A 144,179-nucleotide genomic window follows, 5' to 3' on the forward strand; every position below is an offset into this window, starting at 1 on the left:
GAGCTTCTCTTCTTATAGTCCAGTTCCAGAAACCAAATGTGATTTAAAGTCTGAGTCTTTGAAGTTTGTGTTGAGGGTCTGCTTACTTTTGAAGTGCCCTCTTCCCTACCCTTTCTCCAGAAAGCAGTATGTCACAGCAGGACTGACTCAAAAACTAAGAGCCCCTCAACACAGGCCATGGGTGTGACTTGAGGTTCACACCTGGATGTCAGCTACAGTGATATGTGTGTCAAAATGTTACCCCAGTGGCTCACACCTGCTCTTTATGGTTTTCTTTTCAGGCCCATCACCTTCCTTACATATGCCCAGGCCCCTTCCTAATGACCTCTCTCTTAATCAAAGAGCACTCTTTGCCTGGCTCTCCCTTCCTCTAGTGTGGCCCACCCAGCTCATAGTAATGCACCAAACTGCAAATCTGTTTGGGGATTCCTGTACCACCTCATGCTCATCATGTTAGCCCTGAGCCTACCAAAATGGAACCCCGAATCTTCCATGCATTGTACTATTCACAGGCACACATACACCCAGCACATGCATTTAACACACATGCACTGCACAGCACTATATCTCCCATGTATTGTACCATTCATAAGCACACATGCACCCAGAACATGTATATAACACACTCGGACAGCACCGCCTTGTCCCTGTATTGTACCACCCAGAATATGTACACCACACACCCACTGTGCAGCACTCCACACCAAACCAATGCAGCTCAAGGGTGGGTTAAGCACACAGCAGCAGAACTTGAAATACCTGAGCCTGCAGTGCAGGCCCACTTGAATGACACAGAGAAAAAGGCCTGTTCACTCCCACTGATCACTACACGGTATTCTGCCACCACCGCAATCGAGTTGTTTAGCTCCTGGGTAGGGTAGTGCTGTGGGCGCCCCTCCTCTCACAAAAGACCACAATCTATTAGACAGGTTTATGTCATGGCAAAAACGCATGATCTGTGTTCCCCATGACAACAAAAATCAGAATCATGGATCCAGATATTGCAGCTGTGGCACTCAGGGCATGGGTACATGTCATCATCATGTTAAGGACTTTGCCATCCCAACACACGCCTGCAACTTTCCCACTCCTCTCTTGATCGTATCCACTACGGCCATTTCCTCCATTCCTTGCCAAATCCACACACCTTTTACATCCACTGCAGTTCATTCCTCCACAGTCTGCTGTCCCTCCAAGCACATTTCTCTCCATAGTGTGTTGGTATTCAGGAGCATCGTCCTTTTTTCTAAGTTGTTCAAAAGCATGATGTACTTCTGCAATTTGCATTCGTTTAAGAATATATTTGACTTGTGTGAGGTGTTTTATTAATAGCAGTGTTTTAGTATGTTTTCTCTGTAAATGGTGCATGCAAATTGAATGTTTTGCATTCTTTCTCCTGTTTGTTTTACATTTTGCAAAAACATTTTCCTACTTCCTGAAAGCATTTCTCTAGCACCGTTTGTAAGCTGCTGCTGCTGCAGGGGGGTTTCTTTCATTAAAGCCAGGGTACATCCATAGAAACTGGAAGGCTTTAAACAGTGCTTTAAATGGGAAACAAGAAGTTTAGGCACTCACCAAACTGAGCCTGCGGCTAGGGATGGAGAGCGGCTAGGGTTGTGGCTATTGACCTGCTCATAGGGAGGTATATTGAACTAGTGCTGAGAGATAATGGACCCGCACTGTATGATGTTACTCCTATGCACTGAATGATATTACTTCAACACTGTGCAGCGTGGCCGCTGTTCTGTAATTAGTTGAGCCTGGGGTGGGCCAGCAGACCACACTGGGAGAACTGCTTCTGACATTATTTACTAGTAATGACAGTATAGTCCTATCAGGTATACCAGTGCTGCTGAAAATTGACAATCTAATTATGCACATAATTTAAGTATATTCTTTTATGGTGAACCCCTAATTTATTAGATTTAATATTTTTGTATACCTTTCCTTTAAGAGCATTACATGAGCATTAAATATTAGCACTAAAAATATACGTCCACTAGTGAATTCGAAGGAGACATAGTTTGATAACATGCAAAAGCTCTTCTTAATTAGAAAGACAGACTTATTGGCTTGCTCGGCGATTGTTATGACCCTCTACACAACTACCAGTTAGTGAGAAGGAATGGCTAGTCAATGAGTTTATATTGTGTCACTTTGTCTTACCTTAGTGAAGCTTTGATACAAAATGTATACCAAGTCATTATTCACTGAGGGTCAACCAAACATAACAAATTGTAGGTTTCCTACAGCAGTTTGCCGACTAAAACATGACACAATATACCAATGACCAGCTAAAACAAAAATGAAAAACGTCATCATTACCAGGGACACTGGATTTATACGATTAGGCGGCTTCAACTCCTTACGCATAATTATGAATTTGGCGTACTTGCCAAATAATGCTTCATCTGCTGTATTTTGTTCGTTTTTTTTATAAACAAAAATACTTTCTAACCCAAACAGATCAATCTTTATTAGAAACACTGTCACATGTGTAGCTATGCCGTGGTAGGACCACTGCAAAGGTACACTGCACACCTTTAATTTACAGATTGCGTTTTTGAGGATTTAACTGCCACTAGTGAGTTGAAACCTTTGCTCAGGCTGTATTTACATGGAGAAAAAAATGGTCGAAATAATTAAATAGTGATCTCACAACAGGTGCTGCATTATGCCAGATAATTTGCCTCTTCTTGCCACATAATCTAGTCATACCCACCACATATTGTGATCCTCTTCTGCTGCATAATTTGAGTGGCCTGCTGCAGCCCCCTAGTGTGGGGCGTTGTTGCTAGGCCTAGCTTCAGCTCAACATCTGTTTATCGGAGTTGTCATACCTGCGTTTAATTAGACGAAGGGAAATCTTGTCTTTTCATGTAAAGCTCTCAGCTTTATCTGTACATGTTTGTTGGTGTGTACGTATGCATGTTTGTAGAAGTATAAGTATGCATGTGTGTAAGTATGCTTCTTTGCAGAAGTGGAAGTATGCATGTTGGTAGATGTGTGGTTGAGTGTGTTACGATGTGGCCGCATGTTCAGGTATCACATATATCGTTGTGTTTGTGTGACTATGTGGATATGTAAATCGATATCTGTGTTCGTGAGACCTAAGTCTGTATGCCTGCTTGAGGAGACTACGAGTGCACTGTATGTCTGCTTGTAAATCGGTGTGTACCTGTACATTTGCTCAGAGGTCTGAGAAACCTCAACGTAAGTTGATGGAGTTTAGGAAAGCGCTGAAAGTGACTCTCTCCTCATTAGATTTTCCAGCCTACTTTAATCTGCAGTGCTTGGAAGTTCGTTTTGACTCTTCTGCACTACATATGCTTATGGCTAATTGTGACATATGTACCAAGACTGTACCAGTGCACGAGTCCAGGCCTGTTTTTAACACTGTACACTTGAATGTGAAAGCAGGCTCTAGGCAAGACTGCTGGTGTGAATGTTTCAGTGAGTAGTTGAATTCCACTACAGTTTAATGCATGTACACACGTACTTATACTGTTTGCTGAACACAAATTCTGAGTAGGGTACTTTCCAGATCTACCTTCTGTACATTTGTTAAATCAAAGAAAATAAGGATTGGGTTAGGAACTTCCCACAGTTGTGCCATTCATTGTCTTTGACTAATATGCGTGTATGATGTTAAGTGCTGGGACACCCTACATTGCAGTGAGTAGCGCTGTAAAACACATTAAATGAGAAAGGAAGCTAAGGCGAGATGAGGCGCCCCGATGGGAGTGTGGAAGAGATGGCATCCATGGAGAACGAAGTCATTTGTGTGGGAGGGCTACAAAGACTGTTGCATTGGACACCACCAATGCTAAAGCCAGTCCTGGGGCAAGCAGACGCCACCTCAGTCTATCAGTAACACTGCGAGTAGTCTAAAGGCCCTAATATAATCAATTATGAGCCCTCTATCCACAGTTTAAAAGTAAAATGCAGCCATAATCGGGGTCCAGGAGCTCCTCAGACATCCGATGCCACTATCCTAGCTGTATACTACAGATAGCAACATCTCAGTGGTTCATTCCTCTATGAGAGCAGGCCATTGTACCTCAGGCTACTGTATTTAGGTCGAGCCTGGGCAGCGCATGCGTAGCTCTGCGAGGCATGCTGTATTCAGGTACAAACTTGAAGTTCCGCTCACTCTCTATCTACATCTTTTATTGGCTTGTTTCACTGTCCACTGTAAACTGTGGCATGTCATTGGTCAATACGCTTAGTAGTCCCTTGTTAGCAGTGTCGTCACTAGGGGGTTGCGGACCGCACCCGGTGACACCCTCACATGGGGTGACACCATCTGGTTACGCTATGTAAATGTACACAGCTCTTCTCGAAGGTGAGGGCGAGTGTGTCTATTGTGTCTATTTAAACGTATCCTCTCAGTGTTGCATGCACGAATAATGCGTTCATACTCATGAACACATCTCTCTTATTAAAAATGCAACACCTTTTTGACATCTTAGAAATGCATAAATGAGCATATAAAATGGTGGAATGACGCACCATTTGTTATCTGCGTGCAAGGGAACGTGCGCAGAATATTTGTTTGGAAAAATTGAATATAGCGCAACAGAGCATGGATTTTATTCGGCAAAAAAATGCACTCTCTGCTAAATAAATGCTTTATAAGGGCCACAACCCACTGAAGCCTGACCTCATAAGCAAAGCGGAGCGCAGAACCAACGCTCACTGGTATAAAGTATTCATGTCGGTGTGTTGGCTAGTGTAGGACGCATTCTGTAAGTCTGCTTTATTATCTTATATACAAGAAAAAGTCCCCAAAATAACTGTCATGTTGACGAAAAAATGTTAATATATGAAAGTTGAGGGTGCAAATATATTTTGCGCGTCAGGCAAAGTGATGTTCGTTTTTAACATTCACTCCACTGCCAATGAGTCAATACTGGCAACTTGTAAGGGCAATCTTGTCTGTTCTGCCTGTGAGAACGTAGGCAGCAGTTTCATATTGTTTTACTGCCACTGCACGAATGCCAAGCACATTTCATTAATTTATTTCAGCCACTTTGTGAAGAGCCGAGGACTGTGAGGGGGAAACCATGGGGGGGGGGCAGGGTGGAGAAGGTGACGAGGAAAGGGTTAAAAGAGCTGCAGGCGGGGGAGGGGGTGCAGGCGGAGGGGGAGGGACGGTGCAGGCAGAGAGGGAGATGGTGTAGGCGGAGGGGAGATGGAGCAGGCAGAGGTTGAGATGGTGCAGGCAAAGGGTGAGATGGTGCAGGCAGAGGGAAGATGGTGCAGGCAGAGCGTGAGATGGTGCAGGCAGGGGGAGGGATGGTGCAGGCAGAGGGAGGGATGGTGCAGGCAGAGTGTGAGGTGGTGCAGGCAGGCAGAGTGAAGGATGGTGCAGGCAGAGGGTGAGATGGTGCAGGCAGAGAGGGAGATGGTGCAGGCAGAGGGGGAGATGGTGCAGGCAGAGGGAGAGATGGTGCAGGCAGAGGGGAGATGGTGCAGGCAGAGGGAGATGGAGCAGGCAGAGGGGGAGATGGCGCAGGCAGAGGGAGAGATGGTGCAGGTGGAGGGAGAGATGGTGCAGGCGGAGGGAGAGATGGTGCAGGCAGAGGGAGAGATGGTGCAGGCGGAGGGGAGATGGTGCAAGCGGAGGGGAAATGGTACAGGCAGAGGGAGAGATGGTGCAGGCAGAGGGAGAGATGGTGTGGACAAAGGGAGAGATGGTGCAGGCAGAGGGGAGATGGTGCAGGCAGAGGGGAGATGGTGCAGGCAGAGGGTGAGATGGTGCAGGCTAAGGGAGAGATGGTGCAGGCTAAGGGAGAGATGGTGCAGATGGAGGGGAGATGGTGCAGGCAGAGGGGACAAGGTGCAGGCAGAGGGTGAGATGGTCCATCCGGTAAGTTGTGAGGGGGTGTCACCATGAGTTACCCGCACCGGGTGACACTAACCCTAGTGACGCCACTGCTTGTTAGTACCGCTTTGCCTTATTTTGTAACCTTCCATGAGGACATCCCCTGTTACGTGTATTGTTACTCTGTAGGCTTTAATTACAGCCTCCAAGCCCTATTTTCTCAAACAGCTTTGTCCTGCTTGCTATTGCAGGCAGGACACACTCTCTCCTAACGCTTTTTTTTGTATTTTGATAGCACGGCTCTGAGTGCATTTGCAATGCAATAGGTCTTGCATTTGAGAGTGTAAGCCATTCTAAATTACAATGCCTTTTATTTATCTGTTTGAAAACCAACACATACATAAAAGGCATTGTCATTTACAATGCCACTAGCTCAAACGCTCGCAAATGTGAGACCTACTGAACAGGGGCAACGGAGATACTAAAATTCTGGGGGGGACAGAGACAACCTTGTGGACTTTCCAGTGACCTATACAAATCACTGCCCGTTAAACAAATACGATTGCATACTTTCGAAGTGAAATATTGAGAAAAGCAGGCATGTAGTTACAGTTTGCATTAAGCTTTATTGTTATTTACATTCATATAGTAATCAGACCAAATGTTAAAAAAAGTGTATGAATCTTGCATCTTCATGCACCAAGCAAACAAAGGTCGCTGACTTAGGGTGGGGGCGTCATGTTTCCAAGTGCATTATGGTTTGAAAAGTACCTGCTGCAGCATTCCTGGTCTCCAGCAATTTTCAGGCAACAATAAAAATGTGCAGATAACTTTGTTCATTAATGTTCTTTGATGATAGAGATCGGAGGTTTGTCTAGTGGAAGTATTGACTCATGGTAAGGTAGCCACAGTGGGGTAATATGCCTGCTGCAAATAACTTCTACCAAGCAGATCACAAAATGCATATCATGTAAATAGGTCAGTGAGTTACTGCTTTTGTCTGAGAGATTTTTTTGGTATTTGCAGTTTATAAGTTTAAGTTCTAACATTGAACAGTGAGCTATTAACCGTCATCAAAGAGCTGCATGAACACTTCAATGTATATATAGATTAGAACGTTATGATTTTTCCCCAGTCTTACTTTATCCTAATGTTGGAAAATAGGTTCATTAGGATAGAAATCAATTCTGATTATTAATGAGAACCCCCCAACCATTGTGTTGTGTTTTAAGTTTGTGCTTCTCTAGTGTTGCAAGGCCAACCTGTGCCCTGGGCACTCCCCAACCTTTTGCTGACTGGTACTGGTGGTACCTGACTGACTGACCCTGGCCTCTGCCTAAACAGACCCAGGGCCAGGCCAGTGCTATTCTGAAAGAGACCCTTATTCTGAAAGAGACACTTAAAAATAGTTAAAACACCTACATACACTAGGGTGCACTGCACACACCTACATACACTAGGGTGCACTGTGGGTTAGGGTACCCCCATGATTGGCATGACCCCTCCTATAAGGCCCTGGTACATAATAGGGCAGGGGGGTTATAACTACCTTTAAGTCCCTAGAATACAATAGGGCATGGCAGTTTAGAGGCCAAAAGCCCTTTCTGAGCTTGCATGTGTGCACTGCTGAAGCCTGAGGTCAGTTTAACATCAGCCCTGTGTTGCAGGACTGCTGGGGAACTTACAAATTGATCAACTTCAATGTTGGGGCAAAATTAAGTTAAGTGGAAAAATGTTTTCCACTTAACTATGGCTGTATCATATTTGCCACATAATACATCATCTGCTGCATAATCTAACAATTTCACCCAAAACAATTTTGTAGCTCAAACGGATCAAAAATTACTAAAAGAAATGCGACTTATGTTGCTGTGAAGTATAGGGTCCTTTGCAAAGGTTGACTGGCCACCTTTCCCACTGCTGCATTTGTATGTTACACAGGTACTATTGAGGCAAAAGCTTTGCAGAAGCTGTTAGTGTGTATAAATATGTAAAAATAATAAAGAATCATAAAATGCATAGCATTACGCTGCAGTCTTTTTATTGTTGCATAATTTAGTCAACACTGCGACATCATTTTGGCCACCATTGCTGCATAACTCCAGTGGCCCGAAAGCAGGCTGCACATGTTAAAAGTGTTTGTGCATGAAGCAGAGACCAAGAAGTTTGCAAACTTAGGGGTCGCTTACGATGGCAGACAGACTTCAGTCTATCCGCTATTGAATCGGGGAATGGGACTGCTAGCCTTCAAGGTGGCGGCCCCACGATATGCATTACAGTGTGACCGCCACTACAGCAGGTGCTGATGGCTGCATCATCCGCCACAATATAAAATAGGGACATGTTACATATATCACTGCACTACGTGGCAGGCACAATGTGGTTCCTGCCACATGGTGCAGTGATATGTAGGGGGGCATCATAGATGCCCCCCAGGTCTGGGGGCAAAGGAGCCTGCTACGGGCCCCCAAAGTCCCTTTCCGACAGCTTTTCCATGGCGGGCGAACCGCCATGGATAGGCTGGCAAGTAAGGGACATCGTAATCTCTAGCGCAGTGCCTGGAAGGCACCACCAGCATTGTAGGAACCATGAGCCCCTCCGCTGCACTGGCGGGCTCAAGGAGCCCGTCAGGTGCGTGGCGGTTGGACTTTCTGACCGCCAGTACCAGGAACGGGTCCCTTCCTGGTCCTGTAGCCATATTTTGAACTTTTCAGGCAAAATTAATTCCTGATGTCTGAATAATGAGTTTAAAACTGTTAAGGTAACCAAGTTGTTACTGATTACTGTTCACATGTCCATTGCTAATATTGTTACAAAATGTAAGCAGTTTGGTTTAAAAAAAGAACACATCAACTAACACAGGGCCACATTTTATAAGCTAAAATAATTAAAACAGTTGAAAACGAACATATTAAACGTTTCCACTCCACACATCAACCAGGTATTGTAGTCCCTTTAGGAATGGTGCACTTCCCCACCCTGGGAAAACAATGCTGTTCAAAGAAAGTAGTGCCTTAACTGGCAAACTCTGTAAAGTGGTGCTAAAGTGTGTGGGTGTAAATAACAATCTGGCCTGTCTGCTGACCACTCTGTATTGCTTTATTTAGGTATTTAATTATTTTTCTCGACGTCCTGAGGTTTTTATTTTGAATAGAAAACGGTCAAAAAATTAGGACCAATCCAGCCAAAGTGTTCCACCTTTTTTGGATCCATTTCACATGGAAACAAATAAAGAAAAAGCGAGACAAGGGCAGACATGCCAACCCTCCCGATTCAGGCGTGAGACTACCGATTTGAAGGCTAGTCTCCCGCCTCCCGATTCCTACAAGCAAAAACCCGATTCCTCGGGGGTTTCAGCAGACAGGCCTTGGTATTGTGTAAAGTACTAATTCTTCCAACAAAGAGTGGCGATGCAGGGGCTCTCGAAGGGGTGAAAAACCAACAAAGCGTCATTAACAAGGGAATCGTCTTTTAAAGACCTGCGAAGTACTGGGGGGGGCTGTTTCAGCCCGGGCTGCCACAGGGGGGTGGGGGGTGCATGCACTGCCAACAACCTGCCAGGCCAGTGCCTAACACTTGCATCACCCTCTCTGCCTGCCTTATGCTCCATGCTTCTGGTAAGAAAAAAACGTGCATTTACGTTTCAAATGTCCGATCCTACAGCAGCACACCTCCAAAGCCCATACATGCCAGTAACCCGATTCAAAGTCCCATTCTCCTGATTTTTTTTTAATCTCCCACTTTGCTCTCCTGAAATGTTGGCATGTATGCAAGAGAGAGTACAAGAGCTGTCTCTTGAAATCAGCAGGTAAGGAGGAGCGAGCGAGACAAACAGAAAGAGATGGAGGAATAAAGAGAGAGAGGGGGCAGCTGCCAGAGGCAGATCAGGAGAAGTGGACACTGTCCTTGCCTTCTCTGGGCATGAAGGAAAAGAGACAGATTTCTTTTCCTTCTCTGCCCTTCCAAGAACACTGAGCCTTCATGCAGCATAACAAAGGGCAAAGGGCCTGCGGACTCTTTGACTCCAGGCAGGACAAGTGCAGGGCCATTAGGTAGCGCTTTCGCGCGCTAATGGCCCTGCGAATAACAGAAGGGAGAGGGGAAATTATTTTGTCCCCTTGTCTCCCCACTCCAAAATCCCCAGCGTCCCCCACAAATCCTACGCCCATTGTACTGAATTGCAAATGCTTGTATCTGCAGCCAATGCAGTCCAGTCATCCTCAGTCATTGGCGCAGAGACAAGGGGCTTTCCGACTTCTATAAGTTCCCCTGCTGTACAGTCACTTCCCTCGCCTCTCAATGCCTCATAGGCACACTTTAAAGCCTGGGGAACGCTTCGACAAAACCGATTCCATGGAAAGAAAAAAAGCAAAAGCGAAAGACAAGGTCGAGGGTTCAAGCACTGCATACAACGGCCCATTGGCAGGCAGACGTTCACGACTGTCCCAGGAAATGTGCTCACTCTACGACAGTCGGTGCGTGTCACTCCGATGACAGCAGCTACGTGCTGTACTATCAGTGTTGCCAGAACCTCTTTCTCAAACATCTGCATGTGTGGCCCCGACAGTGCTAACAGTCGCATGCAGTTTGTGCGTGTGGGAAACTCCTCCAGGTAACCGAAGTGACAGTTGGAAAGGGGGGGGGGGGGGCGGGGGAAGTCACATGAATAGAAAATAAGTGAGTGGGTGGCATCTTTTTCCCGCCTGGTGGTACAATAGAGGGTGTGTGCGCCCAACACCCAATCCCTTCCCTCCGATGTGTCACTTATAGCGTCACACCTCCTCCCCGCACTAAATAAAATATTTTGGCGGGGTATTCAAAGCGCTTCCCTCTCTCAGCGCGGGCAGCCTTATTTCTCTAGAGCCAATTGTGTAGGTTTAAGGGGCGAAGAAAGAGGTCATTGGTGTCGGGTCGCTGTCCAAGGGCGCAGGTAAGGGTCAACATACATCGAATTATTTTGAGCTCTTAATTGTGATGTGCTCTAGTCGTGTTTCTGAAGTGATACAAGGATTGAGTTAAGGAGGTTCGGGGACTGGCAGTCATGCAATGCGTGCACTCGCATCGAACACTGAACATGTGATGGATTGCACATCTTAACGCACGCAGTTCTACAGCACTGGGCACCGAGATCACAAATGGAAAACATCATATCATGAGACATAGGGAGTAATTGTTAGGATGCGTTATTAACATATCGTACTTTAAAATTAGCCCCGTATCGGAACGTGTATATTGAAAGGAAAGCTTGCTCTGAGACCGAACTTGTTTTGAAGGAAGAGCGAAATTAGTACCCTGAAAGACAGGCAGCCGAAATAGGGGTAATAACACAGACTAGTTAAGACATGAATTTTAGCAAGCGTCAACTAGCGCTAAGAGCTGCCGGTTCAATATTCAGTGTAACGCGCCCCTATTACCCACCTCCAGGGCGCGCGCACACACCCCACCATAATCAAGCTAAAGTTATAACGTTTTTTAAAAAATAGTATTTCATTTTCAGATAAAACCCGACGTATGGAAAATGAAAACACAGTGATGTTGTACCAATGCGGTAGGTAACCTTAATGGAACAGCAGTTTAGGTGATGTTCCAGAATAGAATGAGTAAGATGTAAAACCAGATGTGGAATGTTCCAGGGCTGTCATCGCGTTTCCTTCGCTTTGTCCTGTCTTCCTGTGGACCCGTTTTCGTATGGAATAAAACAAGAATATTTCTAGTCCGTTGTGTTCTCATTTCCACTTCGGAGTATCTTTAAATGTTGGCGCTAGAGATGCTCCGCCCCTTTCCCTCGGATCGTCGGGCGCGATATTAAAGTGCAGCGCTCCTCTCCTAGAGTCCTATCCTGTGCTGACCGCTTGTTAACTGGACAAATGGATTAGAGATAGCATAGCACGAACAGCGAGCCTCTTAACAATTTAACCACCTCCTCCTTCTAGACTCAGTAAAAATAAAAGAAAGTGGACCAAAAAAGCGGGCAGCGCGAGCGGGCGAACTGTGTGCGCAAGCGCGGCCTTGCAGTCCCGCGCGCTGCGAGAAGCGTGGCGGCCATTTGTAAACGATGGGGACTACAATGCAGGATGAATGTTGTTTTTTTTTGTTGCATATATTATATAGCGCGAACTCGACATGGAGGTATTGGAGCGCTATATGTGAGCAACGTATTTACATTACACATTCAGGCACGGGGAGATTAAGTGATTTGTCCAGAATCACAGGAAGTGGACGCGACCTTATGGTTCGAACCCTGGTTTCCAGCACCAGCGTGGGGCGTTTATTTATTTATTTATTTATGCAATTTTATATAGCGCGGACCTTACCCGAAGGTGTCAGAGCGCTTCACAAAAGGACCAAAAATGACATACAGGAACAAAATACAAATGCAGACAATAGGTTACATGGAACAAAAGTGACACTAGTGAGCAACCAAAATACATGAGGTAGCAATCGGTGCATTACAGGAGAAAAAAATTGAAATTGGTGCAGGTTACAAAAATGTACAAAATACAAATAGAAGTATACAATTGCAATAAAAGGCAGACACTCCATCACAAGAACAAACGTTACGTAGGCAATGCCGACGGATGTTTAATAAAGAACTAGATTTCTTCGGAAAAATGAAAACGCAATTTTGTTTCTTCTCAATTCTCCCGTCCTGTAGTTACTCTGTTGCAATTTCTCTCTTTATATAAATATTGCTGAATTTGTTACCTTTAAGAAAAATCCATCCCCTTATGCCAGACACGTGCATGTATCGCTTTCTAACTGGTCAGCAATAACAGCTTACTGATAAGTGACTCCATGTAAGTATTATGAGTTACCAACAAGACAACTTCCATACTTCCCAGTCTTCTATTCCCTTCACCCATTGCTGCACTTTCTTTGTTTTGCATTGTTTTAATTGAGTATTTGAGAGTCATAAGTGAAAAGAAAACAAACAAAATGACAGAAAATCTTCATACCTGTCAACCTCTTGACTCAAATCTGCTGGAGAAGTTAGTCATTTAGAAGAGTTTAAGAGGGTTAAATGGAGAATGAACACTATTTTAAAGAGTTTTGAAAAGCGAGCGAAGCGAGGCCATTGAATATATGTAAAAAGAGGGTGACACTGGCGCAGTGCTTAATTTGAGCCGCTTTTCCCGAGCGATACGCTGGCACTTAATTGGTTGCCGGTGCTCGGCACCGGCAACCGGCACTTAATAGTCATCACCACACTTATGAAACCCAGACACATGGAGGCGCTGCTCAGCAACTGTAGAGATGAGAAAAACAAGAGTTGTTTAGGAATACACTATACATTAAAAAAAATGCTATTAACCACTGGTACAAATGCAGGTGAGTTGATAGTGATAGGTATGTATCTTATTCCAACTTTCTCACTTCTTTAATTGTTATGTCACCCTTCAGTGGCTGATTGAGACTTTAGTATGACATAATTCCTGTAGATATTAGAAGTACCCAGCAAGACATGACTTGTACTGTCACTTTTGGAATATAAGCGCACTGACAGGTGGGTAGTAATGTTCATGGTTAAGCAGTAGTTCCTGTCAATTACATATTTAGTAAGCTATGAAGCCAATATGTGTTCTATGGTATTGTGTTTGATATTCCTTTGTGTATTTTATCAATATTTCCACCCACTTTTTGATCTGCGATGAAAACGAAATTATAATAAGTATATTACCACGTTGATTTAAAAGCTTAAAGGACACTTAGTCTATGCCTGTAGGATTTAGTGTGCCAAGTAAGCCATATAGAAATTGTATATGGCTATTGAAAACATTAGTATAGAACTAACAGCACATGGGCACATCTGCAGTTATTTGAACTTTATTGGGAATTATGTTTCATTTCTTTTACTCCCAATACTGTCAATATTCACATGACTAACAGCATGGCGAGACAGCAAAATATCACATGGCACTATTATTCATTTGAAAAATAAATACACATAGTAAAACAGGTTGTTTTCTTTTTGTATTTATGAACACAAATCAGTAGAAACAGAAAAATAACAGCCTCATTTATATGTAATGAAAAATGCATAACTGCTAACATGTCTAATGGACTGTTAATGGTATCTTAGTGTTATGATGGCATTTACACATTACTTGGACATCTGGTTTACTGTGTGACCACCTAACCATGTATGGAGCCTATATCCAATCACCTCTGACCCCATAACTCTAACAGACAAATACATTAGATTCTGATTATGGAGAAAAGGGTAGGGAATGATTCGATATCTTAATGACCAGGCAAATAGGGCAGACATGCTTAGGAATTCATCAGAAGTAGGCAAGAGCTGGGTTTAGCTCCACCAGAGCCCCCACATAAAGACTCGTCAAATAACACTCCTCTCAAGAACAACAGTCCTAGTAAACAGTAAAGTCATCAATGTTCATGACAGGGAACCCTTGAAGGAAAATGTAGTCACTATGAAAGGCTTATAGAGCGGTCGCCTTGTCACCAACAATGCACTTGGAAATACAATGAATTCAAGATGTTACAAGCATGGGTGTCCACATAAATTTTTCCGGGGGGTGGGGTTAGGGGGGGGCAGGAAGCAGGTTGTTGTGTCACATCCATCTCTTTCTTTTGTGGCACACCAAAATCCATACCAACCCTGGTCCCTAAAATTACCCCCTAGCACACCAAAACCCTTACCCACCCTGAACTCTAAAATTACCCCTGTCCCCCCAAAACTCATACCCACCATGAACCCTAAAATTACGCCCTTAGCACCCCAGAACCCATACCCACCCTGAACCCTAAAATTAACCCTGCCCCCCCCAAAACTCATACCCACACTGAACCCTAAAATTCCCCCCCCCCCCCCCCTCCCGGCACCCATAACCCATACCCACCCTGAACCCTAAAATGGCACCCCAAAGCATATACCCGCCCTGCCCCCTAAAATTGTCCCAGTGGCACCCCACAACCCATACCTTCCCTAAACCCTAAAATTCCCCCGCCCCCTTGCACCCCAAAACCCATACCGCCCTGAACCCTAAAATTACCCCCCTGGCACCCCAAAACCCATACCCACGCTGAACCCTAAAATTATCCCCCTGGCACCCCAATCCCTAACTCACCCTGAACCTTAAAATTACTCCCTGGCACCCTAAAACCCACACCCACCCGGAACACTAGAGTTACCCCCTGGCACCCCGAAAGCTGAACACTACATTCTGATTGTTTATCGTGCCGTCTCCCTGCTCAGGAGGATCTGCTGATCCGGATCTGCCCGCCCTGGTCCGGTCTGCTCGCCCTTCTCTGGAGCTGTTCTGCCTGCCCTGTCCCTCTTCCGAACCCACCAAGCCTACCTCCGTGCACACTGCATGGACCTACTCTGTCTGGCCTGGTTATTTCTCCTTTGGACCCGCTGTCTGTATTACAACGTTCTTATGAGCAAGGAATGACTGCAAAGGCAGATCTTCAAGTTTTTCCAGGTGGAAGAGCTGGTTTGTGCATGCACACCCTCAGCTGTGCTTCCGAAGAAATGTAGTTGGAAGTTCCTGTGCAGCGTATGATATATATATATATGTAGATATATATCCTAGAAAAACATAAATTATGTAACATATTATAATCTCATATATAATATCATATCATAAGTCATATATTTTCCTAAAACACTCACCATTAGGGGAAGAAAATCAGATCGCTATGAACGCATTCAAAATGTGATAATATTATATGCATCCATTTTTGTTGAGTTACATGATCCCAATCACCTCCTCTGGGTGGTGGTTTGAATAGAAGGAGACAACCATATTGGGCATCACAGATATATCAGTGACATGGACAAATCAAACGTTATGGGGTGTTTGACTGTCTTCCTGTTGGGAAACGGCCTTAACAACGGAGCCGGAACCCCACATGTCTTTACCATGCAGGCTTTACCACACATGTGACACTAGCTGTCAACATTTTACCACACATATGCCTTTACCACGCATGCCATTACAACTAATTTTGTTGTAAAGGCATGAATGGTAAAGGCATATTTGTTGTTAAAGTTTTAAAGTTAAATACATGTAAGTGTTAAGTGTTTTAAGTATTGAGTTTTTTACATTTTAGTATATATATATATAAATATATATATATTTGGAAAAGGTTTTTTTTAGGGTTTAGAGTGGGTAAGAGTATATGTTTTTTTGGGGTTGTGGGAATTTTTAGGGTTTAGTGTGGCAAGGGATTTTTAGGTTGAGTTTGGGATTTCGTGTTTGAGTGGCATGGGTAGTTTTAGGGTTTATGGTGGGTATGGGGTTTTGGGCGGCAAGTGAATTTTGAGGGTTTACTGTGGTTATGGATTTTTGGGTGTTAAGGGAATTTTTAGGGTTTAGGGTGGGTCCGGGTTTTTGGGTGGCAAGGCTAATTTTAGGGTTTAGGGTGGGTTTGGGTTTTTGGGTGGCAAGGGAGTTTTTAGGGATTGGGATTTTGGGTGGTAGGGGTATTTTACGGTTTAGGGTGGGTATGGGTTTTTGGGTGGTAAGGGAATTTTTGAAGTTGAGAGTGAGTATGGATTTTTGGGTGCTAAGGAGTTTTTAGGGTTAAGCGGGGTATGGGTTTTTGGGTGGTATGGAGTGTTCCGTGCTGGGTGAGCGCTGGCACGCGCTCACCCTACCATTCCCCAGCGCTCGGCCACTCTCTTTTCAGCAGAGCAGGATGAGTAGCAGCAGTTCACTAGGTTGCCCGTGGAGAGGCACAGATCACAGTGGAAGGTTCCACTATGCAATTGCAAAGATTAGATTTCTTCTTCCATGGCGCTTTGAATGCTAGGCGGGTCATGGACATCAGAGCAGGCGGGGCCAGCCTATGCCATTTGTTCTGTTTTACGGGGTGGCATGCAATAGCATTCTGTAGGAGAGTGTGTTTTACTATCAATCACAGCCTCTCAGCAAATACTTGCTGTATCAAGCTGTTTTACAGGCTCAGGAACATTTTACTTAGGAACAGAGAGTTTTGTATATACCGCCCCATATTGCGTCCGAGCCTTGAAATTCAAATGTCCTATGTTTTTCTCGAGTTGTTTCACATTACTTTTCTGTCTTTGTTTACTTTATCTATTAGCCGGGGGTTATTAATGCAGCTCTAGAACATATTTAAATGTGCTTTCCCCTTATATTTCTTCTCACCTTGTTCTAGGGCTGCCTTCGTGATTCTTGACTAATAAAGTAAACACAGTCGGAAAGCTCAAGCTTCAAATGTTTAGAGACAGGCTGAGGACACTGCACTGAAGAGCAACGAGGGTATCTGATTGCAGGAGCCGCAAAGGGCAGTCCCTAGGGGTGAGTGTTTGATGCTGCAGCGAATGGTTGTCTCCATCGTTGGGTAGAGAGAACCGTCAGGCTGATTCTAGGCAACGCTTTTTAAGTTTTGCATAATTTCTGTTCAAATACAGTTCTGTTTTGTGCCACGTTTACTGTGCAGGGCTATTTTGACGCATGCCTTTCTGATCACATAACTTTATTTCTTAGTAGCTACAAGAAACTTGGGAGGTAGATAATCCAGGCTTATCCCAATGCACTTATAACAAATATCTAGTCAATCCCAAAATACACTTGTGCATTTAAGTGCTCTGAGAAATGCAATACTTTATTTTTCAATTATGCTCAGCTATTTTTACTTTTATGTTGCAGTTATGTTAGACATACTTTTCTTTCTTAAATTTTTTTTTACTGAGTGACCCAGTCTATGTCCCCCCCCCCCCCCCCCCCCCCCGAACGTAATTCATGCTGTGTCTTGTAATTATCACTTTACTTCTCCGGCCCCTCTTTTCTAACTTTCTCTCCCTGCACTCCATGCTCCAGACCAGCTTCCATTATTTAAGTTCTCTTGGCTAATTTAGGCCTCCATTACAGAGTCAGGGCATATTTGTAAGATGTGGCACCTCTCGCAATGTCCACCAATCTTACCTTCTTGAGAAAGGCTCTTGGGATGCATTTTCTACAGTAATATTTGTAATGGTTCAACCTTCTGATTCCTGTTTTCTTTAACTGGGATGTAGGTGCTACAAAACAGGTCATGTCTTAGGAGTGTGCCACTATGTTGCAAAACTGTTTTAACTCTTTATTACATGGAGAAAGGTTTGTAAAAAGATTTTTTTTTTGCTTTAGGTGTAAAACAGAAGTTTAGAGTGGCGGCAAATGACCACTGATTTTGGTAGCTTCACGCTTCATTCACCTAAACGGACATTTTCTTGCTGCATATACCCTTGGTGGCAGTGCACAGAGACCTTACACTGCTGCACACAGTGGAAACAAAATTAGAGGGTGCATTTGTGGTAAGGAACTTTACGGGTTTAGGGTGGGTATGGCATTTTGGGTGCTAAAGTTTTTTAGGTCTCGCCTGTCGATGCGCATGCGCATCGAGCTTGCGAGACTATGGGGGCTTAACCACTCTTTAACTAACTTGCAAGGAATCGTGGCGATTCCTTGCAGTGCCCGTGACTTTTAAGCTCAATGCGCATGCGCATTGAGCTTAAAAGCGCGTGCACAATAGCCCCCAGCCGCCTGCCTTGCCCACTCTCTCTCACAGCCTCCCCCAGCTCCGCCCCCTCACTTCTTGATTGCACGGCCGCTAGGCCGTGCCTCGCCTACTCTCCTCCCCCCTCCTCCTCCTACTCTCCTCCCCCTCCTCCTCCTACTCTCCTCCCCTGCCTGCCGTGTCGCACCTCTCCCCGCTCCGCCCCCTCCCCTGACCCAGGGAGAAAGACACTAGCGCGAGATGAGCGAACCCTAAGACACGCCCCTGCTACGGCCATCTTGTTATGATTGAAGCAACTGTATTTTAAGAGGTACTCGCTGGAGTTGTTGCACGCTCTTCCTAACCTCACCGTCTACAGAATGCACAGAATAGGGTCAACAAAACAAACTGCTAATTGCAAAAGGGGGGGTGGGTCTCGTGGATACATTGTTATAATTGTTCGACACGGTATTTTCAATCAACATCATAAAATTATCTAAAATAATAATAAGAGACAAATAAATCAAGATTAATTGGTTGTTTTGCCGCTTTATTTAAACACCTGCTCTCGGTTCTCCACAAAGAGCTTCTGCCGAGAACTTGCCTTTCTTCGTGGAATTGTAAACAACCGAAACGCGGTCGAGTTTGGCAAATCAGTGTAGGCAGTCCATTTTTTCAGCCTATCAAGTTTCAGCCCTGGGCGACACTTGGCTCACGTGCAATAAAGAGTGAAACGCTCGTGGGCGTGAGCCAGAAATCTCCAAAAGGGACACCAAAATAGGCTATGAGCATTGTTTTCTTTTAAATGCCGAAGGATTGTTATGGTGCTTGTACCATTGGTTTCAAATAAAGAGCGTAAAGTCCCAGCTCTTCACTGACACACTGTGTGCTCTTGGATTAATTCGTCAAATCTCTGACACACCTCAACCAAACAGAAATAACTATTTAGTATTAGGATATTTCCCTTTAAAAGAGATTTACTACTTTGGAAATCCAAGCTATTAAAGCGATAACAGAAAACACTAGAGCTTGTAAGATGAGTCACTTCTAGTCTAATTATTGCTCTTCATATCTGCCAGAGGACCCTTGCACGAGCAATTCCATGCACATGCCTGCCTCCTATGCGGTACTGCCGGGAGCTAACTGTCCTGCAAATCAAGGGGACACACTGTGCCATCGTGCAAGGTATTAAAAACACAGCAAATAAGCCTTTATTTCCAAAGAAATTCCATTCGGGATGACATTAAAGGTTGCGTAAACATCCTAGAAAAAAATGATAGTCCCACAGGTGCACTGCCTTTAAAGCAGAAATACTGCCATACACATAAACCAAACCTGAATTAACTTAATTCAAATTGTTATTTTTATTACACCATGTGATTCCAAGCCACTTGAGAGCGCCACTATAAACTGATTATTTAATTGTTGATAAGAACTGCCGAAATATAATTCATTCGTAATTCTAAATTCAATCCCCATTCCCCAATGCATTTCGGATGAAAATCCACCATCAGGGGGTTTGCTTTATTTTTTTAATCCAAATTGCAATAAACATGCTGAAAACTAAGAATAAGAAACGTATGCACGTAAAAATTAAATTGCGCGTTTGCCAACAGTTAACACGCTTTCAATGCCACCACAACCACCACCCCATCCACCACCACATCCACCATCACCTCCACATCCACCATGACATCCACCGCCACATCCACCACCACATTCACCACATCCACCACCATCACATCCACCACCGTCACATCCACCACCACCACCACATCCACCACTTCCACCACCACCGCATCCACCACCACCACTACATTCACCACCACAACCACCACCCCATCCACCACCACCACCGCATCCACCACCACCACCGCATCCACCACCACATCCACCATCACCACCACATCCACCACCACATCCACCACCACCATATCCCCCAGATCCACCACCACCACATCTATATGTGTGTGGCTCTGTGTGTGTTTAGGTGCAAATGCAATGTTCTTGGATTTTCGTCACAATAAAATACACTGAACATAATCTTCACAAAAGTTAATTACAAACATTTAAGCTATTGCCATTATAAATTACAATAACTTTTATTTAAGTATTAATTATTTACAAAATTAAAAGCCATTGTTATTTGTAATATCAATACATCTAAGTCACGTAAATACAACACACATTGCATTACAAATGCTAAAGGTGTCACATTTGCGAAAGTTAAAACTATTGACATTGTAACTGACAAAGCTATTAATTTAGCTACTTTCAAAACCAACACATAAATAAAAAAAGTGTCATTTACAATACCAATAGCTCAAACTTTCCTAATGCGAGACCTATTGCATTTCCAATGCTTGTTAAGGTTTAGGGTGGGCATGGGTTTTAGGATGGCAAGAGTAGTTTTAGGATTTAAGGTTTAGAGTGGGTATGGGTTTTGTGGGCGGTAAGGTTTTCTTGGGGTGATATGGATTTTTTGGGTGGCAAGGGTGTATCCTTGTGTAAGTGTGTGTGTGTGTGTGTGTATATATATGTATATTATATATATATATATATATATATATATATATATATATATATATATATATATATATATTCACTGAAAAAACAAACGTTATACAGGCGTTATCAGGGCACAAGTTTCATGTGACCAAGGCTCTGGGAGGCCGAAACGTTATGCTGTCCGTTGCGGAAATAAAGTAAATTGCTCACGGAAATCTGGGTCTCCTGTTTCTTGGCGGTGCTGCGGCTGGATTTAGTCCGTCACATTGTTGTGGAAACCGGTGTTGATATATATATATATATATATATATATATATATATATATATATATATATATATATATATATATATATATATATATATATATTCACTGAAAAAACAAATGTTATACAGGCGTTATCAGGGCACAAGTCGGGGGTACACGCAGGTACACAGCGTCCATCCACTTTTTTCACAGGGTGGATACCGTCCCCCTTGCCAAGAAGTTGTACCCCACAGAAATATGCTGAACGTGTTCCGGTGTAAAACACCAGGACATGTTCAGCAGCGCCTGTCCGTTGTCTGCTTTCAATTCCCAGTAGCAATGTACAGGCAGCGGAGGAGCTTTTATTTCACCTCCAGCTGGGCCGAAGTTAAGGGGCCATCATGCCTCCTTTTGTTTGAATATTCTGACTGGAGGAGGGCCTGCAACTCACACTTATATGTAAATCCCACGTAGGGGAAACAAAGGTATACAGCTTGTTATCTTTTCACAGGTACTTAAGAGAGGCATGGTTTTGCCTTTGTTCAGTCCCTGCATATGAGAGATGCAAGTATGCACCGTAAGAATGTCAGATGTGTTAGTCTGTCCCAGTATTTACACAAATAACTATTTCAATAGCACTGTTTTATTTCTTTTATAGCCCTACCCAACCCAATGCAGGGTGTCAGAGCTCTTTAAGTAAAATTCACATCTGGAAGAGGGCCTAGAGCTTCACACTTGTATGTAAATGCCACAGAGGGGAATCAAAGGCATACAGCTTGTTATCTCTTCACAGGTACTTAAGAGAGGCATGGTTTTGCCTTTGTTCAGACCCTGCATATAAGAGATGGAAGCACGCACCATAAGAATGTCAGATGTGTTGGTCTGTCCCAGTATTTACACAAATAGCAATTTAAATAGCACAATTTTATTTATTTTATAGAGCTACCCAACCCAATGCAGGGTGTCAGAGCTCTTTACGTAAAATGCACATTATACATTGACAATAAATCATGTACATGTGTAAATAAATGTACAAGATGAGTTATGTGAGACAGGGTTACAAGGTGTAGGAGTTGCACGTCCTACATAGCTCATTGTCACCGTGCTATATTACAAGGATTACAATATATGAACTGCAGAAAACAAAAGGATCTCTGTGCTAAAAACAGTAACCCACTTTACTATTTACATAAAATAAAAATCTGTCACATGCATGTTACGTGATGTGCTTTGCAGGAGACACATTAATCTTATACTACATTGATACAAATCTGCGACTTCACAAAACACAGATCTCTCCAAAAAATGCGTTAAACTTGTGAGTTATCTTACCATTATTACTATTCCCTGAGATTTACTGGCAGCTTTACAGCAGATACCTTAACCCAATCAAATATTTTAAAATGTAGACTTTGCAACCAATTAAGCATAACAGACCTACTGCCATGCTTCTCCTTGTTGCCAATTTCTTTGTGGCAGGCTTAAAACAAATAAATGTATTAGTTGAAGCCCAGATTTTGCGTCAGGATTGCACTACTTTTTTATCAAAACCTGACACCAAATCTAATAAGTTAAATCTCATAAGGCACGTGTCATGATTTCCCTTGCATCCTACCTAACCTGGTTAGTTCCCCCACTTCTCTTTTTCGGACTTGTGTCCTGGACGTTATAGTTAGGCTCAGATGCGTAAAAAATATAAAAAGGGCCGATGGGTCAAATACTATAGACTAAAAAGTTTTAAAAAAGTAAATCCTACAAATATAATACGAGTGTGGTAGTTATATTGAGTCGTATTTGTTTCTAAACCCAGTGAAAAGTGGACACAATTTATCCCACTTGCATGCAAATTATGTCGTTGGTCAAACTCAGCAAAAGCGTTCTTGCAAACCTATTAAAAAAAGAATTAACAGAAGAAATGTATTCTAGTTTTTTTATTCTTGTAGAAGGTTATAAATTATTTATGTAACATTTCCCATAGACTGATTTAGGCATGTATGATCTATTGTCTCTATATAATATGTGTGATTTAATGTGCTCTGACACCCAAAACTTTTATGAGTAGTGTTAAAAAATACATGAATGTGAGAGAGGGGCTAGGAAGAGATGAGGGGCACTGTTGGAGTGTAGTAGTGAGGGAATCAGTTGAGAATGATGTTAAGGCAAGGTGGATCAGGCAGCAAAAAGATTGCAACCCCGGGCGCCAACAGCAATAAAGATGGGCCTGCTCGTTCTTGTGCACAGCACTTTGCAAGCACAACTTCGGTCAGGATCCGTACCCATTTTCACGATAACCACAGATTATAGAAACGAGCATCATGTAAGTTCTGGATCAAGGTCGGACACAATTTCCTTTATTTATTGAATGTAGCCCTAGCCGCTGAGGAACGATGCGTGTTATATCGAGCATTTCAATGATATAGGACAATTAACATTCACTTTTCAAACTGCATATTTGTGCCACTTTTATAATTAGTACCTGGCTCCTCCTGGTAGGGAAACGACTGTAGAAACAGTAAAAACCTGAAAGGTTTTGCTTCTAGATTTTTTGAGTATGCCAGGAAGAGAGGGACAAGTTCTTTTGCATTCGGTAATCTTGTTCAGTAGTCTGGTGACTAAGCAAGAGAAGGCCTGTTGTGTTGTCTTGGTATGAACATATAAAAGAACCCACCCATTTATTTAATAAAGGCATGTTTAAAGGGTTAAGTGAGTAAACAGGGTTCCAGATGCATACTTCACGCCCACATGTTTGTGCTAAAAGAGTGTAATAATAGAAGAGTAAGAAGTGAGTAACTTCAGCCCTAATTTTAGCCACATAATGAGGCTGCCCGATTGACAAGAGAGAAAGACCCAGGACATTTTACCACCAAACTGCTCTTCATGTTTTTATAAAAAGAACATGCACCAGGTTCTATTAATACAACGGCTTGCAAGCCCCAGATAATCCTGAGCAGTGTGTACCCTGTGCGACTTGTGATTTACACCTGCAAGACACTTGCACGTAAAAATAAACCCACTGCTATGCTGAGGCATGTCCTTACACCAGGGCTGGGGAACCTCGCCACCACGGCTGGCTGCAACGTAAACTTCAACCTTGTGTGGATGCGTCAATGTTATAAGCAACTGTGGGAAGGTGACTGGGAGAACCGCTCTCCAGAGGCCGCCACAAGACCCTGATGACCGACAACCATTCAAACGACGACGGTTAGTGAGAACGAACAGTGGCAAGAAGCTTTCTAAAATGTTCTTGATTCTAGAGATCGGTTTAAGTCTGGGAAGAACGGAAAGGCTGCATGTTTCTACCCTCGTACACACGCCTGTTCTTTGCTACGCATTGATGATGATGATGATGTGTGTATTTTCTGTGTTCCTGTGCCCAGAGGGCTCTAACAAAGGCCGCCTCAGGCTTGAGCAATGCAGCTTGTTGCTGTCAAGAGACCGATACGCTGTAATTAAGGTGCACACAGTCACAATTCCTCGCCAGTAAAAGAGCAGATTGCAAGCGGAAGATAAAGCACGCTTGTGTGAAGACAAGACCTTGAGTGCAGCTGCGCGCACTTCCAGGAATGTAAGGAATGCAGCTGGCACCCGGCTGCGCTGCTGCTCTCTCTCGACACCCCTAGGCCATGGGAGTCAACGTGTATAGAGAAGGCAGCACATGAACCTGCCTTTGGCCAATTGCATGTTTTCAATTTTTGAAAGCCACACGCAAAGGCCAATAGCGTGTGTGGCAAAACTAAAGCCAGACGCCTGAGTTTTATGAAAGTCTGGAGAGATTCCAAGAGGCCCTTCTCCTAGAGTAGCGCATGCGCGCTGCGCTAGGCTCGACCTAAAAAGGGCTGGCCGAATACCCCTTTAAGTAAGAATGCATAGTATATATATTCTTGTTGATAAAAGGCCCTAGCTAACACCATTCCAAAAATGTTACATGACATTGCCAGCGGTAAGCCTAGAAACCTGTGGCTGCTGTAGTTTTCCAGATGTACCACTGGCAGTGTTTGTCAATTGCAAACAATAGTGAACCTATGCCTAATCATAGGTGCATTAATAAGTGCAGAGTTACTACTTTTTGTGAATCGGTCCACAAATTTCATGTGTAGTTCACACTTATGGCACGAATAACACACATGTACACATAAGAAATGTTTTGTGAACTGCCTTCCAGGTTGCCAACTCACACCATGCACTATGACAAGATGTCTTTACGGTTCATACTGTGACCTGCTTAAAGAGCCATTATCCTTAGGGTGAGCTTATTACCACTGCACAGAATATATTTGCAGCTCATTTATGTCTTCTTTTCTGCACAGCTGGGCTCCAAATAAAATCTACTTAAGGCAGGTGTGATTAGGAGGTACTGGAGCTCAAACGTGCCCCTCCCACCCATTTCCAAGGAATTTTTCTCCTCCGAAATCCCACTTCCCGCCCCTTCTGTCTGTATGATCAGTCACTGAAAACGATTTGAGAATTGGCACATGGGCTCCTTAAAGTAACAGTATCAGAAACTACTCACACCCTTGCCATGCACTGCTAATTACCGCTCATAGCACATCACGCATCTTTGATAACATGACTGCAACATTTGAAGTGGCATTAGTGATGAGAACACTGTGCATGGCAGGGGACAACTGTGCATGGCAGGGGACAACACTGTGCATGGCAGGGGTGCAAGTTATAGAGACTTTAGGACACGAGTTATAGTTACTTCAGATAACTATAGCTGGTATTTCAGTGGTTTTGTTTGTTTAAAAACTGTATCTTTTAAGTGAACTAGAACATCCTTTTTCAATGACTACATATATATATATATATATATATATATATATATATACATATATATATATATGTGTATATGTATATATAGCCCCTGATCAAGAAAATAAACAAGTTAAATCCACTGAAAACGAGAAAAAATAACAAAGACATTGCAGATTCTATAAATGCCCCCCGGACTAAACTCCGAAGCCAAGAGTGCATTTTTATTTTTATTGGGGGGGGGGGGGTCCATACTCCAAATACCCCAACCACGTCTGCCACCCCCCCCTTTGTGGCCCTGAAGCTGCGTCCCTGCTTGTAATCTGTGTGCATTATGGGGGTTTGTGGGGTCACTGGGTTTAGATGGAGCTATCTATATGTTATCTGATATTCAAGAACAATCACATCTCACTGGGGAATAAACAAGATCGAAAAACGATCTTTTCCTCAGCTAACCTATTTTTCCTGAATTTAATACGAATATATTATTGTTCACGCGTATTTCCTTAGATTCGGGCTAACTTGAGGCAATGCAAATGTTCCAAGTGGGTAAATAACGGCAAACGCCACATAATACGGGATCACATCGTCCTGCAGTAGCGGTGTTTGAGGTCAAGTGATCTTGTAGGCGAAGAAAAATGTGGCGAAAGCAAAATAATCAGGAAACAGGAACAAAATAGGAAGTGTAAAATAGAAAATGTGAGAAACGGGTCAAAACCACGTGCCGCACCCTAAAAAAAAGTCTTCACCACTCTATTCCATATTTACAACAAGTCCCCCCTTTAAGTTTTACACAGGTATCGCATGCGTATGCCAGCACCTGACATGCCAATTTTAGAGAAAAAAAATGACGAGTATGGAGGCGAGGAATTTGTGGGTGTGGGGTTCCTTCTAAGAACTTCATGAGAGGCACGTCTGCTCCCTCCACCCACAACCCCCGCCTTAAAAATAAAAGCCTTGCTGTAGCTGTTGCTGATGCCCCGGGGTGTTTTACACCCTTCACGAATATTGTTGGAGTGGGGAGGGGGCTAGTCACGGGAAAGTTAGAAAGCACGAGGTCAGTGACGTGGGTGGTGTTTCCCGACACAACCTGCTCCGTCTGCATACCACAGAGCCAGAAGGCGCCTAGCATGGGTTCCGAGACACTGTGTGAGAGGGCGGCAGCGCGCTAGGAGCCGATCGGATCCAGGGACGTGATATTTGGAGCAGGGCCAGGCAAGCTGCGAAAAAAGGTAGGTACTCGAGAAACACCGCTACGGTCAAAAGGTCGGACGCTGCCCGTGACCTTTAAAAGATTAAAGTAACCTGAGGGGTACTGTCTGTCTGTGTCATCCGCCTTACATGGAAAATAAATCTGCGCTGTCCATTCCCAGTACAACCCAGTAGCACTGCACATATTGTGGCATAGGTGGTCTGTTCTGGAGGCCCCGAGCCCCCACTATCTGTGTAAATACTTATGAATCAGCTGTATGCTAAATGTATCCGCGGGGATGACGCTGTCCTGTGAATCCTTAGCCTTAATGATGTGGATAACCGGAGGCATATCTCTGCTGTCAAAAGCCTGAGTTTTTAAGGTTTGTTTTCAGAGGGAATATTCAGCTGCCAGAGAATGAAAACTGTGTAAGGGGGTAGAAAAGATCAGCCGTACATTGTACTTTCTGTCTCTAACGCGAGGGATAGCCGTGCTGCCTGAGGGCTCGGTTCATGAACTTTGGGAAATCCAACGCGCGTTTAAGATGTGCGCCTCTAGATCATGGGGACTTTGAAATATGTTTTAGCCGGAATTTTTGTCGTCAAATGGTGTCATTCGTCTACAGAGCAACCCCTGCAGCCTCCTCCCTGTCGCACGTGTTTTCTTATTGCTAAAGACATCAGTCATTTCAAGGGCTTTGAGGCAGGCGGGGAACATTAATCTGGAGAACGAACCGTGCAAACAGGCATGACATCCGTTTTCTCTGACTCTGAGTCAGTGACTCATGTGAGTGAATACATTGGGACTGTGGGAAAAGGGCAGCTCTGCGGCGTCAGCTCGCATGACGTCATAGCTTCCATTGGGGCAGCAGGTGCAGTGGCACCGGGACCCCTTGAAGCCTGGGGTTTGCTGCATTGCACAGTCCAAACAGCGGCTGGAGGGCCCGTTTCCTTCCTTGCTCTAGGTCTCATGGCTCACTGGCTCGTAGTAACCTTGGCTTACTGGCTGCATCTCTTTGACTCACTGAATCACACTCGAGAACCACTCATTGGCAAGATGCCGCGTTCCTCTTTATCGCTTGCTGAGGCCTTCCAGATTGTTGCAGGCTGGCATCGGAACCACTGCGGAGTCTCATGCCCGGCTGAAGTACAGAGTAACAGCCTCCGGTTCACTGACAGCACATCTCCCACTGATGTCCTACAATAGAGTGTGCCAAGTTGAGCTGAAGCGGCTGTCTGGGCGCCTCAGAGGACGTGGCTTCTTCGGTGCGTATATTTGCTCTCCCAGACCCGGCGATGTTCTGTGCCAGCCCAGGAGCTGGGGCCATCCTTGTCAGCAGGGGCTTTCAGGGGGGGAGGGCATGCCCGCTCTGGCGTCGTCCATCACACTGGCCTCTTTGTTCTCAGGGGCACAGCGTTCAGAGCCTGTGGTGGGATAATCCGTCGTACGTGTAGCCACGGGGATGATAACAAAACATACTTCAACACAGGTCACCTTGTCCACAGGTTCTGCGGCCTAACTAGTTCACGCGCACGCGCAGCGTCATCCAGCAAACAGCTCATTTGTTTCCCATGAAAATCATTAGAAAATCCTTGACAGCAGCTCTGCCTTGCAGACCTTTCCTCCCCATCAACACTGTTTTCGTCTCGCCTAATGCACCTGGAAAGGTATGGAATTTCCTCGCTGGAGCTCCCGTAAAAAGCTCAGTAATCTTATTGTATTTCTGTAACGCGTTGTTACGAATTGTGGTGACCCTAAAGCGCTTTAACCACTAGTTGATTCACCGTTGGCGGGCCCTAATGCAGCAAGGAACTTCCCCACCATGATACTTTTGATAATAAAAACAACTGGGCAGGAAATGGCTCAACAGACCTCTCGGACCTGATGCCACTTGTCTGCGCCCCTAGTTACTTCACCAGTGGAGCTATGTAGGTGCATTCACGTGTGCAACAGACAGAGGTCGAAGTGGGTGGTATCAGAGAGATACGACGTGCTCATTCTTTTTTAGGTCGAGCCTGGGCAGCACATGCGCTGCAAAGCATGCTGCATTCAGGTTTGGATTTGAAGTTCCGCCCATTTCCCATCCATCTTTTCAATTTGCTCCTGTTACTGTCCTTTCTAAATTGTTGCTTTTGATTCATGAATAGGCTTAGTTGTCACTCTTTGGTAGCCTTGTCTGCATGTGTAACCTCCCATAAGGACTGGACTTTTTACTTGTGTTGTTACCATGGTCTGCTTTATCTAGTCTGTGAGCACTATTTTCTTTAATGATTTTTCCCTATTCCACCCCAACATGCTTTCCTACAAAGCTTCTTTATTTATTTAATTTGCCAGCGCGCTCAGCTTTAAGTATAGTGGCTGTGCTTCTTTATTTAAATAATTTGCCAGCGCAGTCCGCTTTAACTATAGCAGATGTGCTTCTTTATTTATTTTATTTGTCAGCGCGGTGAGGTTTAGCTTTAGCAGCCGCGCTACGGAACCTTTGTTATTTTTTTGTATTTTAGGATGAGAGCTCCCCATATCAAGCTTTCACTTTAATGGTGTCAAGACACGTTCTTTAGATGCTTCTTGCCGGATTCAGGTTAGAGTGAGCCGTGTCTAAAGAAAGGGAAAAGACCACCACTAAAGTGAAAGCACAGCATGTGGCTCTTTTACCAAAAAAAAAAAATTGTTTTTCTTTGGGAAAAGAGTCCCATGCCGTGCTTTCACTTTAATGGTGGCCGCACCCCTTTCTTTAGATGCGGCTCGCAGTAACCTGAATATGACCAGCAGCATCTAAAGAAAGGGGTGTGGCACCATTAAAGTAACCCACATTTGCTAGAGTTTAAGCTATTGGCATTATAAAGGACAATGCCTTTTGTGTTACTTTTCAAAGCACATAAATAAAAGGCATAATCATGCGAGACCTATTGCATTGCAAATGCTTGTTAATTTATGAAAAAACTTTCCCCTACTTTTAGTGAAAATAGTACAGTCCCGGGATGGTTAATTTAGATTGTTGAAATTGAATTGGGCAGACAGCTAAACAAGAGACAGCCATCTAGCCAGGGTGCATGCTTGCTTGAAAGAAATGTAAATGTGCTCAACTGGTTAATCTGCAAATGTAAAGGGTGCTTAGATCCTGTATTGGCTTTAAATGATGGAATTACTAGAAGCTTCCTGATAACACAGATTTATTTATTTTGAGTGGTAATGCAAGGAGTTACCAGCTGAGCTGTGAAATACGTGCTTCTTAGGGGTAGTCAGGGTACTACTAAAATCTATATTTTGGAAGCACTTTTTTATCTTAAACATTGATGTACATTTTGTAGCAGCCGATCTTATACTGTATGTAATCAACATTTTAAATAACAACTTACATATTCACAGCGCTTTCTGTCACAGGCTGGGAACTACAGATACACAAGTCACTATTCTTCACTGCGCTAACCAAGATTTAGGCCCATATTTATCCAAGGATTGTTCTGCCCGTGCGTCATTTAGGGTGGCGCAACGGCAATGTAACCCGTAAGTCAGATTTACCAAGACACGCAAAGCCACGTTGCGTGATCCTGCGTGTCTTGGTAAATGTGGAGTGATGCAAGGCATCGCTGCCTTACATTACTCAGCACCGGGAAGGCATTACATGGGAAGAGAGTGTGTGTTCCCACACATCTACCCATGCTTTTTGCCACATTCCCTGATTTACTAAGAGGAGTAAACCTGGGAATGTATCAAAATTGTACACTGTCCCAAAAGAGGCACAATGAGGAGAAATACCATTCAATTCCCTCATTGTTTCCTCTAAGTCTATGCATCGCAGCACACTCAGAAAGAGGAAACCACCTCTAAGGATTGTTTTTGTGCAGGAAAGTGTCCCTTCCTGCACACAAACAATCTTGCCTACAAAGCATATACCCTTGCTCAATGGCGCAAGGGTGCCTGTGTTGGTGCTAGGCAGTACATAGTGTGCTAGCACAAGGAGAGAGCAGGAATGTTGCTCTATGTTAGTAAATATAGCACATTCCTGCCATATTCATTTGATGCAGAGCAGCAAGTTGCGATGTGTCAAATAATTATAAATTTGTCCTTTAATGATGTGCATAAGGATGAGAGTTATTCCAATGTGAATTGGAGTTTTTAGCACTAAATGCGTTCCTTTTAGTCATGATTCGTCAGCGTTTTGAATTTAATGTGTGTTTTAAAATGTGATTGTATTTTAGAATAGTATTTATTGATGTATAGGTTAGGGTGTCAATGCTTTTATGACAATGCTGTCGAATAAAGCTTTTGAAATTGCAAAAAAAAAATTGTTATTCCAATGATGGTGTAGCAGTTACATGAAGTGTTGTATTTAGGTGACGCGTGAGGATCAGAAAGATGCTCCAATCATGGCGCTCCATCCATCTCAAGAACCATTACCGGCGCTTGCTAGAAGTAACATATGCAATTCGGCTACAAAGATTGGATATCTGTGGATTTGTGCCATCCTTTTGAGATAACTTTATCATCTCTCATAGGATGCTACCTTCTTTCTGTCCTGATGTTGACCAAAGCCACAATTTATCTCCTGGGAGTCGAAACGTTGAGATGTATCTTTGTAGCCTATGTAAACAGCCTGTACAATATATAAACCTGAACTCGTAGCTGAGTCTATGTTCTCCAAAATTTGTTTGTTTTACAGTCAGCATTGCTTTTCAGTTTCACTATTATACTGCAGACATTTTTCACAAATGTCACTAAGCTCTGCGCCGTCCTATAGAACGCCTACTTATTGGACCTTTTCTGTCTTTGTTATAATAGAGAACCAAAAATAATTTTTTGTTCAAACTCATTTGCTAACCCTCAACTATCTGTTAACAACAAGGTCTTGTCTAACTAATCCGAGATGACCATTATTTATTTTTTACTTGTATACCAAGGATCTCCTTATTTTCTTGTAGTACCAAACATGGCGCAGTGCAACTTGACGAGACAGTATATGATGCACTGCATACCTGTGAATTCAGTAGTATTCAAGTTTGTTCCGTCAGGGTTTTTTGAAGCAGGGAGCCAGGTTGTCAGAGGTATATTCACCTGCAAGTGTCAGACTGAGAAGGTGTTGGGCCAGTGATTTAATTACCTACCTCTTACATACCTTACAGTTTGACTCTGCCTATAGATCAAGGTTGAGAGATGTGGACCACATGTTGTTATTTTAGTGAGATCTGTGGGTCAAGTTAAGTGAGATCTGTCAATCACTGTAGCTCTCAGGGTATCTTACGGTCACTGTATCCATGAAAGAGAGAATTTTGGGTTCATGCACAGGACAGTATCAGAGCCATGACTGACTTGGATTTGCTGCATGGGAGCTGCATGCTTACATCTCCTGTACATTATGGGAATAGGCATGTTAGGTAGTCTAGGGTGGAGCGATTGACACTAGGACAGCAAAGACCCAAGTCGCAGAGACTAAACATTCCACTAGTAGGCATTCTGTTGCTACTAAACAGTGCTGTCATTGAGTGTAAACCAGTTAGATTCCAGTTTCACTGGCTATTCTTGAGCTGGAATCACATTCCAAGGTGATCCCATCAGAATGTTGGTATTTTGTCTTGTTTGCAGGGTTCCGACAGCAGGACACATACGGAATGGTTCGTGCATGTGGAGTGCACTTGTTTTATGCGGTGCAGGAGAGTTTGAGAGTTCATATTGTCCTTTGTATTCCCACAAACCTCACTTCATTGACAATCAGTAATTCCTCTTGTCCAAGTTTTGGCCTGACTGGTAGGAGTTTGATGTCAAACTGAGCCAAGTTGAACACTCACGCTTTGCAGTCAGGCTCAGCAGCACATTAAATGAAACAGTGATACACTCCAGTGCGCTAGTTTCCAAGAGATAATCTAAGATTTAAAGTGTTTTTGACCATCCCCAAATCAGTAATTTAGGTCCATGTGTCCTCTGTAGGAATGTGAAGTTTATTTCCCACACATATTAACAATGTGCGTTTCACACAATACAAACTGATTTTTTTAAGCATTTAATATTTCTTGAAGACTTACCATTTTACCAACCTTAAAATAATTAATATTATGTTAAAACATGCTGGGATTCAAGCATAAGCTGTGCCGGTTATATGTATCTTGTACCTGTATGAAGGGCTTTAAGTGGTTGAGTCTCAAACCTGAGGTATTTAATATCCAACGTTGGGTCATTGTTTATTGGGCTCTATATTAACATTTACATTTACTTTACTTCCAAAAACACTGATAGATTTCTCGACAAGCACTGTAAAAACGCTGAAGGTGGTCCATGTCAACAATGAATCTCGTTACATTTCTTATGTTTTACTTCATCTTGAATTCTGTGCTTTTTACACAATGTTAGTTTTCTGTAGTCATGTGTTATGGATATTTTGAACAGAATTTCCTTCAGGTGTTTGCATGAGATTGCGGTGTGGCAGGATGTTTATGATAGCGCACAATTGGCAGCTCTGAGGTTGAGGCAGGCGGAGGAGGTATTTTCTTACAGTGCCTGTCACTGGGTCATAGAGGTGTGCAGATTCATGCACATCTAATCCTTGTCCTCTCAGCAAAGTGCACGGAGCGATAGTTGCACATGTGTGAATTGTAATTGTGGGGAGGTGTGAGATATGCAGGTGGGGAATTTCAGACAGATGTGTCCAGAAAAAGGGCACAAGGGCCTGAAAGACTGAGAGGATGTAGAATAAAGAAATGTAAAGGGGAGAATGAAACCTTCCGAAGACCACTACCCCTCCGACAGACCTTAGTAATATTTATTTTAAAAGTTTGTCTTGTATTTTTAGAATTGAACCATTTTCAATTCTAATTATTCATAACAAAATAATTGTTATTCATTTATCTGATACAGCTAACAAGCATTGATAAAGCCCGTAGGTCCTGATTGTTTTTGCTTGTGTTTGTTGTAGCGTGATATGTCAGGATACAGTAGGTGAAGACTCCCAAAGAGGCACCGGAGTACAGATCAAGTGGCAAACTGTGTGAACCACTGGATATGATTTACATGTTTTAAGCCACACCCCCATTTACACAGGCGACCCTCCTAGAAAGGATTCCTAGCTAAGCTTAACTGACCATTTCTCTTTTAGCAAACCCACCCTCATCTTTTTCATCCCACATAATGGGCTGCCTGAAGATTACACAATGATCTCCACAACACTAGCTTTACTCCACTGAGCTATTTAAAAGAGAACACAAATCTAGGACTTCCATGTCGCAAGCAGTGCTCTGCAGCAGGCACATGAACCGTCCGAGCTATTTCCATGAATCACTTATGTGTCCAGAGAGTATGTGCAGATCTCTTTGGCAAGTGCATTTACCACCTGAGTTATCTCAACAGTATTACAGGACTTACAACACAAACACGATGCCGCTGTTTATCCCATTATATTGGCTTACGGTGGAAGACAAGTTGAGCTGCAAACACTTCATTTTCAATATTCCATGACATATACAACATTCCACACAGACAGGCTAGAGAGCAGAGGAAGAAAGAGGAAGGAGAAATCACCATACAACATCCATATATGCTTAGAGAGGTTTTCCTGCTTTTGTCTGGAGTATCTGTGCAGCCGATGTTCATTACAGGCTTTTAAATTGCCCCCGGACATTGGCAACAGTCTGAAAAGCTTTTTTGTTTTCTTTTTGGCAAGGGAGGGTAGATGTGCCTCACAGCCAGTCCTCGGCACAATGCACCGGAACCCACCAAGTTCATGCCTCCCTTCACACAGTGGACAAACATGTAGAAGTTGGGAGGGTCAGGAGACTGAAATGTGAGATCCTCGTAGCTCTTTGCAACTTGGGTTTAATTCCCACAGCTAACCCAAAATGCAGTATGACAAACTAAAGTGACTAATGGGTGAATGATGTCACAAAAGAGCTCAAAACTCCAGCTGAAAGCATCAAACAAACGATACATAACACAGGGAATTGTTATTATACACCTTCTACATTTGATGACCCCTTTAACTTGCCAGAACTGTTTTTCTATATATTACTTTGCTACCAATTAATTTGCTGGAAGGGTTTACAAAATGTATAAAACATAGGCCGTCACTGACTCCCCCCTTTCACAGTCCAACCACCCCTACCCCGCCTCCCTCCTGTTTCCACAGCCCAGCCTCCATTTACTGGGTTTCAAACGCAAATTATTTCCATGTCCAGCATCAGAGTAACATCTCTCCACAGTACCAGCACGTTTGCGGCAAAATACACACTTCCCATATTATCTAGCTGCTACGATTCCCCGCTCAGACCCACGTGGCCGGTCCACGCGTTTTGTAATTCCGGTTCAGCAAGGATGATGATTCAGCTGCCTCGGGCGGGCGCGGGGATGCACTCCCCTTCTGTTCTGTCCCAAAATAGAGGCCACGTGCCTCAGTCCGACCCCCCCACCCCCTTCTGGCTGAGGCAGTGGCAAGTGGCGGCGCTGCGACACATAAACAAAGAGGGCGGCTGGTTACACCCTGTGTATCGTTGCAGGTAAAAGAGCAAGCGACGAAGAAGAAGACGTCACAGCATCAGGGACCAGGGAAGACGCAGAGCGGCTGCGGAGCAGGTGCACGCGCAGCCTCCAACGGCAAGCAGGATGGGCCAGAAGGACGCCCCCAAGGACCTGTACGTACCGGAGCCTCTTTCCTGTCTTCACGGCTCTCCCTTTGTGTCTCTCTGTTCTGTTGTTACTCTTTCTCTTCGTAGCTCTTCGCCTCGTTTTTTATGAGCCCACCCAACACATTCCTAAATATATATATATTCACAGAAAAAACCATAGGTTATAGACCATATATAGTTAGGAATTTGCATTTACAAAACCTTGAAAATTCACTGAAAAAACCATAGGTTATAGACCATATATAGTTAGGGATTAGCATTTAAAAAACCTTATTTTATTTGCACAAAACCATTGAAATTCCATATATAGTTAGTTGCACTAACTATATATCGCGGACCCGCAATCCACTGCTAATGATGTCACATATTACATCATTCATGACATGGTCAGTGACATCACTGATGACATCACTGATGACATCTCAAATGACATCACTGATGACATCACTGATGACATCTCAAATGACATCACTGATGACATCACTGACATCTCATTTGACATTACTGATTACATCACTGATGATATCATTTATGTGATAATACATCTTCAGACTCTAATATAACCTTTGATACACTCAGTGTAAACAGGCACTCACAGACTGTCACACATCCATGGAGTTACTCACACACCTATTCAGTCATGCAAAGAATCAATCACATCTCCATTTCCTTAACTATACAGTTATACACACCTTACTTATTCAAACATATACTAACACATATTTACTCTCTTATACAATCCTTGATACAAGTTCACAATGATTCATACAGCCACTCTCACATTCACTGACTCTTATGTTCAGTTATTTATATATGTCAACTCTCACATGGAGTGTGCTTTACATATGTATTTACTTTGACATGTAGAACTGAGATATCCATTCACTCACCAATATACTCATGCACACAGTCAACTGTCCATACAGCTGTTTCTACATGCACTTTTGAACCCATACACCTAGGGAATCAACCGCTCACACATCTATGCACAGAGTTATACACCTCCCAGCCACCCACACACACACTCAGTCTCCCATACAAATACTTGGGCAACCATTCAATAACCCATATAGTTACTGATATAGCTACTGATTTAAACATGCAGCAGTTTACAGAAGAACATAAATATTGATTGCCAAATTAAGACACTTTAATCACTAACCCATGCACTCAGTGAGACACATTTAATCATTCTCTCATACAGTCAGTCATGCACCTACTAAATCCTTCATCCAGACACTTATACATCCACTCATTCTTCAATATGTAAGACATATTTTAACTTTACAGAAACATACAGTCACTGGGTGTTGTCATCAGTGATGTCATCAGTGATGTCATTTGAGATGTCATCAGTGATGTCATCAGTGATGTCACTGACCATGTCATGAATGATGTAATATGTGACATCATTAGCAGTGGATTGCGGGTCCGCGATATATAGTTAGTGCAACTAACTATATATGGAATTTCAATGGTTTTGTGCAAATAAAATAAGGTTTTTTAAATGCTAATCCCTAACTATATATGGTCTATAACCTATGGTTTTTTCAGTGAATTTTCAAGGTTTTGTAAATGCAAATTCCTAACTATATATGGTCTATAACCTATGGTTTTTTCTGTGAATTTCATTGGTTTTTTAAAAGCTAATATCTATAGCTGTAAAATATATTCTTTATTAAGTGACGTATCACGTAGCCCGTGAGACGCCTCATGATGCATCGCATAACCGTGACGTATCGTCTCTGCAGCGCAAACCAAACCCAAAACGTAAGCGCGCCAGAACACGCTTAAAGATATATATATATTTTTTAACCTTAATTAGACAAAATCCACACGTGCACATATCACAAACGTTCAAAAAACACAATATGTCGGACTCCCGTTACGCTGCCGGTTAGCTGCCCGGTTAACGTACCAGGAAGCACCTTTACCGCGAAAATCGCAAATTTTTTTTTTTCACCCCCCAGGGAACTTTAATAGCCCCCTCATCAATCCTAGGGGTTCAGGAGGGGTCTGCCTTACCCCTTTCATTCATTTACACCTTTTTTTTTTCCACCTCTTGTCTCTCGATCCCACAGAGAGACAAGATGGCGGCCGCTCCAGACTGTTTACAATGATAACAGCCAATCAGCTTCTCCTCAGACTCCCGTTACACTGCCGATTAGCTTCCCGGTAGCTTCCCGGTAGCTGCCCGGTTAGCTGCCCAGTTCGCGTACCAAGACGCGTCTCTACGGCGAAAAAATCGGATTTTTTTGTTTGTTTTTTTTTGGCCCCACGTGGTTTTATAATATCCCCCTCATAAATCCTAGGGGGTCAGAAGGGGTCTACCTTGCCCTCTTTCCTTCATTTCCCCCTTTGTTTTGGCCTCCTCTTGTCTCTCGATCCTACCGAGAGACAAGATGGCGGCCGCTCCGGACTGTTTACAATATTGACAGCCAATCAGCTACTCCTCAGACTCCCGTTACACTGCCGGTTAGCTTCCCGGTTAGCTGCCCGGTTAGCTGCCCGGTTCGCGTACCAAGACGCGTCTCTACGGCGAAAAAATCGGATTTTTTTTTTGGGTTACACTGCCGGTTAGCTTCCCGGTTAGCTGCCCGGTTAGCTGCCCGGTTCGCGAACCAAGACGCGTCTCTACGGCGAAAAAATCGGATTTTTTTTTTTTTTTTTTTGGGCCCGGCGTGGCTCTATAATATCCCCCTCATCAATCCCAGGGGGTCAGGAGGGGTCTACCTTGCCCCCTTTCCTTCATTTCCCCCTTTGTTTTGGCCTCCTCTTGTCTCTCGATCCTACCGAGAGACAAGATGGCGGCCGCACCGGACTGTTTAGAATGTTGACAGACACCGGAGAGCCAATCAGCTTCGCTTTGCAAAGTTCCGATACGCGAAAAGTTCGCGAACCGGAGCGCTGCCCGGAGCGCTGTTACAGATATATATCTTGATTTAAACGTTAATTTCTCAAAATCCACTGAAGCACATATATTGAGACCTAGCAAAGGCACATCGGGCTAACAGTCCCTACAATTTTGCCAAGTTTCGTGGAAATCCATTCAGCCGTTCGGGCTAAAAGTGAGTCCAACCGCCCTATGGAAATTAACATGGGAAAAACGCGTTTTGGGACCCCCCTTTTTTCTCGGCCCCCCCTTGACGAACCCCCCCCAAAGTTTCAGGAGCTGCTCAGAAACAAAATGTGCCATTTTCCTGAAAATTTCAGCCGATTCCGTCCACAAACGCCAAAGTTATTAGACATAGAATTTTCAAAAGTCCCATAGGAAAAAAATCCTAACTATATATACCTACTGGCTATCGCCAGTAGGTAATATATATATATATATATATATATATATATATATATATATATATATATATATATATATATATATATATATAGAAAAAATATATATATATTTATATATATACCCCTTTCCGTCATTTCTTTCTCCCCCCTCTATTTTGCTCTCCAGATCTTTGCCTCAGTCTGTTGCTATATAAACTTCTTCATCTCGTTTCCTGGTTTATTGTCTGTGTCACTTTTTACGCCCCTCTCCTGTCTTAACCTGTATCGCGCTCCCTGTCTACGTTACTCTTCACTCGATGTTGTTTTTTTATCAGTATCTCACTGTTCTGCCTCTGGTGCACTGCTTGTCTCTTCTTTTTCTCTCACATTGTCTCTTTTTGCGTTTGTCCGTCTGTCTCTCTGTGTCTTGCCCCTTCCTAATTTGACTTTCCCTTGCACTCTTCTACTTCTCCTTTCCCTTCTCTGACCATTTTCTTTCCGGCGATACCACTCCATCATACGATTTCCCACCTTCTACCTCCCTTTCTTTCTCTTGGCACCTTTTTGTTTGTCCCCGATACGTGACTGTTTTAAAAAAAAACTGTTTACATATTTACCATACCGATATACATTTTTACCATACCGATCTTATGTGCGCATTTCTTAAAGAAAGGCAGGTGCATGTTAAGTGAGTCAGACATTTGTACTGAATGTAATATCACTGGGTTGCACACTCAGGTCAGAACTCTGATAAATGTGCTCAAGGTTCCATCGTGGGCCAGTAGGCATCGCTTCATACCACCCCTAACCAGACAGCAGCAGACACGACAGTTCCAGACAGGTGCCACTGTAAAAGCAACACTGCATGCCAGCAGACTTCACTGTGAGAGCCAAAATTCTAGCTCCAGCCAAATGGGTCACCATAAGAGCAGTACTCCTAGTCCCGAGCTGCAGGTATAGCAGTAAAAGACCCCGCTACCTGTTGGGTGTCACTGGCTGAGCAGCACTTCCAGACTTGCCCCGATGATATGAGTATAGGAGAGAGCCCCAGGTGCCACTGCAGTGCAGCACTACTAGCCACTGCAAGCAGATGCTGATGGAAAGGCAGCACTTCCTGCTCTGGCCAGCAGGTTTCACTGTGTAAAGGCCATACTCCAAGTCTTTGCCAGCCATTGCCTCAGGAGCCCTCCTGACAGCAGTAGCAGAGCTCAAAATTCCTTACCACAAGGGAGTCACTTGAAGGGCAGAGATGCCATTGATTGTTAGTAGGTGTTACTGCAAAAGTAGGTCTGGTAGCCCTCTCCAGCAGGTGCCACTGTAGAGCAGCACTACAAGCCAAGGCCAGCAAGTGTCATTGAAAGTTCATCCCTCGCCGTCTTAGCCAGTAGATGTCAACGCCTTACTTCGCAAACCCTTATTAGTGAAGAAAATATAATTAGGAGTCAGAAAGCATGTGCAGGTCACACCTGTTTTAATTTTGCTTCTCTGGTATTCTTGGAGTATCACATGCCGTTTAAACAGGCGTGCCTTATTCGTGAGGCATAAAACATGAAACATCATCCATAGCTTGCTTACAAACTGTCTAACTGGAGGCTCGAGATCAGCAAATGCATGTCAGACCATATTTAGACCACTATATTCTGGCACCATACACATGCAAAGGGGGGATATAGGTAGGGCCATGGTTTGGCATTTTCTCGAGAATTTTATGTTGCTGCCTTTACTTTTTTTAAATATATTGCCTTCTGCCCTATACATACCACTGTCAATACTTTGTCTTTGAGTTTAAAAAAAGCTAAAAATGTTTCTATTTCAGCTGTCACTGGCCTGAATATCTGAGAATTCCCATTTCATTTAGTCAGCAGAGGGTATGTTTCTCACTGTTTGTTAACATTATGTAGTCTGGTTTCTGTGTTTGTAGGGAGATTAGAAAATTATAATTTGTAGATTTTATTTATTCGTTTTTTGATGTGATCCTAACCTGTATTTCTATATGTGTAATAGTTTCTTTTATATAACTCTTACTAGACTTAGGACCTCATTACAAGTCTGGCGGTCCACTTGGGGGGCTTGGTGGTGGCAGTCCGGCAATTAGCTGTCCCACCCACCCCATTACAAGTTGGGCGGCGGCGCGGCGGTCAGGGCCTAAGTGCTGCTGTGGCACCGCCATGCATATTACGAGTTTCAGGACCGCCAGCGGTTCACCTCAGTTCCTGCACGGCTTGGGCTTTACAGTCCATGCCATGCAAGAACTTGTTTGGTGTTCCCAATGCGGTGGCCATTTTCAGAGGCACCGCCGTGGGGCTGCCCAAGACACAAGAAAGCTCGCCCGATATGAGGAAACTCACAGGTTTGGCAGTGCGGGAGCAGGCTGCCAGTCTGGCAGTCCGCTCCCGCACTGCCAAACTCGTAAACAGTGCACCCTAAACCAGTGTTGCAAGGTCTACACACACACATCAACAAGTACCATTGTCCCAAATTTTACATGGGCAGTAGAGCGGTGGATCTTGTTGGCCCTAACACATAGAAAATTAGTTGTTCACAGTTTCTGCTGCTTCTTTTCAGATATCACATGGTCAGCATCATCTTCTTCATCCTTGGACTGGGAACGCTGCTACCATGGAACTTCTTCATCACTGCCATCCCGGTGAGTAATACTAAGGACTTCTGTTTTATGTGGTGTGCTGCTTATTTCTTTGATAAGGTTGTCTATCAGTGAAAGACTATGAGGAGGCTCATGACAAATGGGAAAGGACACATTGAGAGGCGTTCTGCAGAACAGTTTCAGGGAAGGTAATGCATTAAAAATGCCAGCGTTTTAGTCTTAGGATCAAAACTGTCCCTTCACTTATTGATGTGCTCACCCTCATGACCATCGGTGGTCGAATCTTTTGGTACTAAAATCTGAAAATATCCACATCAGCACCGTAACTCAGGCTCTTCAAAGGTTGGCCCATCAACGCCTTGCTGTCCCACAGGAATACTGATCCAGATAAGAGTAGCAACAGCTACTGCTGTTGAGATAGTGGCCCGATTGAATGAAGAACAGTCAAATAAGCTAAGACATCCACCAACAAATGGTTCTTTGATGATCTTTCAGTCTTAAAAGAAGGGGCATGACTCATATCCATCTGGTTAAAGTAATGCCTTCCTGCAGACCATCTGTTGTATTACCATATCTCTGTGTGATATTAAACATTCTGCCACCTGCTTGATGAAGGCCTGCTTCCTGGCGTGTACCCCAAAGCAAAACAATTGTCTACTGAGCTTTTCATCTGGGTTATCTTGAAACAGCGGGGCACGACTCTAGCCTCCTTAATTGCAGCCCCTTCGCGATTCCTCTGCGGTGACTTCATGGCATTCTTCCCTGAAAAAATATCTTAGTTCAAGGCAGCATTGCATCAGATGAACCCTAGACCAAACTATAATTGTCAATGGACATTAACATTTCTCAATGTTTTTGTGAATTTGTAGAAGTATCTGAGGAATATATCAGTGACGTAATGAAACTTGAGCCCTCCCCTGCAAGGCTCATGGAGGGGCCCCTGCTCCAGATTTAATCAGGAGCTTGGGTCAGAGTGCTGTGCTTTGGGGGCTCCCTTTAGCTCACCCCGCGCACTGCCAGGACTGTGGGGGCCTGGGTTACGCCACTGGAATATATGGTAAGATATTTTGGAGGCTCAAACCCTGTACATCACCTGCTGACATCTGCAAATCTAAATCACATAAAACAGAATATATTGTCATTGTTACATTCGTCACCGCACCTCTGTTGTCTGGAGAAATCCATCCGAAGCTGAACCATGTCATTGGTACGCGTTTGCCGAAGGAACCCACTACTGACCCGATATCTTTGAATAGCCACTGGCCAGTCTCATGAGTCAAAAGCATGAGTAAGATGTAGAAAAATACAGTGACTCTAAAACTCTCCGATCACCTCCAGCTCAACCATACCATGAGTGGTTTCCTAACTGGTTTCTATCTATGGAGGAGAATGAAATCCATCCTAATGGATATGGGGACGAATTGTTTACAACCAGGGGAACATGTACCTTAATCGTAAATGTCTCTGTGGCATTAGACTCAGCCAATCCTATCATTCTCCTCTCCTGTCTTGAGTATGTCCATGCAGTCTTGGGACCGGCCTTGAGCAAGTTCAATCCATTCCGCTTTGACCTCACACATTAAATAAAACAGTGGAACTCCAGAGACAGTTAAGGTCCCATATGGCACCCAGACACCACTCCTAGTATCATATCTATGTCCCAATTTGTTTTGCTTACGCTATACCCTGAGAATCATGGCATATGCTGTTTAATGTATCCAGAAGCTATCTGGATCCTTATTTGTATCTCTAAGGAAGCAGGGAAGGAGTGCTGTGTCATGGACTCTTATACCCACATTCAGCAAAATATGTGACATAAAACTCTGCCTGGATGCAGCCAAAGCAGATTTCCTGGTAGAAGGTTGAAAACCGTCCCTAGATTCCCTTTCAACCCCCCACCTTTGTGGACACCCCACCGCGTGACTGTCATCAAGTCACAGCTTCAATGATTCTTTTGAGAAAGCTGTTGATTGTACCATGAATCAACAAGGCAACTAAAAACGTGATCTTGAACCTTAGCGAGCTCCCTGGTCTATTGCTCTTACTGGTTTTGCCCTGGACACTGGTATTCCTGGCAATCCTCATCTTGTAGTTTGACAACTGGTGGGTGCGTGATGGCCCCCCAAGAGCAACCTTCATCTAGTTCAAGGAACTTCTGTAGACTCTTTGTTTCTTATTGCATTCAGCACTGTTGTGACTTGGTGAGAAACCCGTATTACAAAGTTAGAGGGTGAAACTAATGGAAACTCTCCAATAAATGTAACACATTTTGGTGCTATATTTTTCATGTGGGGAGATCAGGGGTGTCATCTGATGCAAAAAAACATGCTACTTAAATGGATGCACCTCGTCAGATATGATTTGTGTGGACATGAGGTCTTAGCTCCATCTATCTCTAAAGGAATTTCTGGGGACAAAGAAACATAAGAAAATAATGAAACAGTTATAAACTAAACAATACTGTGAAGGGCACAAATGCATGCACGATGTAAAGAGGGCAGACAAAATAAGTCCAAGACATGCTACATACAGGCTCAAATCTCTTTATAAAAAACTGTAAAGGAATTACGAGTACACCTTAATAATGAACTTGATGCGGACAGCGATTTAAAGATTTCATTCAAACGGCGGTTGTGCATGACTTTGTAAAAGCGCATCCGTTATTGTTTCTTCGGGTTCACCTCAAACTCTACATAAACTGCTCTGCGAGAAACTAAGATTTGATTTTTGGATCTTGTAACGTGTCAAGACAAGACTGCGCCGATTATGCATCAGCGTCATTATTTTGCCTATATCTAAGAGATCATTAGAAAGTCGAGACCATGGAAATATGCAATCTGTAATAGCTTAGCTTTAAAATCTGCGAAACTAAGGAGAATGCAACAATTAAACCTATTCCATCCTGGTTCTTTTTAAATTGAATGAAAGACATCAGTGGGTGGCTGAATTCGTCTAGAAGGCAAATATGTAGGAAAGAAGGAAAGCCCAAGAGATTAACAAGAAAAAGTGCTGGCAGGAGGCTTTCACTTCTTTAAGGTAGCTGGCGTTGTAAGTGTCCGAAAGGAACCATGTATTCCGGATTACTCTTATTTACACTCTTGCCTTGTACAAAGCGGTCCTATTGTTCCCATATCCCCCAAAGGGGCGCTTAAGGTATATCTTCCTCCCCCCCCAAAAAAAAGACATGCATGATACAAACAATTTGGCGGGAGGACTCTGCAAGTTTAACGTTCTTCCTAGTGGAACAACTTGCTGGTCGCATTCTAAGTCAATACTAAACTCACAAATATTGCAAAGGCATGAAGCACATCTGTTTCATTTTAGAGCTTGGTAAACCGTCTCTTCGACAGTGCTTAATTTGTGCCGGTGTTTTGCAACTTGTCGGTACTTATTTTTGCAGACCGCGATCATCAGACTGTGACTTAGAGCAAGAGGCAGAAAAACTGTGATGAAAAAAACCTGCAAGGGTGTGAAAAAGAGACCGATATTGTAGGGTGTGAAAGAAAGATGCACAGTGTGGGATTGAGACAATACAGCTTGGTGTTTGGTTATCCCGGCATTCGGCAGCGCCTACTGCGGATTCTTACGAAAAACTTTGATCCCTGCAATTTACCATTTTTTAATCACTCCTCTTCAAGTCTGCCTCCTGCACCTTTTAGCCTTCTTCCCTCCTCCATTGTGAGTGCTGTGATGCTGCCGTAAGGCAATGCAAGTGATGCATTAAAACAACAAGTGCATATATAAACCTGTTGAAGTGAGAGTGAGGTTGTATAGTGCCTCATCACCTAAACTAACCGGTAACCTCTGTGTTGGGCTTATTCACTCAGTATTTCCTAACTCGGCTGACCGACAGCAGCAGTGTTGTTGAAGATGCTGAAAATGTCACGATGCTGGAGTCCCGCAGCGCGAGTGGGAACGCCACCGTTGGTCCTGTAGCCCGGGACGAGTTTAACTTCAGCAACTGGATGACTCTCCTGTCCCAGCTGCCCCTGCTGCTCTTCACGCTCCTCAACTCCTTCCTGTACCAGTGGTGAGTGACTGGATGCTCTAGTACCCTAGCAGCAGGAAGACTATTTGGTCTACATGCATCAAAGTGCCATTCATACATCTCTCCTCTTTATAGTACCTGTTCCAAGTACACATTATTTCTTTCTTTTTTCGTGCATTCGCTCCACCTTACCTGCTTCAATCCACCAGAGTCTCTCTATCTTTTTCTCTCTGCCTCAATATGTCAGTTTCCCTCAGGATTTCTTTATCTCTATCTTAACTTCTTCCATTTTCAGTCTTTCTCGCTTTTCTATTGTTTCCTCTCTCTCCTAGCCCTTTCCCTCACATTCTGTCATGCCTCTTTCTATCTCTACTTTCGCTCCTATATTGCTTTTTATAATTTCACAATCTGTCTACTCCCTTTCTGCTCTTTTCTTTCTCTCTGAGCTCTCTTATTCTTGCCATCATGCTTGTTGTTTCCCATATATCTTTTGCCCACCTTCCTTTTTTTCTTTGCCCTCTCACTTTTGTCTTTCCCCCCTATTCTTTTCGCACCCTCCTTTTCCTCTCTATTTTTTGCTGTTTCATTCAGTCTATTTCCCTATTTTTGGTCGAGTCTGCTAGAAAGCACAAAGTGTGTGGTTGCAAAATACCTTTTTTTCAGTTTTCCAAGAACTTTAAGTGGACTTAAAACATGCCAATTGTGTACAGTTGGTTGGCTTTATTGTCACTCTTAATTTGCTAATTATTAGATGGATCGCCTTGTCCATCTTGTGTTTGTCCATCCCCTGAAGCAATCCCCTCTTTACTTGTGTTCTTCCAATGCTCACTTTTAGTGAACTACTTTCTTCTTTTTGCTTAAGCACGCTACAAGAGTGCATGTGTTTTCCAGCTATCTCCCTCTTGTGCTTCTGTTTCCGCCTCCTGCTTTGTGTTGTTCTCTTCTGCCTGTTTGCTTTTGACCCCCCTCTTGTCTCTTGTTTCTTTTTGCTTTAGCAGTCCACAAGTTCAGTGTTTTCTAGCCGGCTACATTGTGCCATTATGTCCCCCTGCTCCATGTTGCTCTCTCTTTCGTGTGCTTCTCTTCCCTGCGCTGCTCTCTCTTGACAGCCTGCCTCTCCCACCACCCTGAATTATCTGTTGCTCTCGCCCCTGTGGTTCTGTGGTGAAATTGACACTATAATGTTCTTTTTTATTATTTTTATTTACTGATACAGGTGACATCTGACATCTTGGATAAGTAAATAAAACATTCAAACAAATGGTGTCCACACCATTCCACTGGCTGCACATTCTTCATGTCAGTAGAATGACGCGGCCACCATTGCCTCCTTTTATATCATTGTTTTTATGTTTTTGTCGATGAAGCACAGCGTCTCTCCCTGCACAGAGCTGCTAAAAGCGAATGACAATAGGACCCAACGTCGATAGTTATTGGTTTTGCCAATGCTTCTTTGTCTTTTTTCTCTCGCTCTCTTTCTTTCTTGTTCCCTTCTCTTTCTCTCTCCTCTTCACCTATGTCTTTCTTTCCCTCGCGCGTGCGTCTCCCTCTGTTCCTGTGTCTCACGCGCCACAACTCATTCTCGCGTTTTCTTCCCAGGATCCCGGACAGGGTGCGCATCGTGGGCAGCATGCTGGGGATCCTCCTTCTCTTTATCCTCACCACCGTCCTCGTGCAGCTGGACATGACTCCGCAAAACTTCTTCTCGGTCACCATGGCGACTATTTGGTTCATTAACTGTAAGTGCTCTGGGGTCAGAAGGTCACAACGCCCTTTCAGCACCTCACCGTATGATGTATTATGTTTCCTTCCCCTCCCCCTTCTTTGCCCCCCCCCCCCCCTCCGCCTGCCCTCCTCGCTGTTTCTTTCAGTCTGTTTGTGTCATGCGTGTCTACCCTTTTATGCCCTCTTCAGCCACCAGGACACCAGATGCTTCCACCCCTTACATCCTTTGCACACTCTCATCCACTTTTATTTATTTATTTATTTATTTATTTATGTATTTATTTATTTATTTATTTGTTAACTGCGATTTTATATAGCGCGAACATTACCCGAAGGTGTCAGAGCGCTTTACAAAAGAACCAGTTGCGATACATAAGGATTTAGGATTACATGAGTTACATAAAATATATAAACAGAACAAATTGCAAATGTACAAGTTGGAAAGTCACTCAAGGAAGCGATACAAATGGATACACTCTAAGAATCACATAGGAATGGTAGTGAGTACAAGGGTCTACTACATATACTAGTGGTTAGAGTTATCTCTAATTATATATATATATATAGATTTTCTCAGGATTTTTGGTGAGAGAAGCAGCCTGCTGGATACAGGTTGTGCTGGGCCGAACCAAGTGGGCAGAGTCCGCAAAGGTTAACAAGGGGGCGGCCGATGCTCTCCCCCTCCGATCCCTGCAGTTTTAGATAATAACCGCTGAATTGCTTCTGGGAGGGGGAGGCTTCAAGTGTGTAGATCCAGCGCGGGCGTGCTGCCTCCATTTTAAAGCCAGGCATGTTCCAGAGATTTATTTATTTATTTATATTCTTATATAGCGCAGGACTCGACCCCCGGAGGGGTATCTTCGCGCTTGCGCTTTTACCAGGAGAGCCTAATCATGACCATAAGCTGTGAGGGAATCAGTGTTGTTATATCTTAAAAGGCCGAAAAAATATATGTTTTTAAAGTCTTCCTGAAAGCCTGGAGGTTGGTGATTTGTTTCAGAGTGGGAGGAAGTGCATTCCATAAAATGGGGCCTTTATAAGAGAGAGCTCGACCTCCCTGCCTAGCTTTTCTAATCCTTGGAACCTGGATCAGTTGCTGACTACTAGAGTGCAGAATGTAGCAACTTGGCACTCTCTCTTTCTTGACATCCCCCTTTCTCTTTCTGCCTTTCTTTTGCTCTGTTTCTGTCGTTAGCTTTCTTTCTCAATCTTTCTTTTTTCCCTTCTCTCCATGTCTCTAGATTTCATTAGTAAGGTCCAATATGAGCCTCATCTCCTCTCCACCCTCTCCCTTTCCTTCTTTTATGTCCATCTCCATATTTCCACACTTTCCTTCCTCTCTGTAGTACTGCTCCCAGCCACCTTCTGCTCACTAACACCATCTTCTCTTTACGCTTTTAAAATGGCTTCAAGTTGTTAGGACATTTTCATGTGTGACCCAATTAATTATCAGTTTTTGTTCCTCGCTAAGTCTGCTGTAGACCATGCATAGAGAAGCAACAATACAATGTAACATAGTTACATTTCAATTTGTGTACGTAAAAGAGACTGGTAATGTCAACAAACTAGCAAAGCGGTAGTTATGACTGAGGTAAAGAAATATAAATGTACAGTACCAAAGGGACATTTACATTTGCATATGCCTTTGCCAACAAATTAACAAAGCAGTAGTTACGTATATGGTAGAGAAACAAACTACAATGTACTAAAATGACATCACGAATTGCAAATGCCTTTGTGCCTCAAAATGTCAATAATACAACTCGCAGGAACTATATCAGTGATTTGTGATTAGTTCTGCTGTTGCACAGCCTTAATTGGTTACTGCTTGACAATGGCATTTGGTAAACATCCATACAATCCATGCCAGCCATGGCATTTAGTAACTATTAGCATAGCAGAAGATCTCCTTGAGGGCCAGCTTCCTTCGTCAGTGTGGCAGCTGTTGGAATTGGAAGGCACATCCAGCTGTTCTTAGGACCGCTGCTCGCTTCCCCACCTGCTTCATGAAGATGAATGAAACAGGATGCATTGGAATGTGTGGGAACAGCCTCTGCGCTCTGCCAGATTTACTCATCTGGGAGAGCCAAACCAATAGTTAGGATGCAAGGCAGATGCCTCCCAAACACATGTGCTGCCATGCCCCCTAGTCAGTTATGCATTTACCACCAGCTTAGACACAATTCAACTGAAGTGGTCTAAAAATGTTACTCCCATATTGCATTGGGTATTTATTGTAATTTTTTATTGCAGGAGCGTGGAAGTAACAAAGCCGGCATACATTTCAGGGTCGAGGGTGATTGAAGATCATGTACATAGTGGAAGGGGCAGGTTTTTAGTGTTCGAGACAGGTGGGACCTAAGGGTTCCTTAACAGTGCAGGTCTGGATGGGTTTCAAAGAAATGAGTTTTCAGTTTCTTTCTGATACGGTAAGGGAGGGAGACAGTCTGATATGTGTTTTCCAGAATCTGGGTGCATAGATTGAGAATTTTTTTTTCTGTTGGTTTCCTATTTGTACCTCTCGATTTCCAGGCTGGTGATGTCAGGACTTTGTTTGTGACATTGACCTCCTTAGATGGAGAGTTATTCAGCCAGGTATGGTTGTATATCCTTTAATACTGCCTAGCATATGATACATCTCGTTTTGAAGATGACATCGACGGGTAAGGGCAGACAGTAAAGTTCTGTCTGGCAAATAAAAAGATTAATTAGATTAAAATACAGGACCTATACCTGCCCTGCTGACATAGCCCCACCTGGAAACTGCACTTCTGTCCCAAGATCTTGTCTATCCCTCTCCTCTCCCAGTCCTCCATCTCCTTTGAAGACCTCAGTCCATCTCCGGTCGCTAATATCAACCCACGGACCCTCTCCTCCTAGTCCCCACACCCTCCTTCCCTGTCTTCTTTCCACTATCCTACTGTGTTTTGTCATTATCTTTCTTCCTTTCAACCCCCACTAACTCTCCTGCTCTCCTTCAAGTTGTATCACATCCTCTTACCTACTTACTTTTCTTTACACTATTCCTCTCACCTTTCCACGCCTTATACCTTTCTGTCTCCCAAACCCTACCAGCATTAGCCCCTACTACTTTTTCCCCAACCTCAAATCCCTTGCACTGCATGCACTCTCTCCAGCTCCTCATTATCATCCCTCTAATCCAGTGGTCTTCAAACTTTTTAATGCCATGCCCCCCCCCCCCATGGAAAAAGATAATGTGTCCCCCTCAGTATTTTTCACAATTATTCTATGACATTGGCAATGTTTAAATATGTATAGACTTATTTAAACATTGGAGTTAAGTTCTGTTACTGTTTTAAAAATCCAATTAAATACATGATTGACAAACATACTATTCTGGTCAGGCAAGCCGTATTAACGTGTAAAAGTATCCACAATGTGATTATTAGAATAGGGCATGGGGGGGGCTTGAAGAATATTTGATATTTGGAGTCCCTTCCCTTTTGACATACTCCCAGTCACAGTATAAATGACAAATGATTTTGAGGTCCCCTAGGAGACCCCGCCCCCAGTTTGAAGACCCCTGCTCTAACCATTTACTTCCTGTTTCTATTTCCTGCCTTTCAATATCTATCTCTCCCTGTAACCTTCCTAACTTCATGCCTTGTATTTTTAACAGTTCTTACCATCCAATTAAAATATGTTTAACTAATGGATAGAAAGGAATGAGAATATGAAGCGAAAGGGAGGTGATAAAAAGATTCAGAACAGATTCTAAAAAACGTCCTCTGAGTCTTCACAGGCCCAGTGTATCTGACGATAAAACCCAGCACACTTGATATATTCCAGTGCAGTCAATGCACGGAAAAGTTAGTAGCTGTGGTAAAAAAAAAAACTAAAAATTACGCAGATTAAGTCTGTGGGATGTAAAGAAAATAAATGTATTGCTATCATCCAGAAGGCAAATAAATGCACCTTTCACCAAAACAACTAATTCATTTCCTAACTTTCGCCTTGAAATTCATTCGGAACAGGGCCCTAGAACATTGTCCCCGGGCTAGCCCTTGAAACCCCTAGTTTCTCCAAAATTAACCTTCATGAAAGTTGGCCTCTGTCCATCTGAGCCAAGACCCAACATTACCATATTTTCATCATAGGGCTGCTCTCCGATGGAAATTCCAGAGCTGGTCTCAAATAGGGATGGGCGATAAATTCTGGGCGCACTTGTAACGTGGAGTTCCAGAAAACTCCGCCAACCGACGCGTGGCCAACGATAAGTTTGTGAGCGAGAATTGGCTTCCCCTACCAAGATTTTCAGGCGCTAGGAGGGCACTTAACAAGAGTTTCTCAAAGCAGGGGGTTGTGACTGTTCGCAGTGAGAAAACTGTTGCCTGAGTAGAAAATCTACTTAAGTAGCAGCAATGAGGCAGAGCCCTCTGGCACACCATATGGTGCCATCCATGCTGATTATGCAGCGCAGAACAAGCTCCCAGCGCTAAAATTCAGTGTGGCCTGCCAATTTCCGCCGTTTCGCGGAATCTCACAGAGTTTTCATGTAACTCCAGGAATTCCGCCCTCCCCTAGTCTCAAATGGGAAGTAAATATTTAAATTCTGTCCTCTGCCTCTAATGAAATTGATATGTTCCTATTGATACTTGAATTTCTTTATTGGGTGATTTCACCCAATAGTCTAGGTACAAATATTGCCCGAGCACCACTCACCATTTTACGTTGTCAGCCCATAATGATCCTTTTTAAGGGAGCACCAGTGAGAACATAGTTTTCTAGGCGTAGTAATGCACATTGGCCCCACACCCTCCTTGCAGCTTTCCATCTGGAGGTTCCTCCATGAACATGAGACCAAAGCAGCAGGTGCAGGCCTGCGAATAATTTACCGTAAAACCAGACTAGTTGCAAGCTCTTATATCAGCAAATGATCGTCCTCCCTTGGGAATCGCGTTTTCTTTGCCATTTTGTTTAGTGATTGTCTCGTCGATGGGGAAAGCAGGTTTGGAAAGTGAAAATCTTACACGCAGTGTTTAATGTATGCATTAGACAGCACCGTTTTTGGGGACAGAGAGACTTATTTCTCATAATGAGACTTTGAGCCGGAACAAGAGGGGGAAGGGCAGGATAGGGAGAAGAAAGTAGGATGAGAAAGACAGGGACGAAAGGTGAAAATAATGATGAAAAATAACCTAGTAGAGAAAGACGAGGAGACAGAAGTGGGAGTGGGGTAAGAAAGAAGCATGGGGTGGACTAGACAGCCCAGGTATACAGCAACGCTAGCAAACACTAAGTCCTTGCTAGTGCGTCTTTCACAAATTAAGCACTGGTTATATGTTATGCTACAGTGTGTTATTTTGGAAGTCTGCTAAGCGCTTTATGCAGCACAGAGGTGCCTCATAGCACTGGGCTGTGGGAAGTTTAAAATCTAAAAAGGATTTCGGATCAAGCTGGGAAATCCAGTTTTGAAACTAACTTTCCTATGAGTTCTCTGTTGGTGAAAATGGTGTCACAGGCTGTTTTGTTATTTCTAAATTATTATATGTATAAGAGAAGCGAGGCATTATGCGTAAATTAAAAACTCATGGGAGTATCATGATGAATCCAAACTGACTGGTTTTTTTAAATTAGAATGACGGACAAAAAAAGTATTGAAATAATGAAAATAGTTGACATTTTTAAAAACAGCTATGTAATATTTAAAAATTAGTTGAGAGCTGATATTCCGAGTATGGTAAGAGTCATACATTGCAGTAGGGTTTAGGTTAGATCTGAGGTAATGTGTAGGGGATGGTTTAGTGCTAGGTGTAGGGCTAGGCATCTTTGGAGGTTTCATGTTCATGGGCCCATCAGTATCCTACTTTAAAATTAATAGTCACCATTAAGAGTTCTTAATTTTGTATTAGTCATTGTTTATTTCTTCATTATAGCTTCCTTGATTTTCAGATTCATCCAAAGGAGCATTGTAGTGAGGCCTGTGGACGATTGCACCTTTATAAACACTGTTAAGGCACTTTTTCTACATTCACAGTGGCAGTGGCCTGCCACAAACTCTGAATTCACAATTCTCCAAAGACCATTCGTTCACAAACTTCCATATGAATCAATCCCATGGGCTCCATTTCGTCTTTGCAGCTTGTGCATGACAACCATCTTTGATTGTCATCTTGTCATTTACAAATGATGTTGTAGATGTGATGGAAGAATATAACAGAGTGAGCAAACCCCCAAAAAATCCACACACCCTTCTGCAGAAGCTTTGTGAGAGATTTATAGTTTAACATTTCTTCTCCCCTACAAGCCCTCATACCCAATATTTTAACGCTATTTGCATTTTATATGGAGAGGTTTCTTTTAAGAGCATTAATTATTTATTCAGGTGTTTATAGCAACGTTTAAGTTTTACACTTGTCAGGAAATTTCCCTTTCTGTGAAAACTATTAGAGAAATGTATCTTAAACAAACCTACTGCGGATATCTCTCCTCACAACCTTTGAGTTTCCTCCCGATCAGGATTTCGTTAATGTCAAAGGACACATAACATCATTCCTCCATGTGTTTTGGGTGGTTCATTCTAAACTGCCCTGTCTGCATATACTTTTAAATCCCTTCGTAGCAAGTAACGCAGTCAGTGTTTTAACCATCGGAACACGCTTTATATGACAGTCGATGTCAAGGTACTCTCAGGACTAGTTTTGTCCCTACTGGCAGATGCCAGTTTGTGAAAATTGCGTTCTCCAGATCACCTTCTATACTTCTGACATGAGATGCCCCTCACGGCTCCATACCAGCCCCAGCAATTTTCAATCTTCACATGAAGCCCTGAAAGACGTACTTGCTGGATAAGAATTTACCAACATGTAGTTCTGAAAATGTACATCTGCAGATCAGTTAATGGCCATCTTCAACATTTATTAACGTGTTACCTTACTCATGAGTATTTCCAGTTCTAATTGTGCACCGTTGAAGGCTATATTTCATGCTATGTCTAGACTGACAGGACGTCGTGGAAATCCCAGGACCGTCCTACTTTTTAATGCCTGTCTCAACACTTCTTAAGATTAAATACAAGTCCCTGTTTTCAGGAAGGTCCAGGTGAGAATAAGCAATGGAAGTAAATGTTGCTCCTGCTTACATCTCTACCCGACCATCTCATGGTAGGAAGGTAGTGGCACACTCTGGGGGAATCAAGGCTGGTAGTGTGAATTGGGTAGGTAAAAAAAAGGGTGGGCTCAGCAGTTCTTCGTGATCAATGATCATTACCCTAACCCTGTCTTCCCAAGCAACTCCTTTCTGTGTGTCTTTGCCGAAATGCACACATTTATATATGCATGACAAAATATGTCATCATGTTTTCCTTGCGTGATAATCACAAAAAATGCCAATGTAGTTTATTTTGAGGTGGTATGTCATGGTAAGTAAGGTTAAAGTAAAGTGTATAGAGTAATGTCCCTGGATGTGCCTGTTACCTCACCCCTACACCAGTGAGCGGTATCAATGTAGCCCTATGCAGGAATTTACAGGTTGTAGACCTACGTCTATGTCTGTAGGCTGTCAGTGTTTTGGTTATGAAAATCCGGTCACCCAGCTATACCCCTACGCATCCATCTCGTCTGGGTTTGAAGGGGGGGGGGGGTGCTGTCAGACTATCTGGCTTTAGCGTTTATGACATTTGTAGTAGTCAGTTCTTAGGGCCCAGTGCATTCTGGTACTTGCTGTTTGTTCGCATCAGCATTGTATTTAGGCAACCATCATGTTTAACAGTCATTCAGTTGGGAGACCCCAGTAACACCTGAGTACATTCTACTACTTACCGTGTTTTAAATTGTAATCAATTGTAGTGTCAGGCGTATGTAAGGAGATTGCCTATAGGCCTTAAGGTAGTAGCTTTAAAATAGAGAACAATAGGAAATATGTGATGTAAAGTACTGCAAGTACCAGAATGCAACGGGGCCTCGGCAACAATGTCAACAAGCACCAGTGTACAATAAATGTCTGAGTGTAGCACACCTCCTTTTTGAAAGTTGGTTAATCAATAATAAGCCTTTCTTTGAAATTCTCATTGTAAAATTCCTATTGAACAAAAAGGCTAACAGAGCATCCGAGTTTCCCAGTTCCATGCGTGAGTAACTCATCCAGTCCAGGCGTTTTGCCTTGCATTCTACAGTTTGTAGTCCTTTATTATCCCATTCGAAAATCGGGACCACAAGTCTCAGAATGTGAAGAAATGTCTTTATTGGATGCGCTACTCACACATGGAACTAGGAGACTTGAAAGCAGTGGAAAGATGTTTTTGGAGTTTTAACTTTCTTGATCCATTGATTAGTAGTTCTTCCAACCTGGATTTTTTCTTTGATTTTTGCACCATGTAGTACTGGCTGTTCCATTATAATGATAGGACTACACATACCGGAATGTAAAGGAAAACAAACATGCACTGGTTGAGACTCTCGTGCATGGACCTGGAAGGGTGAATGCTCTGGAGGTAGTGTATAGAAAGGCAGAGAGGTAAAAAGTGGCTGATGATAAAAATGGGAGTTGGGGTGGAAGATAAGGAAAAAGTGAAATGCAAAAAAACTACAAGTAAGGTATGCTCTAACCCCTTTTTTTCGCCTTTCTCCACAGCTTTCTGTGCCATTCTACAAGGCAGCCTGTTCGGGCTACTGGGGGGTATGCCCCAGAAGTACAGCTCTCTCTTCCTGAGTGGCCAGGGCATGGCCGGAATGTTAGCTGCCATCGCCATGCTGCTCTCCATGGCCAGTGAGTATGGAGGGCTGGATACTGTGTTGGTAAAAGGTGCAGGCCAGAAAGGAGGGAGGTGAAGGACACATAGTTCTCAAGATATCCTGTCCTATGTGTGAGTAACTCCAGCCCTGTCAAGATCCCAGGCGTGACTAGCTCCCCCAGGCCTGCTTTTTAGGTTTCAGCTGCAAAAAAGCTGCGCAAGCAGCTTTTGCGCAGGAGAAATCTATTGAGTTACAGTATGTGGCTCTGGAATCCGCCCTCTGTTTCATTGGCTAGCTCCATAAATGGAGGCTAGCCATTGGAACAGAGAGGCGTCCGTCATGGCCGGACCAGATTCGGGGGCGTTCCCAAGAATTTTTGGCTTTTGGCTACGTCATGCTACGTCAGCCAAAAGCCGGGAACGCCCCCGAATCTGGTCCGGCCGGGCCGTGCTTGTTTTTTGTGTGTATTTAGTATGGGTGACAGTCCAGATGCCTGTTGTGCTCGCCACTATGATGTGTTCTCCGACGGGGTTCACACAGTGTTTAGCTGCCTGGTTTCTCTGTGCACAGTCCCTTCTTGTTGGCGCTGTGCGCAATAAGTGGCCGGTCACACAGTATCTGTTTGTTGTTGAACACGGTGCTCGATGACCTGTTGATTCTTGGTTGCTTGTATGGGTAGCTACAAGACTAGGTTGCCTGTGTATGCAATGCACAGAACCGGTATGCTTGTTGGAGCTGCGCACTGTGCTTGGTTGTTTCTTGGGGGTGCATACGGTTGCCGGGTGCCTCTTTGAATCCTACACGGTGCTTGGTTGTTTAATTGATTCTGTACGCGGAGGTTAGCTGGTTTATAGTACTGTGCAGTATGCTCAGTTCCCGAGTGCCTGTTGGTGCCACGCACGTCCCCTGGCTGCCGTCGGCTCGTGCGAGTGCTCGCTGTTACTTGCTGCCTGTTGGTGTGGTATGACAGCGATCGGCTGCCTCTTGGGAGCGTGCACAGTTCCTGCCTGTCGGTGCTGCTCTGCGGGTCGGTGCTCCAGCCGATGCAGTGTCAGCGCACGGTGCTTGCCCACCTGTTGATGCCGTATAGGTGCATGCGCTGCGCGCAGTGCCCGCCTGTCAGTTGGCGCAGCGCACGGTGTGGTGTGCAGGGAGCCCGGCAGCCAGGCGGCCGAGCATCCAGAACCCCCTCCGGCAGTTTGCTGTCCCTCACTCTGACAAGAAGCGGAACCCCAGCTGTTTCCGTCTCTTCTCTGCGCTCTCGGATCCCTGTATGATCCGAACGCGTGCTGAGCACCCCCGGCTCGATCCTTTCTGCTGTCAAAGTTTTATTTTTTAGTTAGTTTGTTCTCCTCGGCTCAGTATCCCGCGTGTGCTGCGCGCTGTGGAGCTCCCCGGGAAGGGGACCCCTCATCTCCGGCAGTGCTAATGATGCGCTCCGAGAAGCTGCTCCAACTCCCCCACACCTGCTGCCTCTGAAGAAGTCACTTCTCCCCGCGCAGGTCCACGGACAAGCCAGCAGGTGCCCCCCGGTGCCCAGGGTCACACGTGGGGTGCTTCTTCAGGCTGCAGCGCTCTGCGGAAAGTGCCGGCTGCCCTCCTCTTCTCCTCGGGCGCCCTCCCCAGCGCCGGTGGCTCCAATGCTCCTGGCTGCCAGGTTCAGCCCTGTCAGCGGCTCCTCTTCAGGAAATGACGTGGCGGCTCAGGAGCCGGTTGCCAGGAGACGGAGGGACACAGTCCAGCTCTGCATAGGTGAAGAGAACAGTGCCGGGGGCTGCAGCATGTGCTGGGGGTGCCCGGAGGGTTTATCTATGGCCTGGCGACCGGAGTGCCCCGAGGGTCCGTGAACGGGGCAGCTACTTTCAGTCTAGGAGAAACAAGCCTGGGGGTTATGGAGTCACTCACCCAAGTAAAGCTTCCAATAGGTAAACATACAGGGAAATGTCTGGAATTACTTCGTTTGGCCAAAATTCAAATGTTCTGTCGAATCCTTAAGCTGACTGAAGTTCATACAAGATTTCTTTTTCGCGCCGTTGCTGAATTCCCTGCACACATGGATGTCCAGCGTGGGATCAGTGTGTTTATTTTCGAGAGCTCACATGTAGAGCAATTTCGAGCACGCTGTGGTGGAGGCTGTAATGGTAACCCTCACAGAAGACCACATTATCCAGCACTGTAGCGTAGCCAGTGTGACACTGCGCTAGTGCAAGAAAGGACACGGGCCCACTGGATGCTGTTGGCCACATAAATAAAAGCAATAATCGGGGTTCACGTGCCCCTCAGGCCTCTGGGCGCGGCGTCACTGCACCTGCTGCACCAATGGAAGCTACGCCACTCCCCTCCCACTGCCACTATTACACCTGTGTGATTCTCAGGGATGGGCATTTAAATGTTATCAGAGTCTGCAAGTACAGTGCTGCCAGGTTCTACTTAATGGTTCTCTTCATGTACTGGTCACAGAACGAGAAGTGTTAGGTGACACCTGAAACTGTTGCCTTCCGCTCTTTGTAGCAGGTGCATTAACCCTCTGCGCTGTCTTACCAGTGAACGTGAATACTTACCGCAAATGACAGCGCAAATGCATAACTACAAAAGCACCTCGATAGCTCGGTGTGATCAGCATGCGCTGAGGAGGGCCCCGCATCCTGCCGGAACCGCAACAGCAGGAGAAGCCGGTGAATGGGCCAGCTGTTTCTGCTGTTCCCTGCTTGTGCCTCGGTTTTCGTGCCTCTGTGGCCGGCTTCTGGGTTGTCGCGCCTGTGCGCAGATCTATAGCAACCCAGCTTGGCGTGCATCTCCCGCTGCCATCTCAGTGGGCGAGTCGTGCTGTATTATTGTCCAAACATCAATAAGGAACTTGGGAGGGACTATTTTGTAAAGAAAGTGGGTGAAAAACTATTGAAGTCATGCATGAACCCAGAAGTATATAGCTGGGGCAGGATTGACATCATAGGGTTTAGGTGGTTAACCTTTAGATTTTAGGACTAGACAGGCTAGAGGCAAATTTTATGTTGCTAAGCATGGATCACCTGCGCTCGGTTCGTTTGACCAATGTAATTTACACATCATGCTTGATCCAACCAGCCAGGAACAAGTCCTGGTGATTGATGAAGGGATACAAATGAGTAATGAGTTGACTACAAAGTTTCTAAATGTTTTCCGTTGTAAGCTAGGACATTTTAAAGGATTCAAGCACAAGATTATCTTGGTAACTGATGCAAAGCTCATAGTTCACAAAGTACGGAGTATTCATTTTATGGTGAGGGAGGACGTTTCCAAGGAACTTGAGTAGTTGATAAATTGTGGGGTCATAGAACTGATTGATGTGTCAGATTGCATATCTCCTTTGGCCGTAGCCAGACAGGTGTGTGGCTCTGGGTGGGTGTGTGTGCCTCTGGGTGAGTGTGTGTGGCTCTGGGTGGGTGTGTGTGGCTCTGGGTGTGTGGGTGTGGCTCTGGGTGGGTGTGTGTGTGTGTGTGTGGCTCTGGGTGGGTGTGTGTGGCTCTGGGTGGGTGTGTGTGGCTGGCTCTGGGTGTGTGTATGTGTGGCTCTGGGTGGGTGTGTATGGCTCTGGGTGTGTGTGTGTGGCTCTGGGTGTGTGTGGGTGTGGCTCTGGGGGTGTGTGTGTGTGTGTGTGTGTGGCTCTGGGTGGGTGTGTGTGGCTCTGGGTGGGTGTGTGTGGCTGGCTCTGGGTGTGTGTATGTGTGGCTCTGGGTGTGTGTGTGTGGCTCTGGGTGTGTGTGTGTGGTAGTAATTGCTGTCTGCTGAGCTCGTCCGTAGGGTACAATAGGTCTCACATTTGCGAGAGATTAAGCTATTGGCAATGTAAATGACAATGCAATTTTTTTATCTGTTTTCAAAACCAACACATAGATTAAAAATGTGTCATTTACAATGCCAATAGCTCTAACTTTTTCAAAGGCGAAACCGTTGCATTGTAAATGCTTGTTTTCCTTAGAATTCTGGGACTTGTAGTCTTGTTTGTACCATTGTGAAACCGTGACTACAAGTCCCAGAATTCAAAATAAATAACCTTGGACTGGAGCACCTGTGAACCTTGGCAGCTGTGGAGTAACTCGTCCAGTCTATGTTTTTCTCTTTCCATTCTGGAATTTGAAGTTGTTTGTCCCATTAGAATCTCAGGACTCCAAAGAAACATACTGGTCTCTGTGAGCTATTTAGGCACGGACCTGTGTAACTTGAGAGCTGTGAAAGGAAAGACCAGAAAGAGGCTGCAGGAATTGAAGAGTTAGTCCCCATGGATGCCTCAAGCGGACAGTGTAAGAAACACAAATACCCTCACTCATGAGAGGCACAGCTCTCTCCCTCTCCCACCCCTGCATCTATTTGGCAAGTGCAATGCTAGGCTATCCTGCACTCATGAAGTGTGCTGTTTGAGCTCAATGCCGCCAGAAGTTACGAAAAGTGTTTGTCTGGCCCTGCACCTCACAAAAGTCCTTGAGTACCTAACTAAGGCAGCACTGTTTGTCTTTCTGAAGGTGAGCATGTGTTTCCGCGTTTCCTGGCTCCGGGCGAGTTCTCTGGAATAGAACAGAGGCTGTGCTGGCGCAGCAGCTGCCTCACCCCGGAGAAACGAGTTCAGCCAGTGTACATAAACAGGCGCGCCCTCAAGAGAGCATGTGGGGCGGTTTTATTTACATTTTGTTCACGTGTTTCATCTGAGAGCAGGGAGACCGCGAGGACACGTTTTGTTCAGGTCAGCCGAACTCCTGGCTCTGTCTTGGCCTCTGTGATTTTAGACTATGACCCTCAGTTCATGCGCTCGGTATGTGGTCAAACAACTTCATTGAGGTGAACATTTTTACAATTGGCTGGGCATCCCACTGAGCGTGACACGGCTGCTCCTCTAACTTTGTGTGTTTTTTTCACCTTGGACTTTGTGTGTGACACCATATGAACTTGGGAAAACGCAAAGCCAGACCCAGGATGCTTGTTTCTGGTCCAGGGAGGGCCTGGCAGTCGGGGCTGGACTGTTCCCACGGGGAGGAGGGTCAAGACTGATTTGCATATGGCTGGGTCCAATCTGGAATGGCGTGTTAAAAGCAATGGATTTAACCCATATCTGTGACTGGGGGGTGATTGTTTGATTGGTTCAGCATTCCGTCCATCAAGTGTTCTTTTTGCCGCTGTACAAATGGAGCACATCAACTCCTAGCCCATGGACATCTCCTGGCCAATTCCAAAGAAGAGGTTCTTCTACGTAGTGTCTCAGCCCTCGGGTAATCCTATTAGCCAGGATTGTACGGCTTCCCGGTGCTAGGTATCACTGTGAAGCACTTCATTTGTGCCTGGTGGGAAAAAGCTGTGCACCCCTTTTCCCAACTTTGGGTATGGGGTGATATTTCAGAAAGTACCAAGGTATCTATAGCTAAAGCCTGCCTTTGCACGGAAAAGGACCAGCTTGTGATGTCCTTCACCTCGACTTAGTTTAAGTACAGGTCTCTAAACACTCGGATTAGCTTAGCGCTTTGTCCCACTCAAGCACCTATTGTTCAGAATTGTTTACACCCTTCAGAAAGCCATCCCCTGCCCTGCCTTTAGCCCACTGCCACACCCACCAATTGTGATTGGCAGAGTGTGCCTGCAGGATGCTAAAGCTGCAATTCTGTAGAATATTATCAATAGTTGATAATGCCTGACCCATTAATCCTTTCAGCTTAAAGTTGTTGGCTATGTTACTTTTGGGAAAAAAAAGATATAGAAAAAGTTCACAACTATCTCAAAGCTGAACCAATGTGTTGTTTGAAGGAGCTATCAGCACGTCCATTACAGCGGACAGGAAACTCCAAACACAAGCTCTGCACCTCGTCCTTTGTGTGATTTCGGGCTTCGGACTCTGCAGCTCATTCTTTGTGGCTTTCATAACCTATAACTTAGGGCCCTGACCTTTACTCTGTGTGAACTCGAACTTTTACACTGAGTGAGGTACCACCCACCGACCCTGACTCTCTGTGATCTCTGGCTTTGCTAAGTGTTCACTGTGACATCAGTCGCTGCCCCTCTCTCTCTCTCTGACACCTCATTCATTGGTAGTGTGTCGGTGTGACCTTAAGCGTTGGCCCTGGCTCTCTATGACCTCAGGTTCTCCCGAACTGAAACTGCATGGCCTTGATCTCCCACACTGACTCTGTGGGTCATCCTCCCTCACTCTCCTCCCTTCTGCTCTACCACTGACCCCAAGTCTGACTTTAGTATCTTTTCCATACTCTCTATGACCTTGAGCTCTGTGCCTGACTCACTGACCCAATCTCTTCCACTCCTGGGTGCTCTCTACTTCAGACAGTATATGGGGCATTAGGCTTTAATACTGACTTAGTGTGGCCTCGGGTGCACCCACGACTCTATGCGTGACCTTTGGCAATTCCCTAGACTCCATATTGTGACTTGGGGTGATGTCCATGACACTGTGTGTCTGTGAACTCTGAATCCGCGCTACCTAGAACTTTGACTCTTACTCTGAAAGCACTACCACACTTATTCTCACACTTGCAATACTCCATTTTCCATAGGCAGAAACACATACCTTCACTGATCTTCATGCCCAGGATTTCACACACCCCACACGTTTTCTCACACTTTCACAACCTTTCTCACCCATTTATACATCAATTTTCCTTGCTCTCTCCCTTCATTTTCAAATCTTTATCGTCTTGTTCATCACTTGAAAATCCAATAAGTTCCACTTCATGCTCAGATTTTCGCACACACGCAGAACTGTCCTGCTCACAATCACATTTGTGTTTCCAGGTGGGGTGGACCCCCAGACCTCAGCTCTAAGTTACTTCGTCACTCCCTGTATTGGAACCTTCATCTCCATCGTCTGCTACCTCATCCTGCCACAACTGGTGAGTCTTGGAGGAATTGTTGTGGGAAATCAATGGTTAGTTGTAAAGTTATTGAGTGAAAATTGCAATTTTCTTTAACATTCCCATCTATTTTTACCCATATTTCTTTTTGGCTAACCGTGTATATTCATGTTCATTTTGAGTTCTGCTAACAACGAAGTTGAAACTTATAGATTTCCATGTTGATTTAGTTGCTAGGTGTGCATTCGGATACCAGTGACGTTTTAGCTCCGTAATAGGCCTCGTATTATATACCAACACTCATGAAAACATTAGCATTATTGAACAAACATTTTACCGCTCCAGTTATTTTAGGACATCTCATTCTTTTTAAACTCCTCATTGTGTCCGTGTTCACATAGAGACTAGCCTTGGAGTCACGATAGAGAGCATGGAGATGCCTTAAAAAAATACCATTTTTATTTCTTCCCATTTTTAGAAATTGTCACTGATGGGAAAATACATTGTTTTTCATTTTTGTCGCTGTGTAAAATCATTAAAAACAAAAAACCCTGCCCCGTATTATGTGCACGTAACGCCTTTGTAGTCAATCCAGTTTCACTTGCGTAGTCCCTACTTCTGCCTCCTAAATTGGGCAAACTGAATGGCCACTGAGAGAGCCGAAGAGATGGGAAGAGGAGATCTTTTTCCTGCCCCTTGTTCTGATGATTGAGTGATTTGGGAGCCTGGACAAGGCAAATCAGTCTTCCTCCCGTAGGGGCAGGTGAGCAGGAATGAAGAGCACTTTCAGTTGGTTTAACAAACATCAGTCAGGAGGAGCGGTGCATCATGTGTAAATGCCTCTCCCCCAGATCACAAATTTCCAGTGATCCCACACCCTTATTAAAGGGGAGCTGGAACACTAGTCCTATTTTACCAGCAGGAAAAGCCATCCAGTAACATTGAGTGAGGTTCAGGTTGAGGCTGCTGGCCCAAAAGCCCCCTTGGATCCCCTCCTCAGGCACACGGGGCAGTGAATGCTTAAAGCAGGTGGTAAATGAGACCGCATTGTTCCCAGAGTGTGGAATCCACATGCAGGCAAGGACTCTCCAAACCGGATCTGCGTATTATTCCCCATTTTTGGGGAACCGTATTAAATGGGCAGAGGTACCATAAGCAGCCATGTATGCTAATTCCGAACCCAGTAATTTCAGCATCCTTGCACCGTGCAACTCTTAATCATAGCCTTAGTGTTTACAATGATTGGAATAATATAAAATAAAGAACACAATTGTGAAGGCTTTACTTTTTGTGAGGTCCGAAATGCATGGTAATCAGTGGCGCACCCACTTGGGGCATCATCTCGAGTGGCCTTGGGGATCCCGATGGAGACGGTATTGAGAGTTACCAACCACATCTGGGTTACAGGTTATGGTATTTCACACAGAGATTTCAGATTCCGAAAGTGTCGGACACTGAGGGAAAGCGAGCAGAAAACTGCATGGAAACACCCATTCTTGTACATTATTCCCCAAAAAACGTGTGATTTCCCATTGTTTATCTCCTCGGTATGACCAGAATGAAGCCTTAAATATGAAGCAAACAAGGGGGAGCTAAAAGGAATCAGTAAGGCAAAAAACTAGAGAAAGGGAAACTTTCTGAGAGGTCTTTTTGTTAAAAGATTCCTTCTCATAAAAAAAGCCTTTCTGTTCTCAAGGTCACATGAATGGAGGTTGACACATGGGGGTCACTGTAACTCTTCCCTTGGACTCAGCCATCAAACAGAGTTAAGAAGATTCCAGTGCCGGGCAGTGCTGCGAATCTCCCTTCCCTTGTCAATTCAATTTATTTATTCATGATTTTGGAATTCACATGAGATCCACATAAAAGAATAGCATAGAAGGAAAATACTGTTTACATACAAATATAAGAATAAGTAAGAAGAGCAATTTCATGACCACTAATATATGTCTAAAAAGCATTTAAAAAAGTTAAACATTTTATAGCAAAACATTTCATTAGGCGGATTATAAATGGCATCCATTAAAGAGCTAGATGATAAAATACTTAATTTTAAGCAAATAGGTCTCAACCACTTTCGCCTATATAACATAAGGGCCGGACATACAAAAAGAACATGAGCAATGTCCTGGATCGATTTATTGCATTGATTGCACATTGCTGAGGAACCATACCATTTGAATAATAAATTGTTTAAAGGAAGAAGGTCCTGCCTCACAAGGTACCAAAAGCACCGTATTCCATGAGGAAGATTCCAAGAAATGTAGGGTTGCATGTTTTTAAATAGATAGGAGTCTATAACCGGAGGGACGCCTTTCTTCAGAATAAGAGTATCCCTATCCATACCAAAACTCAAATTCCATATAGCCAGTTTTAGGGAGGACTTCAGCTGTTGTGCAGATAGCGTAAAAAGAGTTGATTCCTCCAATTGCAATAGAGCTACAGCCCTTCTAAAATTCTTTACGATTAAAGAATGCTCCTTTAGGGGTCCCAATAGTTCTTTTTGTATGAGGTAACATAAAGTATCCGGTCTTCCCTTAACCAGACAAGAGACCCATCGTACTATCCCAGCTAGGCCTTGGACCCAGCTACTACGGATACCAAATTCTAACCTAAGGGAAGCCACAGTACAAGCAGTGTTAACCATAGTTAAGTACCGTAAGAGTCTGCCCTCTATTGTATGTAAAAAAAAAAATTGCCCCAAATCAAGCAATTCAATACCATAAAGTGGGGAGGCCGGGATTTTAGCACGGAAGGCCTCTAGCAAATAGGCAAAATGTCTTTTGCCTGTGGCATTATAAAGGGCACCTAAACCCTTACCTTGTGCCATTGCCTTCCGGATGTTATTATCTATATGGGCCTTAACACTCAAGTTACCAGAAACTATTTTCCCTAGGAAGACATACGTTTTTACAACTTCTAACTCATGACCTCCTACCAATCACTTAAAACTCCCATGTATCTGTTTTTTCTTTCCTGTCATACACATGACTTTGCTCTTTGAGACATTTATCTTTAAGTGGTGAATCTCTGCATATTTGTGTAGTGCCTGCAGACGATTATTTAATCCTTTCGGAGTTAGGTCAAATATTATTAAATTGTCTGCATACAACAAACAAATAATAGGTTTATCCCCCAAGACAGGGGCAATACCTTCACTCAAAGATAAAGACTGGGGAAGATCAGATATATATAGGGAGAAAAGTAATTCCCTTGTCCTGTTATGTACCGCTATTAGTTACTGGCTAGCTTGTATATGGGAAAACCTGAGAGAATAAAGTGTCTCTCATTACCACTGAGCACACATGGGTGGCAAAGAGGAAGTAAGAAACACAAAATTACTCGCCATTATGTATGACTGGCCTAGCATTTTAAAGGCTACTTAGGCCAAGGCTCTTAGCTGCTATGAGAGATGCCCTACTTTCCCATATAGACCAGCGGTGTACATTATTAGATCTATGTTTTGAAGCACTTAATCCACACTCACATGAAGTATGAGAATGAATTACGTTTTAATCTGATTGGGCTTGTATGGAGATGAGAAAACTCCACTACCATAACATGATGAGAAGGCGGTAACTAGGATGGTAGAAGATTGGCAGCAGAATTTATGTAGTTGATACATGTTGTTTCTGAACTCTGTAATTTGAACATCACTCTAGGAGTTCGCCCAGTACTATTTTACCAAGAAGCCGGAGCAGAGCTATGAACTGGAGACCAAGGCAGAGCTGCTGCAGAAAGGTGGGTGCCTTTCCAGGCCGCTGCACTATCTCTCTCTTCAGAAACCAAGCTTTAATATCCAAACTCACAGACCACACTCAAAAATACACAACTCATGATGAAAAAACTCCCAAAATTGATGACATGCTACACAAACACACAGACCACCACTAGACACACAATATAGTGAGCACAACCACTACTAAAGACAGATGGATCAGTCTTAAACATAGTTCCCTGACGAAAAATCCCTCTCATTGCCTTTCCCAAAGAGGTTGCCCATCCAAGAAATATACTACCATATTTTAAGACCTTCTGTCTATTGGCAGAAACACTGTGGACTCCAAGAATCGTACTACCCAAATGTGCTGCTCTGTTCCAACCTCTGTCTTCAAAACATATTACTCAGCCCCAAATACACTCTTCAGTTGGATGTTGATATAGTTTTAATTAATTTCCTGCAGGATATGCTAAACGGCCTGTCCACCAGCGTTAGGTTTGGTCCCAATGGGTAATGCACGGAGCACTTTAAACTTCAGCGAGGAGTACAGCAGGGTTGCATTTTAGCTCCTTTTTTATTTATATTTTATATCAACAGTTTAGGGCAGGTCTTGACTGCTGCAGGTGTTGATGTCCCCAGAGTAGGTGGCCGCCCCATTCCTGCTCTACTGTATGCAGACAAAATATTTCGCACTTACACATAAACACTTTCCACCACAATGCTTGTACTAAAAGAAAGGTCCATTACATAACACATTCATCACCCAAACTACCACCAATAAATTATTGCTCACTCAAAGAGCAATTCTACACCCTTAAACAAGCTATCCACCCGCAAAATAATAAGCCCAAACCGAAAACCAACTACTCCCTCTACAGTTATACCTGTTTAAAAAATTAAATCTTACCCCAAAACATAATATTACCCACCCTAATCGACTTGAAAACTACACAAAACCTTCCTGCCAAGCCGCTAAAAACCCTTCTCACTTCCAAAATCATACTTTTCACTCCTAATCAACATAACTACAAAATACATACCACACCCCCAATAAAAGATTGCCCCACCTCCGAAAACACACTGCCCACTGAAAGATAACACACACCATCTACCACTTCACACACAGAGCCAAAAAAAAAAACACTGATCGCGTCAATAAACACACTTCCCGCTGCTTTCCACAAAGTACCCTAACCACTGCTAGAACCACATTGGCTTCACTGTGCCCCGTTAGCATACTGGCCATCACCAGTATAAACTAACCACCCCAAGAACAACTAAGCATATGTAAAAACGTACTTGACAATAGCAAAACGCACTGACCAAGTTCCACAACCCAATGAAAATCCACTAGCGATGGCAGCTTTCATCTCAATACCTACAGTGGTATAGTACCAGAATATTATTAATTTAATATCATCCTGCACAATATCAACTGCCAAAATTTTGTCCAGGCAACTGTGTGTGGGTAAATATAGGTTTACTATCCTTAATATCTGAGTACCTTGAATACATATATTTGATAGTCAATGTTGTGGCTACCATAATCATGTAGGACAATATTAACATCCATTATATTCTGACAAGCCACCTCGTCACTTGAGCCAAGTCTAAGGTGTAAACACTTGAACTGCTCCCGACCTACTCAGCTCATTCACCTTTCCTTGTCGCTGATCTAGAAAATGTTTCTGCTACATCCTTGTCCACCCATGGTATCTTCTTGTTACTTTAAGGCCCCACGGGGGAGGGAGTGGATGGGGGAGGGGGCTGCATGTTGCATGACAACTTATGTCGTCAAAACATCTTGTTCTTTGGGAGGTCAGGTTAGCGTCCCACCCTCTACCCCTGATGAGTTGCTTTACGTAATTTCCATATGTTATGTCAGAGCCCACATTGGCATACCTGGTGTTTCTAAAGAACTGAAACTCCCTTCCAATGCAGCTTCTGTTCGACTTGTCATCAAAGAAGTACGGAAGTCAGCTGAGAGCGGGATTGGGGTGGGTCACACGAAAATCAACATCCATCTTTCAGTATTTTCCGGGATTCCATACAAACATGCGCCTTGTCAATATGTACCTTCAGGAGATGTTGGTTTACTGTTTAAGTCTGTAAAAGCAGCATAAAAGAGGGTAAAAAGAGACCCATATACCACATAATTTTATAGTGTGCTGTCTTGACAATATTGTTGTGCACATACTCTAAAAAACCATCCGGGTAGACTTGCAAAACGATCTGTGTGAACAAGAAGAATGTCATGATAGCGAAATACTATACTGAAGAATTCTAAATCATAAATTTGACATTAAAAGTAGTGGGCTTTTTGTAATGAGGAATCCAAACCAAAGAATTCCATAATGGTGAAAAGAACATGGTAACACCTGTAATCGTAACCCCAATGCTAATTTCTAAATCTAGCCTGTCCTTATCTATAACATTCCTCGATCCTTAATTTCGATTGATAACCCTTTCTAATTAATGTAACTTTGTTGTAAATAACAGTTTATACACGTTCATTATTTTGACAAAGAAATATTTCTTCAATAATTTCACACAATACCCGTACACAGTTGAATCACATCACAGATATCACTGTGTCAAGCTTGTAATTTTAGGAATGCAAAGGCTTGTGGTCCTAGGTGAAACCAGTTGATCAGAGAACGAGGCTAACACTTGTCCCTTCCATCTTCCTTTTCTGCATCACTTTTGCTGTTCCACATTTGGCTCTTGGCCATTTGACGTATCGTTAGAAGCTATTATTGACAGTTGGTGAAGCCTGGGAAATTATTTGACTGTTGACTTGCAATGCATCAAGAGGAAAATACTATGATGTGGGGGACTGATATTTAGGCGGGAAAGGGTGCAGCTTACATAGTTTTCCTACAACTGTACTACTGCAATACAGTTGTAACAGAGAGTCCTCTGTATGACTGTGAAGAACCTTGCAGCCCTACCCTGTGTACTGTTATCTGTTTGACCCTGTTGGTTCTCCGCTCTCCCACCCCAGTGTGTGAACCTCATCTTGTCACCTAAAGGTACGGTGGTGTTTGGATTATGATTGGGAAGCCTGTGTGCCCTGTACAAAATACTGTATCTCACATGGTGTGTTCGGACTAGGTTTTGTTTCCTTTGTGCTTGAAGTTGAGACTGCTCTATTTGCATTTCACATACAGAGGGACAGCAATGCTGTCTTCAGCTTTTTCTCACGCTGTCTAATTTCATTTGGTCTCTATGTGGGTTGGCGTTCCTTCTCCTCAGCTGGATAGTGTTTAGGGAACGTTTGGTGGGTCAGGGTAATGTGTCTATATCAGGCAAAGAAAGGCAGGATGCACTCTTATTCATTTGGCTCTATACTTTGGTAGAGAAACATGAACCCTTCCCTTCTCTCTCTCCCCCACAACTCACTAGATACACTGTAACTCACAAATTTCTCTTTTTCTACAGAGAAGAACGGAGATCTGAATGAACCCAAAAATGGGACGGTCATGGTGGAGAATGGTACACCCTATGGAATGGTCAAGGAGCCCGAAAAGGCGTCCGTCTTCGTGGTGCTTAGAAAGGTACAGTGCTGGAGAGCTCTAGAGCCCAGAGATTAGGTGGTGTGCTCAGAATAGAAGCTGATAAGGCTACATGAGTGCTACTGGAAGGGCGTGCTTACCAAGAATGATGGGTGTTTGCAGAGTCATATGTGCGTTTGTGTCTCACACAAGAAAAGTGGAGCATTGCTGGTCAAAACATACAAGTACCAATGTTTTTGTCATCTTCCATTTTATTAGTGATTTATTTTGTTTTTCTCATCCACAGATCTGGATGTTGGCTTTGTGCATCGTGCTTGCTTTCGGTGCTACCATAGCAGTGTTTCCTGCCATCACAGCGAGCGTCCAGAGCTCCAGCACTGAGGGGAAATGGAGTGAGTAAAAGTCAGCTTTATACAATGCGTAACAATGACTCAGGACGGCTTGCTTATTCCATTCCCCATACACCAGCAAGCCGCCATAGATTATTTATTCCCACATCAATTGGTTGGAGAAGGGAGAGAACAGTTGATTGTGAGTTCGAATTCCAGCACCTCACTGACGACACGTCACCTCTGTTGATTATTTTAATCCATGTGTTGGCTAGAAAAATACACAAGTACCGACCCTAATGTCATGCTTGAAATCGCACCCATCTACAACCCTGTATGGTTCGCGCTAAGAAGTCTCTTACATTGCTCTGTCTCTAGTATGTTCTTGTATCTTTCCATTTTATAACTTTCGTGCCAAAATAAACAGTCAACATGGAAACTTAGTCAACCAGCTGTGTTGTTTGTAGTAGGCAGCCAAAATATCAAATTGTTAATATCGAAGTACAATAATATCGAAGTAGTAATATTGAAGGTAAGTAATATCGAATGTGAGTAATATCGAAGGTAAGTAACATCCATTCTGTTAATATCTATGTAAGTAATATCAATGTTACTAATATCTATGTTAGTAATATCGATGTTACTAATATCTATGTTAGTAATATCGATGTTACTAATATCGATTTTATATGATTTTTATGTATATTATTATGTATTTAATATGTATTATTTTTTTATGTAATTTAAGTAAATTTTGTATTTTAGTACTGTAGCAGGTTGTGGGTTTATAGGGGAATAGGGTGGGAAGTAATTTAATTATACTAAATTAATTATTAATTTATTAGGAATTATAAATTAATTTTGAATTAATAGGTAATTCATTTTTATTAATTAGTCATTTATTTTAATTGATTGATTAATTGATAATTATGTTCTGTAGCGGGTTATGGGGTTACAGGGGAATAGGGTGGGAAGTAATTTAATTATAGTAAACTAAATAGTAATTTATTAGGAATTATAAATTAATAATTAATTAATAGGTAATTAATTTTTATTAATTAGTAATTTATTTTAATTAATTGATTAATTGATAATTATGTTCTGTAGCGGGTTATGGGTTTACAGGGGAATAGGGTGGGAAGTAATTTAATTATAGTAAATTAATTATTAATGTATTAGGAATTATAAATTAATTATTAATTAATAGGTAATTAATTTTTATTAATTAGTAATTTCTTTTAATTAATTGCTTAATTGATAATTATGTTCTGTAGCAGGGTATGGGTTTACAGGGGAATAGGGTGGGAAGTAATTTAATTATAGTAAAATAATTAGTAATTTATTAGGAATTATAAATTCATTATTAATTAATAGGTAATTAACTTGTATTAATTAGTAATTCATTTTAATTCATTGATTAATTGATAATTATGTTCTGTAGTGGGTTATGGGTTTATAGGGGAATAGGGTGGGAAGTAATTTAAATGTAATTAAGTAATACTTTTTTTAATAATTGTTTTTGGTAATGATATTATTGTTAATGAATAATTAATTGGTAATTAATATTTATTAATTGGTAATTAATTTCTAATAATTTATTAATTGATAATTATGTTAAGTGTATTATTTTATTATTGGTGTTTGTTGTGTGCTCATAGGGGAATAGTGTGTAAAGTAATTGATATGTAATTAAGTAGTTAATACATTTATATTTGTGTATTGGTAATTAATTTATTGGATAATAATTATTAATTGATAATTAATTTTGAAATAATTATTTATTGGTATTTGTAAATAGTTTAGCTTTATATGATAAATAATATTTTTATATTTTAAAATATAAATGTATTTATAAGTGCTTTTTTTAATGTCTACACTATCCAACACTTTCCCTACTGTTGCACTCTCTGGAGTTGGAATAGTAATGTTTACCCCTACGCTATCCAACACTTTCCCTATTGTTGCACTCTCTGGAGTTGGAATAGTCATTTTTACCCCTACGCTATCCAACACTTTCCCTACTGTTGCACTCTCTGGAGTTGGATTAGTAGTTTTTACCTCTACGCTATCCAACGCTTTCCTTACTGTTGCACTCTCTGGAGTTGGAACAGTAATTTTTACCCCTACGCTATCCAACGCTTTCCCTACTGTTGCATTCTCTGGGGTTGGAATAGTAATTTTTACCCCTACGCTATCCAACACTTTCCTTACTGTTGCACTCTCTGGAGTTGGAATAGTAATTTTTACCCCTACGCTATCCAACGCTTTCCCTACTGTTGCATTCTCTGGAGTTTCAATAGTAATTTTTACCCCTACGCTATCCAACGCTTTCTCTACTGTTGCACTCTCTGGAGTTGGAATAGTAATTTTTACCCTCCCACTATCCAACACTTTCCCTACTGTTGCACTCTCTGGAGTGGGAATAGTTATTTTTACCCCGACGCTATCCAACACTTTCACTACTGTTGCACTCTCTGGAGTTGGAATAGTAATTTTACCTCTACGCTATCCAACACTTTCCCTACTGTTGCACTCTCTGGGGTTGGAATAGTAATTTGTACCCCTACGCTATTCAATGTTTTCCCTACTATTGCACTCTCTGGAGTGGGAATAGTAATTTTTACCCCAACGCTATCCAACGTTTTCCCTACTGTTGCACTCTCTGGGGTTGGAATAGTAATTTGTACCCCTACGCTATCCAACGTTTTCCCTACTATTGCACTCTCTGGAGTGGGAATAGTAATTTTTACCCCAACGCTATCCAACGTTTTCCCTACTGTTGCACTCTCTGGAGTGGGAATAGTAATTTTTACAACTATGCTATCCAACGCTTTCCCTACTGTTGCACTCTCTGGAGTGGAAATAGTAATTTTTACTTCTACGCTATCCAAGGCTTTCCCTACTGTTGCACTCTCTGGAGTGGGAATAGTTATTTTTACTTCTACGCTATCAAACCCTTCCCTACAGTTACATTCTCTGGAGTGGGAATAGTCATTTTTACCCCTACGCTATCCAACGCTTTCCCTACTGTTGCACTCTCTGGAGTGGGAATAGTAATTTTTACCTCTACGCTATCCAACACTTTCCCTACTGTTACACTCTCTGGGTTTGGAATAGTAATTTGTACCCCTACGCTATCCAACGTTTTCCTTACTGTTGCACTCTCTGGAGTGGGAATGGTATTTTTTACCCCTACACTATCCAACATTTTCCTTACTGTTTTTTTTTTGGGAATTGGAATAGTATTTCATTTCCTCTGTTATTTAATATTTTTTGTTTTGTTTTACTTAGGGGTCGATTCCGATCGGGAGAAAAAACGTCAGTACGATTCGCATCCGGAGCCCTCTCCGTACGAATCGTACCCGTCCGTCCGAGTCGCGTAGTACGATCCGTATTTCATGAATTCGTCCGAATCGTCGTGATCGTACGTATAGCAAGGCTGAAACCGTGAACCGTATGACTCGTACACATGCCGTACGACCCGACGAGTATGATCCGGACTGTGTTATGAGGACGCGATTCGTACGGTCCACGTCAAGTAAGGGCGATTCGTACGGAGAAAGCACACAATCACTTACACACCGTACAGTCCGTACGCCCCATGATCGGGGAGTACGGTGCGTACCCCTGAGTTCATGGGATGTACGCATCGTACCCCTGCGATCGCAGGGTGTACGCACTGTACACCCTGCGAACATGGGGTGCGGTCCATACGCCCCATGATCGTGGGGTACGGTGCGTACCCCCCCATGATCACACGGGTACGCACTGTATCCCGGCAATCATGGGGGTACGCACCGTATCCGGGGGTGCCGTTCCGTACCTCTTTCGAGGCGAACTCTGCTTTTACGGCTGTTTTCGGCTGTCGTAGGAAAAGGGTCGTACGGTGCGTACCCGACACAAATCGTACTTGCTGGGTCGGAATAACCAGCCGCGAACCGTACGGATGTCGCGTACAGCGGGTTCCGAGGGTGAATCATGCAGAGATTTGAATCGTACGGTCTTTGTACGATTTGTACGGAGTCCTGCTCCCGGTAGGAATCGTACTTCATCGTACATGCGGGGGACTTGGCTGGGTACGAATCGGACAAAAAAAACGCTCCGAACGGCTATTCGGAGCGGTTTTTCCCGAATCGGAATCGACCCCTTAATGTAGTATCGTATCGTATCGTATCGTATCGTAAGGGGTGCTTGTATAGCGCACTGACACCATGGGTTTCCTGGCGCTGGTTGGAGATAGAGGGGACAGAGAGACTAACCAGAATGAGGGAAAAGCCAAGTTTTTAGAGATTTGCGAAAAAGGATCAAAGAATTAGAAATTTTAAGAGAAAGAGGGAGAGAATTCCAGAACTTGGGGGCCAGGTAAGCGAATCTCCGGCCTCCAGATCTGCAGAGCTTGTAAGAGGGGACAGTTAAAAGATGAAGATAGGAGGATCTCAAGTTGCGGGACGGGCAGTAAGGTAAGATAAGAGATTTTACAAAGATGGGACAGGGGCCAGCCAGGGATTTGAAGATGAGGCAGCCGATCTTAAAGGCTGCCCTAGAGGCGACAGGGAGCCAGTGGAGTTTGACGAGGAGGGGCCTGGCAGATTGCCACTTCGGAATCCCTAAGGCCAATCTCGCCGCCTGATTTTGGACCACCTGTAGTCTGCCCATCGATGTTTTGGGCAGACCATGGTAGATCGAGTTGGAGAAATCTAGGCGAGAGAGGACGAGGGCCATGATGACCTGCAGGAGGGCTTCAGGTGTAAGGAGGTATGCCACTTTCCTGATCCTGCGCAGTTGGTAAATGCAGGAAGAGACCACGGTCTCCACCTGCGGCCCTAGGGAGAGAGCAGAGTCAATAGTGACCCCTAAGCTCTTCACCGAAGCCACGGGAGTGGGAGACGGGCCCAGTTCCGCCGGCCAGAAGTGTGGCCCCCAGAAGGTGGGGCTCCTACCGGGAAGGAGGAGCTCCGTCTTACCGGGGTTCAACTTTAACTGGTTGAGGCCCATCCACTGGAGAATGTGGGACATGGCTGACTGAAAGTTAGGAATAGCAGAAGGGGAATTAAGAGAGAAGATGAGCTGCAGGTCGTCCGCGTAATTGAACACGGTGACGTCCCACAGCCTCAGAGAAAGTAGAAGGGGGCGGAGATAAAGGTTGAAAAGAAGAGGGGACAGAGAAGAACCCTGGGGGACCCCACAGAGCGACTGCTCTCTGGGAGCCCTGAAGGTACCCAGACTAAGGGTCTGGGACCTGCCCGTCAGGAAAGATCTGACCCAGGCCAGAGCCGGGCCCTGGATGCCAGCCTGCTCGACACGGCGGAGAAGGATGTTATGATCCACCGTGTCGAAGGCGGCTGACAGATCTAATAATACCAGGGCCTGGGGGGTACCTTTGTCAACACCGTCTCTCAGGGCATCCAGCACGGCCAGGATCACTGTCTCCGTTGAATGGCCGGGTCTAAAGCCAGCTTGGTTGCCCTCGAGGAAGTTGGAGCTCTCGATAAACTGTGAGAGACAGGTGGTGACGTGGGCTTCCAGGATTTTTGAGAAGAAAGGTAAGAGAGAGATGGGGCGGTAGTTTGCCGGGACGGCGGGGTCAGCCCCCGGTTTCTTCAAAAGAGGTACCAACACGGCCTCCTTGAAGGGGGCCGGCACCGTTCCAGAGGAAAGAGAAGAATTTAGCAGGGGGAGAATGCAGTCAGGTAGAGTTTGGCAGATGTCCCTAAGAATGGAAGGGGGGCAGCAATCATCTGGAGATCCCGACTTAATGCGGGTGGCAAGAGTAGCCAGGGAGGAGGAGTCAAGAAGAGGGAATTGTGTGAAAGAGGAAGTATTGTGGGGAGGGGAAACAGGTCCAGCGCCAGGAAATGTAATAGGAATGGTGGTCTTGATCGATACGATTTTTTCAATGAAGAAAGTACTAAGGGCGTTGCATGCTTCCTGTGTAGGGGCTTGAGTAGGGAGCGTCCTGGGGTCGGAAGTAAATTCATTGAGAACTTTAAAAATTTCCTTAGTCTGACAGGGGGCAGATAAAATTTTTCCAGAAGCATAGGTTTTTTTGGCAGCCAGAATAGCGAGTTTATACCCATTGCGGGCAGCCACGTATGCGTCTCTACTTACAGGGCTGTAGTCTCTCCTCCACTTGCGCTCGAGCTGGCGGAGTTCTAAATGGAGAACTTTTAGGTGGGGGGTAAACCATTTGTGGGAGTTATTGTGAAGGGAGCAAAGATGTCACTGGCTGTGGTAAGCCAGTCTGCCACGTAACCGTGGAGCTTGTCGGTACCAGTGTCGTTGGGTACCAGGGAATAGGTTTGAGACAGATGAGCCAGAAGTTTAGAGGGATCGACAGCCTTCCATTTGCGAGCCGTGCCCCCCTCCCGTAAGGGGACCTTGATGTGGCCGACCGCTGAAAAGGTGGTATCGATCAGGCAATGGTCCGACCACACGCAAGGTGTTATTAATGGGCAGGAGGACGTGACTCCATGGGTCCAAACGTGGTCGAGGATGTGGCCACCCTTATGGGTGGCACCCTAACTAGTTGGGTAAAGTTAAGGCTTGAGAGACCCTCGAACAGTTCGGACACATGTGGGCCAGCGTCCTCATGTTGAAACCAGTAGTTGAAGTCCCCGATGATGATAATACGGGGGGAGCAGGTAGCAATGTTGGTAAGCTGATCGATGAAGGATGAGGGGAAGGATGGCATGGAGTGGGGAGGGCGGTATAGTAGCACAAGAGTAACTGCACCAACCTCGGTCCCTAGGCTAAGGACCAGGGTGTCTGCATCCGGTAAGGTCATGGGCGCAGAAGCAATGATCTTGAGGTCCTTACGTATTACAGCCGCCACCCCTCCCCCAGTACGGCCCCCTGCTCGGTTGTTGTTCAGCAAGAAGTAGTCAGGGGGTAGCGTGGCCAAGATGTCTGGGAGAGAGTCGTCGGTAAGCCAAGTCTCTGATAGTAATAAGACGTCGGGGCTTTCAGACATGAGGAGGTGCAGAATATCAACTTGGTACTTCACCATTGAGCGGGTGTTTAAATATAGGACCCGGATGGAAGACTTCGGGGGAACCGGAGCGGTAACTGATGATGTCGGCGCAAGATTAGGAGTTGAAATACCTGCAATGCCAAGTGAGGTGATGCGGGTCCAGATGTCAGATGGGAGAGGACAGGCCGAGGCGTGTAAGCGCCTAAGGGCAGAGGTTGCGTAAGATAAAGGAGTGACAGGACTACTAGCCCCTGGGCCCGTCCGGCCGCGGACGGGCGCAGACGGGCTGGACTTAGGCGCGACTTCGGCGCGCTGACGGCGTGCCCGCTGCGCCCGTCCGCTGCGCTCCCTGTAGGGGTGCGCCATTTTATGGGCAGAGGTCGTGAGTGGCCGAGCGCTGCACCGCTCGCCTCCTCAGCGTCCTCACCCAATATGGCGGCCAAACAGCGCGACCCGGCAGGAATATAATTAATTTTAGAAATATTAAAAGTAAATTAATTTTTTTTAATTTGTTTTGTATAATTATTAAATTTGTATTTATGTTATTAGTTTATGTTTATAGTTGAATTTGTAATTTATAATATTTTTAATTATTTCTAAGTTATTAAGTTATAACAATAGTTAATAAAACTTATTATTAAGTAAGTATATATATATTATCTATTATGGGCCCGATTACCTTCTGTATGAATCGCATCCGGAGCCGCCTCCGTGCGACTCGTACACACGCCGTATGACCAGACGAGTACGATCCAGACCGGGGTATCAGGACGCGAGACGTACGGTCCACGTCAGGTAAGAGCGATTCGGACGGAAAAGCGCGCAATCACATACACACCGTACGGCGCGTATACCCCATGATCACAGGGGTACGTGCCGTACCCCTGCGATCATGGGGGGTACGCGCCGTACACCCAGTGTACATGGGGTATGCACCGTACACCCAGCGTACATGGGGTATGCACCGTACACCCAGCGTACATGGGGTAGAGTGCATACCCCATGTACCCTGGGTATACGGCGCGTATCCCCCATGATCACAGGGGTACGCGCTGTACCCCTGGGATCATGGGGGTACGCGCCGTACACGGGGGGCCGTACCATACCTGTTTCGGGCAAACTCTGCTTTTACGACTGTTTTCAGCTCCCGTAGAAAAAGGGTCATACGGTGCGTAACCGACACGTAGCGTACTTGCTGGGTCGTATAAACCAGTATAAACAGACAATGGTCCAAGACCCAATTTTTTCAAAAATGAAAAATCAAAGATTTAGCAACTCAAGGTGTGCATAAAATTCACAACCCAAACACAATTAAATGACAAACAAAAGAGTAGGCAACAGTAATAAATTCATGCTTTTTATGCATTTGATTCATGCTTGAGATTCAGAAATATATCTACAAATGTTTACATTTTATATACAATGCCCCGTATCAAGAGCGTGCAGTAAGAGAAAGGAAAGTGTCAAAGGGCGTGATGGTGATGAGGTGAAAACGGAGGACAGAAATCACACAGAGTGTATAAAAAGTTATTCTGTGTTGATCAGAAGAAACAGTCAACAAAGGACTAGAGCAATAAACCCTGGCCACATTAGTGGGTCAAATATACAGTCCTTAATCATGTTCATGAGACATTAGATGTATAAATGTCTGCACTGAAGGGAAGGTAACATTAGTGGTCCAGGTATTCTTAATTATGTGTCGACGTTTCGACTCGTCTTGGGGCCTTGCGGTTAGTTAGTCCTGGGCCATGCGAGTCTTCTTCAGGACGGATATAACGGGGCAAGGGATCAAGTAGATGACCCTACAGGAAATACAAATATCAGTGAGGATGTTGCCTATTTTCTATTAAAATTGAAACCTAGGGGAGGGTTCAAAATTAGCTTACCCTTATGTGTCGACCCTTATGGGTCGACACATAATTAAGAATACCTGGACCACTAATGTTACCTTCCCTTCAGTGCAGACATTTATACATCTAATGTCTCATGAACATGATTAAGGACTGTATATTTGACCCACTAATGTGGCCAGGGTTTATTGCTCTAGTCCTTTGTTGACTGTTTCTTCTGATCAACACAGAATAACTTTTTATACACTCTGTGTGATTTCTGTCCTCCGTTTTCACCTCATCACCATCACGCCCTTTGACACTTTCCTTTCTCTTACTGCACGCTCTTGATACGGGGCATTGTATATAAAATGTAAACATTTGTAGATATATTTCTGAATCTCAAGCATGAATCAAATGCATAAAAAGCATGAATTTATTACTGTTGCCTACTCTTTTGTTTGTCATTTAATTGTGTTTGGGTTGTGAATTTTATGCACACCTTGAGTTGCTAAATCTTTGATTTTTCATTTTTGAAAAAATTGGGTCTTGGACCATTGTCTGTTTATACTAGTAATCACCCAGGTCCAGTACCTTTAGGGTTACCCCATTATTATAATGGGTCGTATAAACCAGCTGCGAACCGTACAAATGTCGCGTATAGCGGGTTCTGAGTGAGACTCGTACGGGATTTGATTCGTACGGTCTCTGTACGATATCTCGATATTCTGACTTTCGATATTCTGTCATAGATCTGTTGTTTGTGAAGTTGAATTTATGTGTTGGCTCTTGGCAATGCATTGTCAACATGTTTCAACTAATTGTGACTTTACCCTCGGTAAAATGATGCTGACTCATACTGGCATTTGTTCTTGGTTGCAAGTCTTTTTTTATATTGTTATTCATACGTTTTGTTCAGCGATATCTACTGGAAGCAACTGTGGGTTTCCCCACCATTATCCTGCTCTTTATGTTGATACATTGTATTTGTCACAGTCCGGCTCAAAAATTGCCTTGAAACAGTTTACAGACACTTCACGTCATGTAATCATGGAATCTAATACTGTGAAAATAATTTTTGGACAGAGTCATGGTATAGTTAATTGGATTACGAGGTCAGATGTTTGCTGTGACAATTGGGGAAGAGGGCGCAGCACAGACCACTGAACACCGGGTTGTGTGAAAAAGGCTGCTTTATTGAGACAGTTACACATTACAATATAACCTGGGCCTTTGCCTTACAAAACTATATCCTCACTATACATCATACTTCCTAATATCAACTCCCCCACCCCTAACAGATCCCTCCCTCGATGACCTATTCAAACCTGAATATCATACGTGCAACAGGGCTGCTCAACTGAAAGTGGGACCTCTAAAAACCATTCCTGCTTTCCTACCTCAACTTCCCTTTTAACTTCACTGAACTTCCTACCTAACATTTTAACTTCCTATGTCATTCAGGCGTGAACTTCCTACCCGTTCCCCTTCAGCCTGAACTGCTGCAGACAAACAATAAACTTGTGTAAATCCTGTCCACTTCTCAGCCGCCCCCTGGTGCTCCTGCCCACACCATTATCCCTGCAGAAGGCCCTTATCTCCTTGTTCAGTTTCCTCCTGGCTTTGTCAATGGCTGACGGCTTCAGAGTTCCCCACCACACTCTCCTGGGAATAAACTCCGACCACATGGTGTGGCAGCCTACCCACAACTAACCTATCTGCCGAAGGTCCCATTTAATCTCCTTGTTTAAGGCCAAACCTTTCTGTGACACCAAATCTTTTCCCCCCAACTGAATAATTAGCACGTCCGGACAGTTCCCACTCCCTTTTAACTTGTTCAAGCATGGTACTAGTTCCTTCCATCGCATTCTCCCTTTTCCTTTCCATAGTCCTTATTGAAACCCAGGTTGTGACCATGAAAGCTGGCCCTTGCATGCCTCTCTGCCCATTTTCCAAACAAATTGCCCACAATCCGGACTATCATTTCCCCCTCCGATGGACAGGCAACCACACCTGCAAAAAAAATAAAGATGACAACTTGCCCATTACAAACCTTCATCCCTTACCCCTCTGATTTAAGGAGCCCCCTGCTACTCTTCCCCCCCCATAGAAGTTTTGAAACATGAAAGGCACCAAAAAATAGCCAGGACAATTATGTCTCCCCCGCCCCAATGCACACCCTTGTAACAGACTAGATCAAGTGCATTAAAATATCCAATGTCATAGGCCTCCGCTTAGGGCCCGCAGGGCCTAACTCCCTCGCACAGCCCTCCAGGATTCTCTTCCTCAACTCACCCGCAGATGAGGGGTACCCCCACCAAAGCTTGCCCATAAAGGCGATGCCCGTCAGCTTCCCAGAAATCGTCACCTTGGACTGTCCTCTCTCAATAAGACCAACTTCTTCTACTCTATGTCGTTCCTGCTGTCTCCTCCGCACTCCAGTCTTCAGGAACTCCTTCCAGGCAATGAGGTAAGCCATCTTTGTTGACGGGGCTAACAATCTAACTACCAGGTGTAACAGACTCTCTCTCTCCTACAGACCATAACTCTTGTGGCACACAAGTCTTCTCCTGATCCACTTGCGTGGTCAGTCCATGGAACCTCTCCCACTGCAAACGAGACAAAGCACCAGCAATGTCATTGTCCACACCGGGAACGTGCAGGGCTCTGAAGGCAATATCAAATCTCAAGCAATGCAAAACAAAAACTTGCAGCAGCTGCCACAGCTGTGGCTCTCTGGCCGACTGCCTGTTAACCGCCTGCACTACTGACATGTTGTCTAGCCGGAAAACGACTCTTTTATGGGACAGCTGAGGGCCCCATAACAGGACCGCCACAACCAATGGAAAAAGTTCCAATAAAGTTCCAAGAAGGTGATGCTGCATCTGCCCTCCCTCCATTCTACAGGTCATTTCTCGGCGCACCAGTTTCCCTGCCAGTACAGGCCAAAACCCCAGTAGCGTCAGAGAAAATCTGTGCTTCCCAGTCCATGTCGACCCTGAATGACATGGGGATACCATTACATTTGTGTAAAAAGGCCTTCCACATATGCAGGTCCTCCCATATCCCCGCTTTCAAATGGACATGATGGTGAGATAAGGGAAGGCCCGAAAGGGACAAACGTATGCACCTGCAAAACGTCTTCCCTGCCCTTACGACACTGCTCGCAAAGTTCAAATGCCCTAAGAGCGTCTGAACCTCTTTCACTGTCACTTTCTTTTTCGCCAGCATTGTGTCAAGTAAAGCCACCATTTTAGTTTTCTTGTCCTCCGGCAACCGGGCCTACCCTGCTGCCGAGTCAATTTCGATGGCCAGAAAAGCCAACACTGTTGTGGACCCCACTGTTTTTTCCGGGGCCAAGGGCACCCCTAAGTCCTCCATCAAACCTTGGAATCTGTCAAGCGAGTCTTTGCATTCTCCTGACCCCGCTGCGATCACAAAGAAAAAAAATCATCCAGTTAGTGTGTTATGTGTTCCACCGCAGTGTGCCATGTGAATAACCATTGCAGAAAGGTACTGAAACACTTAAAGAGGGTACATGAAATGAAACAATTCATAGGGAGTGCATTGTCAACAAACCATTGTCCTTTGAATTGAATCCCCAACAGTTCAAAGTCGTCAGGGTGTACCGGCAATAGACGGAAAGCCGACAATGTCACTTTTTGCCATCAGCGCCCCTGTCCGAACTTCTCCACCAATGCTAGGGCTGCGTCCACCGATGAATACATCACCGTCACTTGCTCTGCGGGGATAAACTCATTTGCTGACTCGCCCTCTGTCCAGGACAAGTGTTGAATCAATCGATATTGCCCTGCTTCCTTTTTGGGCACTACCCAGATAGGTGACACCACTAACTGGTCCATGGGCCATGTGTCAAACGGACTTGCCATTCTCCCTTCCTGTATTTCTTTAACCAATTTCTCATGAACAATTTGGGGATGCTCCACCGCTGATTTTAGATTGGCCGCCCAACAGCAAACTCTTGGACCGTTGTAACCCAGCCTAAAACCTTCTTTACACCCCTGTACCAATACCACTGCGTCCTCAGTCCTGTCATAAAAGGAGAGCCAGAAAGCCAATTTCTCAATGTTAATAGATGTATGAGCCTTTCCCCCAGGTCCCTGCGCTTCTCTACCTGGCCAGAACCCCCCTCCCTGTTTGCAGAGCTCTCTTGTGCATAGGCCTTTGTTGTAGTTCCAGCATGCTCCTATTTGGGTTCCTTGGTTTCTGATGCCCCCATCCCAACCTGCCTCGGGTGGGACGACTCTGAAAGGGCTTGTAGACTATTGGCAAACCACTCGAGGTAAAGATAGTCTTGCCAAATTTTGCTGGCCCCATGGTGTGCTGCCATAGATCTGTATCTAGCTCATCCCATTGTGCGTCTTGGTCCACCACTAGGCGGGCCCGGAATTCCTCATCATACTCAGGCTAAGCATTGCCCCCCAAATTTTGATGCGCCTTTCTAATACATCCATGTACTTGAATATGGCGACCACCCTCTTAGGGAATTTTTCACAGTAGACGCTGGCATAAATGAGGAAAGCTGCGGTCCAGTTCTCGAGCGTGACTGGTACTCGTGGGCTTTTGGACAGTTCTAACTCCTCCTCCTTGGAGCCCTCCTTAGACCAGAGCTCTCTATGTAGGAGCTTTAAGATCTCTGCACACTACCCTTTCTAGTTTTTCTCCTTGTTGCTGGCATTAGATACGCTCCCAAAGCATTCCACCCCTGCTGCTGGAGGTGCTATCTCTTGTGTTGTGTGCACCGGTGGATCCTCTGTCCCCACTTGGTGTCCCGCACGTAACGCCCTTTCCATAGGCGGGCCTCCCCGAAGGCGTGGTTCTCCCCAGCCTCCGCCCCGATGGATACCATAGTCATGTGGGCCTCCCCACTTGCTGCAGGCTCCTTGGCCTCAACCGCAACCTTCCACACATGGCTGAAGATGCTCCCTGTTACCCCTGCTTCTCTCGTAACTGCGTGCGCCTGCTTCACCTTCTTACCTGGCGCTAATCTCAGTGCCCGCTCCGTGGCCCGCTGCTTTGCCACCAGCTGTGAGTCCTGGCCCTCGGGCATCGCCTTGCGCCGCTGCCCTGTCTCCTCCTGGAAGAAACTAGGATACACATTAGTGGAGCACCCCACCGGTCCCTCCTCCCACCATTGAGCTTCTCCCTCTTCCCTCAATTCCCCTTCTTCCAAGCTGTCTTCATCGTAATCCAGCCTTGTGTGCGCCTCTACATCACCATCCCCACAATCCTGTTCTGTCCTACGCGGGGGAGCCGTGCCCTGCCCTCCAACCCACTGCCGATGCAGCGAATGTATGACCTTGTTCCAGGGGGCTGGAGTATGCTCAAAATCCTTCCACCCATTGCACCGGGTTGTACTGTATAAACTTGTGGCAATGATTTTGCGGTCCAACGTTGCGTGCCAGCTAGCCGCATGGGACGTGGCTGACTTTTCACCTCGGCCACACGTGGCCCACCCGACTCGGGCTCCCCGAACGCGCGTCATCCTGCAAAAAAGAAACATGGTCCGGTGTGCTGGCCCAGATAAAACTCCTATTCAGCTCTCCCCCGGACCCCTGCCAAGCCACATTACCTGGGGGAGCGCTAGCGCACCGGGAAAGGGTGTGCCTTCAAAACCCACCTGTCTGCCCAACCCTTGTCCCACTCCACGGGGGAAATAACATTACCCTACCCCTCAATGCACCATAGACCCTGCCTTGGGGCTTCACGACTCACTGTCAGCCGGGGGACGCTGCCCCAAACCTATTCCCCCCTCCCTCCCTGGGCTTCCCTATCGCTCCACTCTAAGGAATCCAGATCCCCTGCTGGCCTGCGTGACGCCCCAGCCCCAAATATCCAGGTCTAGGCTGTACTGTACCCTCCCACTGAGCCCCATGCAAAAAACCCTTAGCCAACCCCTCTCTAACCCCAAAGGGGCTTTCTCCAGCCTAGAGTCCTGTTCCCAGCCCACCCCTAGACCCGCCCCACCTTCTGGGACCTCCACCAGCGTCTCCCCCTCCCCCTACAAGCACTGTGAATAGACTTCACTAAAGTCCACCTCAAGCCAGGGTGCCTTGGAGGCCCTCCTGGCCCTAAGGTGATTGATTTTTCCTCCAAACCCGCCCCAAGCCCCTTCCTCAAAGGTCCTGGCAATTGGAAGGCCCATGGGCTCCATGACCACGGTCCCACCCTTATTCCCACCCCGGAGATCTCTCTTGCTGCAGAGGCACACCCCCTACCGACAACTGCAGAGACTCCACTGCACCACGGGAGGCCCCACCTGCCTCAATTACAAAAGCCGCCGCAAAAGCTGTTCCCCGGGCTCACAGCGCTGATGCGGGCACGTGTGCCACATCACCCCGCCCGAGCCAACTTTCTCCCTCCTGACAGGAGGGGACGCTCTCCGCACATGCGAGCGGCGCCTCCCCTTACCTCAGATGATGCTGAATGCGTGCACTCTGGCCAGCTCTGCAGCAGCCACCCCCCAGCAGACTTCTGCGGTGGCAGCCCGTCTTACAGGGTACCTCCTTCAGCAGGTCAAGCCTTCCTTCAGCCTCCAGCAGGCGAACAGCCTGCTCAACTCGATCGTCCTCCATGGTGAGTGTGATGGAAAATTATTATATCCCTAACCTACTCTAACACCAATTTTCTGCGCAGGACACCACAAGGGTCACAAAGACAGAAGGGTGTGCCAGCCACCGGGTCACCACGTTAAAATGGTGGCTGGCACACAAAATGGAGGTAATATATGCTGGGCTACAATGTAGCACAAAAGCAGCCCAACCCACCGTGCAGTCCTCTGGACTGCACCACTTCCCCAAAGACCCCGGGGGGCAGACCTCCCTTCGATAAGCTGCCCCCCAAAATCCCCATTGTAATCTACCTTTGACTAGTATTTTTGGGGCTCAATGGGCCATGAAGTAATTAAACTTTGCACTCTTTCTTCTTAGGTGTCTTCTTCATTCCGGTCTGCTGCTTCCTGCTTTTCAATATCATGGACTGGCTAGGGCGCAGTGCTACCTCCTTCATCCTATGGGTGAGTACTGTCATGGATGTCAATGTGCCTGTCTCAGCCGTCTCTATGTCTCCCTTCTCACCACCTAGTGATGGTGCTGAAGAAAGCCAGAAACACATCATTGGACTCATCACTCAGTAACCTACCTTCTACCGTAGTCAGTCTTATTTTAGGGGCCTCTGAGCCAAGAACAGAAAACTGTCTGTGTGCCAGTCTATCGTTTTATCATCAAAGACATGCAATTCAAAGGAAACAAGTAAGAGATCCCTGTGTCAATCACATGAGCCCACCCAGCGCTGCAAGTGTCCTCCGTGCACCAGTTTCATGAGCTCAATCACTGCCAGAAGTCGTGGGAGCTACATTCCTACACAAATCTCTTGAATACATGCATCACAAGAAGTGACAGGCTGTGGGCTTAGTCCATGAGCCAACCCATCTCTAGAATTGACAGCTCTAATCATGTGCCCAGTCCGCGACCTCACCCAACCCTAGAAGTGACATGCTTTGCATCGCTGTGCCAATCTTTTAAACGCATTCTGTGCTAGAAGTGACAGAACTGTGCAACACTCTACTAATCTACTGACCAGTTCTCCTGCAGAGGTGACTGGAGATATATATTTCAGTGCCAACTCATTACGCCCATCAAGCTTTAGAAGAGACCTCCTTTTCCAATCGATGGTCCTCCATAACTGTAAAAACACAGACTTTGCATCATCTCTGCGCCATCTAATAAAACCCTTCACCCTAGAAGGGACAGACTATGAATCGCTGTATTAATCAGCTGACTAATATCACTGCAGATGTGATAGGGCTTCCATACATGTCACAAACCCATGACTCCGTTCACTCCTAGAAGGGACACGCTTTGCTTTCCTGTGCCAGTTCCATTAGCCCATCCAGCCCAGGTGATGACTGGCTCTGCATCCCAGTGACATTCCTCTGACCCCATCCTGATCTAGATGTGACATGCTGTTTCATTGTGCTGATCCCGAACCCTTCAACCGTAGACGTTGCATACTCTGACAGCTGCTTCTTGTTCTCCTGCAGCCGGGTAAGGACAGTAAGCTACTCCCGCTCCTCGTGTGCCTGCGCTTTGCCTTCGTGCCGCTCTTCATGCTCTGCAACGTCCCCGATCACTACTATCTGAGGGTCATCTTCGGCCATGATGCCTGTTTCATCGTCTTCATGGTTCTCTTCGCCTTCTCCAATGGCTACTTCGTCTCCCTCACCATGTGCCTTGCACCCAGGTGAGTGCCTCTCGTTTTTCTTAGACATAGTGGACCCACCCACACATTATTTACAGCTTTTCTGTGTAGCAGGCCTAACCTGGGGATGCAGATTGTTATTTGTGGACAGAACAGATTTCCGGGCAGGCTTTTTCATTAGGAAGTGCTGAGGTAGAATCTGCTGCAGGTCAAGCATTGGGCGGGAGTAGCGGGTAGCATTGGACATGCAGGGAGACCGCAAGTCAAATATGGCATGGATGCTGGGGCTGAGAAGCTCCAGACTCAACTGTATGGTGGGTAGGCTTTGTCCTTAGGGGTTTTGTTTTTGGGTAGTTTTATCTAGGCTGGATAATTTATTGCATTGCTATATATATAGCGCTTTCCATACCTCTCACAAGGCCTAAGTAGCTTTTTTAGTGCTTATGCAAAGTAAGGGGAAGTGAGGTCTATTGTTGAGCGTCAACACCAACTTTTGTGTGTAGTTCATAAACGATCTTCTCACTGATGTCATTCAGCAAAAGACCCTGTATCAAAAGAGGTGGTGTGTTCAGCTGCCCAACATACGATGCCATATTTGAAAAGAGAGTGATGAGGTTGACATAAACTCTAGCTTCCCAGAGAGCCCACGTGTCTCTAGTTGGTATCATAGAGTTAGTAAACATTTTTGTGTGCAAATACTAGTGTGCTGTAAACTTTCTACACCCATTTAAAACTGTTCTCGTATGCCCCCAAGGGTCAAAGGGCAAGAGCGTTTTAAGCGCTGTGTCATTTTCACGGGACTTTTTGGAACTGCAGTGTGTAAGGATAAAAACGTTCTGCAGGCCACTAGCGATGTCCGTGTTTCTTTTCATGTTTTACGTGTAGCAGCTGAGCCAAAATGCCCAGCCTTAGAATGTTTATAATGTTTAGATGAGGTTTACCTGCCAGAATTGTGTACAAAAAAAACCACCTAATTACATGAAGTATATAGTCATGATTTTTTTGCAGGTCAGACAAAGTTAAAACATTTAATTGTATCCTTTTTTTAATTGAAAGAGGTGCATAAACAAGAGTGATATTCTAACAAAGACTATTTTCTCTTCTCTCTGTGTTCCCATAATCAGGAAAGTGGACGTGCACGAGTGTGAGATGGCAGGAGCTCTCATGACCTTTTTCCTAGCGCTCGGTCTGTCCACTGGAGCTGGTCTCTCTTTCCTCTTCAAAGCTCTCTTGTAACATGAATCAAAACTTTGCGCTGCAGAGATGCCACCTCTTTCTGTCCACCCAGCCATCCTATTCTCCAGCTGAGGAAACTTGAAAATAACTGGCTACTCCAGTATCTATGAACTGAATGAGGAGCAACGGGTGAGGTGGCAGCCATTTTGGACCAAAGTGAGAGGCAGCTGCCATGACAGAGCATTCATTTCCCGATTTGCATTGGATGAAAATCAACTTTAGGTTGTAAAACTGGAATATTTAATTTTGTTTTGTTTATAATAAGAGCAAATTTTTATTTTTTATTGTTTTGAGACATTGGTGCGTATGTGTGTGTTATCGATATAGTAGAACTAAAATGGCCTTTTTACATTTTTTGTAAAAGTAGGAGCAGTTGACTCTGGCTTCTTCAAAAGCCTTTGTTTTTTGGAGAGGCTATCCTAGTCTAAATGTCAGAGCATCTTCATCGTTGCCCAGCCCTCTCTCCTCAAAACTGACTTTCTTGGCAGATCCTCTTAAAATGCAATGAAATTGCATGAAATCGTCATGGAAATGCTTACAAATCTCCTTTAGATCTAGTAAGGTGTAAAGAAACGAAAACACCATTTCAGATATGAAAACTACTTTAGATAGCAACTCTTGTGTACTACAAACACCCTAAGATCTGTTTTCCAAAAATGGAGGTTGGATGTTCCTAATAGTCAAGGCACAAGGTTAACCAGGGTCGAGCAACCTTTTTCCTTGCCACGCCTCCATGAATAGGGTGCACCTACTTCAAAAATACCAAGACTTTGTCAGTTGCACAGCATCTTTTAAAGGGTGAGATTTCCTTACTATGGAGTTACATTTATTCAGTATTAAAACCGTTGTTTCACCGATGCAAGTTTTGTACTAGGTATTAGGCTTGCAAAAAATTGTTTGCCAGTTCCAATATAGTCAACAAATTTCATCATAGCTCTTTTGCGAGAGATCAAATTTCTTATACATGACGCTTTTGAAATGCCATTTTAGCCCCCTTTATCTGTAAACTGTATTACTGGATACGTAAAGTAGGTCTTATCTTTTGCCATGATAACGCATACCTCCTTCTTCTTTGTTCAGCACAACTTGTTTTATGGCTTTGACTAGTCATACTTTCCTCATTCCCACTGATTTCCCAAATTGTGTCTTGATGTTTACAGGTGTCACTGCCACTTAATGGCAAGTGATGTGATGTCACGCAATTACTTGACATCCATCTGGTCATAGTAGGGAGGTGTGGAAAGCAACAGACACCCTTAAGTGAAAGCAAAAACATGTTTGGAGAAAAACTTTAAAAAACAAAAGAAAGGCAAACTGTTTAATCAGGACAAGCTGGGATTTGCCGTCCGCTTTTTCAAAGAAAGGCACCGCTGTCATCTTGTGATAGCACGTTAATTTTGTTTCTTTAAAGTGAAAGTGTTTGCCCTCAAATGTATTAAGAAGTATTTATATAGGTAGCCAAACAATGAACTATCCAAGTGGTTCAGTAATATATCCATGAGCTATTATGTGATTATAGAGGAACATATTAGTACAGCCAAAGCCCTTAAAAGGCCAGCTCACTGAAGCTGAACGCCTTTCACACCTATGAGGTTTTCTAACTTGCTTTAACGCTTGAGCAGTATGACAATATTTAACAAAGTACAATCTGTGAAAACAATATTGTTTCAAAATGAAAAGTCACAGAATGCCTGTTTCTTCTTGCAAACCTCACCTTTTTCTCTTGAAAATGCTTTAATTGGTTTGTTATAATTAGATTGTCCGGGTATTGTTTTTATTTGCAGTGATTTAATTGGTTCCTGTTGATTTGTCTTTCGTGGGAGCAATGTGTCTCTGACTAGAATGTATTTTAATTCCCGGTACCCTAGAATGTGCCTTTTTAATTCATACAGATACATGAGAATCTATTAAATTTGAATATCTCATTAGGTTGTGGAGGGTTGGAAAACTGGAAAGTATGTTCCTTCCCAGATAAGTTGAAGAAAGACGTGCGAGGGCTGGGTGCCTAAGCGGTAGTCATGTGGGAGCTTTCTTTCTGTTACTGGGGCCCATGACAACATCTGAGGCAACTTTGTTTCATCGAAGCCTCAAGACATTACTTTAGCCATTTTTCCTGATGTGCACTAAAACCGACCCAAGGCATTATTTTTATCAGGCTTGGTGAGGATTTAGGTCCCATTCATAAATTATTGGTACTATTACTTTGAATGGCCTTCCTCTTTTCAACCAGTCAGATGCCTTAACCAATTTTTTTTTCCATGTAAATAAAACATGTTTATCGGGTAGCAAGTATCTTGGTTCAACGATAGAGTTGAATTAGTCATCAGAAATGCTGCCTACAATGTTTATGTATGTGTTGGATCACATGTACTGAGCAGCCACCTTGAGAGTCTGGAAAAACTTGCAAATTAAGGATTTCATTTTGCTAATTAAGAATAATTTACCATAGCATCGTTTTTCTCTGATCAAGCAAATACATTAATGCCTTGTTTATGCTAGTTAAATAATGTATTTGCAAGTTCCTCGACTGCACAAAACACCTCCTTCGTCCCTAGATAAGCGTTATTTGAAAATTATCAAGATGACTATTCTTTATCCCAATATATTTTGTTGGCAAGCAATTGTATGGAGCATTTCACCAAGTGATGCATGTTTTATGGTTGCTCTGTCAAGCTGAGTGATTTGTAAATGTCACCAGGAGGCTCAGAAGGCTTTATTGGAGACTAATGCGTGCCTCTGATATGTATTTTTAATGTCACATGGTTTTGTTTAAGTTAGGTGACGTGACAATGAATATTTAATTGATAATAGTTAATGAATCCCTTTAAGTTGAATTCCCTGTTCTGTAATTTGGTTGACTAGGGCAAAAGGAGTTCAACCAATAGCTTTTGTTAGCCAAAAGGTGGAGGATTAATGGAGCCTTTTTTCTAATTGAACTTGTAAGTTAAAATCTTTCTTTGTCTTGAGGAACCGGGATATTTTATCGTTTGTTTATATGCGGGCAGCTGGCCTATTGAAGGAAAAAAATGCTTTTAGTGGGTAGTTTCTTTCATTATTCAAAGGAATTGCTTGGTGAGCAGGAATTCAGTAAAGTACCTAATTTTCAATTACGCCTATGGTTAAAATCCATAATTTATCACCTTGTGCGTTCGTATTATTCATAGGAAATGCTTCATACACGTTTCTATCGCAAGTAGTGTGGAATTCCCTTCAGTGTTCGAGTTATGCTCACAGGATACACTGCAGGCCTGTTTTGTTATGGAATGGATTATTGTTACGGTTTTAATATTGACTACTTATGTACTGATAGCATAAACTACATTGCCTCGTGCAGCTTAAAAAATAACTGTAAATGTCAAACAAAGTTGCATTTATCAACCTCTGCAGACTGTATGGCTGAGCTGGCCCTTTGAATGCTGATGCCTGTGACTTGCAGGATGCAACACACAGTTCAGTGCCAGGTGCACAACATGCTTGGATAGCTTGTATATATACAATGCATCTGTCGCTTGACTTTGCTTTTTAAGCCAACGGCAGTGAGAGGTAAAACAGCCTTTCTGTGGTTGTCTCTCCTCGGTGCGCTGTTGCATGAAGAGGTACATTGCTTCTATTATGTTTTGGGTTTCTTGTCCTGTTGTTTCTTTCTTCAATCTCTAGGGTTCTCTTAGAGCATGGGTACTCACAAACTTTCTCTCGGGGGCCAAATTTACAGTGTGGTTTGTGTCCGAGGGCCGCACCGGTGGGGGCGGGGTCAGTGGGGGAGGGGGCGGAGCTAGAGCAACAAAAAAAACTGTGACCATGAGGTTGATCACAGATCCCTGCAGCGGACGCCTTAGTCCACTGAGCCACCAGACCCGGCATACACACATCTTTCTCTCTCTCTCTCCCTCCCTCTCTCATCCTCCCTCTCCCTCTCTCGTTCACTGTGTCTCCCTCTCCCTCCCCCTGTTTCCCTCTCCCTCCCCCTGTTTCCTTCTCCCTCCCCCTTTTTCTCTTTCCCTCCCCCTCTTTCCCTCTCTCTCCTTCTCTCCTTTCCTCTCCCTCACTCCGAGGTCTCCCTCTCGCTCCTTCCCTCTCCCCCCTCCCCTCTGTCCCTCTCCCTCCTCCCCTCTCCCTCCTCCCCTCTCCCGCCTCCCCTTTCCCTCCTCTCCTTTCCCTCCTTCCCTCTCCCTCCTTCCCTCTGTCTCTCTCTCTCCTTCCCTCTCCCCCTCCTTCTCTGTCTCCCTCTCTCTCCTTCCCTCTCCCTCCTTCCCTCTGTCACCCTCTCTCTACTTCCCTCTCCCTCACTCTGAGGTCTGTCTCCCTCCCTCCCTCTGCCTCCCTCTGCCTGCCTCCCTCCCTCCTCTGCCTCCTCTCCCTCCCTGCCTCCTCTGCCTCCCTGCCTCCTCTCCCTCCCTGCCTCCTCTGCCTCCTTCCCTCCTCTGCCTCCCTCCCTCCTTTGCCTCCTTCCCTCCGTCTTTCTCTCTCCTTTCCTCTGTCTCCCTCTCTCTCCTTCCCTCTCCCTCACTCTGAGGTCTGCCTCCCTCCCCCTCCCTGCTGCCTCCTTTCCTCTGTCTCTCTCCTTTCCTTCCCTCTGTCATCCTCACTCACTCTGAGGTCTCCCTCGCCTCCTCTCCTTCCCTGTCTCCCCCTGCGCCCGGGCTGAGACACACACACACAGTTGCTGCAGGCAGAAGTGCTGGAAAGCAGGGACAGACACAGGACGTGAGAAAGTCGTGCATTTATTGTAGGAGAGGGTAGAAGTACTGGAAAAACCAAAAGTTTTATGCAGTGAACGTAGAGGTGTATAAAAGTACTGAGCGCTGTGTGGTTAAGGCAGATGGCGTGGGTCGGTCATGCAGTTTGTGAGGTGAAGCCGGGAGGTTTGAATAACTCCTACATCATGTCAGGAAGCAGCAGAGGGTGCATGAAAGCACGGGTGCTGTGGGTGACAGTCGAGGTACTGTTGAGCGTTACTTTCTCTGAGACGAAGACAGAAGAAAGAGCAAGTCTTAGGTATTGTGATGTCTACATTGAGCTCTCAGGAGTTTTGCGAATAGAACACGTTTCCAATGACAACATAATACCTATTGCTTTTATTTTAAAGAATCAAAGTAAACCCGCTGTTCTGTGAGTGTCGTGGAAGCTGCTTCAGAGGCAAACAAATGTGTACACAGAAATAGTTGAATGTGCAGTTGGACTAGGTTTGATGCCTTATTTATGAGGCTGTCACAAGGGAAGCTCCTGTACATTAATCTGCATTACAGGTTCCGGTTAATGCGGTGCTAGTGTGTGCTTCTGACGTCATGCTGCTGTCTCTTTCGAAGCATTTAGTGCGGGATCCGAATTGGTTGCATTATGGAAAGCCACTGGGCTCATTTTAACCGCTACTGACTGACCCCTTTCCCCACCGGCACACACAGCAGTCAGTACCCTGGTAGTCACCGAGGGCTCTGCTAATATATAGGTGGCAAACAAATGTTTTTTTCAGCAGGAATTCTTTCAGAAATTTGCAAGTTGGCATGTGCTGAAAGTGGCATGGAGGCGAATCTAGGGTGTGCTGTAGCCCTGCTGGGTCACACCTAGTCTATCACAAGTGCCAAACCCCACACCGAAGGGGTGCAGTTCGTTATGTGATGAGGTGTCTTCCGGAGGCTTTATATTAGTTTTTGTGCTGCTGTGTAGGATACTTCTGTTCAGGATCACACTAATTAGATTACAATAGCACGATAATATATGTGCAGATGAACACACACGTGCACGAACGCGCAAACACAACACCAAGCATTTCACAGGTCGTTAAAAGACCATTCCGATGTTAATGAGGCTTTGTTCACCTCTTTGCGCCCCTGGAGCCCCACTCTGACAATGATAGGAATCGCCTGGCCCCCACAGAGCTGCTGTCTGAGTCGCGCTGCGCAGGGTGTTTCCTGACACTCTTAAAAAAAAAATGGAAAACACGGGCGATGTCTGCAGGGCGATGTCTGCAGGGTCCGCGGGCCGCCAGGGAAGGCTTGCCGGGCCTCACCTGGCCCGCGGGCCGTACTATGAGTACCCCTGTCTTAGAGTGTTGCCTTATAGGAACAGTTGCTCTTTCTCAATGGCAGTTTTGAGTCTTCTCCAGTTTTCCTCACCTTGAGGTATAACCTCTATTAGGTTTTCAGTTTCCTATTAATTTTCAGTGGACTTATTCTGCTTGTTTTCCCCAAAGAAGGGTCAGCCACATTCTTGATTTTCATGTGGTCCTTCTAATTTAGTAGATTTTCACATCCTCTGCTTCCCAACTCACAGGTTCCTCACCCTTGGCCACTTTTCATGAATGGTTTCCTTCTCACGGGTCAACCCGCAGGGCATTTGTCCATCAGGCAGGGTCTCTCCTTAGCTTAGGTGGACAGGTTCTTTGCAGATCTTTCAGTTGAATAGAGCCTTACTGGGCATCCTTGCTTCCTGTGAACACTGTGTCTTGTTTTTTGAGATTTCTATAGCACTTATTCTCTGTTCATGCTGTAGGTTGATTCTTTCTTTGAGGGCGATTCCATGATCAGTGAGTAGGCTTGTTTGTCTTTTGTGATTGGGCGAAAGGCATGGCCACAGGAATTGTGAAGCAACGGAGGACTGGATTATGTGTTATGTGTGACTAAATGATGCAGTTTAGCTCAGTGCATAATACAGAAGAAAATGTTTTATTAGTTGGAGTTCTCCTTTAATTTAAGTTTTGGTAACATAGTTTTAGAAACAACACATCACCATGTGCGCTCGTATTATTTATAGGAAACAATTCATGCACATTTCTGTCACAAGTAGTGTGGAATGCCATTCAGTTTTCGAGTTCTCTTCATAGGATATTCTGCAGGCCTTTTATGTTATGGAATTGATTAACTGCATATTTTCTTGCAGAAAGCCATGCATTATGAAGGCATTCTTGATGTAATGTTTTAATTATAAAAAGATACTCACTTGTTTTTGTTTCTGTTTTAATATTGACTATTTATATTCTAAGGTATAATATACATTGTCTCTTGGGGCTTGGAAAATGAGTGTAAATATCAAACGTAGTTGCTTTTGTCAACCTCTGCAGATCGTATGGCTGAGCTGGCCCTTTGAGAGCTGAAGCCTGTGACTTTCAGGATGCAACACACTGCTCGTTGTCAGGTGTACAAGATGCTTAGATAGCTTGCCAGTAGCAGTTCCTACCTGTGTGTATAAGCCAAGTATCAGTCGCTTTTAAAGCAAGGGCGATGAGAGGTGAAATAGCGGTCAACATCCAATAATTGCCCTAAATGTGTCTGGGCTAACAATATTGAACGTTTGTGATGTTTCTGGTTCCCTCAAGAAATATTCTTAAATTGATCTAGCTGGACTGATCATTTCTATTTTGACTAAGGTTTCTTTTCTGAAGATATTCATTTTAATCTCATCTGCAGACTAGAAGAAATCCTCTGGCAAAACATGGAGTGCAAGAACTGTTTTTTTCAATTTTTGGAGAGAAACGTAATCAGAGTCCAAGATTTGAACATCTACTTAGGGATGTTGGTGTGTTTTTAGACTTCATTCCATCACCTCATTTTTTGTGGTTGTTTCTCCACAGTGTGCTGTTGCATGAAGAGGTGCACTGCTTCTGTTGCATTTTCGGTTTCTTGTCCTGTTGTTCATCTCTTCAATCTTTAGGCTTTACTGGGATTGGTTCCATACTGGAACAGTCACTGCTTCTCAATGGCATATTTGAGCCTTCTTCTCCAGTTTCCCTCACCTTGAAGCATAGCCTCTATCAATTTATCAGTTTCCCTTTAATTTCCAGTGTATTTATTTTGCTTGCTTTCCCAGAGAAGCATCAGCTACCTTCTAGACCTTCACATGGGTCTTCTAATTTCGTAGATTTTCACATCCTCTTCTTCTCAACTCACAGGTTTCTCGCCCGTGGCCACTTTTTGTGAGTGGTTTGCTTCTCACAGGTCCATCCACAGGGCATTTGTCTTTTAGGCAGGGCCTCTCCTTAGTGCAGTCCGACAGATTCTTTGCAGATCTTTCAATTGAATAGAGCTTTACTGGGCATCCTTGCTTTCTGTGATCAGTGTCTCTTATTTATTAAAATTTCTATAGCACTTATTCTCTGTTCATGCTGTAGTTTGATTCTTTTCTGTGAGGGCAATTCAGTCACCAGTGAGTGGGCTTTTTTTCCTTTTGTGATTGGACTTTAGGCATGGCCATGGAAATTATGAAGCAATGGAGGGCTAAATTATGTGGCATAGGTGACTAAATAATGCAGTATGAAATGAAAATTATGTGGCATATTGCAGTATTTTCTGGCAGTATTCACTATTTTGTAATATTAATACATATTGGTGCCTGGGCAAAAAGTTCACCTCAGTATTACCATTGTAAAGGTGAATTAGCCGATTAGAAATTATAAGGCCCAGATTAACGTCTGCACCTGCACAGTACCACATGTTGCTCTTTTTAAGAAATCTTAGACATAATGTGCTAGATTAAATCACAAGTGCGATGAACCCACAGTATTGTGGCAACCACCGTAGAATCTCATCAATTCAGCGGTACTGGCTATTCCAAAGAGTATCCTGACCCTCTCTTTTTGTTAAATCTTATTCATCTCAATCTTCGATTGCCACAAGCAGTGTTGCCAGCTGGCCCAGATCATCTGTGACACATCGCATTTGTGCTGGCTTTTTTCAGCCTATTAGTTTAATCTTTGTCATTACAAGTCTTTACATCCCTCGATTGTCTTGTCCCAAACTATGTATGTCCTTCTTTCTCCGTATTATGTCTATCTCTGTGGACCCTAACATTCACAGTTGAACTCTGTCTTTGCTCTTCCTCTATAGCTACATTCCTAGATGAATGTGTTCTTAACTGCAATGTGCACTGCCAGTTCTGCACTTGTAGTCATGCGCATAGGCAGGTGCACTTCACTGCCCGGCACAAACAGACTTTCATGTAACCCTCTGCTTTGACTGCTCTGTACATTGACACCCAGTGCAGAGGAACAGGCAGCCTTTTACATAGGAAGCCATTTGTACGGCTGCCCTCTACAACAGCAGACCCAAACAGTCATGCATTGTAGTAGTTGGGTGCACAGACTGCCATCTACTGCCTCAGGCCAGGTTGCACACAGGCTGCACTATAGGCAGCAGAGTGCCAGGGTAGCCTTGGGTACCAGTGCATATGGAGCCATGTGAACTAACAGCTGATCCAGCTCACTGCCTATTAATAATGCCTTCTGCCAGCCCTGAAGGCAACCTTGTGTTCTGTTAGCCCTATGAAAAGCAGCACTGCACACTGTATACCCAACCTGCGGTAGGTCTGCATACCACATGTTTTGTGTACTATCAGACATAAAGATATTGTTGCATTTAGGTAACCCTGCACACTGCCAGCAATGAAATGGCCCTGTCATTCCGACCTGACAATGTATACTAACTGCCATGCTAACTGACAGCATTCCACATTCATGCTGTGTGCACCGCCAATCCAAAAGACAGCCTTCCTCGCTGCCAGTTCTATACTTTGTCTGTCAACCACGGGCATTGCCAGAGTGAAGGCAGCATTGCCAGACTTTGTGCTGCTACTCCTGAACATTATATACCATCTACAAATTCAGTCTGCCATTATTATTGTACACAGTAGCTGCTCTCTATTATTGCCTGGCACACATACTGTTTGCCAGCAATGTGCACAGCCAACTAGAACATTAGCTAGCATGGACGCATTCTGTCTGCTTCAGGCATGCACTTTAAGTGCTGCACAGTTAGCATCAAATGCTTGTGTATTATTCATAACAAAACTAGTAACTATAAATGTGTCAGTCAAGTGGAGATCATTTTCTCCTCCAGTTTCACACTGGTTAGCAGAGGCAAGTGGTGCTCTAACAGCACACAGACTGGAATTTGATGCTGCTCTCAACCTGGAAGTGACCGTATGCCATTTTTTGTGTGACGAGGAAAATATTTGTATCTTGTTGTAATGTATTACTTCAACTAATCACTAACAGTGGAAGATGAAGGACTGGGTGGGTTTGGGAGATTTATTACTCAGAAAACTCAGCTTAATTCCTAAATCCTGAGCAGGATAACTACATCAACTATGCAAATGGAAATAAATGACTGGAAGTAGGCCAGCCAAGCATATTTTGTTAACAGTATTGCAAGTGAAATGCATAATTATGTGAATAAGTTATTTTTAAAAAAGTTCAAATTTTTGCCAGGCGATTCATCAAGAAATGCCAACATTCCACGTTGTGTAAAAAATATATATTTCTCCTAAGAAAAATGTACCACTGACAAGAAATGTTTAATTGTGTCTCATCCCATCACTTTCTGTTGAAGTAGAGTTGTTATTGCTGTTTTTAATTTTGTAAATTTTAGTGTACCCTCAAGATCATGGTGGCCACACCTGCAGCTTGGGTGGACTCATCTCTCTGTACACTGAATTGGTATGCTAAATTGTAACTTGTTGGTGATACAGCAATGCACTCATCTGGATTACCCCCTGAATTGATTTGTCTCTCCCCTTTTATCATTAACACAACAGTGACAGTCAGGTAAGCCCATGGTGTATGGAAAGGTGAGGGACATAACCTGTCCAGCATGGTTGCCTCATAAAGTTCTTGCCGAAGATAGGGTCCCATCTAAGTGAAATAGTTAGTAGATTTGCCTAATCACTCGGACAACAAATTAATGTTCAATTATATTGAATCTCCTGCTAAATTGATTAGAAGTGACCCAGAAAAAGAAGCAGAGTTTAACCAATGAGTCGAAAAGTGTTTTTCTCATTTTTGATATAATAGATTGCGTCTGAGCTGATCTACTAGATTCTTAGTTTTATAGGAACAATCATGATTTTTGACTCCATGATATCGACTGACCTAGCCTCTGCTGTCTTGTGTATGTCTGCTCAAAGTTCACTGGACGTTCTACAGCAATTCTTATGTGTATTTTTGAAAATATGTACCACACCTACTAGACAGATCTTAAATCCTAGTGAAATAGGCAAAATTGTATTCATATTTAGTCAGCTAGTTTAGAAAAATATTTTACTAATGTTTCCCTGGAATATCAGTTTGTCCATATAGAGTTGGGAAAGCCTATGCAACCCAGGATCATGCCCGTTATCTCGGTGCAATTTAGGAGAATTTGTGACTGGTGGCTGACTCTTATAAGGCTGGGAGCACTAGAGCTAAATCAGTCAAAGCCAGGCAATATCCTAGTTTGAATTTAGCTGGTGGAAGCGTGTCTCACCCTGGTATTGGCAGTGCTTTCACATGGGGCTGCATCCTTGCCATATCTTGTCTGTTAAACGTGTCCCATGTGGGAAACTCAACTTGGTTTTGCCCTCATTGTTATTTCACTTGTATGTAAGTTCACAGATCTTCTGTAGATATGCTATAAATGTTATTCCACCCACATTTACATTCCTTAGGAGATTGCTTCTGTATATTTGGTCCAGTGTTGTTCCACCTGCAGATGCATTCCCTATAAGATATCTGCTATGAATATTTCCCAATGCGATCCGCATGCCATATGTTCCCCACAACATATCTTTCGTAGATATCGCCCAGTGTGTTACCAGGGATTTAGGGGGCAATTTAACTTGGCTGCTGTGGCCTGGTGCATGGAAACAAACTGGCTATATGTAATGAAGACTGGGGTGATAAATATATGATCTGTTCTTAGTGCAGACCGAACAACTGGGCAGTCTTCCAGCACCTAGTACTCTCTCTCATGCAAGGATATTAATTGTGTATACTTTAGGAAATGTACTCACTGAGAAAGTATGAACTGCAAGATGTTATTTCCTCTGGAGATGCTCTTAACATGTTCTTATACAACGATGCAGTTCAATATTGAGGATTGGAGGAGGATATGAATAGAAGTTCTTGTAATAGGAATGTCCTTATAAAATGAATTGCTTGTTGAAAGGACTAAGAGGAGCAGTGGACAGAATTTTCTTTTAATAGGAATCACTTGCAGAGGATTTTGGAACAAGTATGAAGATTGTATCACTTAATTTTAAATGTGCTCCTTTATTTTTTGTTTATTGCCTGTTTGAAATGTTTGCTACATTGTTTTACAGTATCTTGATCTGTTTTTATATCTTTTTTAATAAAAGTAGATTTTATTAATCACAAATCTTCTGTTTTGTGTTTCGAAATAAGGAAGAAATCCGAAAGTCAAAGTATTACTTATTCAAGGCCTAGAAAAGGTAGGGTTTCCAGGTTACCGATTTCTGTTTCAGTGACTGTAGCATCCATGTTGTGGCCAGTGGTGCACTACAGAGTAGCTATGTAAATGGGTATGGCAAATATGTCCTTGATTCATTTAGAAAGGTCACATATCTATTCATAGACACTAATGTTTGTGTCTAATCAATATTTTCATGCTCTGCCTCGTGAGGTTTTCTGCTTGACATCTGATATAACAGAAGTTGAAAAGCCAGGAATTCCATCAATGTAGATAAAGTAATTTATTATTAGTTACAGAGAAAAGCTGGTGTTCCCATCAAAAGCCAGGAAGCAACTGCCAGTATAGAATCACCAGAGCACCAGGTTGCATCATGACATAAGTGAATATAGAATGTTCTATTTAAAGTGGAAAGCACACTAAAACAAGATAAGAGAATACAACATATCATCATTCCTTCCTAACTAAAATGAACATAAATAACATTAAAATGAAACAAACTGTGATCCTGTGGTAATCCCCACACAGAATGAACTAATGCCCCTTTTTTACACACAAACTCATTCACAAACGAAATCTTGAAGATGTTTTGGAGGCCTTCTGATCCTTTGAGGCAAAATGATTGTATTGTCACCGCTTCTCATTAAAGCAGTGTCTTTTGCTTTACCATCTACCGGTTCAATCTGCATCCTCCCATGGTTATCACTTTGCGCTTTTTTGTATAAGGCAACTCGCCTTAAATTCCAGTGTTCACCATTATAAAGTGTCACAAATTTGTCATGGACCGATTTTATTTTAAAAGGACCCCTAAATTTGGTAAGTCCCACACCAACACGACCGGGTTTAACTTTAACCCATCATTTACAGCCAATTTCCTCTCATTCAACTCCTTATCAATTTTTGGAGATTTGTTACCCAAATCCGCCAAACCAATGCACTCTTTCATCCATGCCGGAACTAGTTTTGTGCCTGCCAGACGCTCCCTCATCATATTGAATGGAACCTTACCAGTGACTCCATTCATTGTTGTCCTATATGCCCAAACCAGATCATTGACCATGTCTTTTACACACCCACCAGAATTCACCGCCATCTGAATTGCACCCTTTACCATTCTGTTAGCCCTCTCCACAATACCATTCCCTTGTGGGTTGTACAGTGATGTTCTGGTTTGTACAATCCCACACATGTCAATAAATTTCATCATTTCCTCTGAAATCAGCTGAGTTCCGTTGTCTGTTCTTAATCTCACAGGATAACCCTCCTCTCTGAAAATATCAGTCAACAAGTTGATCGTGGATTTGGTTGTTATCTCTCTAGTAAATTTCACCACCAACCACTTTGAAGTTACATCAACTAAGACAAGCCCAAACCTCACCTAGACACACAGTATGCCAAGGTATATCTGCATTATCAATTTTCAAAAATTCCCCTGACTACCAAACCTTAACCTTTTCTCGCTCTCAAAACACTGCACACCTCTCAACCCATTCTGAAATTTGCTGGTCCATACCCGGCCACCAGAAAAATTCCCTAATTCTTCTCTTCGTAAGGGATTGTCCCAGGTGTTCCTCGTGTGCTAACTTAAACAGCATAAATCTTAATTCTTGAGGTGGAATGAATTTACCATCTTTCATTATGATAATCCCATCATCATCCAAAATTGACAAATCCTTCAAAATCTTCACGTATGGACGTACGGCCATGGGCAAGGTACTCTCCCTCCTAGGGTCTTTTATAATCAAGTCTCTCACTCCTTTCAAAACTTCATCATTCCCCATACATGAGTTCCACCTGTTCCTATTAATCGCCCCGGAACACATGTCCACCAATTCCATCAATCGCTGCCACAGATCCTTCAGAATGCAAAGATTCAACCCCTGATTTATCCACCACATCCCAAGGTAACGGGAGTCTTGATAACCCATCAGCCTGACCCTTCTTCCACCCTGGAATATACTCAACCCTTACAAAAACTCCTGGAGTCTAGCGGCTAACCTTGCCAACCTCGCCAACCCTTTTCCTGCACCACCAGGAGACAATATTTTCACCAACGGTTTATGATCTGTCAACATCGTGAACTCAAATCCCCACAAGTATATTCTGAAGTACTCACAACCCCAAGCAGCTGCCAACGCCTCACGTTCAATAATGGAATAATTTCTCTCTGAGCTTGTGAGTGTCCATGAAGCGAAAGCAACTGTTTTCAACCCAGAATCATGTTCTTGCGCTAACACCGCACCAATGCCTACAGCACTTGCATCGACTGTCAACACTGACTTCAGCTTGGTATCAAATGGAGTCAAGATTTTCGCCTCACAAATCTCCCTCTTAATGTTATCAAAGCACACATCTTGCTCATTACCCCACACAAACCTACAGCCTTTCCTTAATAACAATCTAATCTTCTCCGTCTTTCCCGCGAAATTCTCCACACATTTTGCATAGTATTCTATTAATCCAAGGAATGACCTCAATTGATCCTTGTCACCAGGTGCCGGCGCTTTCCTTATTGACTCCAAAAGATCCTTTTTTGGTGGCACCCCCTTAGAAGAAAGAGTATAACTCAAGTATTCTACTTCCTCCACTGCAAATTTGCACTTCTCTTTCTTTAAAGTTAACCCCGCTTGCTCCACTCTGTTCAACACCTCCTTCAAAATTAAATTGTGCTGCTCAACCATCTCTCCAAACAACAAAACGTCATCTTGAAAGTAAACTACATTACTTATTCCTTTCAAAACCGACCCCATCATTCTTTGAAAAACACCTGCCGTCGATGCGAGTCCAAAGGGCATCCGGGTGAATTGGTAAACCCCTTCAGTGGTGATAAACGCAGTCAATGCTTTCGAATCCTTGTGCAACTTAATCTGATGGTACGCACTGCGCAAATCTAGTTTAGAAAAAAACCTTCCACCCTTCAATGACAAAATCAATTTGTTAATATTTGGCAGTGGAAAATTATCTACCACTATATTCTGATTTAGTGTGCGAAGGTCCACACAGAACCTAAATTTGCCATCAGATTTGGTCGTGATCACCACTGGCGAAACCCACTGGGAAGTCTCTATCTGTTCGATTACACCCTGCTCAAGCATCTCATCAAGCATCTTCCTTACCTCCTGTCTCGCAATGAATGGTACCGTCCTAACTTTGTGTTGCATCGGAATAGCATCCTCCCTTAACACAATTTTGGGTACGTACCCTTTCAATTCTCCAATATGCTCCGAAAACAATACTGACATCCCTCCAACAGTCGTTTCTGCAGTCATCTCATCCACCATCATCACCTGTTGTCTTGCTCTTGGATTGATGACAATATGAAGGTCGTACTGGTGTCCCCACCCTAATATCGCTGGTCCTGAACTCGCAACATAGACCTTTCCCTTAATAGTACGTCAATGAAACCTGATATCCGCCATCATATACCCTAACAAATCAATACACTCACCTTGGTAGCCACATGGGTTAATGTCCTTTGGCAACAAATCAACCCCTCTCTAATTTTCTTTATATAACCATTCTGGAATTATCGTCCAGAACGAACCTGGGTCAACCATCAGTTTAATGTCTTTGTTATCTAAATTAAATGTAGCTTTTGGTCTGTTTCTTCTACCTGGCGCCATCTTCTGAGCACTAACTTCTCCCAAACATAATATCTTGTTTGCACCCTCTACATTCTCCACATTCCCAAGTACTTGCTTCCTCTCAACAATCGCTACCTTATCACCGTTACTGTTTGTTGTCTTACACATCCTTGAGAAATGCCACTTTTTTCCACATTTCCTACATTCTTTATCCAAAGCATAACACCGCTTATAATCCGCTGTGTGATACGTACTACCACACCCCCTGCATATCTTCCCTTGATATCTACCCTTTTCTGTACAGTTGTATCCTCCACTATTTCTCTTAGTCACTTTTTCACTGCTATCATAGCTCTTTTTATTCATCACCGCAACTTCATTTTGCGGCACACAAGACACCCCTGTTCCGCTTCCATTCTCCTTCACACACTCTTTTTTCTCCATTTCTTTCATACATGCTTCTGATTCCTCCACAACTTTAGCTATATCTATTGCAACTTGTAATGATGGATTCTTTGCTGCCCACAATTTTTCCTGCATTTTTTTGTTCTTACATTGGACAATCATTTGATCCCTAATCATGTCATCCTTCATTTCTCCAAAATTACATTTCAAAGAAAGTTCACGCAACCTAGTTACAAACTGGTCTACTGTCTCATCTGCCCTCTGAGGCTGTGTATAAAACTTGTGTCTTGCCATGACAATGTTCACTTCCTTCGAATATTGTTTCTTCATCCTTGCCTTTGCCTCTGTGTACATATTAGTGATTGCTCTACCGTCTTAGTTCAAACCTACTGGCAAATACTTAAAAGTGTGTTTACATTCCTTCCCTAAAACACTTAACAGCAATGCTTTCTTTCTCATTGCACTGAAGTCTTTTCCGTCCATAGCCTCTATATAATTTTCAAAAATGTCAATCCATTCATCCCATTCTATGGGTGGTTCTCCACTGTGTTGCAGAAACATAGGTGGTGCAATGACACTAGGGTTCTCCATTCCTTTTCACCCTGTTTGTTTCCTTACTGGTTCAAGTTCCACTAAACTCTTAGTTCTCTCCCACTCTACCTACAAGTCTTCACAGGTTAATTCACTTTTCTTTCTTTCACTTCCTTCTATTATTTTACCTTTACTGTTCCGCGTCCTTTTTGAATTTTCTTTTCGTTGCGCATCTGCGCGTATGCAATTCACTTCCTTTCTTTCCCTCTTCCGTGAGTTGCCTAGCAACCTATTCTGCATCCAAAATGGCCGCCACGCTTCTTTATGCTGCGCGCTTGCGTGTCTCCTCCGTTTGCGTGCATGCGTGTCGCGTCACCTAGCTGCCTCCCGTCATCGTAATCATGAGGAGTCCAACCAGGAAACAATGGATGCTCACTGCACCCTATCTGAAGCCGCTTGCTCGTGCAGATTGAAGCCGCTTGCTCGTGCAGATTGTAAGTACATTTAAAAAATGCTATGCCGCCATTTCCTTGTGAAAATCAATCCTTCCGTTGAACATGCAGTTGTCAATAACTTTTCCTTCTGCTGATCAAGCAATGGTCAATGGCAGTTTCAACGTTATATGGACAACTCAATCCTCTTCTCCTTATAGATTTTCTTTCCTTTTTTAATCTATAAATATTCTCCTTTTGGCGACATGACTTTCATTCCTTTCGCAAGCAGTTACATTTTAACATCGCTAGACGAACAGGTAATAGTCACAATCCTCTTAAATCATGAGTCTTTTCCTCCACTCGTATTCTCCTTTTACACGACACTTAATAACGACTTTTAAAGATAGCCTGCTCACCGTTCTTCGTTGCTTACTCTCCGTTCTTCACTAATGAAACAGTTCCACTAACCAAACATCGTTTTCATCGTTTTCATTTTCCTTAATACACTTCCACGCCTTCCTTGAATTAATTTTTTCCTTTTGAATCTTGTTATCCAAGGTTCTTTTCCACCAGTCAAGTTTTAACTTACTCTGTACTCCACTTGCTTCACAAGCTCATCGTCGCCATCTGATATAACGGAAGTTGAACAGCCAGGAATACCATCAATGTAGATAAAGTAATTTATTATGAGTTACAGAGAAAATCTGGTGTTCCCATCAAAAGCCAGGAAGCAACTTCCAGTATAGAATCACCAGAGCACCAGGTTGCATCATGATATAAGCGAATATAGAATGTTGTATTTAAAGTGGAAAGCACACTAAAACAAGATAAGAGAATACAACAACATCCTGCACCACTCTTCTCTCACGATTGGCACTGCTTACATGAACAGGACCACATAAGCCTGGTTTCAAATTTAAGGTCACAACCTCATCTGTCATGGTTTATGTGGCAACCATTTTCCCGGAGGTGTGCAAATGGTGTTTTGTTACGCAATATCCTCTCAGGCTCTGGCATCTTAATCATGTCCCTCGCTATGCCATAAGCATAACAGTTTTTGAGAGGAATCAATCTTGCATAACTCACCATTTCCTCAGTAATTGGTTTTCTTTTGAAACAAAATCAAAAATGCAAGGTTGGGGCGTCTCATTTTGCACCTAAAATGAAGGGTTCACTGTATGAAGGTTCTCATGTTTGATGTCTATCAGCTGGCTGGTACAGTTTTAGGTGAGTTTGCACATGACCAGGAGATTGCCAGTTGCCTTTCTCTGGGGTCATTCTACCTGGGTTTGGCTAGATAAAAGGTGTGTGATCCAGCCGCCTCAAGGGTTCGCACCCTCTTTTTGTGAATGGATGTGGATAAATGGACAAACCACTGTGGCTTAAACTGGCCACAGTACCCGCAGTGCACGGAAAGTCAGAACCTGACCCTCCTACAATACAACAACATGAAAACAACTCAGTGACAATAAATATCCAGAACATAAATGAGACGGCTGAAAACATAGGTTTTGTCTTTGAATGTATTGTTTTTTAATACATTAAAGTGTAATTCAGAAAAACAAATGCAGAAGCGAATTCAAAAAGTAGTGAACGAGATGATGAAAGCATACAACTTTATTTCTGAATCACCAGAAGCCACTAATAGACACGTTCTAAGAGAAAGAAAAATATAGATTTATAATTTTGACATTACTCTATAATAAAAACACTCCCCAATCCAAATTGTAAAACTATATAGACAGATGGGAGAATGTGTGCTATACACAAAAAAAGAGTGGAAAACTATCCAACTTATTTTTCATATCCACACCAAATGGCATCATGTTTAAATATTTTATTGTTACAATATTTACAGATTTATTTATAGATTAGATCTAAATGGAGAAGTGGCATGACCATGAGGGAAGTCACCCCTAGGATTCTATTTTAGGTATACATTTTTTTACTATAATTAATGTCCTGAAAATGAAATTACATTTTGATGTAGAGGTAAAAATCACAGTTGTTAATGGAAAATTATTAGTGAAGCCAATTCCCTAAAGTCTGGGTAAGAAAATAAGTTAATGCAAGCAAGGGCAACACTCAAAAGATCAGATACTCTTTCACAGAAGAGCAAACTGTAATAAATTGAGTCACAGAATGTACTTAATCTCCTGCAAGAATCGTCAGAAATTCTCCACGCAAGCATGTGACAATGGGTTCAGTATTTCCTTAAAAAAGGGTTCTCTGTTGCCTTAATCGAAGATTGGGAATCCAAAGGGTGTTGTAGTTTACCACGAAGAATACATGTCCATTCAGAGGCTTCCATTTGTATGTCAGAAGTTCTCCACGCAAGCATGTGACAATGGGTTCCGCATTTCCTTACAAAAAGGTTTTCTGTTGCATTAATCGAAGATTCACATCCAAATTTCATAGTAGTTTACCACGAAAAATGAATTCCCATTCAGAGCTTCTATTTGTACACGTAGTTCAGCTAACAATGCAGCATATCCCTGAATAGAGTGAGAATGATTTAGGGAAGTCTTCAGTATTCTACAGAAACTGGCAGCAGATAAGCCCCCTTCACGAAGATAATTGGTAAATTGGTCTGTGTAATGCTACCCTTAACAATGACAGCTCCTCACAGCTGGTTTAGGGCTTAACAAATTAGTTTGTACCTGCCTAGCTCTGAATTCTAAAAATGAAACTAGGTTATGGAATGGTATGTCACTGTCACTATTAAATCAGTTTTTTGGGCCCACAATATTGAGTTCCTCATATCAACTTACATGAATATCGACTAATATTATTTTATTGAGGTACATATATATATATAGGTAAGTATGAATTTATATTCTTGACTCAACTTCTACTGACACAAAACAGTGGTTGTATTTGGCTGCCCCACCTGAGGGGTAGCCACTTACATCGTATTGTCCTTGGTAGAACATATTGAGACTCTGCCCGAATCGGATCCAAGCATACCGATCATATCAATCACAAGCCTAACACATACGCGCTGAAAGAGAAGGGGACTTGCTGTTCCCCTGCATAAACACACCCCGGCGGGTGCTTAAGCCCAGGGCGCCACATCATCCTCATCAAAACTCTCCCTGCAGCAGCTACTGGGGCCACCGTTCACACTGGTGGGACTACAAGTCCCAGGGTGCAACTCGAGACAACACCATCTCCGCCCCTACTGCCATAGGTGAGGGGGCGGGAATCTCCAGCGCTCTACAAAGAGCAGCCTCTCTCACTGCGGCGCAGGACGCGCTGAAAGAAAAGGGGACTTGCTATCTATCGTTCCCCTGCATAAACCCACCCTGGCTGGAGTTAAGCCCAGGGCGCCGCATCATCCTCATCAAAACTCTCCCTGCAGCAGCTACTGGGGCCACCGTCCACCCTGGTGGGACCACAAGTCCCAGGGTGCAACGCAGGACGATACCATCTCTTCCCCTGCTGCCACAGGTGAAGGGGGGGAGTCTCCATCACTCTACAAAGAGCAGCCTCCCTCACCGCGGCCCTTTATTGCCAGGAAGAGGCAGGGCAGGGCCACCTCCCTTTCATCCAGCAGCCGGACTGGTCCGCATACTGCCTACAATCCAAAAAGGTACTGTGTTACGTGGCATTGTCTCTACCTGGGTCCTCCTTTAACTTTTTGTTGATGCAAGTCATATCTGGAACCTAAAATTGCAATCTTTGTATAGGTCTTAGCAGAAAAAAGTTGACTAATCGAACTCTTACCCTTGTACGTTGTGAGAAAAACATGCTAGGGGCCCACTGTAGCACACGAATCCAACTGGGGCAACAAAATGGGTAAAAGGAAATCAATGGATGGAGCAGGGGCGAGTACTGGCCCGCCTGGGGAGGTAAGGAAGGGGAAAAAAACAAAAAGGACACACAAACACGCCACTAATAACTGTGTGATGGATAGGATAGACACCCTTATTAACAAGTGTGAAGACATCCTAGTTACAGAATCACTAACACCCAACCATCATCCCAGAGTCCCAGCCCATTACACACACACACCATCCCCTTAATGTTTTGCAAGCAGTCTAGGAATGAAGTATCGAAACACAGTAACGAGACACCACTGGCATTCACCGAGGTGCAGATAGCATGTCCCTCTCCTCACCAAACTCTTTCCCAACCCCCAACCTCTCCACTTAAAACTAGCTGTAGTCATCCTGGCTTTCCTGTTCTCTGCACGAATAGGTTTGCAGTTTTGGCAGGCATTACTGACACCTCGGTGGCTCAGATCACGCTCCTATCACCGCCAATCCAAATTGAGAGCAGTGCAGCCTTTGGGGAACATTCCTGTTGACTTCGGACAATTTTAAAGCTTCATTTTACCTTGCTGGTTACTTTCGCTGCTCCTGAACACGAGGACCGGGGACCAAAGCAGACGCTGCCGGGGTCGGGACTGCGAGAGCCAGGGTGCACAGCGCTTGAAGATCCCAGCGCACCTGGTGTCTCTTCCCGCCCCCAACCCTCCTATTTTACGCACTGGTGAGCGCGCACGCGGGACGCGCGCAGGACATCGCCCGGGGCTAAGCCCGGGCAAAGGGCGGGCCGTCTGAGGCCGTCCGAGGTCGGAGGAGGCCGGGCTGGGCCCAAAACTTTGGTCTATCTGCTGTCCCCCTTGTGGTCTTATGGACTGGTAGGGACCCTGATTCCTTCTACTACCTTTGACTGTTAAGTAAGTGCCTGAATATTGGATTATTGCTTCTGGTCTGTCACAATCATGCCTAGTGAAACTAGAAGTAAGGCAGCTGCGGGCGGGGCCAAGTTGATTGGCACACTTGACGATTTCATTGTCCGTACACATACGTTGATAGACCAGGGAATAGTCCTAATGGAGAGGAGGGTATCCCAGGATCTGGCGTTAGCAAAGAGGTCCTCTATGGGCCACATTGCGCAGGCACGTACACCAGGACGTCCCGCGGCCCAGACTACTTCTGAGCTGACTCTTGTTGAGGTCCACAATAATACGATCACTCAACCCGAGCTTCGGGACTCTGCTCAAATTGATTCTCAGAAATTGCCACCTTCTGGTAATATTTTGATTTCCCCACAAATAGATACCCAGGCAGAATATTCGAATGTTGACTCACAAGGGGCAAGGGAGGGAGCAATCCCAAAAAAAAGGCATACTCAACTAATTCCTAATCAAAATAAGACAACTGTGACATCTGTACATAGAATAGGACCTGCACAAAGTACAGAACGATTAAGTGGTATTTCTGGAGAGGTCGCTGGGGAAGGAGCAGTTGGTCCATTAATAATGCCTATGACCATCATGGACTCTACCCTAGATGACACACTGGCGGATATATTCAATAACAGTTCGTCTTCAAATGGCACTGTTGCAAATTTAGACAGGGAAGATCCCAACAAAGAGAGGGAGGACTCCTTCATAATAACACTAAAAAACTTAATTAAAGCCCTGTTGTGCCCTTTGGAAATTAAGCTCCAGGCTATGGAATTACAATTAAAAGCAATGCACACGGATATAACAGCCCTGTGCTCGACTACAACCAAAAACCCCATACAGCCAACCCTTCCTCAAAATAATTTACCATTAACAGCAATAACTATAGCAGAAGTAACTAATCCTGCTGTAAAAGCTCCTGCACCAAAACCGCGTACTTCAGTGATTAGTAAAAAATTAATTAAACCTACTCCAGCTGTAGAGGTAAATAAATCAACTATTCCAACTAGTTCTGTCGAAAAACCCATCCAAGAAAGACAGGAAAAACGTAGAGTGATTGATTTACCACCAGATGCCTGCCCATATGTAGTCATTCTAACGGGTGTCCCTGAACTAGCTACTCAAATGAAAGAATCATTCTGGGCACTCAAAAATAAAGTGTTCTATTGGTTGAACTCAAACCACCCCCTCCCACCTAACTTGCATAGTAACTTAAAGATGATGGAGCGTGTCCCCTGGGTGGGGAAAAGTACAAAAAGACTACAAGGGGACTGTGTGGTGATAACTTTTGATAACCCGAGATCAGTGGAATATATTTGTGAAAGGTCTAAGGGTCAAAATGGGGCAACAATTGTGGCAAGGCCGCTTTCTTTCTTTTACATGCCTGTGCAGCATGTGGATAATAGATGGAGCTGGATGAGGGGCTCAAACTCTGCACATGGAGGATGGGGAAACAAAACACGACATGACTCAGATCGTAATGTGTGGGGAGAAGAGGTAAATGATGGTTGGTCTATAGTTAAACGAAGGAGAGGGGGAATAAACTATTCAGACCAATACCGATATAATGAATGGAGGGACTTCCAACAAGCTCCGTTCCCAACTCCTTGCTTCAATCGATTCAGCAACTTGGAGGCTGTAGATTGACAGTTTGATATCCAGGTAGTAAAATCCCCTGTGTTCTTACCCACCCAAAGTAACCCATTGGATAGTCCCGGGCTGACTCTTCCGCGTGCTGTGACCCCAAGGCAGGAATCTGGAAAGAACTTAATACCTGCAATTGATGTATTAAATGTGGCCAATATCTTGAGAAATGAGGTTGAAAATTCCAAAGAAATGGACACCAGAAGTGTTGAAAGTACGCATCGGAAAAAAGATACATGTTCCTTAATGTTCTGGAATGTGGCAGGACTTAAAACAAAAATCACCAATCCGGATTGGGAGGGAGTGATAAAAGACATAGAAATCATGGCCCTCCAGGAAACATGGGCCACTGACCAGATACATTTGAATGGTTATAGAACGTTTTGTACACCTGCGATTGGGGCTAGACATGGGAGACCAAAGGGTGGCCTGATAACGTACTTGTCGAATAGCTTAGTATATGAGAGGGTACGCTTTTATTCTAAGTGCGAATTCTACCATAAATTAGCAATAGACACCAAAACTGGACTGCGTTTTGTAATTATAAATTTTTATAATAATATTCCAGTTAATATTTCACGTGATATTTTGAAAATGTTAGCGATCGACCTACAGTGTGAGTCTGATAGGAATGGAAAGGAGGTAATGATTTTGTGGGGGGGTGATTTTAATTGTCCATTATGCACAAAAGGCCCTAAAGGAATTTGTGGTATAATGTTGGAGCAGGATGTTAATTTACCACATTTTAAGCACACAGAGACTGGGGATCTGTTGAACGAATTATTATTTGAGCATGATCTGGGATTTGCTAATGAATTAACTGAGCAGTCAATACCATTTCACCCAACTTTTATTGGGAGGGGAGCATCCACCACGATAGACTTTAGCCTTTGGTCTAATGGTTATGGTCATAAATTAGTTAATTATAAAATAATGGATGCACCACTCAGTGACCACCTACCGCAAAAAATTGAGATGGAGAACCTTTTCTTGGCCTCCTATAATGAGCAAATACAGGTTGTCCCAGACATTACATTAGGTAGACAGAATGGGTACACCCTCAAGTGGAGTAAGGTGGTACCTGAAGACTTCCTTAAAAAATTGTTAATTAGCTGCCCAGAAAATTTTGAGATCTGTTTAGATGAGGATTCCGATAGTGAAAGTATATTAGTTAATTTTAATATTATTGCTTCCACTATCAAAGAGAACCTACTTTTAGTATCAAAAAATGGTTTAATGAAGGGTACAAGATGGTTCGATAAAACCTGCACTAAGGCTCTAACAGAGCTTAAACATGCATTACATAAGGATCTGCGTGATGCTGTAGAGATAAGATCCTTAAGGAAGGCTTATAATGAGGCCCTAAAAAACAGAAAAGAAGCAATTAAAAAAGGAGTATGGGAAGAACTTTGCACAGCCTCACAAACAAGGGATGCATCCGCCTTCTGGAGGGTGGTAAACGCCCCCCTACCATACGAAAATACCAAAGCACGGTTGGAAATTGCGATTAATGAGGATAGTTGGGTCACGCATTTTTCCACCTTGTATACGTCAGTAGATGAGTTAAGAAATACTGGGGTAAACACAGAAGGCGAATCATTTGAGGAGGAAAGTGAACTTAAAGTAACACTACCAGAGATTGTTGAAAGCCTGGGAGCTACCAAGGGCGGAAAAGCGGCGGGCCCAGATGGAATCCCAGCGGATTTGTACAAGTCAAATATCGAACTATGGGGCCCGATACTTGTACAACTCTTTAATGCAGCTCTTGTAAGGGGATTGAACCCTTCCTGGTTCACATCAATTATTGTACCCATTTACAAGAAGGGAAACAGACAAGATTGTGCCTGCTATAGGCCAATTTCCCTTCTGGATTCGTCAATAAAGATCCTTGGTAGAGTGATTTTAGTTAAACTGCAAAACTGGGCGGAGGAGGCGGGGGTAATCAGTGATTTACAATTTGGATTCCAAAAAGGCATAGGAACAATAGAGCAGGGATTAAATTTGTTCCTGATTCAGCAGAAACATACTGTGATAAAAAGGGAGCGCCTATATTGTGCATTTGTTGATCTTACATCAGCTTTCGATTGTGTGTCCCATAGTAAATTATGGGACGTGATGTCACAATTGGGCGTGGAAAAGCCGATAATCCAATTCTTAAGGGACCTATATGCAGGAGCATCAGCTGTTGTACGTTTTGGCAAGAAGGGGGAATGTACCAGATCTTTCGGAATAGGCCGAGGAGTGCGCCAGGGGTGCGTACTGGCGCCCTTCCTATTTCTTATTTATATAAATGGTCTGGAAAAGTGCCTGCTGCAAGAGTGTGTGGATATGCCTAAGATCGGAAAGAGATTTATTCCCACACTCCTGTATGCAGATGATGCCGTTCTGATGGCGCGCACCCCCATTGCCTTACAAAAAATGTTAACATCTTTTAACCAGTTTATGCTCGATCTTAATTTAAAAATAAACTGTAGTAAGACTTTTTCAATGAATTGTGGCACGCGCACCAAAAAACAAATGAAAACAATGTACATAAATAATGCCCCCTTAGAAAGAACATCTACCTTCCCATATCTTGGCATTTTGTTTCACGAAACTGGTACTTGGTCAAGTGCGGTGAAGGTACGAACGCTCTTGTTCTCTAAGACAATCATGGCACTAAAAAGTTTTACACGTAAATTGGGAATGAAACCAATCAGGGAAATTTTAACTGTGTACAATGCAACGTGTGTATCTGTGGCACTGTATGGAGCTGGCCTCTGGGGTTATACCAATATAAAGTCACTTCAGATAGTCGAAAATAAATTTTTAAAGAACATCCTATCACTTCCAGAGAGTACAGCGAACTCTATATGCCATGATGAGTTGGGGATTCCCTATATAACGGACACAATTAGAGTACAACCCATCTTACTATGGCACAGAGTATGGACAGTGAACGAATGTGTATTAAATCGAGCCATAATACAGGATGTCTTAAAAATGGGGAGAGCAAATGTTGTTGAATGGCTAAATTACATTAAAACGTTCCTTAATGAAATAGACCGTTCACTCTATTACAATGATCCGCCTTCCATGGCAAATATTCCTAGAAAAGACCTGAAGACACTATGTATGGAATTCCTCAGAAATAAAAGACAGCTTGATGAATCGAATAAAAATACTGTCACTTCTCATCAATTAATTTTAATAAGTGACAAATTACAGCCATACTTAAGTTTATATATGTGTAATTTTGATAGACTACTTTTAACACGTTTTAGAGCTAACATTGTTTTTAGATTATTTACTTTCCCTGTAATAAATTCATGGTCCAAAGAACTCCCTCTATGTCCCTGTGATGAAATATCTATACAATCGAATATACATGTTCTATTTTTTTGTAAATTCTATACGCTGCCTCGTAGAAAACTGATCGTCCCCATTTTAAAGGAAATGAATGTGAACAGATGTCGCCTAGCATATTTAGTACTGCAAAAAATGGACAATGTTTTTACTGTGGCTTCATTAATTGAGTATTTTAAACTGGTTTTTAAATTTAGGAAGTCGCTTTGCTTGAATGAACTGTAATAGTGTAAACACTATGTACTGTTTTTTATAACCTCCTACACTGATGTAATATTGTGCAATGTAAATGAAATATGATTGTTGTTGCTTTTATGGTTATACCTTTTTAGCCGAATAAAGTACTTTTTGACTTTTTTTTTTGACTTGAGAGCAGTGAAGAGGTGATTCAATCATTGCAATACCTCCACCAGCTCGTTATTTCTCTCAGGCTGGATATTGGAGTCATGAGAACTAAGAACGAGGAGCTCGTTAACACGGTTAAACTTTAAACCCCAAGTAATACCCAGCACAAGTACAAGCAGCCCTTATGTCCTTTGGTTGAACAGTGCCCACAGGCCCAGCGAATCTACCCCTTCATTCAGGAAGCAAGAAATCAAATAGGCAACAGATCACTTGCACTCCCCCGAATAACGCATAAACAAGTATCTTCATCTTCCATCACAGGGCAGGCTGTTACCTTAAAACTTCATCCCCAGAATCCAGTTTTTTCACAAGCCCCTGTACACTACACCACCCACTTAAGCGCACCAACAACTACGTGTCCAATGGTGGCAAATCCTCCAAGGAGTAATCACCCACCATATACCTCTTCTCCACAAGCAAAAAGAGTTTTCATGGTCAACGTTGCCAAACTAGATACTGTGGGTGGCTATGAAACCGAGGACTCACTAATTAATAAGTCGATACACTGGATTCATCATGTCAGGGGATGTCGCTCACTTATTCGGGAGGACATTGTCAGGGCCTGGAGATGCATGTCACACACACAATCATTGGACCACATTGAGCTTACCCTGACTAATGCAGACCTGGCAGAAAACCTCTTGCTTGAGTTTCGCACCTGATCCCCTGATACTTCATCAATACAGTTTAGACGATTTCCAACCGCACCACCTTCAGAAAGATTAAGCGATAAGCACTTCCCAGGGACTATAAGGGACTCGTCTTTACTAGAATCTAATGATTGACTACAAAATGGGACCCGGTTAGTGCAGCCGTCACAAGTCCTTCCCTCAGCCATTAATCACATCTCTATAAATGATCCAATCCCTCCTCTTGATCCCGAACCATTGCTAGTTAGCCTGGATTTTGCTATTCAAATCCCCAACCGAACAGATTTTACTAGGGCTCAGGTGGTTACCTCTCCAGCAGCACCTGATTCTTTTGTTTCCTTTTCCTTGCCGTCAGCCACGGTCCAGACTTTCCATTACAGATAAATCTCATGATCTATCCTTTCCTCATCAGCTAAAAATCATCTCCTGGAATGTCTCTGGCCTTAGTAGCAAATTATAAATACCCCATTGGAATGATTTAGTAGACTGCTATGACATGTGAGCTTTACAGGAAACGTGGAGCTTGGTTCCTTTATACAAATCGGGCTATAGCTGCTATCATATACCAGCCACCACCATAGGGAAGGGCTGATGGGGCAAAGCCTCACCCACCATTAAACTTCTTGAACACGTTTTGTCAAACTGTTTGTCCCATTCCAGAATAGTAGTCTAAGGAGATTTTAACAGCACTTTTGAGCCTCTTAGTAGAGAGGACATACTAGGGATAGAGGAAGAAGATAGTAAATGGGGTGTTCCCCACTAACTATACCCAGATGGCTATCCAACTCAATGCACTTACCGTGGAATGGCAGAACCAAGTCAGATGCCCAGGGAGCCTTCACTTATGATAGAGCAACCTGCCCGTCTCGTATTGACCACCCTCTATCTAGACGTTAGGCTTTGGCGGCATGCTCTAAATATGGTGGCGGGGAACACAACTGACAGTGATCACAATCCTCTCTGTATGTCCATGAGGTCTCCATGGGCACTTTCCTGCCCTCCATCGACCATCCACATGCATTCTGTGGCTAAAGAGGTGATATCCTGAAACTCTAGAAGAGCCCTAAAATGGCACAAGGTTGCCCTACAAGATGCAAAACTAGAGGCCATTAGACAAGTATTGTATAAAAACACCATTGAGTTACGGGAAGGAATAGTAGTAGGGCCCACTAATGCTCTCATCATACATACACGTACTATTGAACAGATTTGCACTTATTTCCAAGTGCCTAATAGGCCTACTAAGCCTGTAGCACATCCAAGGAGAGGGCTATCATGGTATACCAAGGACTGTAGACTCAACAGGAAGGCCTTTGTAGCAGCTATTCGAGTTAAGAACGGTCCAGCTATCAAAGCCACAAGGAAAGAATACAGAGAGGCCCAGCACCAAGCAAAGTTAGATTGGGATGAAACCCGTTGGCAAGATCTTACAAGTGCCAGTTTTGCAAGGAACACCAACCTCTTCTGGACGCTGGTTAGATGGGCAAACAAGGGGGAAGTAAATCAAATCTCCAACCACAGGCCATCCCAGATTTGGCAGGACCACTTTGGAGACCTCTACTCCGGGTCTAACGATGTAAGTGTGGATGGGCAATGCGACCACCCACGACCAATCTTGGAAAAGGCGACAGTGACCCCTTCACTCTGAAAGAAGTTGAGTCTGCTATAAGCAGGATAGTGCCTGCCAAGGCCCCTGGACCAGATGGCCTCCCCGGAGACTTGTTCCTTGCAGTCCGGAAAAAATGGGCTGAGTATGTCCTCCTTCTTATCAACTCCATTTCTAGAGGATGTCCAGTTCCATAATCTTGGAAAGGTGCGACGGTAGTCCCAATCTGCAAGAAGGGAGTTAGAGAGGACCCTTATAACTATAGGCCAATCAGCCTGATAGATGCAATGCAGAAGATTGTTGGCAGGGTCATATTGCAGAGAATCCAATCGTGGGCTGAGGAGGAGGATAATACCAGGTGCGATTTCGGGCCAACACGGGAATGGTGGACCAGGTCTTCAGGCTCCTCTTGATCTATTGGAAAGTTGTAGCGATTGGCAAGGGTAGTCTTTATCTCGCTTTTATCGATTTAAAGACTGCGTTTGACCTGGTCCCTAGGAATAGATTATGGGAAACTTTGCAAGACATGGGCATCCCTTCATTAATCCTGAACCTTTTAGTAAGGCTCGATAAGATGGATAACCATGCTCAGGTAAGATGGGGGTCCCAAGGACAGCTTACGGAAAAGATCCCAGTAAACAGGGGAGTTTGGCAGGGCTGTGTGATGGCATCCACCCTGTTCTCTTATACATGAACGGGTTGGTCATCTTTTTGCAAGAAGCACCAGCTGATGCCCTGGCCCTGGCAGGTAACATGGTACCAACTCTCCTGTTTGTTGATAACACATTGCAGATCTCCAAGACCGCAGCTGGCCTGCAAAAACTCCTGAACAGATTTCAACTTTTTAGTAACACCCGGGGGCTGGTCATAAATACATCTAAGGCAAAATTCATGACATTCAATCCCCACAAATTGTTCAGAAATAACATCACTTTAGATGGGACACACCTAGAGAGAGTCACCACCTTTGATTACCTTGGGATACGTCTCAGAAAAAGTGCAGTCGAGACCCCATTCCAATAAAATGCTCCTGAACCACAAGCGCGCTGCCGGGGTTCTGAGCAAAGAACATCGCTCATCATTTAATAGACCTGTTGCCACGGCGCTCGCTGTGTATGGAGCTAAAGCAGTCAGCTCGGCTCTGTATGGAGCCGAGCTATGGGGCTTTGATAATCTCGAAGAGATCAGGAGGTCAGAATACAAGTTCTTTAGGGATCTGATCATGTTACCTCAGGGCGCCCCTCTAACTCCTTTGATCTATGACATGGGCAGGCGCCATTTCAAAGATCTGGCAATACTTCGCCCATTGCTTTTTTGGGCTTGCCTTAGGAGTACCCCGGAACTCGCTAACTATACAGAGGCATTTGCAGAAGTAATGAGTTTGGACACCAACAAGGCGGTCAATTTGATTTCCAATGTTAAGGCACTAATGATAACTCTTGGTCTTAAGGAATCCTGGGACACTCAAATCCACCAAGTAAGGCAGAACTCAAACGCATCTATTGGCACTGGATAGACGCCAGAGACCTCAATAATCTAAATATGGGAAGGCTCACGGAAGAAATCTTCCAGCACAAACAAACTAGAGGCCATGACCCATACTTGGATATAATTCAGATCCCAAGAGACAGGGCATTATATACCCAATTCAGATTTGGCTCAATTGCAGTTCATGAATTCACCACACAGTGGCGCCCCCAAATCAGACTACTGAAGAATGCCCTTCTTGTGGGGCTTCTAAAGAGAGTGTTGCACATCTTATGTTCGCTTGCACAGGGTAAGCAAACACTAGGTCTAGGTGGCTTGATCCAATCTGCAAACAACTAGGTACTCTCGACCATCGAGTTGCTTTATGCATATTAAAATCTGATCCGAGAACCCTCTTTGTTTGCGGTGTCTGGATAATCAGGCACAGAGCTATACGAAGGGCGACCTGATCTTGATCCAGAACTCTTGTGAAAATGTACAGCGGAACTAAAGTGGAGAACATATTGCCCTCATTGAATCAACTGCACAGTATTACGCTTCCAGACCGGCCCATGGGGTTGTAGGCGCATTTTGTCATTGATGTTTGCTTCTGCAAAACTAATAAAACAGATTTAATACTAAAGTGGAGAACAAATGCAATACGAAATGTTACACTCTGTCCCCCCAACGGAACATCAAATACCCTATTTTTAACCATGCTTTTATTGTTTTTAATCTCACTAATTAGAAATTGAAATGCTCAATTCATGAGGAAATAGCTTTATATCTCGATTGTTTTAAATTTTGTACTGCTATATTTTATTAATTTTAATAGACTTTATTTTTCTCCTTTTTGTACTGATGGATTGTCTGATGCTTTTATGATACTTGTTATCAAAATAAAGCTATTTGACTGACCGAAATAAATGGTCCCTGATTATAGTAAAAGTCTATATTCAATCAACCCAAAGTTTAAAAAAATGCTACAATGAAAATCAAATGAATCATTTTAAACCAAATGAACTGTGCACCGTAACCTGAATTGCTCATCGCAGGCATGAATCTTATCTGTGCTGGAGTCTAAGACGACTTTCTTAGTCAACAGAACACCTTCTGGAACATAGAGCCTCAGGTAATGTTGTTTAGTTCCTAGGACCCCCCAGGACCTGCGTGTTTTGGATGAACTAAACTGAGAGCCTGGTGTGCAGACAGACTCTGGACACCCCCGTAGACCAGCTAGCTCTACGGTGCCACTACCACCCCCTGTATTCTACAATGGTGTGTGTAATTTCTGGCAACCATCAAACATGACAACCCTGATTTATCAGGTATTGTGGAAACAATACGGTATCTTTCGCTCAGTCACTTGTGCTCACTTGTCTCAGGATACACAAATAATGATGATTGGAATGGTTTCAATAATTATTTATTGGTCAAGCGTCAGTCTAGTGTGAAACATATTAGCTGCGACAATCAAAAGGCAGGAGTAGACAAATGTGATCGCTAGCACCAATATCGTAACAAGTAGATACATTTCTACCATAGTGCTAATAAGATAAATATAAAAAACAGATTATATAGCATTGGCGTACTCCTACGATGCGTAGCCTGCCTAAATGTACCTAGCCTAGCTATGTAGGTGAGGAATGTGTATGTAAATGTCAGGATAAATCCTAATGGAGACAAGAAACCCCCAGGGAAGTGCTAACCCCTCACCTGATGGTTCTGAATGCGTCGAGGATGGCACCTCGAAAGGTATGTCAGATCTCTGCCTGTCGAAGGGTCAGCCTGCAGAGCCTCGATCAAGCCTGGAAGGAATTCTCCTCTCTGTAATTGGGCGTTAGTCTTTTTTATACTAAAGTGGTCACTCCAGGGTTTCTTCTAGAATCAATATGTCTTGAAAACATTCACTAATCCCTTGCTAACTCTTTTATAAACAAAAACACTCCTGCATAGCTGGCTGTTGGCCATGGAGGAAAAAATAGAGGCGACCCTTATACAGAATAAATCTGCTGTGCCTGAGGACTTGTTTATGTACGTCAGGTACATGGAATAAGATAGGGTACTGAGAGCATGTTGTCGAAAAGACAGAAGTAAGCTACTGGGTAAAAACAAGGTCTATATTGAAAGTATTCTTCCCTAAAAAAGAGTTCATAAAAAGTCCTCTGTATGTTTGAATATATTGTCACTGTTTTTCTTAGCACCTTCTTCTTAGCACCGTGAAAGCCACTATGTTCAGATAGAGCAGAGAAGAAAAACAAAGTCAGTTTGACCTTCAATTTGGTACATGCTTAAAAATTGTCCAAACGGTTCCCAGCACAGATTTTTTAAGAGTCCAGCACTGAAAACTCAACATCACTGAACATGTCATCCGCAGGAGGCAGTCCTAGCACCTGCAGTACCGAGAGCCTGTTGTCGAAAAGACAGAAGTAAAAGGTCACCCGTGTAGAACTGTTATGTCGTGTGGGTGAGACAGAACGTATGTAATTTGGTATGCACATGATGGGACTATCCTAAAGGACATGACACCCACTCCTCATCAAAAGGTCAACAAGGTCAGCTTGGTAATGATAGAAAATGCAAAAAAAGGAATAACATTATGTATATTAAAGCATATTAAAAAAACACTTTAAAAGTCTTAAAAATGTTCATGAAAACAAGGTCTATATCGAAAGCATTCTTCCCTAAAAAAGCTTTCATAAAAGGTCCTCAATATCTTTGAATATATCGTCACTGTTCTTCTGAGCACCTTGAAAGCCACTATGTTCAGATAGAGCAGAGAAGAAAAACAAAGTCAGTTTGACCTTCAATTTGGTACATGTTTAAAAATTGTCCAAACGGTTCCCAGCACAGATTGTTTAAGTGTCCTGCGCTGAAGACTCAACTGAACATGTCATCCACAGGAGGCAGTCCTTCTAGCACCTCCACTATGACGTCAAGTGAGCAGAGGTGGTCATCACTAGTTCTCACGGCAGTAGTCTGGGAAGAATTAGATGCCTGTGTGCCTGAGACTGATGCCTGCAAATCCGTAGCAGAGCTGAAGCATCCCGGGGAGGCTCTAGGAACACCATCATCAACATGGGAATACGCTGTGGACAACTGTGCACATGGGCCCGTAAAAGCTCCAGGAGCATGTCTATGTCCGGCAGTGCAACCGATAAAAATGTCAGACAGAGAACCAACATGCGTCCAAATACGCAAAAGAAGCAGCGGAATACCGGCAAAATGCAGTCAAGCCAGGCCGGTCTGAAAGACAGGAACCAATGCTCACTCAGCTCTCGAAGCCAAGGTATACCCAGGAAGAACATCAGTTGCTCACGACAACGTCACTCCAGTAGAGTTCTCTCCATGTCTTGAGTGATGTTGACATCCATTGCAAAGCAATAGGATTAAATCAGGATGCCCGCCACTGAAAGCAGGACCAAAGGAAACCCTCCAAAACACTTCCAAGTACAGAGTGTTTGAATGATGGAATCACTCCGAAAATGGTTTGAAAGGTGGTTAACAGACCTGACCCAATGCTCTTAAATAAGTGTACTATCCCCACGTATCAGACATATTAAAGATACGATAAACCATTTGTACGAAATGGAGCGGGAAGTTCGTACGGACCAGAGCCTGGATCTCTGCCGAGGACCTTGCAACTTGGAGATCAAAGATCTCTTGCGCTGAAGTTTTCGCCACATTTTGATGAAACAACATGGCTTTCAGTCTGTTCAGAGAATCAAACCCTATGATGGAGACATTCAGTGAAGGCCACAGTGGTGCCTCCCTAACTGTGCGAGCTGGGGGAACCATACTTGCTTACAATAAATAACCCTGGGGTTGGCATTCACTAGATAAGCAATGCCAGGCGTCATACCACAACAGCCTTGGTCATTCAGCATCAAGTAACTCTCTTTGGAAAGTAATTAAAACACTGGATGAATTACAGCAGCTGGTTGAACTTTTCAGGTAGCAGGACAAGTTTGCTATTGACACATTACAAGCTCTGTGAAGCTATATTTCTTTACATACTAAAGACCCACTTAAGGCCTTTTCGCAGTTCAAACCCCTCAAGAAAACTTACTTGTCCTTATTCCTGCACCAATATGTGTAAGGCAACTCCCAGGTTGCCCGTATGTACCCTTCGCCCAACGCTTCTTACCCGACCTACTCTGTAATACTTCAGGCAGTACTGGAATTGGAATGTCATGATTGGCAGTGTGATATATCCATGGACTAACCATTCCGTAGATGGTGATTCTGCTACAGTAAAAGGTAACTTCTCCAGTTTTTCAATGAGCAGCATGGTGTACTTCGCATCTCTGTGTGCCATGGCCAATTGTCTTTGGGTCAGATTGTAAGCCAAAACAGATTTGTGTCTTTAATGTATTGCCATGGAACATGGCCAGAACGCAATGATTGAAGCGTCCAGCTTAGAAGCATAATAGGGCGTAGCTGAGTTTGCCCATGTTGTAGAAGAGACAAATCTTGTTCCTTTATATCGATAGCCGAGGACATCATGTTGCCCAGTGAATAAATACAAGTGGAGAGTGTGATCATGCCATTGTCTACCACAACTAAAGCCTTTTCTAGGTTAATTCTATCGATTTCACGTAGTCTCTCTGCAGCTTCCTATTGGAAGACTTTCCAAACCTCATTATAGATGGTGTATAAGAAGCGTTTCCTACATGGTTTCTTGGGATCTAACAAGAAACCCCTAAGATCCATGTCGTCTGACAGAAGGGTCAAGTGTTGTTTCACCTGTGATAGTGTCGAGGTCTTTAGCCAATCTAGGCACAACTTCCCACCACTATAGGAAGTCACTTCCCCTGGGTTGTGTGCGTGTACATAACGTGGGTTGGGACTATGGATACTAAACCCTTCGGTAATACCCTTGAATCTTGCATTACACATATTCGTGTCTACAGGCCAAACCAACCAACCCTTCCTTTTTTTTATTTTTTTAAAAACTTTTTTTATTGACAGCACAAACAAACTTACATTTCAAAAATAAAACATTTTACAACAAGAGTAAAATAAAGAAGAAAATTAAAATGCATGAATTCCTTGAAAACTTATTCAAATGAATAGGCAAGGAGATCTACAGTATATTAAAAAAAAAATACATCAGGAACTATTCACAAATCGTGAATAGGGAACACGTTACCCCAAATTTTATCAACTTTCTTCAAAGAACCAGTCCCTGGAATTTTGGCAGTTGTAAATTCCATATCATATATCTCGTTTACCAGTAGCCACCATTCGGTTACCACTGGTGGTTTGCCAGAGATCCAAGCCCTAGCAATTATCAATCTTGCACAAGGAATTAAAATAAACATTAGGTCCTTGTAAGTAGCAATATTTGGTTGTATTCCCAAAAGTATCATCTCAGCGGAGATTTTACCAAAAAACAATGTATGCAGTTTCAGCACTTATTCTATTTCATCCCATAATGTTTGCAGAGCAGGGCATGAAAAAATTATATGTACTATATCTGCTGCTAGTAGATCGCATTTTGGGCATTTTATACGTTCGGGTAGAGCATTGTTCTCTGACCACTTAAAGAAATGAAGCGGCGTATAGTATAGCTGGCATACAGTCTTGTAAGATTGAAGTTTTAAGCTAGAAGAATTAGTTAAAGAGTTACTGTTATGAAAAAAAGTGGAAATATTATTTGAAGAAATGGGCATTCCTAAAGTAGTAGTCCACTTCTGTGCTATTTTGACGCAGTCATCAGGTTTAGATTGGCAGAAACATTTGTACCCCAAGCTAATTAGATCGCTATTTGTTTCCCCGTAAATGCAAATCCATATTTCTGAGTCTAAAATTTCCCTTAGTTTCATTATGTTCGTGAAGAAATCACGTATCTGTGTGTATTTGAAAAGAGCATTTACAGGTAGTTTATAAAGTGTTCTTAAGGTATCAAATGTTAAAAAGCCCGATGATCCGTATAAATCGGAGAGGTGGTTTATACCGTGATTGGCCCATATTCTAACTATCGGATCGCTAAAAATCTCAGGTAAACCCGGATTATACCATATGCTTAGCTTTGGGTGAAAGAGCGTAATTTTATTAATAGCCATAATAGTATACCATATATGGACTACATCTTTCGCGGTCTTAAACTTCACTCGTTTAAAGTAGTTCGGTTCATTGCTTCTAGCTAAAAATTGTACAGAAGTTGCGCCTAACATAAATTGGTGATAGAAATATGGATAATTAGAAGAAAAAAGTCTGCGTATCCGACCCAGGAAAGAAGCATACAAAAAAAATTTAAAGTCGGGGAAGTCGAGGCCGCCTTTAGTAGCTGTTAATTTGAGAAGAGACAGAGCTCTGCGATTTTTCTTGTAGCCCCAAATGTAGCTTCCTAGAATACCATCCAGTTTTAAAAAAAAGAAGTTGTTAACATAGAGCGGGATGGACCTGAACAAGTACAAACATTTTGGCAGAATGTTCATTTTTATAAGGTTGATTCGTCCTATTAAGTTTAAGGGAACCTTATGCCATTTTTTAAGGGTCCCTGTTGTCTCCTTCAATAATGTATCGTAGTTTAGAGTCATAATTTCTTTTAAGTTGGATGTTATTTTAATACCCAAGTAGTTCGCAGTGTGGCATACCCCCAGAACTGGAGCCGGTAGCTTATAGTTAACAACGATTTGCGTTTTGTTTAAGTTTAGTTTGTACCCCGAAACCAAGCCGAATTCGTTAGCTTCCTTAATGATCCCAGCTATGGCTTTAGGTACATCGGTTGTATAAATTGCAAGATCGTCTGCGTAGGCAGTAATTTTGAGGGAGTTATTGCCATGCGTAAATGGGATAAGGGTTGGTTGTATTATCTAACCAACCCTTCCAATCGGGAGATGATGAATTGTATGTACCGTGTGTTATTTCATTTGTTAGTATGTTATTGGAAATACCCTCAATAGGTGTGGGTGAAGGGATGTTTTCAGGTCTTTGATTTTTGCAAACCCGTAACAGGTAGTCTGTTATACTGTTCTGTTCAGGAAAATCATCTGTAATGGTATGAGGCAAGCTCTAAATAAAACCTCAGTTCCCTGAACCTGCCACTCTCTTGACCCCCATATAGATTTTGTGTCTATGGTGTCTCTCCAGTAGTCGAAACCCTGTTTAGACAGTTGGGAGATAAAAGGTGCTGAATATATCAGTTTGTATTTTCTAGCATAATTTTCTTCGTTGTTGCATTAGTCTGTGCAAGTTTGTGGTAAAATGATTCTGGGTCAGATGTATTGAACCCTGAAAAATATGTGAATTTCCATGCGAATGTGGCAGAACTACCTTTTGGTGGTGTTGGCCAATGTTTCCATTGATGGTAAGTGTTAGCAGTGCGTGGTACACTTGCTCTATGCCAAAAATGAATGCTGGCGGCAAAACATGGTATCATAGTTAGTTATATCCTTATACAATTCCCTGTAGGAAAATGCAGCGGACTGTTCTAAATCTGTGAGCATAGTATTTACAGTCTCAATGTCCCAATCATCAGAGAGTGTCCTGGGGGTAATGAAATCATTTAAAGATATTTTTATTAAATGTGGAATTTTCTAATTTTCAGTAGGTCCAAATACATCATATGAAACTTTATCCCAAACCATACCATCAAGTATTGGAATTGCTGTAATGTTCACCAGCGACAAGTCTCTTTGTTCACTGTGTGATGACGTATGTGGTTTCAGGACCAAGTTCACAGATTGTACTGCAGAGCATTCTGGGAGATAATGTCCATTCAGAAGCAGAAAAAAGACAATCACTGTGCCAATCCAAATTAACAGGTATACTACCCCTACTGCAAACCAAATATGCAACCAAGGTGACACTAAGTAAGTCTTTTTGAGTTAAAGATAGAATTGTTGGAATTTCTCTTTCTTTGAAATTGGTGGCGTTTGATCAGGTTCACTTGGATCTGAAGAGAAATCATCGAAATTGATGAAATACTCAAACGCAGTTTCATCTATCTTTGATAGCTCTGCAGGTTTAATAGAACTGGCAGCTGTGCCATTTGAAGGCACATTAATGTAGACATCATTTTTGAGCTGAATAGCAACTTGCATTGTTGTTTCTTCTTGATGTTTTTCAATTTCAACTGGTGTGATTTGTACTCCATTATTCGTTCCTCCTTCACATTGTGTAGTGGAGTCTTGAAAGGTTATTAGTATTTCCATCTGAACTTCCTGTAGAGTAGCAAGAGGGGGTCTGCGACTAATCAGGACCCCACGCGGTCTACTGTTGAGAATCGGCCACATGATCTTGTTTGATCAGATCAATGAACACAAATCTTTTTTCTTTTTTTGCTGGTAAGAGGTGGAAAAGTACTGTTCTTGTTCCCACTACCGCCAGGACAGGTACAGAAGATCTGTAAGATGGCTCAAACTCTCTTCTGTCCATGATATTTTCCCTGACCAGTTCCTCAATCTTTGGGACCTAGGCAGCTCTTGCCGAAACTGGTTTCACTTCCCTAGTGGTGGTGTGTTTGACTTGCACGTTGCTTTGTAACACCCGGAATTCATTAAGTTCCTGTAAAATAGCCAAATGGTCATTCAGTTCAAATGGTTTTGCATCAGCCACGGTGCTGGCACAATCGACATCAGGTACCCACATTCTTGTCCCAAACAGGATTTTATAGGGAGTACGGCCTCCTTAGTATTTTATTGGCATTTTATTAAGTGCCCTCTGGATCCCGCATAGCTGATTGACCCAACTACCACCAGCTCCTAATACCCTTGCTTTTAAGGATTGCTTTAAGTCACGGTTTTTAGTCTTCACCACCGAATTTCCCTTGGGATGGTAGAGGGAGGAGTACCGCAAGGCCAAGCCCATACTTTCCATGGCTTCCTTGTAAGCTGGAGAGCTAAATGCAAGGCCACGGTCGGATTGTAACGTGCCAATTGCGCATGTCCCAATGAAGATTCGCAAAACCTTTATAACAGTTCGAGTGTCAGCCGAGCGCTGGGCCAAACCCATAGGAATCTAGAGCATGAATCCACTGCCACCAAGATGTACTTGTAAGCCTCGTCTGAATTTAAGGGTCCACAGTGGTCCAAATAGACACAGGCGAGAGGTCTGTCTGAAATCAGTAGTGGTGTTTGTGGTGGCCTGTGAACGGTGGAACCCTTCAACTGCTGGCAAATATCGCACTTCAGGACATAGTCATTCATTTATTTTGTCAGCCCCGACCACCGGTAACGCTGCTTCAATAATGAAATTGTTGCAGTGACTCCTGTGTGTGCTGAGCCCAGACTCTCATGTGCAGCTAGTATTAAACCTAATCTACGGTCTTTGTTCGGTATTACTCTATCCCCACTCCTGGAATTTGAGCATACAGTGTGTTGTGTACATCTAACTTGTAGGAGTATTTGAGTGGAAAGCCTTTTGGTAGGACGGCAGAGCCGTTCTTCGTGGCATTGATAGCTACTAGTATATCTCCGTCTATTCTCGTGTGTGAACGAGTGATTGAGGCAATGGCAGCAGTTCGCTCTGTCGCCATGGCAGTTTTATCAGCCAGTGAGTTCTCTACAATGTGTATGCCAACACGCTGATGACTGACGGTGTGAATAACTTGAGCCCGTGGCTGGCATGCTTTCAGCTTTGCCACTTGTTCCCATAACAATTTATGTTTTATCGTGCCACCCTTGGCGTCTTTAAACCCATTCTGGCCCCAGTAGTGAAGATATTCAGTGTAAGATTGCTCACAGTAAAATGAATTGCACACAATCAGTGTGGGGAATTCTGGATTTGTATACAGAAGTGCTAGTATCAGGGCTTTCAGTTCTGCCAGCTGTGTTGTACAATCTCCTAAAGATTGTACAGTCGTATTGCTGGGATGGAACTTGCCATCCTGCATATGACCTCACCTTTCACTATAGCACATGCGGCGCTATATTGCTGTTTACTTCCAATAGCCAGTTAGACAGAATCATCAGTGTAAATGATGTATTCATACTGATCAAGAGGAAAGGTTTCATACGGCAGATGATATTTTTGTTCGTACTGCAGGAATGCTTGAGTTCTCATTGTAGGATCATATCTGTATTTTACACCTGTTGCAGTGAGAGAATTAGACCATTGTATCCAACGTGGATGCAGTGCCTTCGCATTCAGGAAGCCGTCTTTTGTTACTGCTTCTAAAGTGGGTATTGGGGTTAAAACAATGATGTTTTTCCCCTGTGCTAGTGCTCTTTCTCTCCCTACGGTACAAAAGGGGGTGGTGATGAACGGAGCATCTGAATCAATCAAACACTCACACCCAGTCAAAAGATCTGGGTTTAATCCATCACCGTTCTTTAGCCCACTCTGCCACCCCAGTTCAGACATGGCTATATGCAAATCAATCTGACCCTGTGCCTCATGGGAACATTCCAGCCCGAACTGCCAAGCCATGTCTTCCCTGGACCGGAAACAAGCTTCCGAGGACCGGTTTCTAGCATTCCAGCTGTCTTCAGCCCGGCTTGCTTGAATCCAGTGGCAAAGTGAGCAAGGGATTCACGTCTGAGCATACCGTCAGTATTTTCCTGTTGCTGCAAATGGATTTTCAGCATTCATGTACAAATGAGATTTGTAAACGATTGGAACTGTCTCACCTTCATTGAACATGATGTAAGTGTACCCTGATAACCAGGGGACGACCCGTATTACCATGTTATGGATGTTTACTGGTGTCTGCAAGTGTTTTGAAGCTATCATGTCAACTTGAACTGAACGTAGAGTGCCTGTATGTTTTTAAGTCCTCTTGTTTGATGTGAAATCTGGTCTGATTAGGTCTGATTAGGTCGCAGAAAGGTTTGACTCTTTCTGCGTAGTCTTGAATGTATGTTCTGCCAAAATTTAGAAATCCTAAAATGGATTGTAAACCCTCCAAAGTCTTTGGAGGCTGTATTAGCGTGCATTTTTCAAATAAAATTGCAGCCAGGCATTTACCTTTACTTGACAGCGCATATCTCAAAAATAGGATGCTGAGATGGCCAATTTTTGTTTTTTTTAAGTTAAATTTGTAGCCCAAATTGTCGAAACCAACAATTATGTTGTTCACTGTGCACAAGTGTTCAAGTAATTCATCGTCCATCAGATAAATATCATCTACATAGGACACTGCCTCTTCATCACAGGTTTGCAATAGCTCTGTCACTCTTGCCGGAAATAACCTGGGGCTGTTCTGATAGCCCGGGGGCAGGCGACAAAACTGGCCCTGACTGCAGAGGGCAGAAAATCCTGTCAAATATCTGCTTTCAGGAGCTATATTTTGGCAGAAAAATCCCTTCGAGATATCCAATCTTGTTTTGTATTTATTCCGTACAATGTTATTTATTAATGCGGCACTATGTGCGATCTGAACTGCAAATGATTTTGTGCATGTGTTCAAGTGTCTGTAATCTAAAACCAAATTATATGTGTTGTCAGGTTTCATGATGGAAAACAACGGGTTGTTCATTGGTGAGGTGCATATTTTAATCACACCTTGGTATTCAAGTTGCTCTAAGATTTCTTTGACCTGATTCTTCGCCTCATTTTTAATAGTGCTGTCTCTGTGTAGTTGGAGTAGATTTTTTTAATGCGATCTCGTGGTGTTTGGACTCCATGTCCCAACCTACATGGGTGCTGTATAATGCCGGAGCTATTCCTTGCACCCTCTCCTGCGCGCATGAGTGTTTTAAAGAAACAGGAACAAGGTCGGAAAAAGCAGGCAAAATTATACTTTCGCCTTGAATATGACAACCCAGTGGTCACTTCAGGGTTTCTTCTAGAATCGATATGTAATGAAAACATTCACTAATCCCTTGCTAATCCTTTTCTACACAAAAACACTCCTGCATAGCTGGCTGTTGGCCATGGAGGAAAAAAGAGAGGTGACCCTTATACAGAATAAATTTGCTGTGCCTGAGGTCATGTTTATGTACATCAGGTACAGGGATTAAGATAGGGTACCAAGAGCCTGTTGTCGAGAAGACAGAAGTAAGCTACGGGGTAAAAGGTCACCTGTGTAGAACCGTTATGTTGTGTGGATGGGACAAAACATATATAATTTGGTATGTACATGATGGTGCTATCCTAAAAGACATGACAGTAACAAACGTAGAGAAACGAAAGGACAACACTGGGAAATCTTTGTGCTAGTCATTGAACATCCTGGGATGAGAGCACTTAATGGTAGATTATCTGACGAATGCCTGGCAAATCTCAGCTACCTCAGCTCACAGTCGATTATTGACTATAACTTTGTGCCACTCTCTCTTTTCTCTGTCTTCTGCTTCTTTCGAAATGCGGAACCCTGCAAGAGTGACCACCTCCCACAGATATTGATCCTAGACCTGAGAAGGAAGGTTGTTGAGAGCAGGCCCTCCACTTTTGGTATCCATTTTACCAAAAACTGCAAGAATCTAAAATGGTCAGAAACATCCATAACGAAGATTGCCAACAGTGCTAAGGCCATTATAGAATGGTGAAAAAGGCTAAACTTAAATCAGATAGCAACGTGGTACAAATTCACTACTGACCTACTTGCAAGCAGCAACAGCAAAACAGATGGCCCATCTAGGAGAAACCCCTAGGAATGTGTAACTCGCCGAGCTATCCAGCCTACCTAATTATCAGCAAGCATGCTTTTGATAGCTCGCTGCGCATCTGAGCTTTTTGAAATACATTCTTCATTGTCCTTCACATCTTCCTATTCTAGATTTTTTTGCTTGACATTTAAGAATTTTCATAGCTGTGGAAAGGAAAAACATGTTAATTCTAGTTACAACTCAGCCCATGAAAAGTTGTATCCGGTAGGGTTTTCAGAAATCTACACCTTGTTTTTATATTGAGCTTGTTGTAAATTGCACGTGGTATCAACGTCGTGACCTTGAAAGGCGGATTTGGCCTTGCCAGGATTCTAACCTGCAGTCTGCTAGTTGTGACTTATTTCAAGGCGGATGTGTAACTCGCTGAGCTATTCAGCCTACTTAATTATCAGCAAGCATGCTAATAAATCTCAACTGAAATTCATTACACAACGTTGGCCACATACAAGTTTAATGCGGAAACCAAAACCTATTTGGATTTTTAGCGTTTAGCGTTGAGCGGAGACCAGCATCATGCCATCTGGGCTGATGAAAATCAGTCTTGCAGCGTAGTTCTGCACAAGTTGCAGTCTTTTGACTAAATATAGCAGCAGACCGAAATACAGTGAGCTGGCGTAGACTATGTGAGAGATAACTAGGGCAATAAATGCCTGCACCAGTGCTTCCCTAGTAAGAAGTCTACTGATTTTCTTATCTTACGTAACTGAAAGAAACATGTAAAGACTACCGTACTGATCTGGGACTTCATGGATAAGTCGCAGTTGATTGTGACTCCGGCGCTCTTAGCTGAGGAAGATGGGGTGGGGGCAGCTCAGCAGGCCAAAACACAGAGCTTCCAGGATTTCGAGCACCTCCTATTAGGACCAGCTTGAGTTTGGCTGCGTTTAACTTTAAATGATTGCAATTCATCCAGTTGGGATGTGCAGCATAGTAGCTTGGAATTCAGACCTAGAGTCAAATGTGTTGTTGATGGGAAATATTAGTTGCTGATCGTCTGCATAGTTGAATGTGCACACATTTCTTTCTCTTAAGGGCTGGATCAAAGGGCGTAGAGATAAGTTGAACAAATGGGGGGACAGTGAAGATCCCTGTGGCACTCCGCACATTGGGTTCATGTGAGGCGCAGTAACCTGGGAGAGATGTACAGCCTGGGAACGATCTTCCAGGAAGGACGTAATCCAGTTCAGAGCTGAGCACTGAAGACCTGCGTCCCTGACACAGTGGACCAAGATACCATGGTCGACCGCGTCGAATGCCGCTGACAGGTCCAATGGCACCAGAGCCTGATGGATACCCTTGTCGGCAGATTACCGTAATTTGTCCAACACCGTCAATATTACTGCCTCCGTTGAGTGTGAGGGTCGAAACCCTGCTTGGTGAGGGTCAAGGTAATGAGATGGTTAGATAAATGAGCAGAGGCAATTTGCCACATGAGATTCCAAAACAAGGATATAGGACCATAGTTATTTAGGATCATGGGGTCTGCCCCCTTTTCTTTTAGGAGAGGGACTATGATTGCTCTTTTAAAGGCTGTAGGGACACAGCCCGGTGTTAATGATTCGTTTAGAAGAGTAGAGAAAGGGCAGGCTCAGGGCTAGCCGTGAAAACTTCTTTTAAAATATAGGGTGGACAACTGACCTTGGGGCCAGAGGGCACGACCACCTTTTCCCAATTGCCTTATACCCTAATTGTGGACGAGGAAGAGGTGGCCGTGGCCATTGGCAAAATGACTAGTAACAAGGTGTAAAATTAGTTATTAAATTAAGGAAAACGAGGAGACTTGGTTTGATGAGGTTAGGTGGGTTTAATAAAACCTCATCCCACGAACAGCCATCAGTAACTGACACAAAAGGAATGTACATGCAAGTACATTCTCAGAACAAGGAATGTGGGGAAAGAACATAGTAAGTTAAAGGGGAAGGGTACAGAATATCACACATCTCCCTCTTATACAAAGAGATAAAAGAAAACACAGGAAAAAACATAGAGCAAACACTTGATAATTTAAACTAAACATAGTCCTTCAGGTAGGAGGGAGCCTTACAAATCCTTGGACTCCTTCTGGAAGGAAACGTTGACCTTTGGGAGGAAAAGTTAGAGCCCAAACGAGAACTATTGTATGAATTACCATCATACGTAGGAGCATGAGAAGATAACAAATCTCCATTAACAACTACTATACGACTCTTGTTCCAGATTCTACCATCATCAGTTTTAACAGCATTTTTGAAAATCTTGACAACAGACCTAACATCAGTGTACTTGGACCAAGGTCTACATCCTGCTGGGGTCTTTATTCTCACAAAGTCACCTACTTTGACCTTACAAGGAAATGCACGTTTCCTGAGATCAAAGTTCACCTTGCGAGCATCTTGTTTGAGTAATTCCTTAGTTCTCCACTCACCAACATCATTATCAACTAACCCTTTGTTGAGGCACATCCACCCAGGACACATTAAAGTGTTGGGAACCCTCCCTTTGAAGAGCTCAAATGGAGACCTACCAGTGGTGGAATGGGGAGCAAAACGATAAACATTAATCCTGTCCTGCAGGGTGGACTTCCAATCTAAGCCAGAAGACCGTGCAAGCTGTATAGATTCTTTCAGAGTCCTATTAACCCTCTCTACCGCACCATTTGTCTCGGGGTGGTAAAGAGAACACCTTTTATGTTTTATACCACACTTTTTCAGATAATCAACGAACAAAGAGGAACAAAACTGGGGACCGTTATCAGTTAGAAGAGAATTAGGAAAACTTTCCTTACTAAATATAGGCTCTAAGAATCTTATAACAGAGTTAGAAGTAATCTCTCTGACAGCAGAGACTTCAATCCATCGAGAATACAGATCAATCAGGACAATGAGATAAGGGGTATCAGAAACACCTGAGAGAGGACCAAGAATGTCAATGGCAATCTCGTCCCATGGATGACCAGGTAACATCCTCTTCACCATAGGCATTTGTCTTGTTTTCAAAATTTTGTCACTAGAACAACATTCAGGACATTCACGAACCATTCTTTCGATTTCGAGATCCATGCCAGGCCACCAAAACTGCATGCGAAGGAATTCTTTAGTCTTGACTATACCCAAATGACCACAATGAGCATGTGCCAATAGCCTACTCCTTAAAGAGAGTGGGGGAACAAGTTTGGTTCCACGTGTTAGTAGACCATTACTCTCTGAAAGTTCATCAGCAACCAAAAGCCATGGTTTGTCCAAACGAGAGTCATTTCTCAAAGAAAGAATTACTTTCAAAATATCCTCATCTTTCTCTAACTCAGATCTCCATTCAGACTCAGAAATTGCACCATCAGTCACTTCACAAACGTTTACAAACTCTTCAGAATCACATACATCATCTTGCTCAAAGTTCTCATTATTGACCAACCTGGATAAACAATCTGCTGATTTGTTAGAAGCTCCAGGAATATACTCAACTTCAAATTCAAATTCCTGTAGGGAAACAATCCATCTTCTTATCCTGGATGAGATTGCATCTAGGCCTTTCTTTGAAAACACTTCTTTTAAAGGTTTATGATCAGACAAAACACAGATTCTGGTTCCCCAAATCAAATTTTTTAACTTTCTTAATGCCCAAAAGATTGCCAAAGATTCTTTTTCTATCACAGAGTAATTCAACTCCGAACCTCTGAGACATCGAGAAGAACAACATATTAAAGAGTCTTTTCCATCTTTCTTCTGAACTAAGACTGCACCAAGTCCCTTATCGCTAGCATCAGTAAACAAGATAGTAGGTAGACCTGGGACAAAAGCGTGAAGTGAGGGTGCCTTATTCAAATCTTTCTTTAAGTTCAAGAACTCAGATTTGCAATCAGATGACCAGTTGAAAGCAGAATTTTTTACCGTTAACTTTCTTAAATTATGTGTCTTTTCTGCAAAATTGAAAATAAATTTTCCATAGAACTCTACCATACCCAAGAAGGAGAGAAGTTCTTCCTTGCAAGAGGGTTCCTTCACTTTATCGATTGTCTCAACTAATTCCTTTTTTGGAAAAACTCCATTGCACGTGATGCGATGCCCCAAATAATTAACTTCCTGCACACCGAATTTGCACTTTGCCCTTTTTAGAGTCATGCCTGCACTTTCTAACCTTTTTAAGACCATAGAAACTCTACTATCATGTTCATGTGCGTCACTACCATAAATTAATAAATCATCTTGGTAGCACTTTACACCAATCTGACACTAAGCCAAACGGCATTCTCTTGAACTTAAAAGTACCCATTGGTGTAATAAAAGCAGTTAAGTCCTGGCACGATTCATCTAATTCTACCTGGTGGTAGGCAGAAGCAAGATCAAGGGTGGTAAAATATCTTGCTCCTTCTAAAGTGCCAATCATTTCATCTATGTTGGGAAGTGGGAACCTGTCTACTACCACCTCCTTGTTTAGTGACCTTAGATCAATGCACAGACGAATTTCACCTGTGGGTTTTTTGGCTATAACAACAGGAGCAAGCCATTCTGTGGCTTCTACTGGTACAATTATGTCACTCTTAATGAGTTTATCTAACTCATCTTGTACTTTGGCTTGTTCTGAAAGAGGAATTCTCCTAACTTTGGCTACAACTGGGAGGGCATTCTCTTTCAATTTAATTAAATGCTTGTACCCACGTAAACACCCTAAATCATCTTTAAATACATTAGGAAATTTTCTAGCAAGAGTTAAAGATAAATTTTCATCACTTGCTGTACAGGGTGAATCAGATATTTCTTGTATTTGGACTTGAGGAGAGGCATTCGGATCGAGTGTGACACCCAACTGTCGTTGATGCAGCCAGCCTAACAAAGCATCCCCTTTTTTTGAAATATACACTTTTCCTACAATTATGCGAGATCCCAGTTCAATTTCTGCCAAAAAATATCCTAACATAGAAATAGGTTTTTCACTATAGCCTAAAGGAATAATGTCACATTTAAATACTTTTACATTCTTTGCAAACAAATCATTAAACATTTTCTCATCTATGATAGTTATCTTTGAGCAAGAATCAAATTTTAAGTTAATCATGTTATTTTCTACCTTAACCAGAAATGAAGGATGGTCAGATTCTTCATCATTTACTTCAAAACAAATTGACCTTACTTGCGGTTGTGGCCACCTTCTCCTAGGATCACTGTTTGTGGGTTTAGACCTGCAAAATCTAGCATAGTGACCTCTCTTATTACATACATTACAAGTAGACTTTAGAGCGGGACAAATAGGAGAATTAGCTAAATGGTTAATTTGTCCACATCTAAAACAAGAAAATTTTACATTTGAAGAATTCATATTTCTGAATGTTCTTTCTTCTGGATTCGCTCCATCAGTCTTCTTAACTTGACAAATTGTCTCATCAACTTTTTCCTCTACTTTTGAATCTGAAACAGTAGGTTTATCCTTTTCTTTTTTAAGTTCACCCACACATTTGGTCATGTGTTCAACTTGTTTTGCAATCACAAGTACTTCTTCGAGAGGTGGTTCGTCTTTTAGCCAGAGTTCCTTTCTTATGTCGTCATGAGCACATCTTAAAACAAATTGATCACGAATTCTCTCGTCAAGCGATTGACCAAAGTTGCATGAGGAAGCAAGTTTCCTCAATGACGACACATAGTCTTCCACTGATTCATCACTCTTTTGTTCTCTCAGACCAAAGTGGTATCTTTCCATAATTGTGCTGAGTCTAGGTAAATAATGTCTATCTAGTTGTAGAATGGCTATCTCGTACTCGTTCAGATTCCTTTGTTCTGCAGCTGAAAGATCAGGTAGATGTTCCAGAACATCCTGACCTTCTCCTCCTAGACAATGTAACAAAAGTGAATGTTTTCTTTCAGCACTAAGGTTTGTTCCACATACTCTCGCATAGTTTGCGAGAAAAAAAATTCCACTTTTTCCATTTCACATTTGGTTCGCCTGGACTAATTAGAAAAAATGCTGGTTGAGTAACATTTTGCATTTCTGCTTATTCTTATTTCTTTTTTTATATTTCCAGGTAAGTGATGAATATTTAATTTAGAGAGTAGAACTAATTTTCCTTTTTTTTTTTTGAATCTGCTCCTTCTCCAAATATAATTAAACAAAAAATAATTATTATTTCACTATCCTTTAGAATATTCTTTCAGTCTCCTTTTTTTTAAAAAAAAAATGACTTGATATCTACTATTGTAATTGTGAGATCATAAAGTGTAATTTTAGTCTGAATAGTCTCATAGAATAGAATACACCAATAATGAATGAGTTCTGTTTTTTCTTTTTTTTTAGAATATCCTTTGACTAAATGTTTCTTCAATTGTTATTGGAATGAGTAGGCGAGTTGTGTTCTAATGCGCTTGTTGAAGCTTCCTAGAACACAAAGTATTGTTAATTAGAATGTCTTCGCGCTATTCCTTAGTAGAATGGCTTCGCGCTTTGATTTGGAATGTCTCTGACGCAAGCGCACTCTGAGGTGAAAGAACTTTGTGCTGACACGCAGCGTTAGAGCGTTGAAACGCAGCGTAACTCTGGTCAGGTGATGCGTCTGACGTAGGCGCGTTTTGTTTATGCTTGGACGTTGCGCGAGCCGGGGAAAGCGTTAAGCTCGCGCTTTAATAAAATAAATCTTTAAAGCGCTGATTTCTATTTTTAAGATCCCAGAATAGTTTATTTTAAGAATTATCCTCCCGCTCTCCTCACCATGTTATGATTGACGAGTCTGCCGCTGGGAAGCCGACGCTTCTCTTCTTTTGTTGAAAATCTGCCGCTGGAGGAGAAAACGAGGTAGGTTTTCTTTCTGAGTTGTTGTGGTTGAGGTGTCCAATCGTCGCCAGTGTAAAATTAGTTATTAAATTAAGGAAAACGAGGAGACTTGGTTTGATGAGGTTAGGTGGGTTTAATAAAACCTCATCCCACGAACAGCCATCAGTAACTGACACAAAAGGAATGTACATGCAAGTACATTCTCAGAACAAGGAATGTGGGGAAAGAACATAGTAAGTTAAAGGGGAAGGGTACAGAATATCACACAAGGCACCTGGGCCGGATGGTGTTCCCTCCGACCTTTTTAAAGTTGACATCTTACTTTGGTCCAAAGTTTTAGCAAATGTTTTTAACAGAATTTCCAAAACAGGAATCCCAGAGTCATGGACCCAGTCAGTGATTGTCCCTATCTACAAAAAAGGGGATAGGGGTGACCCGGGCAATTACCGACCTATATCCCTTATCGACTCCGCAGTTAAGGTCCTAGGGAGAGTGGTCCTCTGTAAACTTACCGAATGTCTAGAGGAGACTAATACCCTTTCTCCCCTACAGTATGGTTTCAGAAAGGGGCGCAGCACCATTGACCAAAGCTTAAATCTACAATTGCTCATAGGGAAGTACACATTAGCGAAGCAAGGATCTTTGTACATTGCCTTCATGGATCTGTCCTCGGCATTTGACCGAGTAAACAGATCCAAGTTGTGGGGACAGCTTCTTAGTATCGGGATAGACCCAAATATTGTGTACTTCTTAGCAGACCTCCATAGGGACCTTACAGCCACGGTACGCTATGATAGAAAAGGGAACTGCACGGGAAAAATCAGCATTACCAATGGTGTTAGGCAGGGATGCATTCTTGCGCCCCTGCTCTGTACACTATATATAAATGATTTGGGTGGAGTGCTGGGTGCAGCGTGTAAGGACATCCCGAGGGCAGGGAAATACCTATTGCCCGCATTATTATACGCGGATGATGCCGCTCTCCTAGCCAGAACTGCTGTGGCTCTTCAAAGCCTGTTGAATTCTTTTTATGCTTTTATGACAAATCTTGACTTAATTATTAACTTTGGTAAATCTCATGTTATGGTGGTGGGCCATAAAGCGAAGGCCAAAAATAATGTGATGACGCTGCACTGTAATGGACATAAGCTGGCAAGAGTCTCTATATTTCCCTATTTGGGGGTTGTTTTTGATGATTGCTCTACGTGGCACCCTCAAATGCTGGAGAAAAAAAGTCTTGGCACGATCCATTTCTGCGGTGCTGGGCTTCTCACGTAAATTAGGGGTGAAGCCCATTGAGGCAGTTTTAAAAGTATATGCTGCTAAATGTATTGCCATCGCTATGTACGGCGCAGACCTGTGGGGTTTTAGGCCAGTTAAATCGCTCCAGGTAACGGAAGATAACTTTTTAAAAACGATTCTTTCCCTGCCAAGATCCACGGCCAGCTTCATAGTCCACCAGGAATGCGGTGTGGACTATCTGGAGGATTGAATCGCTATGGCCCCCCTCTTAAAATGGATATCAGTCTGGCTTAATCTAGAGCTTGAAGTTAACCACGAAATTTTGAAGGACTGCCTAATGCTAGATCACTGGGACAAGATCCCTTGGTTGAAATATGTACAACAAATGTGTGTAATGTTGGGTCGGCCTGAATTGTTCAACAAACCATCTAACCTGGTGAAAGCAGATCTGAAGTGGGCTAAAAACACTTTTTTGTTGAACAGAGAAATGGACAGAGAAGGCAGGGAGTTGTTAAAGTCCTCTGTTAGGACTCATCAATTGATTGTTTCCCCTGGCCATGATTTGGAACTCTACCTAAAGGTTGTTAACAACGCAAATCATAGGTATCTTTTAACCAAGTTCCGACTGAATAAAATTCATCTATTAATTTCAGGCCGCCCTGGCTGGACCAAGGGACTGGATCTAGATCTGTGCAAATGTGACGGTTGTTCGATCATGGATACTGTCCACTTTTTGTTTTTTTGTGATTACTTTAAAGACATCAGGAAAAAGTTTATCATACCTTTGTTAAAGGGGAAAGGGTTTAGGCAAGTTAAGCCAGCTTTACTGTATCTTCAGCTACTAGCGGAAATATGGGAAATTTATAATGTGGCCAAATTTAACCATAGCGGTGAGACTCAATAAAAAGATCAACTGGTCCTAGATGATTTACCATAAATATTGATCACTGTAACTTGAATCAAGTTTTTTAATCTGCAATTTCCCATGTTGCTTTTTTTAATTATAGAATGACGCATATATTGTCGTTTTTAAACTTCGCCACCATGTGCCGCATGTTTTAATTGGTACTCCCTCCCTTTTTATGTTGTATCTTATCATTGTTATGCTGCCTGGTGATTTATGGACCATTTTCATGTGTTTTGTACTTTTATGGTTTTTGTAAATTGAACCGAATAAAGTATTTCTTGACTTGACTTGACTTGACTTGTCAGTAGGGGATCCAGATGTGACTTTAATCAGAAGTTCCAGGAGCACTTCTCTACTGATTGCCGGGAATTGATAAAGGGAGCAGGGGTTTCTGACGCGCCGGGGGTAGTGCCTCACAAGCACAGCTAGTAGGAATGCTGGTTTTGATTCTATGTCAGGTCTGGAGGCTCCGATTATGCTTCTTTTTTCTTTAATTTATTCACAGCAGCCAATAGAGAAAAAGTAACAAATCACTACAATACCCATGAACACCTTAATATCACATGACCAACTATAGTTGTTGATAGGCTTTAGTCGATAAAAGATTTATCATAAAAGCATTTTACAGAGTAAAAAAGAAAATTATATGTAACATTATTTTTTTTTAAAAGACAGTTAAAAATTCAGCACAGATAATGAAATGTCATAGAAATAAAACAGAGAGAAAAGTATCACATCATGTCTTTAAAATAGTGATTAATCCATAGGTCCAAGATTTCCGTTACGGCACAGAGGAAGGTTACGATCCATATTGTTTCCTGACTTGAGGTAAGCACACTGGACCAAAATCAAGTTCTTTGTTAGGCAGTTGTGATTGCCTTGCAATTGTCACGGTGCTTTTGTCTGATTAGCCAGGCGCGCCCCAGGAATTTAGCCACACCACAAACAATTGTCAAAGAGGAGGTATCAGTTTTCAAAATGCGCAGGGCTGCAACATGGCTCATAAAACCCAGTACCCTGCATGCTGGTTTGAGCCACTTTTCTCTGGCATTTTTGTATGCCGGGCATGCCAGGAACAGATGGGCAATTGACTCCACAGGATGGCCACAGCTAGGACAGGGTTCCGGGACATGATTGGGACCTTTCCATTGTGATGTAAAGCTGTTAAATGGCAGGGTTCCAAATCTCATCTGGGTATATAGGGATCTATCCCTAGGTGCCTGGATAAAATCGAGGTAGGGTTCCAGACTGCAGGTGCTTTTATGCTCAAAGAAACCCTCTGTTAATTTTCCTGGTTTTTGGGTGGATTGATCCCGTTTCGACACCCATTCCCAGTAAGCACGTTTAAGCTCCAGCTTAGAGGGGGGTGTCTGGGAAGCCCAGGCCTCACTTATCCCGATAAGGCCAGTGAGATGTCTGAGGTCCGCCAGCCATTTTATCCTGCGCCCTGAATCAAGGGCCAGCAGTTCGTCGAAGGCCCTGGCATAGTTGGACAGCTCTGCGGACCTCTTTAGACTAACCCAATAGAGTAGGGGACGGAGTCTGGCAATGTCCTGTATGTTCCTTCTACCTGTATCGTAGAACAAGGGTTTCAGGGGTGTTGAGGCAGGGAGCGAGGTAATGGATCTTAAAAATGTATTCTCAGACTTGGTTAAATCTCCGAGTGTCTCCATTCCCCACAGTTCTGCTCCATAAGGCAATGCTTTCCCCTCATAGATAGCAAGCGCCGGGGCACCCGGCCTACTCACAGAGAGGTTCTGTTCCCTGATGATGGCCCCGGACACCGTTTGTGATTTAGGAGCATCTTGTCTAGGTGGGCAGCCCACTTCATACATTTCGAAATTCTGATCCCTAGATAACCAAACGAGTCAACCACATCAAGAGGGACCTTGTTTAGGGAGATGTTATTCCTGAAACGTTTAGACGGATTTATGGTCATCAGTTTGGTTTTATCAGTGTTGATGGTTAGCCCCTGCTCCTTGCAAAATGAATCAAATCTATTGAGCAGTTTCTGAAGTCCGGCGGGTGACTTTGAAATTAAAAGGGTATCGTCGGCAAACAGAAGGGTGGGTGTCTTCTCCCCTGCTAATGTTGGGGCATCTGCTGGTTCCTTATTAAGGTGACCCACCACCCCATTGATGAATAAGGAGAATAGGGTGGGGGCCAGCACGCACCCTTGACGTACCCCTCTGTTTACCACGATCCTCTCAGTCAGTTCCCCTTGAGTTCCCCATCTGATCCTTGCATAATTGTCACAGTGTAGTCTTTTTAAAAAGTCAAGGATATAGGGTGGCATGCCCAGGTGCTCGAGCACCTTCCAAAGTTTGTCACGAGGGACCAGGTCGAAAGCCGTCCTCAGATCTATGAAAGCCAGGTATAAACTCCCTTTCCCCAGGGTAACTGACTTCCAATAGATCATGAAGAACCTAACGACCTGGTCCATCGTGCCGACCTTCTGCCTAAATCCTGCCTGGAAATGTGAAAGGATGTTGCCCTCATCCATCCAGGTTCTTATTCTTGAAAGAAGGACCCTGCCAACCACCTTCTGTATCACGTCAATCAGACTGATTGGCCGTTAGTTGGCAGGGTCCTCTCTACTCCCCTTTTTAAAGATTGGAACTACCTTGGCTCCTTTCCAGGAGTCTGGAACATCGACTCCTCTGGCTATCATATTCATAGGAAGAATAATGAACTGGGCCCAAGGTGTGGGGTCGTGTAGAAGCAAATCCCCCGGAAGGCCATCAGGGCCTGCTGCCTTTCCAGGGACAGTATTATTTATTGCTAGCTCGACCTCATGAATGTCAAATTTATCAAGGGGTTCCTGTACTTTGCCAGCTTCAGGGGCGGGTTCTATTGTTAGGAGTTCTGAGCAAACTTCGCCTCGGTAGAGGTTCGAAAAATGCTCATACCACTGGAGACAGGTGATATGATTTGGCATTGGGTCCTCTAATTTCCTATCCCTACGGTTAATCAAACTCCAGAATAGAATGGAATCCTTCAACAGCGAAGCTTCCTTCAATTCCTGCCAATGGGGTTCCTCCGAGGTTCGTTTAGCCTCGGTCAGAGCCCTAGTATATTCTTTCCTTGCAAGATTAACTGCAATTGGGTCCTTTGCCCATATGCTGGACCCTATCTCTGCCCGTTTTTCCCTGCATTTTTTGGAGTACCAAGGATTACTAAGTTTTTTAAAGTCTTGTTTGCCCCAGTATTGGAACTTTCATTGATTCCCATGCTTTGTATCATTCCCCGTTGTCGGAATGGGAGTCT

General features: G+C 43.5%; 1 protein-coding gene across 1 annotated transcript; it reads left to right on the forward strand.

Annotated features, from left to right (window-relative positions):
* Positions 1-10,635: 10,635 nt before the first annotated feature.
* SLC29A2 (solute carrier family 29 member 2) lies at positions 10,636-92,321 on the forward strand. Its single transcript, XM_086938525.1, has 14 exons — positions 10,636-10,757; positions 16,973-17,115; positions 35,469-35,603; positions 41,439-41,520; positions 45,306-45,508; positions 47,066-47,205; positions 55,784-55,918; positions 62,653-62,750; positions 66,374-66,452; positions 69,874-69,989; positions 70,234-70,339; positions 86,026-86,111; positions 87,138-87,337; positions 88,420-92,321. The coding sequence occupies exons 3-14, from the start codon at positions 35,575-35,577 to the stop codon at positions 88,529-88,531; spliced, it is 1,386 nt and encodes a 461-aa protein (XP_086794651.1). The 5' UTR covers positions 10,636-10,757; positions 16,973-17,115; positions 35,469-35,574; the 3' UTR covers positions 88,532-92,321.
* The last annotated feature ends 51,858 nt before the right edge of the window (positions 92,322-144,179 follow it).

This window comes from Lissotriton vulgaris, chromosome 9, assembly GCF_964263255.1.
Source record: "Lissotriton vulgaris chromosome 9, aLisVul1.2, whole genome shotgun sequence".
NCBI lineage: Eukaryota > Metazoa > Chordata > Amphibia > Caudata > Salamandridae > Lissotriton > Lissotriton vulgaris.

Bases quoted from the DNA above. Each gene is read 5' to 3' on its own strand.
- SLC29A2 (XM_086938525.1), top strand. From the start codon at position 35,575: ATGGGCCAGAAGGACGCCCCCAAGGACCT. The intron at 62,751-66,373 runs GTGAGTCTTGGA...ACATCACTCTAG, and splicing joins ACCTCATCCTGCCACAACTG to GAGTTCGCCCAGTACTATTT. The intron at 87,338-88,419 runs GTGAGTGCCTCT...TCCCATAATCAG, and splicing joins ACCATGTGCCTTGCACCCAG to GAAAGTGGACGTGCACGAGT.